Source organism: Pelecanus crispus, chromosome 10 (assembly GCF_030463565.1).
Source record: "Pelecanus crispus isolate bPelCri1 chromosome 10, bPelCri1.pri, whole genome shotgun sequence".
NCBI lineage: Eukaryota > Metazoa > Chordata > Aves > Pelecaniformes > Pelecanidae > Pelecanus > Pelecanus crispus.
Genome location: NC_134652.1, coordinates 5,546,419 through 5,668,768, shown reverse-complemented (window position 1 = coordinate 5,668,768; position 122,350 = coordinate 5,546,419). Strand labels below are relative to the sequence as shown.

At 41.1% G+C, this 122,350-nt stretch overlaps 6 protein-coding genes across 9 annotated transcripts; 4 read left to right on the top strand and 2 right to left on the bottom strand.

Moving 5' to 3' along the window:
• The first annotated feature begins 30,875 nt into the window (after nucleotides 1–30,875).
• Nucleotides 30,876–42,092, top strand: LOC104026804 (CUB and zona pellucida-like domain-containing protein 1). Its single transcript, XM_075718057.1, has 9 exons — nucleotides 30,876–30,957; nucleotides 32,923–33,058; nucleotides 33,227–33,441; nucleotides 34,592–34,742; nucleotides 36,137–36,360; nucleotides 38,290–38,462; nucleotides 39,137–39,522; nucleotides 39,863–40,131; nucleotides 41,632–42,092. The coding sequence occupies exons 1-9, from the start codon at nucleotides 30,876–30,878 to the stop codon at nucleotides 41,802–41,804; spliced, it is 1,809 nt and encodes a 602-aa protein (XP_075574172.1). The 3' UTR covers nucleotides 41,805–42,092.
• A 1,062-nt stretch (nucleotides 42,093–43,154) lies between these two features.
• Nucleotides 43,155–48,426, bottom strand: C10H10orf88 (chromosome 10 C10orf88 homolog). The gene is made up of 6 exons (XM_075718059.1): nucleotides 48,248–48,426; nucleotides 47,879–48,082; nucleotides 46,789–46,861; nucleotides 46,008–46,214; nucleotides 44,715–45,178; nucleotides 43,155–43,703 (listed from the first exon to the last, which is right to left on the bottom strand). Exons 1-6 carry the CDS (start codon nucleotides 48,424–48,426, stop codon nucleotides 43,475–43,477), a joined length of 1,356 nt encoding a protein of 451 aa, XP_075574174.1. The 3' UTR covers nucleotides 43,155–43,474.
• A 1,621-nt stretch (nucleotides 48,427–50,047) lies between these two features.
• Nucleotides 50,048–68,323, top strand: LOC104025829 (disintegrin and metalloproteinase domain-containing protein 9). The gene is made up of 22 exons (XM_075717415.1): nucleotides 50,048–50,117; nucleotides 52,856–52,953; nucleotides 54,129–54,205; nucleotides 54,861–54,939; nucleotides 55,884–55,960; nucleotides 57,543–57,762; nucleotides 58,259–58,324; nucleotides 58,406–58,477; nucleotides 59,107–59,279; nucleotides 59,771–59,855; nucleotides 60,887–61,008; nucleotides 61,866–62,037; nucleotides 63,021–63,110; nucleotides 63,822–64,017; nucleotides 64,137–64,242; nucleotides 64,441–64,615; nucleotides 65,034–65,114; nucleotides 65,707–65,812; nucleotides 66,715–66,847; nucleotides 67,284–67,347; nucleotides 67,843–67,895; nucleotides 68,245–68,323. Exons 1-22 carry the CDS (start codon nucleotides 50,048–50,050, stop codon nucleotides 68,321–68,323), a joined length of 2,394 nt encoding a protein of 797 aa, XP_075573530.1.
• Nucleotides 68,324–69,866: 1,543 nt separating this feature from the next.
• PSTK (phosphoseryl-tRNA kinase) lies at nucleotides 69,867–73,098 on the top strand (the record flags this gene model as incomplete). The annotated part of the gene is made up of 6 exons (XM_075717893.1): nucleotides 69,867–70,148; nucleotides 70,430–70,721; nucleotides 71,116–71,314; nucleotides 71,773–71,848; nucleotides 72,342–72,435; nucleotides 72,651–73,098. Coding segments are annotated over 6 exons (1,149 nt in total), but the record flags the coding sequence as incomplete, so codon positions are not given.
• Nucleotides 73,099–73,859: 761 nt separating this feature from the next.
• IKZF5 (IKAROS family zinc finger 5) lies at nucleotides 73,860–86,691 on the bottom strand. Of its 2 annotated transcripts, XM_075717448.1 has the most exons (7): nucleotides 86,623–86,691; nucleotides 85,917–85,982; nucleotides 84,928–85,022; nucleotides 84,464–84,627; nucleotides 83,937–84,119; nucleotides 78,317–79,195; nucleotides 73,860–74,425 (listed from the first exon to the last, which is right to left on the bottom strand). In XM_075717448.1, the coding sequence occupies exons 4-7, from the start codon at nucleotides 84,594–84,596 to the stop codon at nucleotides 74,397–74,399; spliced, it is 1,224 nt and encodes a 407-aa protein (XP_075573563.1). In that variant the 5' UTR covers nucleotides 84,597–84,627; nucleotides 84,928–85,022; nucleotides 85,917–85,982; nucleotides 86,623–86,691; the 3' UTR covers nucleotides 73,860–74,396. The 2 variants fall into 2 exon arrangements, with proteins under 2 accessions (XP_075573563.1, XP_075573562.1); XM_075717447.1 differs by having other exon boundaries at nucleotides 73,860–79,195; nucleotides 86,623–86,690.
• A 1,179-nt stretch (nucleotides 86,692–87,870) lies between these two features.
• ACADSB (acyl-CoA dehydrogenase short/branched chain) lies at nucleotides 87,871–105,725 on the top strand. 3 transcript variants are annotated; one of them, XM_075717710.1, is made up of 11 exons: nucleotides 87,871–87,912; nucleotides 92,507–92,666; nucleotides 93,591–93,691; nucleotides 94,493–94,699; nucleotides 95,144–95,314; nucleotides 97,627–97,752; nucleotides 98,157–98,249; nucleotides 100,848–100,937; nucleotides 102,428–102,565; nucleotides 103,257–103,356; nucleotides 103,997–105,725. In XM_075717710.1, the coding sequence occupies exons 1-11, from the start codon at nucleotides 87,871–87,873 to the stop codon at nucleotides 104,065–104,067; spliced, it is 1,299 nt and encodes a 432-aa protein (XP_075573825.1). In that variant the 3' UTR covers nucleotides 104,068–105,725. The 3 variants fall into 3 exon arrangements, with proteins under 3 accessions (XP_075573825.1, XP_075573827.1, XP_075573826.1); XM_075717712.1 differs by lacking the exon at nucleotides 87,871–87,912 and adding an exon at nucleotides 88,594–88,674; XM_075717711.1 differs by lacking the exons at nucleotides 87,871–87,912; nucleotides 93,591–93,691 and having other exon boundaries at nucleotides 92,627–92,666.
• Nucleotides 105,726–122,350: the final 16,625 nt, after the last annotated feature.

Sequence of the window (122,350 nt, the reverse complement as noted above, 5' to 3'; positions counted from 1 at the left end):
TTTTTAATGCTGAATTTCTCACTGAAACAATAACGGATCTGTGCTTATTTATAAAATGCAGAGGTTTCCAAGCTAAAGTAATCTGTTATGTGAGGAGTGTAATTTAAAGTCAAAGGAAGGAATGTTTACAAAGCAATAATTCTGTTTTGTCTTTCAAATTAACGTCTCTGTGATTAAAAGACAGATGAATGTTTTACTGTGTCGAAGAGTGTGGTCTGTTGGATTAAAAATTCACCAAGAGATGGACTGAGCCCCTGCTTCTGAAATCCTAAATAGGGAATTTCTAAATATCTTAATGTAGGCTTCAGAAAGAATGAGCTAATTCTTTTTCTTTCTGCACATGCAAATTTACAGAAAATATCTGGCCCTAGGAAGCCAGATTGCTGACTTTTCATTCTTGATTCTTTTCTTTTGCCTTCCATTACTTTCTCCTGGGTGTCACACACAAAACCGAAATGACCCACATTGCTCAGGGGACTCCTAAGGACCTGTTTATCCTCATCTCCTCCATCCCTGTGTTCCCTCCAAAGCACATGGCTGACCGAGTCCCTGAGCATCCTCTCCCATCCAAGCAGCCCCACACCCGCAGCTGTTCCCACAGCACCACCAAAGGTGAGGGCCTCAGGAAAGGCGACAGGAGCTTCCCCTAGGTGCCAATGAGGCATAACTGTCTTCTACAGCCAGTGTGTTTCTCCACGTTGTCGGAGAGAAAGCTTTTCCTCCAGTATTGGACTTTCTGTCCATTGGTTGTATTTTGAAACACTTCTACATACTGCTGTGAAGAAGTGTGAGGTATCTCTGTTTTGTACAAGTGTTGGGCTCCGTGTATGTGGCTACAGCAAAGCATTTTAATGGAGTTACACTGTAAAGAGTGGGGTGGGGGGGAAATCTAGCAGCAAAGGTAAAACAAATGTCCAAACCTCACAGGGAAGACCTTGAAAGACTCTTTGGTTCCTCATTCATGATATTTGCAAAGATAAGGAGCAACAGAGCACAGAAATCATCATGCCTTGAGAGGTCTAGAAAAAGTTGCCCAACCATTTTAGTGCAACTACCATTGCTCTTTTCTCTCCTGTCATTTCTGTTATCTCATCATGACACACAACTCTTGCTCCTGAGATCCCTCCTATAGCCCTGGTCTCCTTCTTGCTCCACGTTCTGGCGCTTGTCCCCATGAACACCGCAGCCTGTTTCCCACACCCGTACCACCTCCTCCTCGGCCGTGGGCACCACAGCTCACCCAGAGCATCCACAAGCACATTAGCTGGAGCTTCCTCTGCACCCTCAGCACAACCACCTCAGCCCAACATCTTCGCAACAGATGTTTCCCTAACTCGCCTAGGCAATCTCTTCTCATGCTTAATGAGACTCACTATTGAAATTAGTATCACCATTGACAAGGCTTTTCACAATGCCTACCCTCAATTTTCACTGTTGCCGTTCAAGCCCATTAGTTCTTGCCCTGTCCATCCTGGCCATGGGGAGTCATTTCCTCCCCTTTCTCTTAAGGTGTATTTTACCTATTCGAAGACTGATGTTTTTTCCATTAAGTTTTCACTCCTCTAGATTAAATAAATCCAAAGATGTTTTGTTTGCTATATTTAAGGCTGAACCACACAATATGATCTAAAGGTTTGTCAAATCAGTTGGAAGCCTTCCCATGGACACACATCCTAAACCAGAGAAAACTGTAAATCTCACCCAAGAAATCGAATCTCAATCAGAAGACATTTCAGGTCTCACCAAAATGTCATTCAAATATTGAAAGACATTTCACGTCTCCTTTCAAGAAGGAAAAGTTTTGTTCAGTTTTAAATACTTTTGGTTGCTGATCACAATAAAATTATTTAATTTTGTTTTTTTCCCATGGTTGTAAGCTTTGTGGTTGTGAGGAGTTTGGCTTCTCAGGACTCACGCAGCCTTTCAGAGCCTGTTGTGCACATTCATAAATCAGGCTGAAATATGCTGGAAATACAAACAGCCAAATCCCACATAAACATTTACCAATGGTGCATAAAAACATGAAAAGCAAGGTCTGGGATTTTTGCCTTTCACGTCCTAGTTGAAAATACAGAGAAATAAAGCCAAAATGTAAATTAAAATTGTTTATTTGGCCTTTTGTTTTGTTTTCTTGTTTATTCATTTTGTGTGGGATCAGTGTTACACCAGCCACATAGTGAAGGCTGGTGCCTGCAAACTCGAGGATGTCAAGAACCAGGAGCGTGTGGAGGCCACTGCCCTTGCTCTTTTTTAAATGAGCTCTCTGGAGGCTGCAGTTAGGCTTGTTGTTGTCACCTCCTGCACCCTCAGAGAAGACACACCATCCACCACTTGGCAGGACTTGCTTTGAATAACTGCCTGACTTTGGTTAGTAGATTATTTAATTTCTTCCCAGTGTGTCTGTCACTACTCAACCATGTAGTACGTACTTGTTCACGCAGTAGTATGTACTCAACCAACAATCTCAGCACCAACTAAACGTGTTGTTTGCAACATCATGCTAAAATCCCTTGCACTTATATTACACCACTTATATCCAGACCATGTAGCTGCAAGTGTTTGTAACTCCGATGAAACTGCACAACCCTGAACAACTCCCCTGAAGTGGCACTTGAGAAGGTTTTTCCATGGAAAGAGAATGGATCCATAGCAATTTGGTTTCAAATACATACACCTTTTTTGGTAAAACAGTTGTACAGACTCTATGGGTTCCTGCCATTATGCTGTTTCCAGTGTTATCATGCAACCTATTTGACCAGCACTGGCGTTAAAGCAAAGCTCAGAAACAAAGTTCTTGTTTGCTTGTTTGTATGCTGAATTTCCTGTGTTTTGGTGCCCTGTTTATCTTTTTATTCTAATTTCAGAGTATGAAACAGATAATTCAACTCTGTAGTCCTCCTTCCCAAGAACAGAGTATAAAAATATTTATAACTAGGTATAAATAAACATTGTTGTCTTTCCGAATCTCATAGCTTGCAAGTAGATTCATTTTCCAGTTGTTAATAACAAATCCCCATGTTTTGTAGATTGAGACTAAAAAAAAAATAGCTAATTTGGGTTTGCAGGGTATGGGTAAGAAACACAATTATTCTTGGTTTTATTACTTTCTCCCCACGCCTTGCCACAGAAGCCCACAAATATTCATTGACATCAAGCTGAATTAAGCAGCTAAGCATAAACTTCTGCTCACAGTTCTGACTTATGTGTCCTTTAATGCCTAAGACTGAATGCTTGCACCAAATTCCAACTAAATAACTAAATGAATACACTCTGGAGATTACTTTCATCTGACTGATCATTTTATTTTTTTTTAATAAATCCATCACACTCACCAACCACAGGCAAGCTTTTTTTAATAGGATTGCACTAGAATCTACCTTGAACGAGAAATCAGGCAGACAGCCACTGCAGCTGGGATGCTGAATTGTCCACTACACTTAATAAACTCAGAGGAAACAGCAAAGGCATTTCTTGAGACTGGCCCGTGACTGCCCTTTGTTTCTGAAAAGTTCAAGATAAAAAGAATTGTAGTCCTTTGCTGTCCAGCATCCCTGAACCCAAGCACAATTTTTTGCATAATTTCTGTTAAATGCCTTATGTTACAAAGAGAAGAGATTTTCCTTTTTTTTTTTTTTTCTTTTATTTTGGTAGTTTGCTTTTATTTTCATCAGTTTCTTAAACTTAATTTGTATTTGTTTTGCCAGTTTATATCTAGCTGGGAAAAACTAAGAAGATATTAAAATCCTTGCAGCAGATTGTGTATTTTAGATTTTCTATCTCAGGCTCAAGAACTATGACACAAAAAGCATATTGTAATGAAATCATGCCTAGCTGAGGAAACTCGTCAGTGACCCAGCTGGGTCAGTGGGAGTGAGATTTGTTTTCATTTCCTAGAATAACACATGGATCACCTCTTTTGCCCTGAATCACCTGGTACCCATCCAAGCAGATTTTTCCTTCTTCTTTCTCAAATAAGTGAATTAGACACAGGCTGTAATGCAAACATTAATTGGACTGGTGCTGTTCTAAAGAGCCTGTCAGGTTTGAATGACTGTTGTCTTCTTTTTTCGGGGGGGGGGGGGGGGGGGGGGGCGGGCGGGGTGTCAGTTTTCAGAAACTATAATTTCAGAGAGATGGCTTCTCTCTTTCTTCCTCTCTCTGTGTGAGGACAGTGAGGGCTGTATTTTGTCCTACAGCCATAGTCATGCAAACCTGTTGAGCCTAAGGAAGTTTGCTGTGGCTGTGTGAGAGTCTAAATAGAATGGATAAAATGTGGGTTTTGAACAGTTGCAGTCAGATGAGTGTTGCCTAGTAGCCTTGGAGGCTGAAATCTAGGATGGGGATGAAAGTCCAGTAGAAACCCATCTACTGGTGATGGGGATGAAGTCTCTTATGTTTTTTTCCATATTACTTTTTCCTTTCTTGCTTCTTTTTCCTCCCCTCTCCTCCCTGCTCCCACCATGCAGATAACTTCCCAGTGCATGTCAAGATCCTGTTACTCCTTGCCTTATCTCCCTCATCCCTTCTGCTCATTGCTTTTTAATTTAAGCACTGAATAAAATTAGGCACTCAGTGCAAAGGCTGAATTTTCTTCTGTGCCTGACCACTTGCTAGCACAAAAGGACCCTGCCTTGAGAACTCCTCGTTTGCTGAAGGTATCTGCTTATAAAAGGCTTATACACAGGTTCAGCTGGAGATGTTGAAGGTGTTTCTGAAGCATTTGGCATTAGTTACCACCTTCTTCCATTGCTAAGCCTGGATTTGAGCAGCGCTTTTTTGCATGAGATATGATGAAAATTGAGTTACGCTGATATGAAGGCTCTGTTCTCCCACATAAAAGAGGTGGCAGGGAACATGACTTAATATTAATGTAGCGAAGCCAGGCCTTCTTTCCAAAATGCTGGATCCTGCCGTCCTAGTCACAGGCTCAGAAAGCCAACCGTGAAGCCCCAGTTACAGCAGGGTGGCCAAAACCTGTTGCTTCAGTTTCTTTTTGAGCTCCTGGGCAGCTTGGGCAGACTGCATTTGAAAGCTGCACACTGTGCATGTAGAGTAAACACTTGATCTGAGCCTTGCCAGTGAGAAACAAGCCTTCTTTGTTTCATAAAATTTCACTGGATTTCTCTAAGGAATGCATTGTTGCTGAAGACAAGTGGACTCCTCTTTACCAGCACTGCAAGGATTAATCCAGGCGTCACATGAGATGCTTCCCAAAGGCTGTGAAGTATGGCAGCTGATACTTCAGGAGCATGATACTTACAGATCAAGCTGAACATTAACTGTTTGAAATACAGACTAGAATTTGTACAGTCCTGAGGGGTTTCTGGCATTGCATTTTGAAAAAAAGCTTTTTGTTTCCTTGCAGATAAGACAGTCCATTGCCCCGGTAATGCTTACAGCTGCAGGTGCTCCGGTGCCCAGGGCCTGGCTGTGTGAGCCATGGGAGCGTGGGGCTAAGACCTCACTCGTGGTACCCCTGCCCTGAGAGGTTCACCAGACAGGGCTTTCCCTGCTGGGGCTCGCTCTGTCCGGGCTCCTGGACAGCACAGGTGGGCCAGGGCGAGAGGTGCTGCAAATCCCTGCAACCCTCCCAGCCCACAGAGCCACCCCAATGGACCACGGGCAGAGCCACAACCACGGACATGGTCTGGGAGGTTTGGTCTGTGAGGGGACGGGGGAACACAGCCATGCTCCAGCTCCACTTTGGGACAGTGGAGAAACTGAGAGGTGGAAATAGTCTGCCATCATGTTTCCCTTGGCATCACTAATTTTCTCCATGGCTGCATGCAGGCCAGTGATGCAGTGGATGGGCCAGCAGCCAGTGGCTGCCATTGGATATGGCAAGGGGAGGGTTTAACCACTGGTCCCGTAGAAGAGAAAGGCTGCAATCAATAATTCAGGTAACCAAAAAATCAAGGTAGTATAAACAAACCCTTGGGGAAAAAAAAAAAAAAGGAGAATGTTTTTAAAAGTTAAAAGTATCTCCACTCTATGAAATTATAAACTTTAAAAAAAAAAAAAAGTCTGGTCAAGCTGCAGAGCACATCCCTTTAAATCCACATATTTATAAATTCTGAAATGTGTTTTATCAGCGTTACAGGGAACCCAGGTAACATGAGTCCCATGCTGACCGCTGTTTGGATGCTACTGCTGCACGGAGGATGTCTGCAGGGTTCAAGTACTGTGCCTTACGCTATTCAGCGCTACCTCCCTCTCTCTTGTGTTTTCCTCTGAAATCAATATTGGCAAATTTTGTAACCTGTATCAAAGCCCACTCAAACCAGTAGACATCACGGGTGTTTAGCGGGCTTGAGGACTGAAGATGCCACCAAATATTTTAATTATTTCTTTTAATGTAATGTAGAAAACACATATATGGTATTGTATTTTAATGCATGGTAGGAAAAAATACATAATTATAAATAATTAATTTTCTTTAGTGCTTTGGAGGGGCTTAGACAAAAACATGCTGAAAGGGGACCCCAGCAAGCAGGTAAGAACATTTGGTAAAAGCATGGTGAGCTGCATATGTGTAGCAGGTTAGTCACAGTGCAGAGGTTAGACACAGCCTAGGTCTGAATTACTGCTTTGGATACACCAGTGTCAGCAGATCTGTTTCTTCTAGCAAGGTGTTTGTCTGTGACACGGTTCCTGTGAGCTTTGGGAATAATATTACAGATACACCAATGTAGTCCAGGTATCAAACAGATGACCAGCTTTTCTATTCTGCTACTGCTTAGCAGAGAATAAAGGCAAGAACATCCCCAAATTACATCCATCTAAATGTTAAGTCTGGCCAAATTAAGCTTGACTTTGTGTATACAGAGTTACATGGAAGTTCGCACCTGACGTTTACTCAGAGCAGCAGTGCTGTGGACCCTGTGCTGCAGAGCTTGAATTATTCAGGAATATCTCTGTCTTTAGATAGAGTAGGTTCGTGCTTTAGGGGCATGGCCTTGCCCCAGGGACTCTGAAAAGAAGGAACATCCAAGCAGGTTGAAAACACTTGTTCATACTTATCTAGTGAAATGAGAATGGCATAGAGCTCTGTCGTATAACCTGTTTTGTACCACCTTAATTCCTCTTTCGCAAAAAATATCTTTGACAGCAAATGTCAGCTAATATTATGAAGTGCAGCAGTACAGGCAGAGGGCCAGCTGGGTAGATGACAGCATTGCAGGAAAGGATCTGGGATTCCTGGTGGACAACAAGTTGACCATGAGCCAGCAATGTGCCCTTTGAGCATTGCCAGCAGGTCAAAAGAGGTGATCCTTCCCCTCTGCTCAGCTCTGGTGAGACAGATCTGTTGCACCACTTCCAGTACAAGAGTGTGGCTTCTCCACACAAGAGAGGCAAGGGTGTCCTGGAGCAAGTCCAACAAAGCGTCATCAAGATGTTCAGGCAGCTGGAGTACATAGAGGAGGAAATAGACAAAATACGCATTTTAGAAATCACAGGTTCTGTAAAATTAACTGTATTTTTAGAACAGGTTCTTCACTGAGAGGGTGGTCAGTCACTGGAACAGGATCCCCAGAGAAGTGGTCATGGCACCAAGCCTGTCAAAGTTCAATGAACGTCTGGACGATGCTCTTAGTCATATGGCTTAGTTTTAGGTAGTCCTGTGAGGAGCAGGGAGTTGGACTTTGTGATCCTTAAGAGTCCCTTCCAACTTGAAGGCATCTCGCAGAAGTGTAAGGTTAGAGTCAGGGCAGTGTGTAATTTACTTCTGCTCTGTCTTTGCTAGAAATATCTGTGGCTGGAGATTGGCAGAAATCGATGTGAGGAACATGTTGAACTTTTTTACAAAGGACACTGGGGAACAGTCTGCCATGATTTCTGGGATATTAATGATGTTCAGGTCATCTGCAGACAGCTTGGGTCAGCACCAGGAGCTGCCCAGTTCGGGGAAGGTTCTGGAGTTACCTTCCTGAATGATGTGCAGTGCTGAGGGTATGAAGCTTATGTGTGGCAATGCTCCCTCAAAGGATAGTCAAGACATAACTGTGGCCACAATGAAGATGCCATTTCTGTCTGTTCAGGTACTTTCTGCTTTACTTTTTTTCATTTCAAGAATTTCACAAAGGATGAATTTTGAAGTATAGCTGAAAAATCATTAGGAGTTGAGCCCATGATGCAAAATAATTTCTTGCTACACTTCTGTGGACTACTTGAGACCTAACAAATATGAATATTTGCATATGAATATACCTATTTGCCAGCTCAACTCATCACTTTTCTCTTTGGTTGTTCTTACAGGATCTGCAGAATAAAGAGAGGGGATGGTGACGTACATTGCCTTTAAGCCTGGTAAATTGCTGCGGCATCTACAAGAAATCTCAGCAGGCACTTTCACCTTACAGATCCCCAGTCTCCAGGAGAGCTGGATTTCTCAGTGAGGAATGATGAGGAAAGCCTCATTCCAATTAATTTTGTCTGTTACAAACTCAAAGTCTCAGTGGTTTCATCTGCTAATTACCTGAGATTCACAAGGCTGAGTATTTTGTGACTAATGTTCCTGACCTTTAGTTCAAGTAGAATACAAACTGTTTCTAGTCTCTTTGCTCTATAGAGTCCACTAGGATTGATGTACTCAGTACAAAAACTGTGAGACAAACTTTGTTAACTTGATTGACACAGGATTCCACAATCTGGAATCAGAAAAGGGAAGCCAGGTGTCCTCCATTGCAGATGTACCTGGTCCACATCATCCCTAGCAGTCTCCTCTCTTGGAGAGCACAGCTCCTCAGAGAAGTAGTGTTTGTGTTATTCTCCCATCACCCCATGCCTGTGTACCTACATCTGGTATATTCAGCTACCTCATGAATCCAGACCCAGAGCATTGCTACATTAATTTCTTGAGGAAAATCAAAGTGCCAGACCCATTCTCTTTGCTCTTGTGGAGGTGTCACTGAGGCTGATGGATGGCAGGAACCATGCAAAGGCCCTGCTGAAGTCCACTACTAGGGCTCTAATATTGCATAAAAAATCCTTGTGTTTTATGCAGGCACAACTCCCAGTGTTCTCTCCAGAGAAACATTTGTGAATTTCCCTAATCAATTTTTTTCCTTAATTGAACACTACACATGAGAAGGAGTATCAGAAGAAATCAATTAACCAAAATCAGTGGAAACATTGGCTCAGGGTACTCCTGTGATTTGAGATTTGATGACTTTAATTTGGGAGTTGATTGGGTTGGGGTTTGGCCATTTAAGTGCTGGGCTTTGTGTTGGCTCTGTGCACTTTTTAATCAGTAATGTGTTGATTATTCTTACATAGAGACGTCTCTGAATCAAAATCCTGAGAAATTGTTATGTTCTCCCCAAACTCTCAGGAGATAAATCTCTAAGTAGAAATGTAGCTTTCATAACTGGATCTCATTTCTTGAAGGAATCAGACTTTGACAGAGTTAGCATTTGGTTAGACCGTGCACTTCTTATTGCATTGTTTTTACTAACAAAATCTACTTAAAAGAAATTTAAAGGCAGTATTAGTCACACCTCACTTTGTGGCATCCCCAATGCACTAGATGGACACTTCCATTTTAGTAATAACAAATGCTTAAAGGGTGCTGGAGACAGTCACCGGCACGGGTGGTGCTCTGTGTGACCCCTACCCATGGTACCTGCTGAGATCGAAGGGATTTTCTAGAAGCTGAGAAAACCTCTTTGTTAAGACTATACCACTGTCCATGTGAATGTGAAAAGCAGGAAAAGCTGCAAGAATGCAGCACACGCCAAGGTAAGCAACCTGTGTTGACACAAAGCCTTAGCTGGGTAACAGGATGAAATGATCTGTTGAACTGCAGAGCCAAGATCACCGATACCCATTTACATTGGCATAGCCTTCATCTGTGACAAAGATTTTCCCTCGCAGGATTCACAGGGTTGGTCTGGGGCTTCCAGAGGCTGGACAGTGATATCTTTATCCCAAGGCAATTCTCCTCTGGGACCAGGAAGCTGGACCCAGCACTCAATATTCAGTTTTGTCCACAGAAGATGGCTTCACAAGTGAAGTTTCCACTTTGTTTTACTGATAAATTCACCATAAATGTGGGGAACCTGTTTGAAGGTTATGTTATCGGGGATGTGATTTACTTCACCTGCAAACATCTCCACTATGGCAGGGCACTAGGCATGACCGTTACCAGACTGTTGGGAACACAACAGTTCAGCAAAATTCAGGATTTGTTGCATAAGAAATCTTCTCAAAAGTGCAGTAAGTATATTTAAATAAATAACAAATACATTACTATAGCACAGAAAAAAGTGCACCGTTTGTGAGTTCACACACATTAGTAATTTCTTTTTTCCAGGGCAGAAGAAACACAAATAAGTATTTGTACAAGAAATACACGTGTAGGAGAAAGGCAGTCAGGCCTAGTTTATTCCTTCAGAGATACTTCAGTGAAATTCTTTACAAATATTAGGTATAAGAGCTATCAGGTGTCATTGTTTAGAACCTCTTTAAGTGATAATGAGTGAAGAGCTGCAAGGGAAGATGAAATAGATGGATGCCTGTGGTGGGCCATGGTTTCTCCTGATCTCCATTTGGGCAGAGACATATTCTCCAATAGGTGACACAGGTGAGGAATGGAAACAACTGTCCTGCTGTTTGTAGCTGTCTCTTTTGCATATGTTTATTTTCACCTCTGCTTACTTTTAAAGGCATTTGCTAAAGTGGAGGCCTCTTTATGGACCCTACAAAAGCACTGTGGTGGTAGACCATCTTACCCAGAAACGTGCTCGCTCCCTAAAGGACAGAGCCTCGCTGCCCTCCTGTGGCAGGAGCCTCCAGAACAGCCTTGCATTTTCCCCATTGCTTTTAGCCCCTTAAACTATGTTAGACCCAGATCCTTATGGAAATTATAACACTAATTTTTCATGAAAATTAGATGTTTAAATGTCTTTGGTGAGCTTACTTTTGTTTGCAAGTGCTGGACAAGTTGCCTGGTCAGAGCTGCAGAGCTGCATGACTTCATGGAGAACTTGCCCCTTAGCAGAAGGTGTCCTATGGAGAATATGTCCCATATACAAACATATGTACCTCTGTCTGTCCATGTACACACATATCCCATGCTTTATGTATGCTTTTTCCCCAATATTCAGATGCTAGATTTCACAATGCAAAATACATGCTGAAATTCGTATGTAGTTAGAAAAAGCTGGAAAAAGCTACTTGCAGGGAAGGGTAGTTTTGCCAGCACAGCAAAACTTCACTCTGTGAAGAGATTAACACCCAACCTCCAGCACAAAACTATTTCACTACAGACAAATGCTGTTTGTTTTCTGTGAGTGAATTTTGATAGATTTCTTTAAGAAGATGTTCTGGGAAACAGCTTTGCTCTTCCAAGACCACAAAGGTCAGCCCTACTCTCATCACTGCTGATTCCTGCCACACAAGATTAGTCTGAAGTCTTACCACCTCCTTTCTAATGGCACCTTCAATGTCTGTGATGGGAGCTGCAATGTTTAAGGTGGAGGCTGGTCATTCTTCGTCACCTATCACTAGAGACTAGCTGTACAAATCTTCTGCCCCTACTAGCATTCACACCTACCACCATTACGTCTTAGATATGGTGTAAAATAACCTAAGGTGAGATCCAGCCTCACTAGGCAAGGGCTGGGTAGTGGAGTCTTCAGCTCTCTGCATGTTCGCTGGGACTAATGTCTTCTTTGGGACTTGTTTTATAAAAGAGACTGAGGAATGCTGACAAAGCAAACCTTGACGCTTCTTCATATTCAAGATATTTGCATTAGGCCATGTTCCCCATATTTTCCTATCCCTACATCAAGGCTCCAAATAGAGGTGCACTGAAATGCCACTGATTAAGAGCTTAGTTTATAAATAGATTAGATGCCTACAACTAGATAATGTGAATTATGTCCCCACTTTCCATTATCCCCCATGCTCATGCTGCATGGGATTTCTTGGACAAGTATCTTTACTGCTGAGCATGCTGTTTGGCTGAGTCACCAGACTGACACGTTAGCTATTTCTGCAGGACTCTACACTTCCTAGAGAGAATATTATTGAAAGTCCAGCATCAGTCAAAGAAATACTTTCATTATAAGATGGATATGAAGTACACTGAAATGGCACATGCATATCGGATTTCTGTGCCTTCTACGTGACATTGTTCAGACCCAAATCTTTAAATGCAGAGCACTTAGATCTGGGTCAAATCACAAGATAAAACAAATTTGTTTGTCATTGTTTTGAGAATAAAATCTTCATGAGATTTCAGTTGGAGTTTTGGACTGTTTCTAAAATTTATTTTTCATTCAAAAGTGAAAAATGTTTGTACAAAAGAGCTTAATTGCTGTCAAGAAAGAAAACTGGTACCTACCTTACTATTCAGGCCCAGCTTATCACTACTTGGATAGAAATATATTGATAAGGATCTACCATAAACCCACTTAGTCACTTCAGGAAATGACACTGAATTCAGGTAGTACATACACAGAGAACTTGGTGTTTAGATACTTGACCTGACTGGTTTTGCTCAAGAAGGTACTATGAAGGTAAGAACATGGATGTCTAGATAGATATCACACATCGTACTGTGCTAAGAAAATATGAAAAGCATTCGCAGAAAGAAAGAATTGATGTTCATTTTTAAATCAGCTAAGGAAATATAGCTTTGTTTTTTTTCTCTCTCTAGCTGAGACCCATCTTCTCCCTGACAGTACAGGGCGAGGTAGAGCTGGAGTCACCCTTTGGGGTATCAGAGGCCACAGTGGTGTTGACACCACCACCTCATGCCAGGGAGAAGACTGTGTGGCTGGAGGGATCCTGCTGGATCCATGGCTTTGCTAGAGGCAAATCTTTTCCAGCTGTATAGGATGGCCTTTCTAGGTGGGATTCCCTTTTTTCATGTGAATCACCTAATCTGAAAAGATACCACGGATGGCAAAGGACAATCTCCAGCATGACCTGTTGTACATTTCCTCTTTACAATGACTTCATGTTTTCTCCTTGTCCTTTATTAATTTGTATTTATACTGGCACTACACTATCTTCTGCCTCTCATCCTATGATCACACACTTCTTGCCAGTAGAATAAAAGCCTGTTTCTAGTCTCTCCCCTTCACCTGAAAAATATGTTGTGCCTCAATTCTTTTGTGTAGTATCTCCAGATCCAAAAGCATGTCTCATAGGTCCTAACATACAAAGGGTCCACTTCTTAGGCTCTGTGCAGTCTATGTTTATGAGGGATGTAACACACAGGACTGTCGGATAGCATGTGTGCTTGTACTTTGAAGACAAGGGGAGAATCTTAGTCTAGTTTGGTCAGAAACATACCTGCTGTGAAACTGCTAGATGGAGAGCAGGGCATAAATGGTCAGGGGAGTCTTCATCTTGTGCAGCATTTATAGTACTGTAACGACCAATTCCCTTCAGCAACCTCATGATTCATAAGGATCATTTGGATTTTTCTACTGTGCTCCATCAGTGCTCACCATTTTCTTGGGGATCACAGCAAATCTGTGTAGATCACTGCATAGGGCCCCATGACTTCAGTCTCTACTGGTCTTCCCCAGAACAGGGCATGGCAGCTGGTCATGCCCCTCTGTTTTAACAGACAGAATTAGTTACTAATACAGACCAGCTTGCTGGGAAGTTGTGGCAAAGAGTCTCCGAGAATATTGCTGACAAGCTTTGTACCATAAAATGGATGGTTTAATTTGTCTTCTAATTCAAAGATTGAGATCAAATCCATAGGTTATATTTCAAGATATAACCTATGAAGGTTGTAGTCTAAAGAAGGCTAAAGAATATTTTCTTTGTTTCTCTTCTGTGAGGGAAATAGTTTGGGGAAGTTGTTCTCTAAATATTCTTCTAATACTCTAGTTTTGAATTTAAACTATTCTATACTGTACATTCAAAAATGTAGAGAAAGAGAGAAAAAAACCCACAGAGCAGCCTGCCAGACCCAGGTGAAAATATACTTTACTGCAGTGCCATGTTCCTTCAAACTTCAAACAATAACCCCAAACCTTCCTTATAATCTTGCTAGTTTGAATGAGATGGTACTTTGATCTTTAATTAACAGCATGGGCACCATGAATAAAGTCTTGTCAATCCCTTACAAAAAGAGATAATTTCATAGAGTGTAGATTAAGAGGTTGGCTATATTGAATTATTTATAAGACAAGAGCAAAGGCAGCCCAGAGGAAAGTTCAGCATCAAAGAGGACTAAGCTTGCATTTCAAGAAGGTGGTCAAATCCCAGCACTTCAGCAACCCTATAATCCTTGTTCTTATTCAATAGCTTCACTTTTGTCTTTGATTTGACCTGATGTAGACTGGATTAGCTTTGACTGGAAAAATCACTTAGGATCCTGTCTTGCAAACCCAAGATGTTAGTATCACTAAAGTAAAAGTCTGTGAAAGTGAGTGTCTGAAGATCAAATGCCAATTTGAAAAAAAGGAAAAAAATTACAAAATGAAATTTCTCCTGATTTTAGTGATTGAATCAGGCACAGCTCTTTAGAGCATGTTAATTCTGAAAGAGCAAGGATATTATCTTAAAAAGCTGCTGTTTGAAAACATCTTTTTGACCCCTGGCAGCCTAAATCCATTTTCCTTTCAGTGAAAAGAAGTAGATTTCCAAAGGTATTTATGTGACTAAAACTACAGATCATCAAAACCACACGATCAGACCACAGGTTTGTAACCTGTTTTGGAAGACCATTTCATCCCCTGGTATGTGAACCATGATGCCATGGTCTGGCTTAATCAAACATTTTTAAATACCTTAAGCAGTATATAGCATATTCTTCACTTCAGAGTTAGACAAAGTTGGGCTTCCCATGCAGACCTGAGCAGGCAATTGCAAAGATTTAAGCTAACATGTTGGGCTGTCAGCCGAAACAACTGTCATGGCCTGCACAGACAAATGGTCCATAGCCTCCCCTGCTCTTGTGGTAATCACATCTGGCAAAGGTAAGTAACAATTTCTGCTGCCCAAGTGAAATCTGGCAGAGCTCAGCTCCCAGAAGCCCATGTCTTCACTGGAGGTGAAGGGTGTACACGAGGATTTCTGGGGTCAGATTCCTTTGCTCTTTGTGCTGCCATGAAATAAGGTCCTCTACAGTCATCTTCCACTGAACTCTGGGGAAATGAATGTGTCCTTCCAGACACAGGGATAAACTACAGGATTGCTTTGAAAACACACCACATACCAACACTTACTGTATCTAACTCTGTATCAATACGCACCAGGTACCATCTCACAGCAAAACATAAAATCTGCCTAGAATTGTGATATGTTACATCAATACTAATATGTTTTCTTATCTGCCACAGCAAGTGGTACGTGGCAGAACTCCTTGGAAGGCTCAGCAACTGGAGGTCAAAACTCACTATGGGAGAAATTTTTGAAATGGATAAAGGTCAAATTTAAACCCAGAGGTAAGAGGGGACATGCTTCTGAGTGTGAACATACCGGGCACACCTGTAGAGTTACGTGAGCTGGCTCTGGGTGAGCTGGTTATCTCACCAGCACAGCCAACAATAACCTACCATGATAGATCAGGTCCTGTACACAGCAGAACCATGTGAACAGGGCTGAATTAACTGCACTGATTTGGGCTCTTCTGTTCAGCTCCCTGCCCTGTACTGCTTTGTGCACTGCAGCCCCTCCCCAGTAAGCCCTGGGTACTGGGGACATGGAAACGCTGGGCAGCCCGTCCCTGCACAGATTAGGCATAAGAAGTTTAGATATCCTGGGAATAAACAAATTGAGATGTTTACCTGTCAATTTTTGCTTTAGTTTCAGAAGATCCACAACTGTGACTGGTATCTGGGGGGGACTGATGTGCCAGGAGGGTTGAAGTTTACCATGAAGGCAGATGGTGATGATCTGTGGTCTGTGATGATCACTTCAGTACAAACAGTGGCAGTGCTGTATGCAGACAACTTGATTGTGGTCAAGTTGTTTCTGTCTTGGGATAGTCTGTGGCCCTGGCATAGAAGACATCCACCTGGATCATGTGTGGTGTAGAGGAACTGAATCTTACCTTTGGGACTGTGAGCACGCTGGCTGGAGCACACATAACTGTGGACACCGTGAGGATGTCATCGTCATCTGTTCAGGTTAAAAAAAAAAAAAGTTATGCCCTCTTAAAAGTGTCTTTGGATTTTCCTGTTGATCATAAATGCAAGAAACATCAGAGTAGAGCTTGGAAATCAGACTAGAGCTAACTGTGTGCGTGTGGAGGCTCCTTGCATTTAGGCTGGTCTGCGTGATTGAGGAGCAAAAGGGTGTCCTGGACGAAATACCAAGACTGGTAGCAGCAAGCACTGAGTATGAAAATGGTGAAAAGAAGGTAGTTCAGGACCACTTAATCAACATCTGATTACAGGCCATTCCCAAGATAAGAAAGGCAACCAGTTAAGAGCAGATAGAAGCCCATCCAGATGTGAACCAGGCATGTCTGAACTGAAAATAAAAATTAATCCTTTAGTCATAAATGTAACTGAAATTGAAGATTGCATAGCCAAAAGCAGCCTATTTTGAAGCAATATAAATAACTGCACAATAAAAGTAAATTTTTGCTTTTTTTCCATGTTCACAGGTGTGGCATGCTCCATGGTTGCACTGACAGGTAAGGCAGAGCTTTTGAGACATAAGACCATTAGCTCTTCACAGTCTCCCCAAATGCTCAGAGCCTAATTTTTAACTTGGAAATCATGTGATTACAGCTCCTTGGCAGACAGTATTCTAGAAAAGTACGTGCTCTGAATTACTAGTTATTGCTCCAAATTACTATTTATTCATCCACTGTAACATTATTTCTGTTCTTTGGATTGCTCATAGGGGCTGTATTTGCCACTCATCCGCTACTAATTAGGAAAAACATAAAGTGAGTCTTGACACTTCAGGTCTAAGTTTCTGACTCCTTTTTTTTTTAGTGTTCCTGAGATAATCATAGCATCCTGGAAACCTTAAAGTAAGGATGTTACTCATGTTTCTTGGGGTTTTTAAGTGTTGAGTTAATTACTAACACTCTTCATAATACACAGCCGCAGAGGAGTGGGCACTAAAAATGCAGTTTTCAATCATACGTAGCCAAGAAGTGGAAGAGTTGTTCCCAAAATCATTTCTTCTCAAGACTTGAACCTGCAAAAACACATGGTAGCCCTGAACTGTTGCTGCATACTCTGTGCATCTATTTCTGCACTGATGGCACCACTGGCAAATATCTCTGAAGTTCTTTTAGAACTGCCATTAATCGACAGAAATGTCCCTCACACTACCAGAAGTTAATACCTAATTTCTCAGGTATTAAAAAAATCTTAAAACCAGAATTTCACCAGACAAGGCCATTTTGCATCAGCCATCAGCTGAGCTGGGACCTTCCTATGCACCACATGCTGTCCTTCCTCCTCTTCTAATGAAGCAGAAATTGATAGCACCAGCAGGCTTTAAACTCCTACACAAATCTCCACCAGGGGAGATGACTATGTGTACTTTGCCTCTGAACCTGACAGATATTTTCAAGACACAGAAAAAAAAGGTGTTGGACACTATATTCAAAGTTCTTTTGTTGATGAACATTTTCTGTAGGTGCCTACAGTTGCTCTTTTAGCTCTGCAGACTACAGGGAGCAAAGGAACTGGTGGCCATCCTCTTTAGAGCCCTCTTTAGAATAGTGAAAGACACTTCCCACATAAACTAAATTCAGCTCTTTAAAACTTTCCTCAGAGTTCATTTTCAAGCCTATTATGTTTTTGATTCATTCATCCAAGCTCTCCCCATTATCTCTTTCTTAAATGTGTAATCACTGACTGAGCAGCTGAGGTCTCTAGCACCAAGGAGAATAAGTAGCTCTCGAGTATCACTCTGCGAGCAAGACTGAGGCTGGACTGGCTCACTGTAGCGTTAACATTACCAACTTCCAGATTTTCTATGGTCCTTCTGCGCCGGCTGAAAGGATGATTTTGCCTTTGTGCATTGGTTTTCTCTTTCCAATGAGCAGCCCATTCCACCCGTCTTTATTGAATTTCAGCTTGCTGATTTTTGACACTTATTCAGTTTATGAAGATCATTTTGAATTCTCATTGTGTCCTCCAGAGAGCACACAGATCTTGCCTTTCCTTCTGCTGCTCTATCTGTACTGCTCCAGTTTCAGTGGCAAGGGCTGAGGATCTCATTCCAGTACGGTAGCTGTGGCCGGCTGTTTAACACCCATGCCATCTGTCAGTCCAAGATGCTGCATAACATGATAAACAATTACCAAGGCGACTGATAACTCCTCTCTTTACAACCTCCTTTTAACACTGCTTGTCTTCTACAGCCTTATCTATGCTGCCAGAAGTTCAGAGCTGTGACTCAATGCCAGTGGTAGGCAGCACTAGAAAGTATAATACAGATTTGCTCTACTGCTCCACCCATTAATCTAATTTTGAACAATATTTTCATGTTCAAGATCTAGGACCTAGTCACCCTAACTTCTACAAATGTTGTCTTAGAAATGAACAGGCAAATCTTCAGCACAGTGAAGAAGAAACCTCAGTCAGTGTTTTTCTACCTTTTTCTTGTCAGTCATTTCACTTTCAAAAGGATAGAAATGAAAACTTTCCTGCTTTGAAGACTATTCTACAGAGGTTTGATCAGATTTTGCTGCTTGCCTTACTTATTCAGACTGGGCTCTATTCCAGCTGAATGAAAGAAGTTTGCACTTCTTTGCACACACCAGTGGAACCAAGAAATGAATGTGGAGCCTCAAGATTTACTTTTATTTGCTTGGCTGTAAAAAGTTCAACGTGAATTTCTTGAATGGGTGATCTGTTGACTATTATGCAGGCTCAAGGAACCTAATACATGGCATATATATGGTTTCGTGAGAATTATTATGGAACTATGTGCTTGCAGCTATTAAGTGCTTTGCCTATGTCTACTCAACCAAGTATCTGAGCAAACAAATTCATGATATCTATACATACTGTGCGTAACAGGGATGCTGTTCAATGGTTAAAGGAAAAAAAGGCTACTCTATAGTTCTAATAATCTCATTGCTTTCCTTTGTACATACTGCAGGTAAACTGTTGTTTGTGTTAAGGTCTCAGGAAAACTAAGTGCTCGCTGATTCCTTTGTCTATATTCTACACTTAACTAGGCACAAAGCATTGACTTTGAAGAGATACAAATATCAGTTATTTTCTTTTATTAATTTGCTGAAAGTAAAAAGTTGCCTTTCAGTTGTCTGTAGGCACCCCTACAAGAATACATTAAAGATTCTTGGGACTGTTACTTAATCAGTCCTTTATTTTCTGAAAAACTGATTGATGTTCATATTTCAGATTAATGAAATACGTCATTTACTTAGGAACTTTCATAGGAAAGATGCCTCCCTCCCAATAAAGCCAGTTTTAGTATCAGCTGCATCACAACAAATTTATTTCTCTCTGTAATTTAAGTCAAGATCTGGCTCTGGATATAGAATTTTTAATCTTCCTCTTTCTCACTCTTCCCACCTGGATTTAGATAGCTAATGTAGTCCAGTTTTAAACCTTTTATAGAACACTTTTCACCATCACTGCTGAATACTTAATGCCTGGATCAACAGGCTAATTATCTTTTGTCTCAATTATCTTTTTTTTCTCCCTGACACCATATTTGGCAGTCTTGCAGAAGTTTAGACCTAGATCTTGGGAAGTGAGCCAAGCCCATTGCTGCTGGCATTTCTTTACAGGCAACTTTTGCAGAAGTAAATGATAAGCATGGTACTTGGATGGAAAGAGCTTTGATCATGGTCAGCAAAAAGGAATTAAGGAGAAAGAGAGTCCTAGGAAACATGGCTCTCATTCTGAATGGATGTGCATTAGTTGGTTACAAATGGCTGCCAAGTGACAGCAAAATGTCCCAAAATGAAAACCTCGTAATTACAGATCCACCAAGGAGTAAGACAGGTGTATATACTTGTTACAGTTTATGATGGCCACAAACTAGGAGGAACTCAATTATGTTGTCAGTGGTGTCTCTGATTTCTTTCTCTTAAAGAAAAATACACTCCAGGCCCATAAAACTAATTTGGAACTTCAGATGTCTAAAAGCCTTTCCCTCTGAAAGTGAGATAAATGTGTGGAGTATTCCATAAGTAGCCAGCTCTCAGAAACAAGCCTGGTCTGTAGAAATAGCTCTGCTATTCTGGGGAAATGATGTTGTGCCAACCATCTGTTATGCCAGAGGGTTAGCAAGGATGGGAAAAGAAGCTGAATCAGGCATTATTCAAAGGAAGAAAAAAAAATCCAACAAAAACCCAAACCCAAACCATATCCCTTTGATTGCAAGGTATCCCAGGAAGAGGTTGGCTCTGGGTATTTGTGTTTGTCCTTTAGACAGCACTACAGTATAGATGAGAATGATGGTAAAGAAAAAGTAGAAAACCTTCCCTTTGTTGTACAAAGTGGGGAGAGGTGGCAGCTAGCTGCATGGCTGAGGATCATTCTCCCCAGAGATCAGCACATTGTGGAAGAGGACTATGCCCATGCCCCTTGGGTATTGCACGTAGGCAACCCGTGGGAGTGCTCCCGCAGAGGGATCGCGGTCTGTAACTCCCAACACAAAGACGATGCCAGCATCATTTGCGCAAGTACGCTAGCATATCTCTCATAAACTATTGCTTCGTGAGCAAGCTTGCCTACAGCAAAGATTTTGATGCACAACTTGTTTCCATCAGTGGAATTGTTTTGGGCATGAAACCAAGACCTATAAGAATTGCTGTGTTTTAGCACGTTTTTTCTTTTTGTTAACTCATGTAGTTCATTCATGCAAGTTTGTGTTTTACTTTTTTTATTTTATGTCTCAAATCCTTTGGCTACCTGGAATATCCTTGTCAACCTTATCTGATGCCATTGCCTACTGTATTACCTGACTGCTCTATGCATTGCTGTTTGAATCATAATTTTACGTCATCACTATTACAGTTCAGTCCTCCTAGTCCTGATTTCCCATAAATTATGAACTATCACTAATAAATCAAATTTCCTTTTCTTGTATTTAGTAGGAAATTATTTTTAGTAACTTTCTTCACTATTTTTCCAAATGAGTTCCCAGTTTTCCAGCAATTCTGTATTCTGACTGGAAACACGTGTGCAGCTGAGTCACTGCAGTCTCTGTGTGGCTCGTGCCACGGCAAGTGGTGGTCCACGGACAAAGCTCATCCATCTGGCGGGCACTCTACGAGCCTGAAATGACCAAGGCAAAATGTAGCTGGCCAAAAGGGGCTGTGTATGAGACCTGGCACAAAGAATGCTGGTTTACAGCTTATCCTGGCCAAAAAAACAAAGCAAAATTTTAATAGAGTTAGGTTTTTTAGTAAAGACCTCAAGTGGAGTTAAACACATGACCCAGGCAGACATGCGTCTCTTGGTGAGTATGACCCACAGCATGGGGCGGCAGCACGGACCTCACCACCGTCGGTGCGCTGCATGGCATTGCCATGGGCACCACGCTTTCTAAACCATAGCTTTATCTCGTTACCCCCAGCATCCAAACTGTTGTTTAGCAACTACCCCCCAGGTTTCCGGGGCCCTCCACGCGGCAGGTCAGAAGCCTGCTGCAGGCCACGGCGGAGGCAGCCTGCATGGGATGCATTTTCCTCCCACTGAGGCTGCTCACGCTCCAGGCAGGCTTTGCCAACGCCCGCCCTGGGCAGCAGCAGCGTCTCCCAGGTGCTGTGGCTGATCGCCACTCCAGCAAGACCTGCAGGTCTGCTGTAGCTCGGGTACCTCACGCCTACCCCGTGCTGGGACGGCCGCTAACCTGCAGTTTTGTTTTCTCTCCTGTCTCGGATCAGCCCCTGCAGAAAACACCACGCCTGAAGCAGCAGGTACGTATGACTTCAACTTCAGTAGAATTGGTTTAATGCTTGGTCCTGGGAGTAAACTACTGATTAACAGTCCTTGCTTTGCTCACACTGTAATGGAACAGTGACTGAAGCATGGTTTTTACTTTCTCTTTGACAGTCCTGACCGAGTCCACAACAGCTGAAACCCCAGGTATTTATTTCCGGTCATTTCTTGAACCGTGGCGAGCAGTTTAGTAGTTTAGCATCTTTCACGTGAGTCATAGAATCACAGAATCATTTAGGTGGCAGAAGACCCCTAAGCCATCAACTTATTTAAAATGTGGACAATGTTTAATTCCACATTTTGTCATCTCGCAGTAACAAACTCATCCACTCTATCAGTGTCTCTAATTCCTGAAGCAGCAGCCATTACCACTTGTAAGTAATGCAGCATTACTCTGGCTTACATCCTTAGTTACCTACCAAAGTCATGCCTCCCTATGTGCATACTCTCATGGATCTGGTATATAACTTTGGGGATAACTCCTTTGGCTTCCATACAAATCAAGGGATGGGAAATGCTCTTGGTATCAATATGAAAGAAATACTTGCACTGATGAAAGTACTAGGGAAGGGGAAACCGCTGGGACAGACGCACTACACCAATATAAATTCAGATTTGCTCTAGAACATCTCACTCCTAGGAAGCCGGCCTGCCCGCACTTTCCAAAGTCGCATCCCCACTGGAAGCTGAGCCAGTGGAAATCTTTCTGACTTATTCAGAGGTATTTGGCTTGAACCTTAGTTTTCTATAACGGGATTTATCTTTTGAAAACTTTGAATTGCAAGTTCCGCTCATTAGTTGAAAATATTCTGCCTCAGATACTTAGACAGCAGACTAAGGCTTTCTTTTAAAGTCTGGCCCTATCAGCTACTCATTGGTAAAGGGCACTCAGCTGCAGCACTAAAACATAGGTATTTGTGCTGGCAACATGCAGGGAACTGAACTTCAGATGCAAAGCGTGCATTTGAGCATGGGACTACCTGCCTACACAAAGGAATAAGCAGAATTAAATCTTGTTCCCATTAATGCTAATAATACGTCATCTTTAGTATTCAAGCCCGTACACTTTTCTTAATATGAGCCCTTTATCCATGACAGCTCTATTCCTCAGAACTGTTGCTTCCAATATTTCCTAGTCTTAATGCATTCAGCTGATTACAATGTGCATTAATTGATTACATACAAGCACACATTTTCCTCAGTCTCAGCTTTTCCTTTTTTCCCTCTTTTTCCATTTTTCCCCTCTTTTCCTTCTTTCCCTTCTTTTTTTCCTTCTTTCCCTTTTTTCCTTCTTCCCCTTCTTTTTTTCCTTCTTTCTCTTCTTTCTTTTCCTTCTTTCTCTTCTTTCTTTTCCTTCTTTCTCTTCTTTCTTTTCCTTCTTTCTCTTCTTTCTTTTCCTTCTTTCTCTTCTTTCTTTTCCTTCTTTTTTGCATTAAAAGCCCATCCAAAACCAGACTCAGCACCCATAAGCCCAGGTAAGGTATTCTCATTCTTTCTTCTCTTCCCCAGTGCAGTATATGCTGGGTAAGAGATGCCAGCTGGGAAAGCCTGGCAGTTTTATGGCAGAGGGTATCTGAGTGCAGGAAAAAAGGGAAAGCTGGAGAGGCCAGGAGCAGGCAGAGAGCTTGGGGATGCTGCAGCTTACCCAGGGACCGCACACTGCTGATAACAGCAGCTGGCAGCCGGACCATCCTCAGTGGTAAGCGTTAAGGGGATGAGCTGACCTATGTCTGCGCCATTTATGGAAAAAACACATTTAAAACATCTGCCCGTAGCCTGCCAGGCTGCTGGCCAGGCAGTGCCCGTGTGCACTGGAGGGCTTGCAGGCAAAGAAACAGCTCGCTATCACGGCAAGCTCACCCTCTTCCCACAAGAGAATGGACAGACAGCCCTAACTTGTGTAACCTCGGGGTTAGTTGTAGGAGGGAGTAATGAGCTTTTAATGGTACACCATCAAAGAAAGAGAAATTCATTTCCTCTCCTCAGCTGCTATTTCCAGGTAAGGCAGCAAGGCCCGCATTTGCAAAGCATACTAGTATTTCATACGTGCTGCGTTTTACTCTACGCTCACATATGGTTTATTAACATTAAATTTCTTCTCCTCCAGCAAACCTTACTTATCTGCCTAAATACATGCGCGTGATGTTACTAAGATTCTTTACTGGCCTGTGCAGACCGAGGAGGCCTGGGATGCAAAGTATAAGATTACAAAGGTAAATACTTATTCATGCACATGAAGTGTCTCAGCCAAACTGGGGCACCCCGAATGTGGTTTTACACCGGGTTCTTTCACCCTTCAAATGTTCAGGTACAACACAATTTGACTAATCACTCACACCCACACGACTGATTACTAATCAGAGTTAAAACTTTGCAAAACAGCTCTGTTTCTGCAGCATTCTTGCTGCTTCTCGATTGATCCAGACATCCCTGGAGTCAGTCTTGCTGGAGTTACTGATCTATGACACCAGACGATGCTGGAAGGGTTTCAAAGATGTATCAGAGGGGCTGGGATGCTGGTGTTACCTTGGCTGTCCAGGGGAATCCTTTGTGGTCAGCTCTAAGCTTCCACAAAGCAAAGCCCTTCTTTCCAGGGCCGGGCTGTCCTTCAGTTTGTTTTAATTAAGCATGAACAATACCGGAGTCTCCAGTAAAATTCCACTACCTCATTACATTACAGTTTATAATGCGAACTAATATATATTAACAAAGTTAATACACTTTCATCCTCTAAAGACTGATTGATATAAGAGTTAGGGAAAGGAATTTTCGTAACAGTGATCACCAGAAGACCCTACACCAATGGCAGAGGCTACTGCGGAGGGAACGGACACCTGAGCAACCCCCGATGCAGGCCTGGGATCAACTCCTACCCCATGTTTCACATGCCATACAAAGGCTGTGCCACGAGAAGGCTGGTAGGAACATATGGGTTTGAAATTATCACACGCCAAGATGTTATCAAAATTATTTAGGAAAAAAAATTTTCAAAAATATTTTTAAAGATTGGTACTGGATGATGCCACCCCATGGCTTTGTGAATGCCAAGACTCAGGGAGTTGACATGGAACATCCACAGCATAGATGAACGCTATATTAACACCACAACAAAATTATGTTTCTAAAAGGTCATTATTCTAAATATACCATATTATCAACCTTCCCCATTTCACACATTTCCTCACCCCGCTTCCCTTTCGAAACCCTCCATCATCAGGGCACTTTGCGTGCAGGCTAAATGTGCCCAAAAGAAGGAGACTGCAAGTGGGTTATGTACAGCTGCGGCGTAGAAAGCGATGGTGTATTCGCTCCAACATACAACGGAGAGCAGGATGTAACGAGCTGGGCGTTAGCGTGCTCACCACACCGAGGAGACTCCCAACGAGCCTTTGCCAGCCAGATGACAGTCAGGTGGAGACAGGTCGGTCTTCCTCCATGGCTCCTTCAAAGAGACCCTCCACTGTGCTCAGCTGCCATTCTCCATGGGTTTTTTCCCTTTTAGACTTTCTACCTCTCCATGTTGCTGTTTTCCCTCTTGAGTCCTTGAGCTACTAACTGAACCCAAATCAACAGTAATTGATTTGTGAGTAATTTCACCTCTCTTATCTTGCATGGCTCTGCAGACTTTCTCACAACTCGGCAATGGCCTCAGCTGGGACCTGCGGTTGGGCCACCGCGGGTGGCCCAGGATCCTCCAAGCACAGACAGCTGAGCCCTGTTACCCCTTAGCTCGCCTGACTTTCTAGCAACATTCAGGAAAAGGTTTCAGCCATACTTTGCAGTATTCCAACAATTCCAACTATTCCACCACAGTGGAAGGAACCATTTCTGGCAACTTCTACAGCAGAAATATGCATTCTCTTGCCAAACCTCGACTGCAAAACACGCAGGAACGCTGATGCCCAAATACCCAGTGTTACAGAGTCTCCATACCAGGAAACTCCATCTAGATGATTTATTGTCAGGTTCGCCTTTTGTGATTCACCATCTTTTTCAAATTCAGTGAGGCCTTCACCATACTATGTTCAACCAAAGCAGGATTTGTTTGTTCATGCTACCTTCTACAGCACGGAGCCAGATCTGATGTTATTTACAGACACACCTGTGGTCATGACTTTATGACTGTGGCATCTGATTTAGTCAGAAGAGGTTAAGGAAAATATCTCAGCAACCATTTCAAAATAATTCCTCGCATGTGATTGACTTCATATGGACAACAACAAATGCATACAGCAAAAATACACAGCCCTGAAACACATGTGAGTTACCCACTTGCCAGAAGCAGCAGGATTTTAAATGAACTAGCTATTAGGACAAAAATGCACAGTTCTGTTAGTTGGCTTTTTATATTTAATTCACCATGATATTCTGCTAGAGAAGAAGAATTGGTATAAATTCTTAGAAAGTATTTCACAAATTATATAAAAAATTTAGAGAAGGACGACGCATCTGATTAAAGCGGTTTTGGTTGTTTTGGGATATGGAATTGTTTCTTCATAGCTCTTCAGAAATTCCAAGGTTGAAATAAAGAGTAACTTCGGAAAGATAACAGGCCTACACGGTAACTCTTTCTCACATACTTAAAATTCCATCAGGTGCTTTGCATTTATACATTTACATACGTGTGTGATATATATGTTGTTACATACTATACCAACATACATATTTAAATTCCATATAGTTGCATCGGTGTTCAGGAGTTCTGTGCTGTGAATTGTGGTTAACATCACAGTTAGAAATTTCTGAAGGAAAGTTTCCTGTAACCAATGAAACAAATGGGCTTAGTGATCATGTCACAATTTTTGTATGACAATTATATGTGGGGTTTTTTCCTTTTTCTCTTCTCAGGTGTGTAAGGAACCCAGCCTGTAGGAACTACTATTCACCAGGCAAAAGGACTGTCCAGTTCAACTTCAGAGGTCCCATATACCCGAGAGTTTGCCTACAGTGCAAAATATTACCATGCAACAGATTCTTCCCAACACTACCAGGGCTATATAATGAGGGGCAAAAGAAGCACAAGTGACAGCGTCATTATTATCATCTCCAAACAACAGCAGCCCCAGTAATGCTTCTTCTAACCATACCATTATGTCGATCACTTATATATGCGATCAGTGTGTTGCACATCTGCTACTAATTTCTAAAAATACATTATACTAGGGGGTGTAAACCTAAAGGTGTTTTAATCTTAACTGTACTTAAGTTCCTTGATTTCAGATCTTTTGGATCTATATTCCAGATCTGTAAAACCCTAAAGTTCAGTAAATACTCTCAGTGACAAAGAGTAATTGGATCAGCTGGCTGATTTTTCTCATCAAGACTTTGTTTCCCTCTCACAGTTCTTCCAGTTCTCCCCATTGTACCAAATAGGTCAAATACTGAGCATTTAAGGAAGGTTAACCTGCCTTACAGATGCACACATCACAGTGCTGTTTTCTGAGCTCAGGAAGAGACATATATCAAAGGGTAAACATCCCTTGTAACCAATAACGTCTGAGCAATTATCTTGAATAGGAACTCAAACATACTTGGAAAAAATATTGTACATGCACTGATATATAATCCTGCAATACCTATAAACTATCATAATCTTTCCTTGCACTAGTTTTTATTACTGGATATTAGAACTATAAAAAAATTTACATCTAAATTTACTTCATTAAAGTATTTGCTTCATCCTTTTTCTTACAATGCCTGTTCAAATTATATCACTGTTAGCCAAGAAAGTGTTTCTGCACTTTAATGTTAAGTTGTCCTATTTGGAATTACTTGGTGAAAAAGAAGTGGAAATTAATAATTTTCAGTTCATAATAGAGAAAAATACCTTGTCGACTGCAGAATTGTACAGGAGTACAGCAGTCATCTCAGAGAAAGAGATGGATTAAATTTTGATAACCTGGTGAACTTGGCCTGTGAAAAGCATCTTTAATGCTAACGCCCAGTTTCCATCTGGCGAGTATGTGCAGATTACTCAAACTCACGATGAGATGCTCTGTATTGAATAAGGATGCCTAGAGGCTGTGCCACACAAGACAAAAAAAAAAAATCCACTTTTTTCAGCAACTTTTCCTTTTATGCTTCATCCCTTCAAAAAAAGGGATTAGAGTCATTCTGAAACTCAGCTTCTTCATGAATAACTTAGCCAGCTCTCAAATGCCAAAATCACACAGATCTATGAAGGCTCCAGATCAAATTTCTTATCTGGTGGTTAAGCCTTGGCACTGGCTGAGCAGGCTCGCTGCCAAAGTCCTCATCCTGCAAGACCCTGATGCCCGTCCTGAGCCAGAGTATTTCCTAATCATACTTAGCTCATACAAAACTCCATCACACTCATAACCCTGCTGCACTGCTCCTATCACAGGCAATGACGTAAAGTGCTTGAAATCACATTTTCCCTGCTATTGCACTTGGCTGCAGGCAGTGAGGGAAAGTACCTGTAAATAACAGTGTCACAACAGCTAAATCCTTGTTCCTTTGTGCTAAAATGCACGCTAATTTGTTCTGAGGATCTGCTATTTTAAAACACTTTTCCTACAGTCATTCTCATCTTAAAGGACTTTCATGAAGACTTGTTGGATATTTTCTTCCGAGGTAGGAGAGGGAAGTCAAAGCGGGCCATTAATATTTCAGCATCACCTGATACCGAACACATCACATTATCTGAGCATGGGCTTAACACAAGGTTTGAAAACAGTTGGAACACTTGGATTTGTAGCGTGAGTACGCGGAGCAGCAACACAGCTGCTGAGAGACTTGTCTGTGCAGGTGGAGCGGCCAGCCAGCACGGGCTCAGCCCTTCAGAAACACTGGGCCACTGCTTAGGGGTCCAGTCCCTTAACATCAACTCCAGAGCAAGAACATTTCCTAATCATTCACATACAAGCAATGCCAAACAGTTTGACTACCAACCTGTAACTACCAGAGTAAATTACCAGGCTATCATAGCCATAAGCATTTTTCTCTTGGTTCCGATGGATTGACCGGCAGGGCTCCACACACAAGTTCACACGTTAAATGCATCCAAAATGGATGTTAGCATTTGAAAGCTCCTTGCAAGTATGTGTGTGGGTTTCAGAAATGAAGGGCTGTACAGAGCAAATGCAAATTTAGCATTTCCAGACGCTGAAGGGAATTCAAATACTATGCAACGTCTTTATATGTGTATTCAGTGCCTGCATGTTTAAAGGCTGTGTAAGTAGGTTATCACGATGAAAAGAGAGTTGCATTCAAAATCATAGAATCACAGAATGCTTTGGGTGGGAAGGGCCCTTCAGAGCCCCCCCAGCCCAGCCCCTGCAGTGCCAGGGACAGCTTTAACCAGCCCAGGGTGCTCAGAGCCCCGTCCAGCCTGGCCTGGGATGGTTCTGGGGATGGGGCCTCCACCGCCTCTCTGGGCAACCCCTTCCAGTGCCTCACCGCCCTCACTGTAAAACATTTCTTCCTTATAGCCAGTCTAAATCTGTTCTTCTGTAGTTTAAACCCATCACTCCCTGTCCTGTCCCAGCAGGCCTTGCTAAAAAGCTTGCCCCCCCCTTCCTGCAGCCCCTGTCAGCACTGCCAGGCCGCACTCAGGCCTCCCCGCAGCCCCCTCCTCTCCAGGCTGAGCACCCCCAGCTCCCCCAGCCTGACCTAATCCTTAAAATGAGTTAAAAATCAGAGAGAATTGTTTTAAGGAAGGCATAGGCCTGCGATTAGAAATACAGGATCATTACAGATGTACCATATCTCAGTTTGTTTATAAAAGAACGCTTTTGCACAAAAAAATGGTTTTTATCGAAGTACCTGGCTGTGCTTCCAGAAGGTCTGCGTCGCAACTTGATTTTTCTAGTAAACTTGAAAGAAGGCCCGTTTGCACAGCTGCGGGATACCCGCGCTCGGTATCGGAAAGAATCACACGGCCAGCGAGACTCCGCCGCTCGCACAGCCGCGGGCGCCGCGCCGCAGCGGGGTCAGGGCAACGGCGCACCTGCGGCACTGCCACCGCCTCCAGAAGCCTTAAAGATTGGCTATCCACCGCTGCGGTAGGAAATACTCCAAGAGTACTTCCATATTTCTTGAAATACTCCATATTTCAAGAGCTTTGGTCCTTATGGAAAGACAAAGTAGCATAAGATGTAAAGATGGAGTCACCATCCCTGGAAGAGTTCAAAAACCGGGAAGATGTGGCACTTTGGGACATGGTTTAGTCTAGTCTACCCTTGATTGCTTTAGTGTGGACTTGGTAGTGTAGGTTAATGGTTGGACTGGATGATCTTAAAGGTCTTTTCCAACCTAAAAGATTCTATGATTCTATGAAATATATTGGGCCAGATACTCATTAGGCTCATGCTCGAAGGAATCGAGGCTCTTGGGACTGTGCTTGTCTCCTTAGCTGGGGAAGGAAATGCCGATTCCTTTTTCTTTTTTGTAGCTTCTACTGCGGGACTAAAAGTTCTACCTGCAAAGTGGTCGCAGTGCAATCTTCTCTTAAATCTGTGACTTACATGAATCTGGCCTTGGTCATCCATGAATCTTTCAGCAATAGGAAATTATTACTCCTGACAACTCTATTACATAGTCGCACTTCACAACCTGAGGAATCCACAGCAAGGACAGGGAATGATTTGCCCAGTATAACCTAAAGGGATAGGTGTCAAAATGAAGGTGGGAGAAACCAAGCTCCTGCTGAGCAGTGCTAAGAGCAAACTGCTGAACGCATCTCCCAAGGGAGTCTGTCAATCCCTTCCAGAACATTCCTGCTCACGTCAACGCATCCGAACAGACGCTCAGTGAAATCAACTGAAAAATGTGTTTTGAACCTGTGAGAGCTGACAAAAGCACAGTTAAACTTACTCCATCCCGTACATGCTAAAAAAACAAAGGGCACACCTGTTACTTTCACATTTATATCTGTTAAAAAGAAACACCGAGAGATTAAGCCCTCCCCCTGTGATACCGTGTAACGCAAGGTGATTATGAAATAGCAGGAGGTATAAAAGTTAGAAAAGCCTAAGCTCCCCAGCTGCCAGCAAAATGTGGGTGCTCAGACAGTTCCTCCTCCTGCCTCTTGTAGCTGCTCTAGCTCTCGCTGAAGACAACTCAATAGAACCCGTGGGTATGGAAATCTAGTCTTTTTTTTTTTCCCCATCTGTGAAATTTTATTACTTTTTGCACAATATGTATTTTACAGGCAACTGAAGGGAAAAATGTTAAATATATCTCTAAAAGTGCCTCTTATTTTAATGTACTGCTGCACAATAGTAACACCTGAATGTGCCAGCAAGTGTTAAAAATGGTAAATAACAAAAAAATACCAATTGCAATATACGACTCCCTATGACAAATTTTTAACTTAAGAACTTGACTTTGAAGATATTTTACTCTGGAATGGAAATTTGCATTTATAAATTAATACTGTATTGGAGTAATGGGAACAAAGTGACTTAATTGGGAAAGGGTTGGTTTTTTAAGAGAGATTTGCTCATTTTTCCTTTGCTCAACCAGAAGCAACATAGGCATCTGTTGCTCCATTTGGGATCCCCATGCTGTGCTCGGGTCAGCAGCTTCCCTGATTAACGGTGGGCAGCTGCTGCAGGACGATGAAGTACTGCCGCAGAGCTGCTCCAGCGGTGCCTGGCTACGCAACAGTCCAGAGGGATGCAGAGGGAGGGTATGGCAAAGCCGACCTTGTAATGCTCTTAGAATTGGGACGTTTCGTATGGGACAAGAAAGGTCTCTCCTAAACCTTTCTTTTCCCCCTGGAGTTCATCAGAAAGCCTGACCTTTTTATCTGGGACTGCATATGCGATAGAGGAAATTCTTCCTGCTGTTTTAGACCATTATTTTTAGATTAATATTAAAGTAGTAAGGAGATCTTATGCTCAAACTGGATTATAAAGTTTTTCTAAAGCTTCCTATACAATGGCCATTACCGCAACTACATTACGCGATGTTAGTGATGCCAACTGTGGTTGGTTTGTGTTCTTTCAAAAGAGAACTGAGTCAAAGTCCAGCTAGCCCCACATCCTGAACCCAGTCACAGTCCAAAGAGGATGCTCAGGCAAAAATACAGATACGAGCCTGCAGAATACTTCCCCAGAATACTCCCCCAGTCACCGACAAACGTGGTTGAGGACTTCTGAAACAGAGAGGAAGCGCTACCTTTGTGTTCAATAGTTACCAAAGGCTTTTTCTTTCATGGATTTGACCTGGTTTATGTTTTAGTTTTACCATCCACATCACCCTGCAGCAAAGATCCACGTGCAAAGAGCCAGCTCCTTTTCTTTGTTTCAAACCCCCAACATACTGGTTTCACTTCAGGCCTCTGAGTTACTGTATTGGAAGGGAATATCCCATATTAACCCTCTTCGTGAATTTACAGACCTCTCTAGCACCTTCTTTCCCTCCTAGTTCTCTTTTCTGACCTGAATTGCTTCAGTCCATTTACTTATTCCTCATCTGGAAGCTATTCTAAACTTTTGATCATCTTTGTTGCCATTCTCTGAAGCTTTTGCTGTTTAGCACTACCCTTTTAGAGAGGGAGGATGAGAATTGTACGCAGCAGTAAATATACAAAAATCCCACACGTAGTCCTTTAGAAGCTCAAATCTGAACAGCCTTTTTGATTCCCCGAGCATAGGTTCCCAAATGCTTTTTGGTCAAGAGCTGAACCTCAGAACTGGATTCAATGATCTTTAGGAGCTCAGTGTAGGGGGAAGACAGGAGGTTTGAGGTGCTTGTGGTGACCAACCTTGCCGAAGAGAGCTGCTGAGGCATCCTGCATCATTTGGCATTTTCAGTTCTGTTATTGGCTTCATCTGTGATATGTGTTACCCTAACTCCCCTTTTCTCTGCTACCAGGAAAATGAAGATTAAAAGTATTTTCTAATATTTTTTTACTATTTGATTATTTCATAAACTGCACTAATATAAATTAAAAAAAAAAAGTACAACATTTTGCATGCCTGTTCCATGATGGACTGTCCCACAGTTTTTGCATAGTGGAGGATGAAACATTATTGCAAGAGAAAACTTGAGAGATATCCTTGCAATCTGGGATTTTGTTGCTCTTCTTCCGTAGGCGTACCTCGCTGTGGTGCTTCATTTCATGACCTCAACAAAGCATTAAGGATTCAACTAAATGCAAATGCAAACTGCACCTGGCAAATTCAGAGGAATGCAAATCTAACAGTTAGGCTCATTTTCTCCTATTTTCAGTAAGTATTTCTTCCTCCAGATGCTTTTGTACTGTTTCGTTCCATTAGAATACAGCACAAAAATATTGCCTCCAAATATTTCTCTGTATTGAATCTGCGTTGTGGACTCCAAAGAGCCTGTATGTGTCTCAGCAAGCTTAGGTAGTTCTCACTGTCTTTTTTCACTAGATTTGCTCCTTCCTCAAGCTGTGAAACAGAAAGTATTAAAATCTATGATGGTCCCTCAACTAATTCGACTCTTATTGGACAAGTATGTTACAACACTGATGCAGTTCCAGTATTTCAATCATCTTCAGACAGCGTAACTTTTGTCATAACAACAAACTCTGTGGCTTTCACACGGAACTTCTTTGTCTTCTACTACTACTTTTCACCAGAAAAAAGTAAGTCGGAACTTAATGCAGCCAGTAAATACCATCTGAATTGCACCATTTAAAAGAAACTTTCCCATTAAGGGAAAGTTTAGGACACAAATTAGAGACTGTTAACAGAATCTTTAATTAGTCTCACACAGTTCTTCAGCCCTAAGAGAATGGTGTGGGAGAAAATCAGTGGAAAGGAGAAGGCAGCAAAACAATAGTGCACTTGCTGGAGAGCCTAAAAAGTGCAATTTTACTCAGAAAAGTGATTGCACAGGCAGCATTACAGGACCCTACTTTTACTTAGACTTCTACTAAATTTGCCCAGTTTGCAAATATTATAGCATAATAATTATAGCACCCAGAAAGAGAAAACAACCATCTAGTCCTGCCGAGTACAGGTCAAAGAAGTCAGTAAGGGGCAAAGAAGTCAGTAAGGGGTTTTATTTATTCAACAAGCTCCTTTTTTTTTTTTTTTTTTTTCCTTAAAAGGTAACAACAGCTTGGACAAAATCAGTCTTAGCTTGTGACCAGTTCCTTTGCTTCTGCTGATCCCAGTAGCATGGTATTAAGTGCTTAAAAGCTTCAATTTTACAGAGGAGTTGCCACATTCTAGTTTTTGCTGCTCCAGTGCTTAAATTTGCTGTTGAAAAATTGTGCCCTATTTCTAGCCTACATTTGTCTCTCCAAGGTTTCCACTGGCAATTTTATTTTGCCTTTGTCTATCAAGTAAAATATGTCTCAAACCTGAAGATTTTGCTGTTCCATATAGATCATGACCAAGGCCTCACAGATTTCTCTAATATAAAGTCTCTTGGGCCTTCTTTTGGCTGGTATAGCATCTTCATTACCACTTTTTCAAGATGGCACCTAATTTACCCAAAATGTGGATATAACTAAATTGCTCACAGCATCAAAGCTAACTCATCTACAGCCATCCCAGATGCCATTACACTGTGCCTCACAGATAAACCAGTGACAATAGGCTTCATTTTGTAACATCCACCTGACCTGAAATTCTCTATAGAAGTTCTGTCTTTAGTACCTTTAATAATTTCCAGAAGAATGGAATCCTAAAGAAACAATCCTGCTAGTTACCTAACGTTAGGTCTTTATTTTTTGTGGCTCATTATATATATTATTAAGTTACCAATATATCTACTCTTCTTTTCAGAAATTGAAAATTGCGGGGGACAATTAACTGGTCCCAATGGGACATTTACCAGCCCCAATTACCCAGCATCTTACCCTGCATTTACATATTGCGTCTGGCACATACAAACAGCAAAAAACTCGAAGATAAAATTACAGTTCAACGATTTTTTGTGAGTAAATGCCTTAATGCTCTATAACTCTTTTCTCATTCTGTTTAAAGGCATTACTTTGAACACAAGAAGTGCTTTCAAACTTTCAGAACATCTATAGACTTTTAAAACAAACATGCTTTGCTGACTCTTTATGATAAAGTAATTGCAAGGTGTTCTGCATCACCATACATTACCCTATAGCTACTGCAGTGCCAGTCAGTGAAACACAGGAAGTGTTGCAGGTGACTAGCCACGAGGTGTAGCCCCATTTTAAGCTAGCCTGAATGATCTGAATTTAAATCCATCAGCATAAATAAAGCTTTTGATCCATAAGGAGCATGTTTACAACCATCACGTCCACTGTAATCACAGTTTAGAACTGAGGGTCAAAAGAAGAATACAGCAGGTATCGCCCAAAGTATGTCTTCCTCAGCATTGCTGGCCCTTGGGCAAAGACCATAGCATAGCACTGGCTTAAGTACTTCCAAGTATAGATGCATCGGAGTAAGGAAACCACGCTGGCATGGGCTTTCCTGACCCATAATGCTCTTCATCAGGGCTGGTCTCCCATACATAGTGGGCTGGCAGCCCTGTTTTGGCCTACCCTGCATCAGTCGACACTGTGCACAGAGGAACGTCTCAAGACCAAGGGAATTCAAAGGGCAGTATCTTCAAGAACTTGAGATATTCAGACTGCAGAATGCTGTATAAGAATTCTACAGCGAATGTAGGACTGTATAGGAAACCATTACCTTGACAACTGCGCTCTGCAATGATGAACTCTGCAGAGCGTGGTGTATTTTCTCAGCAGTCCTGGCCAGGGTCCATCTGCGGATCCAGGAACAGAGATGTTCTTCTGGAGGTACCCACCCACCACAGCACAGCTGGTGCTTTTCATCAAGGGCAGCAGGCACTGAGATAAGCTCTCGTGCAGATTGATAAAAAGGGTAAAAGCCTTCCTCTGGTGACACACACAAGAGGTTTCAGAGACCCGCGTAAGTCAATACTACACTTTAAAAGCTCTTTAAGATACAGGATTATTTTTATATGTGTGTAAAAAAATGTGAATTTGAAGGTGTGGTTATTTTTAGTAAATAAGTAGCAATCAATATATACAGTATCAGAGCTATGAAAGCATAGCTGATCCAGCTTCTGTTGAGAGCAATAGCAAAACATTTGGTATTTCAATGGGAGCAGAAGCACACTCTTATTAAGCATTTCTTGCCTTTGAGGGTTTTCCATATTTTATTTGGTTTTAATGTCTATTTATGTATTCTTTTATTCTCCATTCTTTTATTTCAGTCAACTGGAATTCATCAGACACTTTATCTGCACTGGATCCTCTAGCCAGTACGAGCAACATTCTCTATACTCAGATTTCTCTGTTATTATTTTTTTTTCTCTGCCTACAGCCTGGAACTAGACCATAACTGCCAGTTTGACTTCACAGCAGTCTACAATGGCCTCACTACCAACACTGGCTTAATAGGAAAAGTATGTGGTCGCACTCAGAAGACATTTGAATCTTCTTCAAATGTTATGACAGTTGTGCTGTCTACAGACTATGCCAACTCCTACAGAGGATTTTCTGCTGTGTATACCAGCGTTCCGCTGCCAGGTCCTGTGGAGCCCGACCGTAAGTACGCTTCCTACATCAATAGATGATGTTGTTTCTTATTCTCACATATGAGTCTTCCCTTCCCTTACAAATATCAAAAAAAACCTGGTAGTCATCAACCCTCTTTACACAGAGAACCCCCACATTAGTCTCACCTACACAGCCTAGGTTATTACCTGACCCATCTGCAAAAGAAAGCCTGTTCTTTCGCTTTTTGGTCCTTTTTCTGGCCAACACCACTGAAAATCTGAGGTTTTCCTTCTTTGGGATAAAGCAGGCATTGTTACCATCCTAGAGATGTAAACTTTTTTTGACTGGTTAGTTTAAATGGTTTTGTTCCCTGAGATACTCAGGAAAATAGTCTGCACTGGTTAGTCAAACAGGGTTTAGGTGCGTTGTAATTTCATAGAATCATAGAATCATAGAATCATCTAGGTTGGAAAAGACCTTTAAGATCATCCAGTCCAACCATTAACCTACACTACCAAGCCCACTCTAGACTAATCAAGGGTAGACCAGACTAAACCATATCCCGAAGTGCCACATCTACCCGTTTTTTAAACGCCTCCAGGGATGGTGACTCCACCACCTCTCTGGGCAGCCTGTTCCAATGCCTGACCACCCTTTCCGTAAAGAAATTTTTCCTAATTTCCAGTCTAAACCTCCCCTGGCGCAGCTTAAGCCCATTTCCTCTTGTCCTATCGCTAGCTACTTGGGAGAAGAGACCAACACCCACCTCACTACAACCTCCTTTCAGGTAGTTGTAGAGAGCGATAAGGTCTCCCCTCAGCCTCCTCTTTTCCAGGCTAAACAACCCCAGTTCCCTCAGCCGCTCCTCATAAGACTTGTTCTCCAGACCCTTCACCAGCTTCGTTGCCCGCCTCTGAACACGCTCCAGCACCTCAATGTCTTTCTTGTAGTGAGGGGCCCAAAACTGGACACAGTATTCCAGGTGTGGCCTCACCAGCGCCGAGTACAGGGGGACAATCACCTCCCTGCTCCTGCTGGCCACAGCATTCCTGATACAAGCCAGGATGCTGTTGGCCTTCTTGGCCACCTGGGCACACTGCTGGCTCATGTTCAGCCGGCTATCTACTAACACCCCCAGGTCCTTTTCGGCCAGGCAGCTTTCCAGCCACTCCTCCCCAAGCCTGTAGCGTTGCATGGGGTTGTTGTGACCCAAGTGCAGGACCCGGCACTTGGCCTTGTTGAACCTCATACAGTTGGCCACGGCCCATCGATCCAGTCTGTCCAGGTCCCTCTGCAGGGCCATCCTACCCTCGAGCAGATCGACACTCCCACCCAATTTGGTGTCGTCTGCAAACTTACTGAGGGTGTACTCGATCCCCTCATCCAGATCATTGATAAAGATATTGAACAAGACTGGCCCTAAAACAGAGCCCTGGGGAACACCGCTCGTGACCGGCCGCCAACTGGACTTAACACCATTTATCACTACTCTCTGGGCTCGGCCACCCAACCAGTTCTTTACCCAGCGAAGAGTATGCCTTTCCCCCAGAGCTGGACAATTTTCCTTACTGGTTCCATATGTTTGCATGCCCATCTTCTCATGAACTGAGGTGGAAAAGGAGCCTCTAAAGCCTCAATGTCTGCCATAAATCAATTTCCTCACCCACCATTCTGCACTAGCACTTCGACTCCTGTTCCCTTTTATAAAGGCTGCAATTCATTCTGTGTTCCTGGGTTCAAAATTAAACTTTCAGCATGAGTTTTACATGGGTTTACTTATCTAACACTCATGAAGTCGAGCATGAAATTTTGTTCAGACTTCTGCGTGACCTCAAACGTGCATGAGCCGTTGCAGACTGACACATCAAGAGACATGCAACAAGGTTCAAGGATCCAGGCCAACTGAGAAATGACCACAGCACAGTTTGTGGTAACGTTTTTTGTTTTTTTTTTTTTTTTAATTTCTTTCAATGGCAGCACTCCTTACATGCTCTTCAGATAGCATGAAAGTTGTTCTGAGCAAGTCTTATCTGGCCTCCCTTGGTTATAATGAAACTCACCTGCAGCTGAATGATCCATCTTGCAGTCCATTTATAACAGATTCAGCGATCTTCTCCTTCCCATTAGCCAGCTGTGGAACAACTAAAAAGGTAAAGTGGGAAAAAAGTTACATGAAGCTAACCATAGGTTATGAATGACAAGAGCCTGTAAAAGCAGTGTATGAATAGCATGCAAATAAGCTAACTACAGATTTACTTTCACTTCCCTCATCCAACTGCATGTTTCCAGTCTTGAAGTAGAAAGAACATTTTTCCTCTTTAAGAACCTGACGATCAATGAGCCTTTCAAAGGAAGTCCAGGAGAATCCACACAAACTAACCCCAAACGTTTCATTCCCTCTCCAACCCAGGTTATCAGAAGTAGCACAATGTTAGCTATGTACCTTAAACATTCCCTGCAAGCGATGGCAGCTGGCACTTATCCTGCAGTCACAAGGAAAGGGGAAATACCCTAAGATGTGCAGATTCCCAAGAGCTAGCTCATAGCATTGTTTTGGTAAGGGTGACTGAAGCGTAGCTTTGGTATCTTCCATGCTCCAGGCAGTATTCCTTAACCTTTTTGCTGCATGGGTTGGTTCAGTGTTTTGAAAAAACAGGAGGAGGGTCCGATAAGAGTTTTTTGGTTGCAACCCGTTTCACCTTTCAAAGGTATTTTGAGCCTCTGATAAGCATAGCTGGGCAGATTTGTTAACTTTAGTACAATTGCTTTCAACTGCACTGCTCATATAATCACAGCTGAGCACTTCATACGATTCCTTTTACAGGATGACGGTCACAGCATCACTTACACCAACATCATCTCTCTCTCTGCAACTGGCAACATTATCACCCGTCAAAAGAGCATACAGATTATTGTGAAATGCAAAATGGAACACAATTCAACCGTGGAAATCATTTATGTAACAAAAAATAATATAATCCAAAACGTAACTGCTGTGGGAAGATACAATGTTAGCATGACATTCTATGACTCGGCTTCATTCTCCAAGCCTGTACTTCAGTCCCCATATTATGTAGACTTGAACCAAACTCTTTTTACTCAAGTCAGCCTTCATTCCACCGACCCGAATCTTTTGGTGTTTGTTGACACCTGTATAGCATCTCCGCAACCTGACTTTGGATCACCAACGTATGACTTAATCAGAAGTGGGTAAGTCCCTAAATTATTTTATGACTGCCTCCCAATATGTGAGGAAATATAACCTACATGTCCACCATAGTTCTTTTATTTTTGTCTCTCTTCCACTTATCTTCTTTAGTAGACTGTGGTTGGAAGCTGTATTTCCTAGAAATTTAAAGGCATTACATAAACAGAGCTAAGAAAAGCAAGCACTACATTGCACTGGGGAGAAGAAAAAGCAGCACATCATTGTACGCCCACATGTAAAACTAATGCCCTAGATAAATGCTGCGGTTAGTTAGCAGTAGTTAGCAAGAATGGTTATTTTACGTGGACTACTTTAACAGATCTGTAAAAAATTCTGTTGCAGCTGCAGTAAAGATGACACTGTAGTAACCTACCCACCACTTGAGCACTATGGAAGATTCAAATTTAACGCCTTCAGGTTCCTGCACGGCTCTCCATCAGTTTATCTCCAGTGTGATATTTTAATTTGCGACAGCAACAACGCAAACTCTCGCTGTACTGAAGGCTGTATCTCCAGGCAAAAGAGAGCTATTTCTTCATACATGTGGAAAACTAATACTGTAGTAGGTCCCATCCGCCTGAAGAGAGACCTCAGGTCTGCCGATCACTCCGGTAAGAGGCATACCTAAATTACAAACCTGATTAAGCTCTTCCTTGGTGTAAATCCATTACCTTCATTCCACTAACAAAATAAGCGAATTACACTAGTTCAGAACTAACATGGCATCAGAGCAACAGGATCAAGAGAAGTTTGTGTTTTGTGAGATGACAGACATACTTTTGGAACCGACAGACTGATGGCATTTTGGATTAAGGCGTGTTCTTTGAAGTAGAAAAAGAAGCGCTCACTCCCAGTTACGAAAGTAGCACGGGATCTGACTACGTATTCAGAAAAAGTTATGAATGGCAAGAGCTTTCAGATTTTCAAATCTGACATTTTTTTGATGAAGCATACATAGGGATAAGGGCTCATTTCTCAAAGCCACAGACTACTTAAAAAGCACAATCCAAACCATAGTCAAGCTTTGTTATAACCTGCGTATCTTCAAACAGTCCACTCAATTTCACTCAGTTTTATTAGTTGGCACTACAGAAAAGTTATGGCAGATGATAAACATAGATACTTATTCCACCCTAGGTTAAATCCTCACACTGTATGTATTGCCTATTAGAACAAAAATATGAAAACGACAACCACTGGAGCAGAAATCAAAAGCACCATGCTTTTATCTTAGAGCTGCAAAGCTGTTTATGAGACAACTAAGCTTTAGTGCCCTGATCTGACACACTCTTTAGCACAATTTGCAGTCTGCTCTACAGTGGCCTAGGTGAGTACTGAGCACTAACGCAGAACGGACTGCAAAATACGCAAAAGCTATTTTAAAAGGCTTGTAACTCCCACTACACCCATTGTTCTAACTTTTGAGCACAAAGCTTCACCGGAGAAAAGCACATTGCACCAAATGCTTTCAGGTGTCAGATCGAAGAAGTATTTAGCATTAATCATGCTCTTAATAGTAATAAACATTTTCTTCCTTTTTTAAATAATTATTAATCTCTTTGAACTCTAGCAGCATTTTAAACATGTTCCCATTTATTTCAATAGTGAAAGACTTTGCATCCATATGCTAGAAACTGGACATCTATAATGTGAAAAGGTCAAGTGCAAATAGATCACACTCGAAGTATTATAAAACATATATTCTCATAGTATCTTTCACACTTTACAGAAAAATAATGAGCATTACCAAGGACCAGCTAGTAAACAATGAGGAAGGACAGGGTTAGAACCACGAGTTTCTTTTTTGCCCAGCTTTGCTTCAGCAATACGTCTCACATCTATCCAATTCTAAAGATAATGACAGCACTGCTTGGCAGAAACTTGGCTGCAGCAATACCAAAGAATTTGTTCACGCTGCGATGTGCTCTTCTGCACAACTGTTTTATTACAAATTTTTACAACTCTTCGGTACTACAGATTCAGAATTTGCAATCATTGTGGGTCAACTCCTCAGAACCAAAATATCTGAAAAACAATGTTTAATTAATTTTAACCAAAATGACATGGTATTCAAAACTTTAAACATCCCACTTTCTTTCTTCTCTACACAGAATCCCTCACTAAAGCAGATGCTGAAGAAACCGTGAACCTGCAACAATACAGCTTCTACACTCTTTCATTTGTGGTTTTGATTTCAAATATTATCACTGTGGTAGCTGTGATACTAAAATATCACAAACGCCAAGCAGGATATGGCTACCAAAAAATCCAGAGCTCATATTAACTTCTTCAGGATATTTTGAATTACTGTCAACTTTTATTCAGATTTGTCACCCAAAGAGGGGAGAGGGAAAAACCTCAAACCAACCAAAATCAATAAAATAACAGCCTTGAAATACAACAACGCTTGGAAAATCTTTCAACTTTTTTTGTAATTAAAAAAAACCTTTCAACCTAGCACTGTACCCTAAATCACTGCGTTGAAAAAGAATACAAGTGTCTACCTCAGGGCGTTTCTTAGCAAGCACCTAAAAACTAACTTTACAGGTGTAAAGTGACTTGCAAAGTACAAGACAATTTACGTCCTTTTTTCTTAAAAAAAAAAAATTTCTCTTTTTATCTTTTCAAATCACTTTGAAACTGCATCTGGCATGAGTTAAGCTGAGGGACAACTGCAAGATGTCTGTTCAAAGCAAATTATCCTCTCTTCAAAATCCACTCCTGTGGGTTGCTACCATCAAGATCTGACAGTCTTCAAAAGACATCAGTTTTCCTGGAGAAGAAGAAAATACTAAGTAGACTAGATAAAGATACTGGATTGTACGTGCCTACGCTGCTTGTTCAGTCAACACTTGCTTCCCCATCAACAGCTTTTGCTCAATGCATTTAAAGACCCAGAAAAAGAGCAATGTCTGTGCACCCGATTTAGGGGTTTGCCATTAAGTCCCTATACAGTCCAAATTAAATGGTGCACCCCAGAATTCGAAGAGCAATAAACAGAACAAAGCATAAAGCTTGACCATCCACAAAAGAGGGACTTGGAGTCACATTTCTACCTCCCCAAATGAGAGCAGAACTGATCCCAACAGGTTAAAGTAAATATGATGCAATAAGGCTACTTCTCTGGCCCAAGGTTGGGGAAACGCAGCAGATCCAACCCCAGCCCATTCTACCTGGCAACAAGGTCCCCTTGAGAGCAACCACGAATGAAGTACTTTGATTTCTTAGGATAATGAAACATGGATAAATACAAGTCTGCTAAGTATACATTCATTTTAGTTGTTCCTGCATGGCTCAATTAATTTAGGAGGGGAAAAGTATAACAATGGTCTTGTTTTAGATATCACTTAAGGAGTCTACGTTCCTAACTTAGGTGCCTGTACAGCCAACAAGGCTTTCAAAGAACCCAGGCTGGGGTTCAAGTCAGCCTGTCTCTCTAAACCTGAACCCTTAAACAGTCTAAATTAGGCAATGCCAGTACTACCCTTCCTCTTACAAACAGAGCAATAAGCATCTTCAACAGGAGTGCCATTAAAATAAGCCAAAAGCACAAAGAAACCACATTCTCTTCTACTGGTAACATGCTACACATCAAAAATCAAGACAACAAAAAAGCAACCTGATTACACATATGTAAAAAGATAAGCTGTAACTCAGTTTATTTAGAGTTCAAACTGAAACTGGAAAACTGTGTTTCATATGGCTTTTAGCAATGCTCTTTAAATAAATAAGCCACGAAGGGCATACAAAATTCTTATATTTAGGAAAAAAACACACTTTTTTAAGATCTTTCATAAAACTAACAACTGTGTACAATAGTGGATAGAATTACAGTAACAAAATGCAAGTCAACAACAATAAGGTTCTTTACAGTTATAACTCCATAAATACTAAGCTTTGTAAAGTATAATTGCTCCTAAAGTACTTACATTGAAGTCCTATATCTATACACATCTATCTCTCTCCATTAGAGAACCCCTCGTTAGAATCATAGTGCGCTTGTGAAACGTTGTTTGGCTTTGAGTTCTGAACCAAGTCCATTAAGAGAACCATTTTATTATCTATATGTGTCTGAAGAGCCTGGATTTGGCGATCAATATAGTCCATTAGTTTTTTCTCCATCAGATCCATATTTTTTGAGATCATCTTTTCCAAATAGGAGCAAATAGGCTGCTGTTCTACTCTGTGAAAAGAGCAAATGTAAGAATAAGTATAACCTACTTCTTAATGACAAGGGCCATGACAGAGATATGGGCACTTGAACTTCTTTTAAATGTAAAATCTCATTTATTAGACAATAAACTTTGGATGGTATTAGGTTTTTAGCACAAGTGAAATACCTTGCCTGCCACATTGTTTTTATAAACAAGCTAGGGTATACAGTCATCTTCTTTCAACCTTATTTTTTTTCAAAGGCTCAGTTATACATTAGCTTAGTTATGTGTAACAAAATCCACACAACTCAACAGTATACAGAGAGTACAAATTCTGTCAGTATGGCAGGCTTTATTCTTCTCAGCTAAAGTGTTTCAAGAGTTACACAAACTATGCAATTCTTTTTTTGCACCTACATTCTTTAAAAATACTGCACTTTCCCAGGAGCTGGAGATATTCAGGCTCTATTAGAAGAACACTGATTGCTACATCTCACCATTTCCATTATTTTTCCTTAGGTATCAAACTAGGTACACTACTACTACTGTAAAGTTTGCACTGTAAATGCCAACAAATGAAGACAGACAGGAAAGATCAGTGGGATGAGCACACTAAGTACAGCAGAAAGATCGTGGCACATAGGGTGAAAAAAGGAAGAGATGAGAATTTAGGAGGTGGTCGTAGTTAAAACAAAAATGTAGTAACAGGTGAGAAAGGCAAACTAAATGTATATGGAATTGCAGAAAGGCCATACTTTTTTTTTTAATCACAAAAGATTAAATAGAGGCAAAAGACACAAACAGTTTAGTAACAACAAATGATGTTGCAATTTCTTCTGAAAAAAACTCCTATATTCAAGCGGCTCATCTGAAAAATTAATTGCAATCATGTTCATTGCCACACAGCCTTCAAAACCACATATTTTAAGATTCACTACTGCTGTTAATGAGAATAAAATGCTTACATTATGTATTTTATTTTTTAAACTTGTCAATAAATACAGCCAAACTACTACTTTAATGTACCAAATTTAACTTACCCAACACACTGAACACCTTCCTCTTTAGTCACTGCATTTTTACCAAAACGCCTATTGCCATCTTTTAGCCGAAGATGATTTACTTGACTACATAAGTTTTGAAGAAAAGGAAGAAGCACCTGCGGATTAGCTACATTTGGAGTTTCACTTGCTTGTTCCTGCATACGCAAAGGTCCCGTGACTTTAAAATAATTTCTGAGGTCAACTGTATTTTGCTGGGTAGAAAACCTTTCAGAATCAGAAGTATTCCCTCCTTCAGGTACCTGCGTGTTCACATCACGACTTAAGTCTTCACACACTGTTTCACTTGTTAAATGATTTTTAACAGGCAAAGGTTCACTGGCTGATTGATCTAGTGATGTCTGAACAGCTGCACTGCACAATCCATCTGTTGCATGGTCACCTCCAAAGTCTGAATTTTTCCCAAAGATCCAGTTAAGTTTGTCTCCAAAAGGTAAACTGTTCTGATGGGAAGAAAAACAATACAATTAATATTTAAGTATTAAAATAGACTGGAAATTATACAATAATAACAATAGCTACTTCATAACTCAGCATTCTACTAGAGTGATATAAAGATTTTAGGAGTAGTTCTGAATTATATTCTTAGGGAAAAGCACAGGAAAAGATTTTCCCTGTACCTATTACGTGTTAATTTGTACATATTATGTGTCGATTCCTAGTTTTCACTTTCATTAAAAAATAATCCAGCCACCAAGCCAGGAAACATGAAATTACTACTCTACCCTTAATTGGTTTAGTGGTGGACTTGGTAGTGTTAGGTTAATGGTTGGACTGGATGATCTTAAAGGTCTTTTCCAACCTAAACGATTCTACGATTCTATGATTATCTTGTCAAATCAAATAAACACTCTGTAAGAGCACATTCCCTTTAGCTGAAGGTGACACGCTTTTAATAACCACAAACCAGCACATCCACCTACACCGCAAACATTACAGGGAACGTGCCCACCATCCCGAACAAGCAGGGACAATGGAAATGAACAAAAGGAGAGTAGCGTGGCAGTGAAGTTTAAAATGATGATGATACAGAGTTCTTAACTCTGGACTTGGTGTATGCACAGGGATTCCTTGAGTACACAATCTTTATTCACTACACTCCTTATTTAAGGGTGGCAATAGCTAAACCAGGATTAAAATGGCAGAATGGAGGTTAAAAAAAAAAAAAAAAATCTCTTTTCACAAATCCAGTTTAGAACATGCTTAACTGTTACAGAAGGTAAGGTCACAGATCAGTACTATTTATATTTATGGAAAAGGACAACGACTTACTTTCTGCTGACATCGGACCATGTCCATGAGTTGCTGAGCACCTGGAGACAACTTAGATCCCATAGATTCCATTATAGTTTGTACTCTGTCTAGATCTATGTTTGAGCCTAGTGAAGGAAAATCAGTTGCTAGTTTTGCAGACACTGCTTCCACTTGTACAATTATTTTACTGATGAGTACTCTTTGTTTCTCACCAATGGAGAGCAGCTATTGCAAGAAGGAAAAAAAATATTTTGGTTAGGAAAAAAAATAGTTTCATGTTTTCTTTGTATGTATGAGACAATGTACTATTCTTTGAGTCTTGGGGAAAACAAGGCTGAACTCTTTTCCATGGAAATTAAGTCGATTTCTCCTTGCTACCACTCTTCAGAAAATTCCAACTGGAACAGAGGTGCCTGCCTGACCCCAAGAGAAATCAGGCCTTGATCTTCTAAGCACTTAAGATCAGTGGCCACACAGATTTTCATAAGGTTATTGAACCGCATCAGAATTAACAGTTCTAATTACATAGCAACTGTTGATTATGTGCAGTTTCTGAAGCTTTTTTTCCTCTAAAAGGTTATTATCTTTCTCATATAAAGTCTTCATAAAAAGAAAACTGTGATACAAATTTAAAAGAAGTCTGCTATCAAGACAAAGTACCATCTAACAGATTTTTAAGTGATTATATGACGTGATGAAGTGAATAAAAGCAATAATTTGAACTAAAAGCAATGCAATTTAGTGAATTAAGTGATTAAAAAGACAAAGAGAACTAAAACAATTCTGTTCAACACCCTACCTTAATTCTACAGGAGGCTGCAGGGCATTCGAATTTAAGGTACTTTTTGTATAAAGTAACCTTTTCAGTCTCACTAGAAAAATAAAATAAACAAGCTGTGACATCACTATATAAAGAACTTTTTTTCTTTAGTAGAAATACACTAGATCAGTAAATATTTAGATAAGAAACAAGACTGGAACATATTTCTAATGTGGTACAGCAGTTTTAATGCATATATTCAACTTGTATTGAATCTTATCGGATACGTATGTAAAAAAGGATTTGCATGTGTACGTACATTATCTACTAGAGAAGCTTTTGAGGTTCAGTATGTTATTCACACATCTTCCCTGAGGCTCTGAGTCGGGTGTTTTTATTTAGCTAATTAAGCAGCAGACGTGCCATGTAATGACTTAAAAACAAAAGAGAAGACATTGCTTTAATTCCCCTAGCAAAGCATAGAAGGAAGTATTGAAGGGGAAAACAAATCCTTCTTTGTTTATTTTCTGTCTTGTTCTTAAAGTGGGAGATGACTACGTATCAAAGAGACAAGAGATCTTTTGGTAAAGATCAGCTAAAAACCATTTGCAGAAGAGACTGCAGATCTGTCGTCCAGCAAGATTAAACGATACAGAAAAGTTGCATCTGTCCTAACTCCTTCTGTAGTCTTACACAGCAGAATTTCAGAGCAGCACTTTATAACTCACCGGATTACGCGTCTCACTAATTACAAAAGAACAACGAGGTAACCAGCAGAACTGCAGCCTTGTATCTTTATCAAAGAGTCAGCTTTTGTGCAAGCCACCAGTAACTGCGAGGAGCACACCAGGGTTATCCCAGCCGGCTGCACTGCCTGTGCCCATTCACCAGTTTTGCGCAGCCCTTCAAGAAAGCCCAAACCGGGTGGCTTTAGCGGTGCAGACACCAGGTCTTTACCAGCGGGAGCACCTTACAGACCCACAGAGAACGACGTTGCCAGAGAACGACGCTGCCAGTAAGCGAAGGGACAGGCGGTGTTAGGGACCCGGCAGCAACCTCCCCCCGGCCCGACACCCGCCCCATGCACCCCCGCTGCCCGCCAAGGCCGCGGCCGGAGGCCGCCACTCACCCCGGGGGCCGGGCTGCGCCCAGGCTCTCACCCCGGCCGGTCCCGCAGTACTCCTCGCCCACGTACACCTCCATGTTGCGGGCCTCACTCAGGATACCGACGGAGACCATCTCCCCGGCGCCGGCAGGCCGGCACTCCAGCTGCAGCACGCAGGGCCCCTCGCTCCCGCCGCCCGCCCGCCTCTCCACGACGACGGCCTCGGTGCTGCGGGGGGAAGCGCCACGGCCGCGTTGCCCCGCCAGGCCCGCTCCCGCCCCGCCGCCCTCCCGCCCAGGCCCAGCCCGGCCCCCCGCCTCACACCGCCCGCTGGCCGCAGCCGCGCGGAGGGAGCCAGCGGGGCGGCACCGTCCCCTCCGCCGCCGCCCTCACCTGGCCTCGCCGCCGCCCGCGCCCCGCCGCAGGCAGAGCGCCCGGGACAGGCCGTCCGGCGGCGCGCAGGGCCAGGAGCAGCCCGCCGCCACACAGCACGGCTCCCGCGGGCCGCCGGAGGGGCTGGGGTCGGGGCCGGCGGCCGCCGCCGCCTCCTCCACCGCGCAGCCGCTCGCCATCGCAAGGCCGCGGGCGGAACCGGCGGCGGAAGGCGGGCGGAAGGCGGCTGCGCGAGGCGGCGGGGTGGGGCTCTGCGCATGCGCGCTTGGGGCGGCGCCCCCGTGCGGTGGCCGGAAGCGCGGCTGAGGGGCGGCCCGGCCCGCGGTGGGAGGGGGTCGGTGCGGGCCGGCGCCGCTGCCGGGGGGCTGCTAAAACCTTAAAACCTGCCCCCGCCCGCCCTCCGGCTGCGGCGGCTCTCCCCAGCCTCGGCCCTCAGGGGTGGTGGCGGAGACTCCCCTCGCCCGCGTCCCGCCCACGGGGAGCAAAGGCTGACAGGGAGAGCAGCGGCCAGTCGTGGGCGGTCTCGCCGCTCCGCGCCAGGCGTTTGAAGTAACAGCCGGCGGGTGGGCAGCTGCTAGGGTTAGTCCTTCTAATAAAATAAAGCGCTCTCGGAGAGGTGGCAAAGCCTTAGGAGCGCGTCAGCGCCAGGGGACTGGATAAAGCAGCACAACTGGGAGCAACGCAGTTCTAGCGAGCTGCGTGCTAAGAGCGTACCGCATAGGAGGCAGGCAATAAAGTAAAGATAGGCTTCATTTAATTTTCAGTAGGATCCCAGCTTCTGGAGTCGGGGGACCGGCACAAGCCCAGGGAGGGCGGGTGTGGGGTCCTCCCACTCGGTGCTCGGCTGAGGAAGCTTAATTAGGTCTGCGCAAACAGGACGGTGGCCTCGAGCAGGCTTGGTGCAAGCCAATGTTACAAATGGAGTCGGCACGTGTGCTTTTTTTCACTGAAGCCATTGTTTTTATGTCATTTACTAGCGATGGGAAAATGCTTTTGCTCTGTTTTAATTAATGAACGAATGTAAATGTTTATAAACTGTGTTGTATGTCTCCTTTTTGAGTTTCTAAATGCGCTTGATGCTTCTGAAATGTGTTGCAAATTCATCCAGTTCTAGAAACGTTTATTTTCTGCTTTTGGTGACAACATGGTTGCATGAGGCCTCGGAAGATTATTCTGATCCTGGAAGAGCGACGAGCTGCACAAAATGACAGAGTCTTGGTGAGGAGAATTATCTTCAACATAGAAAGGACAGGGTAAAATCCCCGTTTGGGGGATTTCCACATGTTCGTGGGATTTCCATGTGTTCATATGCATTGTATTTTTGATATTTTTAAAGTAAAGATGAAAAAATTAAAACAAAGAACAAGCTGGAATTTCAGAGAGTAGACTGGTTTATACTAGATTTTTTTACTGAGCTGTCAATAGCCAGTATAAACATCCTAAACATTGTATCCCTTGGTAGCAATGTTTTAAGTTTCTAATCTCATATGATCTCACTGTGGTACCAAAGTCCTTTAGAATAAACCAGTTTGATCCTGGCATGGGTTGGTGCTCTTTCTCCAATCAGCATTTAAGAATGTGCTGCTTTTTATTTGCATTAAGCTGTTGAACCAGTTTTTTTGCAAGCCTAATGCATTAAATTTTACTTCCCGTTTCCCTAGCAGAGATGAAGTATCAGAGTCCTTTTTCTGTTTACCTTCGGAGCAGAGGGTTCTCCTAGTTCTCCTGTGTAGAGCAGCTAAGAGCCAGGTACGCAGCATCTGCTCAAATACTGTAGTAGTTTCTCCAGGAAATCTAGTCATGTTAAAACACAGCCTATTTTTTTTCACTTTTGGACTAACTTTAACTGGAAAACCTTTTTGGATAAAAGGTAAGCTTTCAGTTTTTGTTACGTATTTGGAAAGTTTCTCCAAATCTTCTTGTACTCCCTGGTCCTGATCATAATGATGCACACCTTTCAAATCGAGTCACCACTCTCCCCAGGTATTAGGCTATTAGCTGACCTGCTAATTGAGAAAATCTTGTTCAAGAAAAAAAGTGTCTGGAAAAGATTACAGGTTCAAGCTTTTTATAGTTGAGCTCTTTGTGGGTTTTTTTCCTCCAGGATGTAGTAGGTATGTACATACATCGTCTTCCATACAGGACACTGGTTGTGACAACTGCAGTTACCGTCACTCTCATCGACAGTGAAGACTGGAGAAAGAGATTTTGATCTTCAGTAATGCGAGGGAAACTCTTACAGTTCTTTTTTAGTTCTTCATTAACTCATTTCCATTTATGATTTGGCTTCAGATTTTAGATTTAAATGTAACACCTGAAATAGTTCTTAGAAAGTGATATTTTTATGATTTGCATTAAAGATGGTTTCCTGCTTTCAGGTGTCAAAATTTAAATTGTTAGAACTGCATTTCCACTGTTAGTTCAACATGCACTTAACTCACGAAACAGAATGAATTTTGTGATTTAGATAATAAAATTATTGGAGAGTAAGAGCAAAGTCAGAAGTAAATATTGAGTGCCGATACTCTTTGCAGACCCGTTTCCTAATAGCAACTTCCACATTTTGATTGCAATGGGAGTCTTTAATGTTAAACGTATGCTACCTGCACCTAGCTTTTAAAAATCCTGATGTTATCTAATAGTTAGAGATCATCATTACGCTGAAGAATCCTCCTCCTTGCTTTGAGTGGGTGATTCTGTGGCTTCTCTGCAATTATGAATTCCGTTCACAGAAATGTGGGGGCTGAGGGTGACTTTGTGCTACTATAAATGAGAAGAAATCTATTTGTTTCCTTATAAAAGAAAAATGCACACTTTTGTTATTAAAGCCCATGTTACTGTTGGTTCTGTAACCTGTTTAAAAGCAGTGTTTGTGTCTCTGCTGACCAAAGTGAATACTCAAACCAGACTGATGAGTGGACAAGACGAAGATGAATTCAAGTTCAGCCAATTCTAAGAAAAGTCACCAGATATTGTTTTTGTCTTTATAAAACTGTTTACCTGAAACCAGATACTCAGCAGACTTCTTATCTCAAGCTTCCTGCATTAGCATGATATTCTGGGGATAATTCTGATATAAAGTAAAAGGCTACAAACTTACAGGGGTTTGACTGTGGCTGGAACAAACAAAATGCAGCATTAGGCAGTGGCAGGAGGCAGCGTGGTGAACCAAGGTTATGCATGTAGCAGGTGGCAGAATTATATCCAGAGGACAACTTAAGTATTCCTCGTTCAGAGCAATGGGGAAAGGAATAGGAGCAAAGGGATTTAAATGGAAGGAGAGGGCTGAATGGGGAGCTGATCTAATCAAGGAAGGGACAGAAGGAAGTAGGGACATGAGCAAGAGGGAGAAGATGAGCAGTGCAGGACCTAACTAGCTGAAGGCGATACCACAGCAAGGGGCTCTGTAACCAGTAGAAAACATTCCACCGTGTATTTAGGGACTGAATTTATTCTTCTGGAGGTACAATATTCTCCAATTCTCTGTCTAGCAAGTTCTGAAATGTCACGGCAAAGTTGGATCCAATCAAAATAATTGTACCATATGTCCATCAGCCGCTCCTAGAGAGCCCTGCTGTAGATTTACAGATCAGCACGGTCTTCCTGGTGCCGATGAGGTGATTTCACAAAGCTTGAAGGAACTTAATTCTACTTGAGATGTTAGCATCTCTCGCATAGTTGATTTTAACTGGCCAGCTACTTCAAAAATCACTGTGAGGGGACAGATGGGTGGACAGAGAAGGTAGCTGCCTAAATTTTCTGTGGTACATCAGGTTAAAAATGTAGGTCATGGAAGAAAAAATGTTTCAAAAATGATAGACAAAGTTAATGATCCAGGTTAGAATACGTGAGAATTAAGATTGTGTTTAAATCATTGGATACTTTTTCTTTGTGTGCTCCAGAAGACCCCAGCTTTAATCTGAAATTACTTTTTTTAAATCAGTTTGACCATTCCTAAACTATTTCTTCATTGCTATCAAAGTATGCAGTGAATACAGGAAGGGATTTTTTTTTTTCTTGTTCTTGGGATTCTCTATTATGTTACTGTCATATTGGTTGAGGGATTTATTTTTTTCCAAACAATAATTAATTTGGTTTGATATTGCCTATATGAAGGAATGAGAAAAAATTTGAGCTGTTATCCCAGTTTATAATGTAAGTAACTAAGACCAAGATTTAAAGCCAAGATTGCCGGCCAGTTTTGGACACCCTGTTTAAGAAAGCTTTTACTCGAATTTGCAGTTTTTAGCACTTTACATCAGTTGTGTTTGGGGTGGTGTAGTCGTTAACCTTGAATACAGTCAAAACAGCATTTCTGCAGAGAATGAGGCCACATATATTTAATTTAAACACTCAGAAATTAAGAGTAACTTGGCCATGAATGAAAATGTTGATTTCTGCGACTTTCCCAGCACAACCCAAGAACTCTGTCAGAGACAGAATAGACTGTCTAAACTGAGCATGCGCAGTCAGGTCCTGTACTGGTGAAATTTCTCCTTTTTATGGCCTGATCAGAATGGTTTTTCAGCAATCACCACTGTGCAGATGCCAACATAACGTCTTACTTATCCCTTCTGATTCTTGAGAAATTTAAAACTTTTTTTTTAGGTGTACCTTCTGAACAGACATCCAGACTTTCTACATTAGAAATAATTATTCCTCAAAGTCTGACAGACAGAGAGAAACATCACCCATTTTTTCATGAGGTTTGTTATTCTATCTGATCTTTTTCTTCTGATGTTGCTGGTTTTCGCAATATTGGCCTGTATTACACAAAGACACATAATGTATAGTATATAGAGATTATTTTTGTGAAGAAATGTGCGCTATCTCTTCAGATTCTTAAGTGTTTTCAACAAGTTTAGTGTAAATTTGTTCCCACAAAGGTCTGTGACTACACTCTTAAGTTAACACCTTTCAAACTTCTGGTCTCTGTTAACAGAGTGGGAAGGAACAGGAAGAATATTTCCATGTCCTCCAAGTCAGATTAGATGTTGAACTCGAACTTGAACTAACGTCCATGCTGTGTATGTTCTTTTGCTCATTGTACCTGGTCTTTGGATAACCAGAGGATTTCAACCATGTAGCACCTAAAAGGCTGATGCTCACTTAGTAGAAATGGTCCCACAGAGTCGCACAGGTTAGATGAACGAGTTAAAAGCGAAATATCTGAGCCTTAATTCTTCAGTTCTGAGGTAACTTAACCTATGTTCCAGATATCGAGTTCCATTACTGAAATAACTCTTAATGAAATTGCATTAGTCATCTTTGTGCAAACCGATTAAGGAAGGAGGAATCTCTGAGTCGTTCATCTGGCTGCCGATGATTTACATAAGGAGTGTCACGAAACATGATGGTGTGGTTGGGCAAAGAGTGCACACATGGGCTGTGCGCTTCTCTGGGAACTGAGGCTGGCCACCTTCATCCAAGCCGTATCTACCTCCTCTCCACTAGCGTCTGAGGGCCACCTGTTCCTGAACCTATAGAAGTACAGCGCGGTAGTCTACATTTAGCTTTACTAACGCTTCTTTTTTGTTCTTTTAATACCACAAATTTTACATTTTCATTTTGCTGTAGACTTTAGATCTTCTACATTCCCTCTAGAAATCTCTAATGGCAGACATATTTAATTTCTTCTGTAGTTTGTGTACGTTTTCATTCTGTCTTCTTAGCTTAGTAGAATTGAAACTTTCCATAAGAAAGAATGTAGAGTGTGCTGCTGAGACTTTGAAAGGCATGAGGGTTAGGAATGTGTGTTTTGTAAATCTGGTAAATACACACATACACAGTAGTTGGACTTCTCTTGTCAAAGAAAACATGGAACTGACACAACCAAGTAGAAAATCACCTAATGAAGTGATATCTTTTGTTCTGTTTTCAGGTGTACTCAGATGACAATCTTTCTTACTCAATTAAAACCAGAAATGGAACATACCTCCTAAAACTGAAGAAAAATAAGTATGTGATAGAGCGTTCTAAGAAATTGTTCCATCTTGGGATTTAGTTGCACATAGTATGCAGAGTATAAAAATACAGACATGTATTTTTATACTGAAAAAAATCAGAAGAAACCATTTAAATGCCAGATTGTAGTAATTACAAAATTACTTGTTAAATAGTGTCTCTGTTATGGTACTAGCTTGCAAATAGAAGGGAATAATATTTTTTCTAGTTGTGCAGAAATTTATTTTGATTATATTTTATTAGCACCACAAAGCAGTAAATTTCAGAAAAACCTTATGGAAAATTAGAATTTGTTTCAAAATTAGTTCTTTATTAGCAGGGAGGGGAGGGCTGTTAGCGGTGTTGTACTTGAAGAAATTTGTCTATTACTGTTGTTCCTCATTCCTGAGCCTGTAATAGTCCAGGCCGTGATATGACATAGTCTGTTCAGATCCTATTCTATGGAAATTTTAGTTAACATATTTCAAAATAACTTCTTGTCCAAATAATGCAGCTCATTTTTGAGATATTTTGTTTCATGTCTGTGGATTTTAATAATAATTTGGCATGACTGTGCTGCTAACAGAATGCTGCTAACCTTACTAGGATCCGTGACTTATTTCTCGCTTTCTAGACTGTTAAAAGAGCAGTAGTTTGTTTTTTTTTCCAGAAACCTTGTTAGCGAAGACTTTACGCTCTATACATATGGGGAAAATGGGAAACTGGAGGCAACACAATCAAAAAACAAGGTATTGTGGATAATAAAATTCCCCTTTTGTGTAAGTTTCCTCAAACCAGGGAAGCCAAGCTTTATGAATTGAAGTCATACTAACAATTTGATAGAACTGAGGATGACAACAAGGATACGTATGCACCTAAATAGATTTTCAAAGCAAAAGTGAATGCACAACCATTAATTCTGAGTGTCTTCATTTCTCTATAATAGGACAATGAAAATTGGTTACATTTTTGGCAGTGGAGGGGAAGATGCAAGTGATGCACATAAAGTATCTACAGAAGAAAAATATATTTGCTGGGAAAAAGGCTTTTGTGAATTTTCACATTTGTAGCATTTCTGTTTAAGAGTTACCACTGATACAAAACATACAGTTCTATGTCTTACGAGGGAGCGGGCTGTTTATGGTGATACAGCATCACTGTTTTCCAAGGCGTGAAAGGAGATGCCAGATTATGCCAAGACTGAATCTGAGCTACCTGACTAGGTCACCTTTGCATAGTATGGCAGCACCAAAGCTCTGTAGTTTTGAGGTTCTGAATCAAACAAGCCTTACAAATGCTTTTGCATTTAATTTCAACTTTTGACTGCATGTGAGCTCAGTGAGACTTAACTGGGTGCTTTGTGCATGGGCGAGAGATCAGCCTTTGCGAGGAGTCTCTTTAACAACAAGATGAGCAATGTAGATAAAAAGATTTTGCTAAAAGATGGTGACGAGTTAAACTAAAAAGCTGGTTGTTTTCTAGAACCAAGGGAGCAAATTCTGCTGTAGTTACTCATGTCGGGTAGTATTTTACTCCAAGAGGGTTGGGATTACTTTTAGAATAGGGAACTCTGTAAATTTGTAACAGCCAGCCTTAATGTCATGCAAATAAAAGGTTACGTTAGAAAATAAGTTTGCATTTGAAGGCAACAGCCTTATTTTGTCATTAATTATGTGGTTTTGTTTCATTTCAGACACACTGTTATTATCATGGCACTGTTGAAGGAATTGCTGACTCAATGCTTGCTCTTAGCACATGCGATGGCCTTAGGTATTACCTCTTGCTTTTTGCTTCAGGATAATTCATTGTGCAGTACCAAAGTAAAACAGTAAAAAAAAAGTTGCTATTCATCATACAGCTGGAGAGAAAACACCATCCTATCTTGCAATTTTTTTTTTATATTTCACCTTTTGATGAAGCTGGAGCTCTTTAGATGTTTTATATCTTCCCTCAACTGCCACTTTCTTCCCCCTTTTCCAAAATTCCTTCACAGAAAAAGATAACATGAGAGAGAGCATAATCCAAATACAGGCAGAACACGGGCATGAACTGAGGCGTCTATTACTTGACGCGAATGGCTTGACCAGAAGAAATGCCGATGAAGCTTTTGTTAAACTTAACACACTCCTGTGAACAATTCTGTCTTATAAATGGGCATGTTTCAAAAGAAAAACCATTTCTGTGGAAAAAGTTTTGACCAAATTTGAAACAATTTTTTGTGTTTCAAATACAAGAAAATTACATTTATTTGAGAAACATAAAGGGGCCAGATAAATGCATAAAAGATGGTGCTGTTCTCCCCGCAGAATGAGTCCGTGTGAGTTGGCAAAATGAGATGGCATGCAAAGCAAATTGTGCAGATAATCAGAATGTGCTTACAGTGTCCGTGCTCCGCTGTGTTCATTGAGCTTGGCTCTTTAGCTGGACTTTGGATATACTTGTTGGTTGTAGTAGCCGTGTTCAGTTTGATGTTTTTTTCACAAGCAGGAAGAGGCAAATGGGATAAAGTTCACCCACATATCTTTCACATATAGTATCACAGTGAGATGCCACTCGCTATGAATAATGACATTTCCTGGCATTCCTTTAAAAGAACCATAAAACGGTCAACATGCTGGTATTTCAGGTAATGCTGGATCTCACTAAGCAGAACAGATATTTCATTTTGGCTGTTCTGCAAACTCACGTGGACTCAAAACCTTTGGTTACCTTGTACTCACATTTCTGAGGATCTTCTTTCACAAGATATTAACGAGAGAATTCTTGTTCTAAATATAATTTTGAGATTCAGGAGAACAAGATAATAGCTTCTGAAAGATTCTGGTACAGCAAATGGGCACGTACCCGGTGTTTCTGAGCCACGGACAAACGCAAAATCTTTATACTTAGCTGCACTCAGCAGTGCAATACTGCTGTTGCCCTCATAAACACCCCGGTGATTGCTTTTAGCCTCTCTTTCTGTCTTAGAAGATACCTTTTTCTAAAATGCTAAATTACTTTAGCTCCATGGAGCTCAGAGTGAGACTAGAGATAAGGGCTAAAAGAGACCCTTTGCATCAGCTCTGTACCCACTATCCAGACTCATTTAGTAAAAATGTGGCTTTCCCAGTAACTGACTCAGGAGCCCACACTTGTGTACGATCAAGTATTTTAAATAAGTTCTGTTTTGTCTTTTGAGATCCTATTGGGCATTTGAACATATCCTCTATATTAAGATAATTAAGATAACTTATTTCAAAATAGTGGTATGAGCAGTTCTAGTTTTTAAGTATCCAGCTGTCATTCACTCACCTAGTCCATAACCACAAGGGAAAAATTATGGAATAATTTTTCATTCTTGTATGATTATTAGAGGAATTCTCTACATCGGAGGCAAATGGTATGGAATGGAGCCACTCAACACATCCAGCACATTTGAACACGTGTTTTACCAGTTAGAAGATATGCAGGATATCCCCTTCCAATGTGCTGTGCTGAATGGCAGCCTTCATCACGAGATGTCTGTGAAGAAGCAGTCTGTGAAATACGCATTTTTATCAAACAGTACCTCTAGCAGGGAAAAGCTTTTGAGGGTAAATACCTTCCTGTTTCTCTCTTGAGTCCAAGCCTTCTCCTCAGTCTGTTCCAGCAGCCAAGGGTTTCCAGAGCTCTTGCTTTGGCATGGTATCATTGCAGGTGGGCTTGGCCTGGCAGGCCACTTCCTTGTTGCCTTCATTTTCCCCCAAACTGGTGGGAGTACTGCTAAGGAAATCCTGAAACAGAAAACAGAACAATGGGAATTTAACATAGCTCGAAGCAATACTTTATCAGAAGAGCAGAGCTCTGCCCAAGATAGTTGTGGGTATGATGTGAAAGGCATGAAGCTGCCATTCAGCTGACGCATCCCAGCATCTGAGCAGAAGTGAATTACTGACATACAGATATTTATGTGGAAATCTAAGGCAAATTGATAGGCCACATTAAAAAATGCATAACTGCTTTATAAATCCATGAAATGAAAAACATAAGTAAAAAACCCTTGAACTCGTTAGTCATTTATGTTAACTTATTGTGCTTTCTAATTTGCAGAAGAAGCGAGCTGTCCTGCCACAGAAGAGCTATGTGGAATTATTTGTGGTTGTGGATAACAACAGGGTAATGATTTCATCCAATGCTACATACATTTTATTAAACCATTATATTTTTTCTCTGATATTCTCATATAATATTTTACAGTTTTTGCTGAAGAAATTGGATCCTGCTGCAGTGCAAAAGGAAACAGTTGAGCTGATTAATTACGTTGATGGGGTAGGTCAGATAAGTTGCTGAGATTCGGTAGTTTATACTTCATCATAGTTTTCAAAAGAACAGCTAATGCAGTAAATCTGAACAATTATGTTCTGAAACTGTATCTGGAAGTTATACAGCAATTTGTAACATATTTAAGGCCCCTCATTAATCCATGCACAAGTCTTATAGAGGTGTAGACAGAGGGAGAGATGCAAGATGTTTTTAAACCACTTCTCTGTGCTCCCAGACTTTGGCTGCTCCAGGAACGTGAGGTCTCCAGTAGGTTTTACATTTCCAGGAAGAGTATTTCTCATGTACGTAGTTCTTTTTTATTAAGCAAACTGTCAGCGCTGTGAACAATTCCATAAGCTCTCTGATGATCTGTTCCCAATTTCTCCTCAAGACAATTAGCTAAGGAAATGAATGAACACAGTCTTTCCAACTTCTCCAACTGAGAGATATGTTTAGGTACCTTCATGAAGTAGATTGCCTTCAGTCATATATTTTTTCCTCACATCAAACTATTAATTATGCAAAGAAACTAAAGTTATGTCTCAGTCATTATGTTCAGCTTAATGTTTACAGTAGTGGTGATGCAGTCTTTCAGTTGAAACTGATGGACAGTAATTGTCATTATATTTTTTCAGATGTATAGAGCATTAAACATCCAGATTGTTTTGGTTGGATTAGAGATCTGGACACATACAAACCCCATATCTGTAATGGATGGTTCAGCTGGAGATGTACTGAGTAGATTTGTTTCTTGGAGACAGAACGATCTTCTTAAACGATCACGAAATGATGTTAGCCATCTCATAATGTAAGTGTTCAGTGGAAAAACTAGCCATGCTGCCAATGTTGTTAATGTATATGATTTTGGGTTTGTGTATGAATGAAGATATAACTAGAGTAAAATTCACTCAACTTACAAACTGTTTTAACCTGGAAAAATGTTAAGAAAGTGTTATGAATTCTTTGTAGATAATCAGCTCCAGGTGGATCTGCTTGAGCAGGGGTGTTGGACCAGATGACCTCCAGAGGTCCCTTCCAACCTCAACTGTTCTGTGATTCTGTGAACTCAGAAGCACTGACACAGCAGATTTAGATGATTGGTCATTATTTTCAAGCTCTGTTATTGGGATGTTCATTATTTATTACAGTGAAACCCTGATATGATGATAAATTTCTTCTTGACTTCAAGAATACCAGCTTTTGACTTGCAGTATTTGTTTCAGACTCATCAGTGTCTTTTAGTAGAACTCATGAACTTTCAGCCCCTCTTTCAACACCTTCAAACTGCTTTTGTTGCAGAGGGAGAAGCTCTTATGGTGGAGCCATTGGAATGGCTTTTGTAGGTACCGTCTGCTCACAAGTCCAGGGAGGGTCAATCAGCACTGTAAGTACATAACGTTGTGGTTTTTAGAAGAAACTAGCACAAGAGCTGCTTGATATGCTGCTAGTCAGACTAAGAGGTACCTGAACAACTAAGGCTTTCCCCTGTGCATTTACACAACCCAGAGTTGTAGCTACTGCTATTGCCAGACACTGCTTCCACAGAGGTACCTTCCGGAATGTCCTAAATAAATGATGTGCAATTTGTTGACCTATTTGGTCAAGGCACTGAGGTCTTGGAGTGGTATGGCTTCTGTCACGGGGCTTCTGATGTAAAGACTTGTGCATATTTTTATACTTGTATAAAAAAAAAAAAAGTTTTTTCCAATTTCTCTCTTCATCATATTCCAGTCCATTTGGCTGATTTAGTCCTGAAATGATTTTTTATCACCTTTTTGTAATTCGGCTAGCTCAAGGTTGTATAAGAAAAGCCCATTCTTGTACCATTAAGGTGCATAACCACAGTGGTTTTGGGATGGGAATGCAGCTACAAAATAATGTGTATTTTTTGACTCTTTACATGGATAGGCAGTGAACATGAAGCAGTCTATTCTAAAGTGTCTGGAATTCTCCACAATGAGGCTGTAAACGGGCAAGAAATCTAAATTTGGCAACATTAGTCAGAAAGGATTTTTTCTCTTTCACCCTTGGGGCAGCACCAGTATCTCCAGAGGTCCCTCTCCTTACAATATGGATGCCACAACATCATGCACAACCTTAGAGGCAGATTCTGTTCTTTACCAGTCTTTTGTCTTTTTGCCTTTGAAGACTCCATTGAAATCAGCGTCATGATTGATTAACTGTGTCATTATTCAGAATATGATCCTAATGGAAGAAATAGAACAGAGAGGCAGAATCTGGCCCTACTGAAAAAACAGTGACAAATTGCATGCTCTTGCTGCTTTCGCTTTGCAATACAATTCAGTATTCTGTCTTCATAGCCTTCGAGAGACTTGTGGCTTGAATAAATCAGTAGGTAGAAACTTAGTAATGTCTTTAGTTTTATATTTTTCTAACACTGATTCTTTTTATTAGTTGAATCATAACAATGTGTTACGTCATGCTACAGTAGTTGCACATGAATTGGGACATAATCTGGGAATGAAACATGACGATAAAAGGTGTCCTGCATCCTATATTATGCACAGCACAGATAAGTAAGATTTCCAGTTATTTTATTTTAATAATTGTTATTTACCTGCAGTGACTATGCCTTATAAGCTGTGAAACTCCCACGAATCTTGAAGAACTTTTGTGAATGGGGAGTTGTTTGAAAAGTTTAACCACAGAGGTGAATTCACTGACTTAGGTCCTGACATCATTTTAATTTGAAATGTTGCCTGTTTTCGATCCAGTCATTATTTGTAGCATTCCTAAAACTTATTTGGATTTTCTTAATTTTTTTTTTTAATGATAGTATCTTGCTTTTTTTTTTTACCCTGCTGAGAATGCTTTACATATATTCACCAGGTTTGTGCAAACATGCACCCTTCACACAGATTCTAGTAACAGTTAATTTAAACCAAAACTATCAGCCTAGATTTCTTTCAGTTCATTTGTTCTTTGGCTTCCCCTTAAGAGAAGAAGATCATATTATTTTATCTATCCACATTTGTATTAATAAATCAGGGTAATTGAACACTGGACAAAACTACTATAAGATGATGCATTCCTTAGTTCATAGGGATTCCAAGTTAAGGTGAATGTCTTTCTGGAAATCATTTTTTAATCAAGCATTTTTAGGCTCAGTACAGACAAGGAATTTCTAAGGCCTGTTTTATAGAATGGACAATCTGATAATCTCTTCTTCTTCTGAAAGTACTTGAATATATGCTATATATAGTATTTCTAGTGCTGTACTCTAATGCAAAATAAAGTAAAAATCAAGTATCTCATGATCTCCTAATGCTATGAAACACTGTATTTATTATAGACTGACAATACTTTAAGGGCTTGAGTTGTGTTTTTTCCTGTAAGCAAAATATTTATAATAAAAAAATAATATGCTTTACAGTGGATCCAGTAATTTCAGCACCTGCAGTGCTGATGATTTTGAGAACCTTATTCTAAGTGGAGGTGGAAACTGCCTTAGAAATCCTCCCAGAACAAGTAATGTTTACAAGGAACCTGTCTGTGGTAATAATGTGATCGATAACGATGAAGAATGTGATTGCGGCAAACCGCAGGTAATGAATCAAATTCAATTGCATGTTGTATATTATATTATATTATATTATATTATATTATATTATATTATATTATGTTATGTTATGTTATGTTATATTATAATTTGTTGTGTAACACTGGCCTTTTGGTATACCTGATTTACATTAATATCTGAGGAGCTTTCCTTGCAAATTTACATTTTTGCAAGCAATATGAAGATAAATTTTAGGAAAAGCCTAAAATCAGACTTTGAATTTGATATGAACTCAGTAAAGGGCTGCTGGACTTCACAGAATTTTGAGCCAATGCCTAAGAAAGAAGAACATTTCAGTGCAGAATACGTGGAAACACCACTGGGTTTTGTGCTGGTTTTAGCAACATGGGTATTCCTGTTACATAAAAGAGACTCCTCCATAAAACAGTAGGGCACTTACAGGTTTCCTAACTGTAACCCTTAAACTTCACCCACAATAAAATTGCTTTTGTTGGTCATATTTGCATTGTCAAAATGTCCCTCAAATAATGGGATATATTGACTCATTCTTTAGACAATAAAGGTGTCTCAAAAAAGACAGCAATAAATTGAAAAGCTGCAGCAAAGCCAGGTTCCATTGTATAGGCTGCCTTCGAAGTCATGAAAAGATACCAACATTTCTCTACATCAAACTGCTAGTGTAGTGGAAAAATAAGATGAGGGGAGCGGTGATAAGAAGTGTTACTTAAAAACCAAAGTGTTCTGCTTCTTTTAGTGTCCATTTAAAGTGTAAACCTATCCTATACCGCTGTGCCACAACACATCAAAACAGATGTCTTTCTGATGACTTCTGGTAAAAAAATACAGCCAAACTGTATGCCGGTTTCTGTTAGAGCAGAAGGCTGTCAACCTCAGAACGTGCAAGAGATGGCATATTTAAAGTTTGGTTTGCCCATGCACTTGGTTTGATGATGTACTTTCCTAGCTATATAGCGAGGTAAAAACATTGTGTCTATGGTTGTTCTTCAGGAATGTACTAACCCTTGCTGTGACGCTGCAACCTGCAAACTCACACCTGGATCGCAGTGCGCTGAAGGACTGTGCTGCAAAAATTGCAAGGTAGGCTGTTTCATTAAGCTAAACTGAAACTATTTACCCAGAGAGGTAGTGGAGGCCCCATCCCCAGAAACATCCTAGGCCAGGTTGGATGGGGCTCTGAGCACCCTGGGCTGGTTAAAGCTGTCCCTGGCACTGCAGGGGCTGGGCTGGGGGGGCTCTGAAGGGCCCTTCCAACCCAAAGCATTCTATGATTCTATGATTCCATGATTCTATTTACTAGTATTTTTTAATGTTGGAAAAGAGCTATCATTGTACTCTTGACATATTTTCACATTATCAAACTACATTCACCAGTAGAGAGCATGTAAGCAGAGAATTTGTGTCTAACAACTCTTGGCCAGTAGCTTAGAAATGGAATGTCATATCTGTGTCATCCCTTGCAGCAGGCAGGAGCACTCAGGGGACTCAGTAGTAGTGATCTCCGTGATGCAACACCAAGCTTCTCCAAAGTCTATGGTAGTTGGCTGCTTTTTAATTTGTACTTGTGTATGCATTTGTACAATCTACCCAAGTCCTCTGCAGGCTCAGCTCATAAACTTTATAGCTACACCATATGAAACTGCAGGAAGTTTTGGATATTCGTTAGATACTGATATGAAAAACTGTTTTGTCGTCCTTAAAATCACAGAAGGTTCCCAGCTGTCATTGTTTCATGTTATAACTTCTGCTGTCGCGAAATAATAGTAGGGTGGCACTCCTCTCTGGTTCTAGTTTAAAGTGGCAGGAACAGAGTGCAGATCAAAAATGGATTTCTGTGATCTACCTGAATACTGCAATGGAAGCAATGCCTACTGTCCAGACGACGTTTATATCATGAATGGCTACCCGTGCAACAACATGAAGGCATACTGCTACTATGGAGTATGCCAGAGTTTTGATTCACAATGTGAATCTATATATGGAAAAGGTACGTTTTAATGCAAAAAGACTTGTAGTCTCCTAATAGACATTTCCGATTTTTCTTTTTCTTTCTCATATTTTTAAGACAGTGTAGTGGCTTACTAAGATTCACTATTTTTTGTACAGGGGCACGAAAAGCACCTGATGTATGCTTTGAAAAAGCAAATATCAAAGGAGATAGGTTTGGGAACTGTGGAATGAGCGGTGGAGCATACAAGAAATGTCCTATTCAGTAAGTCACCAGCAAATAAAAGCTAACCCTAAAATCTGCGATGTAAAAAATATATTCTGTTACAAACTCTTAGAGCATGAGATTCAAAAGAATATTTCCTTGAAATGCAAGCTAAAAAGTTTGACTGGATGGTGTATTTGTACTGATGCTGGTTTTTTTCTGTTCACCTTGTCTCTGAGTGTCATTCATTCAATACAGGCATAGTCTGTGCGGCAAGCTCCAGTGCACATCTGTTAGCCTTCAAAATCTTCCTGCTTGGAGTGTTGTTACTAACGCATCTGGGGCTTTATGCTGGTCTTCTGACTTTGACTTAGGATCAGATGTCCCTGATCCTGCTCAAGTTCATGATGGAACAGCCTGTGGAGAAAAGAAGGTAAGATGAATCACAGCAGCATTACAGAATATATTCCACCAACTGGAAAGTTCTTAACTTTCAAAAGCTTTAGATAGCTTACATACATTTGTATGCCACAACATAATAAAAAAATCTGCTTTTTGAGATATACACATACAAACAATTAATTGGCTCTTCAAAAACTGGGATGCTACAAATCAGTGAACTACATCATCAGTTATTCACATTACTCCATGAAAATGCATCCACAGACTTAAGAAAAGCTGAGACAAATACAGCTATAAAATTGTGAAGTACTGAATGTTCTATCAGCCCTTTGTCTGGACATTTAAGTAAAAGCTGTAGACTTGTAAACGTATACATTTATGTAGTTTATTTATAAAAGGATGGGATTTTTCTTGTTTTGTGTTTGAAAGACACTAATTACTTTTTCCAGGCCTGTGTAGGTTTTGAATGTGTGAATGCAAGTCATCTGGGCTACAGCTGTGATGTAAAGCAGCAGTGTAACGACAATGGGGTGAGTAGATGGTGTTTTCATGCTGTTTCCAGAAGACAGAGGTAGGTGCAAAATCCCTGCATACAAGCAATAACCAGCCAGATGGCTTTGGTTTTTTCTGATCTGTATTAAAAGTTAAGTCCACTTTTTTTATCTGTAATTCATGTTGCCAGTATACTGTAAACCTCTTAGTGCTACCATTGAAAGACATTTCTTCTCAGGTTCCCTAGGGAATTTTCTAATATTACTGAGCTGTTGAATTGTAAAAAGAAAATATTCCTTTGAGGAGGACAGCCTAGTGATTCCTGATTTATGTATGTCTCCGTGAAAAATCAAAATGGAGTCCAAAGGTTGTAAAACTGAGTTCTTTGGACTGTAATCTATTGCAGGCAAATAACAAAACAAAGGTTAACTTCTACAGAGGATTAACTTCTGGTATCAGTATCACTCAGTGTTTTGGGATGTTACGGAGGGGGAGAGCTTATTCCCAAGCAACACTAAGCAATATTTCTTGTTTCCACGTGCAATTCTTAATGTGTAACTCCAAATATATCCTGGAGGTCGAAAGCGGCCGTGTTGGTCGTTTGACTGATCCCTGTTGTATTGACTGTAGGTGTGCAACAACAACGGGAACTGCCACTGCAATTCTGGGTGGGCGCCTCCGTTCTGTAACCGGGGAGGCTACGGCGGCAGTGTTGACAGTGGTCCAGCTCACATAGGTACGATGCTGAAACTGGCCTTCATTCTGCCCCCAGTGCCTGATAAAACAATCTAATAACAGGGGGGTTTTCAGTCGCTTTTCAACTGTTTTTTTTCTACTGCATGGGACACTTAATTGTGGACTGACTTAAAGAACAAACATTACTATCTGATGTGTAGGTTTGCAGACATCAAGGAAGTTCATCCAAGGGAGAATTTGACCTCTATTTTGTCTGAGATAAAAAGCAATACATTCAATTACTGAAACTAAAAGCAATACATAAATTACTGTTACATTTTTAAATAGATATTTAGGTATTTACTCAGGTATTTAAAATAGAGTTCTGATAAAATGGATGTCATAGAGGAAGACTATAGCTTGAGAATGAAACCAGCAGCCTTTATACATGGAAAAGGTCTCACAGAAAGGAGAGGGGTTAAGGAGGTGCATGCAGCAAGCTGCAGCTGGCTCAGGTGAGAGCCATGAAATTCTGCAAGGGGAAAATGGAGTAGATTTTGCTGGCCTTCACGCTGAGAGACCACACAAATGTTTTGTATTTACTAACAGCTTAGGAAGACAAAGACATGCAGATCAGCTGTGGGTAAGCACATACAAAATGAATTAGTCTGCTCTAGAATTCTTGGAAAAATATATGGAAAAGGAGAAAGTTTTGTGTATCATACAACATGGGGTGGGTAAGGCTGAAAGAACTTGTGATAACATAAGGCCAAATCCTACTTCTCTGATCACAGCATTTTAAAAATTTCAGTGGTTTATAAATTTATAAATTACTAGTTTTAATCTATACTAATTTGAAGATTGTAGTTTTTACAACAGAAAGGTGTCTTCAGCAGAAAAAATGCTTTAATATGAGGTTAAACGAGATTCCTATCTTACGTGATTTCAATTCTTTTTCTCTAGATACGTCACTTCGGGATGGTCTGCTTCTTTTTTTCTTCCTTGTGTTGCCAATAGTAATCATTACTGTATTAGCAGTAATTAAGCGTGATGCAATAAAAAGGAAGTTTTGCAGCAAAAGTAGAAGACAACACAGGTATTTCACTTACTACAAATGCGTATTTCAGCACTTGAGAGCATGCTCCAGATTAATGTAGCAAGCCAGTTAGACGCTTTATCTATAGAAAGAATCCCATACCTCCTAAAAGACAAGACTTCCCTGCTATTAGTAGTAGTAGGTAGTTTAATAGCCAGTATGCTGCTATTAGGTAGTTTAATCCAGATACTCCAGTTGTCAGTTCTCAAGCATTTTTTCCCCAAATACATTGCATTTTCCTAATTGTTACTGATAATTGTATTGCGTGGGCACAGGGGCACAGCATATTGAAGTTATTTGCCAGGGCCAGAATGGGGTGGAGTCAGAAACAGAATCCAGATCTCGGAGCTGTAGCCTCGTCCCTTGAAAAACACCGCATCCCTGAAGGCAGTTAAACCAAACGCTGGTTTGCCTGATTACATGGTTTTTATTTCAGGGATAATGATGTGCAGCAACCAAAGCAAAATAACAGACCAAGTCATAACACAAGAAATAATCAGGTAAGATAGATGCATACTCGCATTATTTCATGTTGAGTAATCCAAATTATACAGTGCCTTTTCTCTAATATAGTTACTGATGACTTTTGTGGCTTTTTGACACATTGAAACTATCTGAATTTCCAAGTATTTAAAATAATTTATAACGTGTTAGACAGGATTTCTCTTTGGGCAAGTATGAGCTTTATTGCCTGCCCTGTCAACACAGGCTGTGAGTAGTATGGGATGGAACAAGCGGCTACTTAGCAGAGCAGCCAAAGATTGAACTCTGAATTCCACGGCAAAATACCATAGAAGATGCTTAGCCAGGCTGTGGAGCTAGTTCTGATAAAATAAAATAAAAATTATCAAAACCAAATGTTGCAAAAGAATATGAAGGATGTCACAGGAAACGAAAATTAGTTCTGAAATACCACTAGGTTAATTCTGAATAATTAGCCACACTTTGAAATCTGTGTTTTTTGTTAACTTGATTTTCTGCAACACCTTTTCCAGCCTGCCACATCAAGTCCTGATTGTTTTACCATATCACATTTCCCTGGTCCAAGGTTTGTAGTATTTAAAACCTTCTTTACTTCATGCTTGCTATGTTTACGTTGCTGTATCACTGTAAGTGAAGTTCCTAATGTCTCATGTCTTGCTTAGGAGGATTTTTCATGCAGCATCATATGAGATAAGATAGATTAAATGCTTGAAGAAGAAATGCTGTTTTTCTGCTTATACAGAAAACAGCATAATGGGACATGTAAATGCTACAAGGGAGAGGGATAGGCAGAGAGAGTTAAATATAAATACAAATGCTAGCAACTGTTTAAAAGTGGTAAAGAACCACAGTTTAGAAATACCAGTTGTCTCAAGTCATTAAATACTTCACAAAATGTGTCTTCCATGCTTCAGGCAGCCAGGACAAACCCAGTTTCCTGCAGTTCCTTCAGGACCTCAACAAACCACAGTCCCACCCAGACCAGCTGTCTGAAAAGCTTCTTGGGAACCCTCAACCAATTCTGACAAGTAACCAGTCTGAAAAAAATTAACAGATTGTAATCCCCCAGTCCTCTCCTTGTGCAGCCAAAACGCCTTCTGAAAGCACGTACCTCTGGAAAAGACTTGACACTAAGAGGCACCAAACACAGATTTTGTGACATCCCATTATTTTGCTAATTGCTGCTGGCTGTATTTGTGCCTCTTCTACCTCACCTCTTTGGGTTTTTTTTAAATCAGAAGCCTGAAGTTCAACTCTTGTTAGATTAAATCTGTAACAGCATCCGAGGACGGGACTCTTCTAAGTGTAGCCTTACTTACAGGCCAAAGAGATGTGAATTCAGTTATTTACAGACATAATTTATTCACCTCTAGTCATACGCTGCTGTGAAAATGAGAATGTAGATTGAGCTCTTGGGAATTCTGGAGTCTGTCTACCTCCTGGTCCATCCCCTGAGCAGCGTGCTGCCAGGGACCTCCCTGGCGCCTGCCAACGCAGCCATACCCCGGGCTTGCGGGCAGCGCCCACACCTTGCTCGGAGCCGTGTCTTCGGTGCAGCCGTACCAAAGCTGGGATCCAGATCCCACCTCTCATTACCTACTAGCTGCGTTACTGTCCTGTTCAGGTAGCTTACAAAAGTAACATCATATAGGGACACTAGCAATGGAAAGAAACTCTGTAGGTAACGTATCCGAGCCTAAAAGAAACAAGCCATCTCTGTTGTTATCGAAAATGCGGTGTATCAGGAGATACATTACACAACTTAACAGCGTTTTAATGGTTACAGCTTGAGATTTTTGCTAGAAACGGATTCCACTACAAAAGCAACAGATAACTTCTGTCATTGTAGATGTGACAAATAGAAACCGGTACCAATTTAGAAGAAAGTGTATGAAGTTACATAGTTTGTCAAAATGGTGACTAATGGAAAAGCAGCTGCTATGCAAAGCAAAATTCACTGGCAAGACCAAAGCTGTGGATACTGATCCATCGGTACATTGGAGAGTAAATCACTGACCGTGTTCACATGCAACCTTTGGGAACGCGAACTAGTGAAAAGAGGGAATAAAGGATGGAATCACCTTGCCAAGAAAATATTTCTAGTCCCTTAGATGGTCATTTCAGAGAAGAGCTGGACAGAAGAATACAAAAGATATTGCAGGCCAAAATCTGCTCTGGCAAGGAGCGTCTTCTGAAGAAGCCTTGTCCTGAATTCCTCAGAATCTTAAAACATTCCTATCATTTAGCCCTTATTAACGAGCACTTTACAATAATAATTTAACATAAATCATCGGTGTCAGCACACTTAGCAGTATCTTGATTTTATGACCATAAAAAAAAAAAAACCCACCGCTGGGCACAGCTGGGATCGCTCAGCCGTCCGACGCTTCCGGGTTCACTAAAACGTATTACTGAATTTATCACCAAAATAAAATCGAGGGAAACCGGTCACTCCACGCAGGCTCCGCCGCTGCCGGCGTGACGACAGCTCCGCGCCCCGCCCGCCAGGGGGCGCCCCGCCCGCCACGGCCCCGCGCATGCGCAGAGCAAGCGGCCGCCCGCCGGAGCGGCGGCTGGGCCTCTGGCGGCGCTGGCGGCGGCGGCGGAGCAGGGCGGCGCCGGGCGCGCCCGGGTGGGGCTGTGCGTGCTGTGCGGGCTGCCGGCGGCCGGCAAGTCCACCCTGGCCCGCGCCCTGCGCCGCCGCCTGCCCCAGCGCCCGGGCTGGGCCTGCGCCCTCCTCACCTACGACGAGCTCATCCCGCCCGAGGCCTTCCGCCCGCGCGAGCCAGGGGCGGGGCCGGCGGAGCCTTCCCCATTGGTCAGTGCGGTCTTTCCCCCCCCCCCCCCCCCCCTTCCCGCTGCGCTCTCTCTGCTCTCATTGGCAGGCCGAGGCGCGGCGTCACTGGTCGCGCGCGGCGGCCGTTGCCCGGCAACGCGGCGCTTCCCTCAGGCGGGGCCTCCGCGCCCGCTGCCGCTGCCCCCGCCGCGGGGCCGGGCCGCCATGGGGGGACCGGGCCGGGCGGCGGCGGGCCGGGAGCGGCGGTAGGGGAGCCGGGGCGGGTGCGCGGGCCTTCACCCCTCCGCTGCCTTCCTCCGCAGCTGCCGCCCTGGAAGCGGAGCCGCCGCGAGTTGCTGCAGTGCCTGGAGCGCTTGCTGCGGGCGCTGGTCGGCGGGGACCCGCTGTCAGCCCCCGGCACCGGCACCCCGCCAGCCTGGGGGCGCTTCCTGGCCTGCTGCCGCGGGCAGGGGCTGCTCTCCTCAGCGGAAAGCCACGCCGGAGCTGGCCCTTACCGGACACACGCAGCCACCTCTAGGCCGCTCTACCTGATCTTGGATGACAACTTTTATTATCAGAGCATGAGATACGAGGTGTACCAGCTGGCTCGCAAATGTAATTACTCTTTGTTCCTATGCGTAAGAACGTTTTCAGCTTTGTGGGAAATGCGTTTCTCCTTAAACGCCTTTATTTTAAGTACTCTTGCGGAACATTTGTCATTCTTGACTGCTGGATTCCTGCTGTATAGTAACCATCAACTTTATTACGGTATTATTAGAAGTTGCTAGATCACCTAAAGCCTTTCTTATATATGTTGATCTCAGAAGTTACTTCCTGAGCAGCCTTGGAGGTAAAATTCCTTGTACTCTTTCCAGGCTTGTATTCTGTCCAGGCTCAGAACTAGCGTAGAAGTTACTCATTCATGTAAAGCCTTTCTCGTGCATGTTGGTCTCAGGAAATTATTACTCAAACAGTTGAAAGGTAAAATTGTCTGTCTGTGTTCTTTTAGATTCCTTGAGCTTCTGCCAGTTATTTTTAGACTGTCCACTTGAATGCTGCTTACAGAGAAATCGTCTAAGAAGTCATCCGTTACCTGACCAGACAATATATTTAATGGCACAAAAAATAGAAATGCCAGATCTCAAGAAAAATGCTTGGGAACAGAACAGCCTTATTCTGAAAAGTTTTGATTGCACTCCAGAAGATAAGTATGCTACTAGATTAACACTAGGGTTTTCAAATGAGTAATGTTTTCATAAACGGGCAGGTAGAAGCTTTTTACTGTATCTAAACAGTGTATAAAAAGTATTCTGTTGGGTGATTTTTTGGAAACTAGTCAACTAACACACAATATATGCCCGTGGTTGGGAGCTCACAGCCATCAATCTTTGCAGAGTTAACGTCAAACCTAACTGCACTTCTGAACCGCTGTTGAAAATCTATGTAAATTGTCCGAAACATTAAGACTGGAAACAACTGGCTGTAGTTTTAGTTGTAATTGGTTTTCATCTAACTTGCTGTATAAAGATTATTTCATTGATTGCCTCATAAATTTAACTGAAAACTTGCACTTTTTTCCATGATGAGGTGTCATTACAAAATGAAAGAAAAATTTTCAGTGAAACTCTTGGATTAATGTGGTTTACACTTTTGTTTGTTTTCTTAGCGAGCAGATAATTAGTTTGCTGGCCACTGCTTTGGAAAATCCAGTGAAGCAGAATGAGGAGAACACTGAGCAAAAGGTAGCGCTGCTTGTCTTCACAGTCACGGCTCTTTCAGATGATGGTGAATGAGTTAGTTATTCCTCAGCTGGACTCAGAACAGCATGATGCCAGAAACTGAGAAATAGCTAGTGCATTTCTTGATTGCAAAAGCATAAGCAGAAAAGTTAATCCTATTTGAAGTGGGTACTTCTGTCACCTTATTAAGTTAAACCACTGAACTAGCTTTTAAGAATACCATTATATGTTCTACAGTAGGAAAAGGAATGCCTTTTGGGAGCTCTCACATCGCACTGAAAAAAATAACATTCACTTCCTAATGTCACACATGTCTGTCTCTGGCAGGCACCCCGGTGTGCATACCCGCCTCCGAATTCAAAGGAGGAGGTGCGCACCATGCTGGTCACCGAGTTGCAGCTACCGCGTTACTTTTGTTCAAGTAGTTCAAAAGTTGTTGACAGGCTAAATCAAATTTAATGTGTTTGCACGTATTCTTCCTTTCTGTTGTTGACAGGAAGCAGATCGAGCGATCTGTGCAGCTAGTGCTGTCCATCAGGCTGATCAGACGTGCAGACGCATCATCTCTCAGGCAATGAAGGATGCAAGAGGTACGTGGAGCGTGTTCCAGGCGCTAGCCTGCAACATAAGACTAAACCGATGAAATTCCCTGCGGGTAAATTGTTAAGGAATCCCAACCCTGTAGGTGTGACTGAGGCAATCTCCTTCAGAAGTCTGGTCAAAGTTGTTTGTAGAATGTGAGTCAAAGTCTGTAAATTTTGCCTTTACACATGAAGTTAAAAGTTCAGCTTTTATTTTCTTTTAGATAAAAACGTACTCCCAAGTGAGATGAAGAGCCTGGCTGAAGAACTCAACAAACTCAAAGCGGAGTTTTTGGAAGACTTGCGGCAAGGAAATAATTTGAAAAAACAAATTTGCATACCAAATCAATATTCTGACCCTGCTATGAGTGCAATTTCTTCATTCCAACATGAGGCAACCACTGTAGTTAATAAATATATTTTAAAATAATGACATAGAGAATGTTGGTGTGTTTTAAGAGTCCAGAGTGTTTAAAATGCAGTTCAGCAGTACAGCTGAAAATACCTGGGAGGTACAGCTTTCTTCTCTGGAGGTTTGTGCCTTCTTTAATTCCTCTTCCCATATTATGGAGGAGAAATGCAGTCTAGCAGACTGTGTGTGACTTTGAAGATCAAGCTGACAACAAACCATCCTTAGATTTTAAAGTTTCACAGAATCATAGGAAAAGTTAGTCTGGAAGGAACACCTAGAAGTCACCTCGTCCTGTTTCCTGCTTACGGCAGCGCTTAAGTGGATCAGCTTTCTCCGAGCCTCCTCCAGCTGGGGTTTTCAGGAACACCTCGGACGGTGACTGGCTCTGCTCTGTCCAATGGGCAGCGGAGCACTTCCGGAGAATACGTGCCTGGGAAGGTACAAAAACAAGAAGTGAGATGGAGTTCGGCACTTCAAGCATGAGGTGGGTTAACAGTGAACTACAGGATGTCAGCACCTAAGTTTAATCCAAGTCCTGCTTCAGTTTCCCCCTTTTTTAGATCCGGCTCTTGGCTTCTCTGCTCGTTTCCCTGACAGAAACTTTGCAAAGAACAAGAAATTTGAGATGGAGTTAAATTAAGGCTCTTGAGAGCTGCACGCATGTAGGATTAACTCCAGTGTTGCAAGGAACTTTAGTGCTGCCTTCAAAGTTGGTAACAAAATAGAAGTTGCATATGCAGTGACAACCACCTTACCATGATCAAACCCCTGATTTCAGACATACAAGCACACTTGATGAGGAAACAGGAGTACGAGCAAACCAAGGTTTTGCAAGATGACCAAATGTGCAAAATTAACAGTGGAAAGAAGTAAAAGAGCGTCCTGGTTCAGCACTAAAATTAAGTATTTTCAACTTAAGCAGACTGAAGCATAAACGCGCTGTTCCTTGCTTACCCAACAGGTAAGTTTACCTTCCATACCGTATCTAGTCATGAGCAGCTCACCAGTTCCAGCTGTCAAAGCATATGTAATTAAGAAGAATTAACACAAGACTTAATTAGAAAGTGTTATTTTATTCGTATCTTACAAAAGCAAAGCTTCACAACATGAACTACACTAGATATAGTCGAGTTATTTCAGAATTAACCTTCTCATCTGAAAACATTCACTACACAATAAAATTTATTTTACAGCTCTAACAGGTTTCATTTTTGCATACAAAATATGCTCTTTACACTGAAATACATATTATTAACAGAGCAGAAGCACATACACAAAGATTGCTCAATGAAAAACACTTCAGCAGGGAATAGATTTCCTGCAGCAGAACATCCATTTGCTGTAGATTTTCAAAGAAGCTTAAAATTAATAGAAAACTTGCCAGTGAAGACTTCTAAATTACATTCCCTTCGTCAAAAAGAAACAAAAATCAAACAAGCAAACCCCCCAAACATTCTGGAACAAAACAAATAGCAAGAGATCATTTTGCTAGGAAACACTGTTGGAACGTGTCTTCCAGCACTGAGTTTTATGTCAAAATGCCAATCAACATTTCATGTCAAAATCCTCTTCCTCTGAGCATTGTATCTGTCAAAAAAAAAAAAAAATCCCTATTACCTGCTTCACAGTTGGTTTAAGTATTAACTGGGATAATCTGCCAAGATCTTCAGTCTAATATTTGCATGTTCATTGGAATATCCAGTCTCAAAACAGTAAGTCCGTATTAAGAGTACTATAAATAGTGCATGTTAAAAATGTCAACAAATCTATAAAACAATCTATTACAATAAAAACAAAAAACCCACAAAGTTAATGTTTTGCAACTACAGAACGTAACAGAGTCAAGCTGTGGAAAAATTTCAGCTCATTCCCAAACTTCCCCTGTTAATAGAAGTTAAAATGCTAATCACCACCTTATGATATAAGGATTTGGTTTTTTAAGAAAACCAAGTTAGTGCAGCGTAGCACACGGAGAACTCAGTATGAAAAGTCCTAACCGAGGACTCAATCCCACAATTCCCGACAAGTATTCCTCGTTGACTCTGAGTAAGGCCTACTTGTGCAAGGGAATCGTCAGGATCATACCCTAAAACAATTTTCCAGTACTAATTCTGGTCTTTAAATTATAGTAAATAGCATATACAGAATTATGAGAAAGGGATATGAAAATACACCTTCCAAACCTACTCGGAAGGAAATAGCTGCAGTCAGGGTGCTGTCTGGCACAGCTGAACACGCGGTATTCTGCTGAAAAATTAAGAACCCTAAGTGGAGAGGCTGACCCTCTGTGAAGGGCTGGGAGATCCAGAACCCAGGGATGAAAGCCAAAGCCTGCTGCCGCCCAAGGATCCCCCTGCAAACGGGAGCTCGCATGAGGAAAGAAGGAAAAGTAGTTTTATCAGTGTTCAACAGTTCATAGATGTTCAAGCTGATTTTCTTTTCCTTAGGTACTTCAAAGCAGAAACTGGTATTAAGTCAGCAGCACTAAAATACTTCTAAGCAACAATTTGCAAGGTTTGAGGTTAGATTTTTTTTTTTCATACTGAGCTCTATTCTTAAGAACATATGTTCCCCTGCAACAGAGGGTCCCCTCCTAAATGAGGGCCCCTTTTCAGTAAGACCACGCAGGCTTCCTCTTGCTACCACCTACCTCTATTAGTGACGTAACTATTCTATCTAAAGTTTCGTTCGGGGGCATCAAGGTTCAGAGGTCATTTTTCTAAATCGCCAAATCATGCACCGACACAAAAGCCTGTAATGTCTACAGACACTGCCAACAGAAGTCCTAATGGATCAGGAACCGTCTGAGTGGAATGGAAGGACAAAATCTCAAACATTTGTGCACGTGGGAGTTGATCTCCCTACTGATGCCAAGAGGGGACAGGCTGGAGCCGCAAACCGAGGCGAACTTGGCTGTTGTCATTGGCATCATTCGGTATGGGAAGGTGCTCCTTGGAGCACCACCATTCCAGAAGTTTCCCTGGAGATGCGGGAGCCTCGGAATAAAAGTTTACATCATCTATCAAAAGGCAAGGAAAACGACCTCTACAAATTACTAATTGTAATGGTCTTTAACAGTAACATTTGTAGTTCTAATGCCATGTTTTAGCCAAATTTAGACTTCAGAATGTGCCAATATGTGCCAAAAAGAGAGCCATCATTTCTACATTATTCTTTGACTGGAAGCGTCACGTAACAAAACATGTACAGGAGCAGTAACTGCCAACTGGATCCCAGTTCAGTCAATTTAGTCCTTAAAATAAACAACTCCGTATGTTTATGCATACAGAGTTGTAGTTCTGCTCATAAAATAAATTTTAAAAGTATAAAGCAACAAAGAGATATTTTGGAATTATACAGTGTCATTATGAAAAATGGAAATTACATTCTGTTTTACAAATCCACTGAAATGGATTTTGAACCAGGCCTGAAACCAAAGATGTTTTTAGGAGTGATAGTGTGTTATCATTCATCTTCACTACATTGGAAATACTTCAATGGCATATTTTTGACCTCATGACTACAAGACTACATGCAGCCAAGAATCCAGTTCCTTCAGCTGGTTACTTAAGCATGGAAAAATTCAACTGTAGGTAAGTTACGTAGAGAGAAACATATTTGATTCCCAAATTTCTAATTCATTAAAGTCAAAATTACTTCTAAAGCTACAATTCTCAGAAGGGCGGTTTTTCCTGCGTTGATCTTACACTGAAGTAATTTTAAGTTTTTTCCATTGGCTTCAGGAAGCTTTAGCTCCCCTAACAATATAAATTTGAAAAAGCCAAACATTTGTTATTCAGATTCCAACCTCTGCATTTTATTAATGCAGAACATTAATAAAATCTTCCTGCTTTTAACAAAACATATTTGCTGCTGTATTTTGCTGATCGTAAAAGGGGAATATATAAGGGAAGCTTTAATTTGTCTCAAGTAAGACAAACTAAGGTAAAAGTGCATGTCTAAATACAGGAAAAGTAACAGTTCTTCACTTTTTTGAAACACTACAAATTCCTGTGTAACATATTAAGAGCTTTTATGCATTTTGCTAGGATGTTTTATTTAGGTTTATATTAAAGTGCCTGTCCGTTAGCCTAGATGCTTCTAAAGAAAGATGTACAGTATTAAAAAAACAACCAAAAAACCAAACACATGCAATGGACTTCATGTACACCTTTAGTTACCATTTGCCACCTACAATATTAATCACAATGGCTTTGAATGTTGTCAGCCAGTATTCCTTTGCCTACTATGTGAACAGTTCAGAAAACCCAGAAGCCCTTTCCCTTTTTTTTCTAGCACACCAAAAGGACAACAGCTCGGGGCGGGGGGACGGGGACGGGACAGTACAAACTGACTTCCAAGTTCGCTGAAGTTTACTGTAAACTAGGTTATACAACTTTCAAACATACTGGCAACCTATCAGTTGTAGCTTGGCCCAAGAGAAAAACTGAACAAATGATTTGTAATTTGTAAACCTCTTGTTTGGTTCTATTAGAACTTCTATCAGCAAGACAGAAGTCTAATTGTGCAAATTTTAAATATCTGTACAAATTAGTTTAAGGCAGTTAAAAATCTCACGGAATATATATTAGTTCTACAAGCTCTTTATTATGACTGTTTAAAAATTACCTCCTTTTAAAAAGAATGACATGTAAAATTTTGGTAAGTATGGTTTAAAATAAGGTGTCACGTGTAATTTTTCCTTTGTATAACTAGTGAATGACAAGCTTTTAACTCTTTCCTTTTTCCTACCAGAGTTTCATTCACAGTAACCTGTTATCTTCTAGATTTGTGACAAGTTTTAAAAATAAGAGTTAAATTAGTGTTTGAGCCCGAGCATGAAGAGTTTAGACTATCCTAAGCAAAAACTTATTATTAACCTTCATCAGATTAAAGCAAGTTTTACATCAAATTGAATTTGTATGTGAAAGTTGCTTCTGTTTGTTTTCCCAGTTTGGAGTAGTAGCTAAGTTTTTAAGGATAAGTCTGTCTCCAAAGTAACCATATGTGTCATTGCATTAATCTTTCGTATTTTATGGTTAATATATTTTGTCTTGCCTATAAATAGTATGATAATTGCATCCTACGTTTCAAGACACACGCTCTGCTTCTACATTTGTAGAATGTTTATTGGGATTAAGTGCAAGCAACTTAAATTTAGCAACCAAAACATGTAAATGCATTCCAATTCTTATAGCGGTCTCAGCTTTTTTGAAAGGCTACATATAAAATACCAACCACATCTTATACAAAATTTCCCTGGCAAGTTTTATGACAACATAGAAATAAATTTGCCTCCTTTGTCGAATTGATTAATGTGAGGATTCCTTATGGGAGTGTGCAAGCTTTCCTTCAGCAAGTATGAAAAATATACTGTAATATGTTAAAAAACTAAACGAAAGCATGTTCTCAGTCAATGTTGACTGTGTTGGCCTCTTGCAAAATGGCAAGCAAAGTCATACTTATTTTTACACTTACACCCACATATGTTGCACTGAAAAGGATTCTCAAATCCATGACATCCCATGTGAATAGTATAAAGGATATTGTCCGCAAAGTACATGTCACAGTGTTGGCAGTGATGCAGAAGCTGAGGGTCCTGAACTGGAAGGGTCGGAGCTGGAGTACTTGGTTGACTGTTACTTATGCTGGGAGTACTGGTGTGGGCGCTGCGATCACTGCTGGGACCTGCCACGGGACTATAGTTCCTTTGATTGTGTGTAGGCCGAGGATCTGGGCTGGTCGGAGATGAACTTTGAGGAATATTTGCTGACACAGCTGAAACTACTGCAGGTGCAGCAGGCTGCTGTATCATGAAAGGCTTTTCATCTTGGCAGGAAACGACGTCTGGAGAGGCTGGATTTTGGTTTTCAGGTGGCAAGCTAGATAACTGTCCGGCTAACGTGGAGAGCTGGTTTAAAGGATTATCTACCATGAGGTCTTGTGGATCTCTTGGCAACCCACTGCCCTGGGTTGGTTTTGTCATGCTCTCATACGCTTCAGTCTGGATATTTGGGATTTCATGAGTGAAATCATTAAGGTAGTCTGGTTTCTGAACCACCATGGAAGGTGGACTCAAATTAATTAATGCTCTTCTGCTGTACCCCAAATTGCTGGTCTTCTTCTGCAAAACCCCCCACATTTTCTTGCTGCTTAGGGAAGACCTTGTACCCTTGATAGGCACCATTTTATGTTTGCGCCTGCGGTGGTGAGATAAGTTGCTTCTGTCACTGCAGCGAAAGGAACACAATTCACATTTGTACGGTTTTTCACCAGTATGCGATCGCATGTGAGCTTCCAGGTGACGTTCGTAAGCTGATGCAAAGGGACACAAATGGCATCTGTGCGGCTTCTCACCTGGAAAATTAAAATAGATTATACTGTAGCATCTCAGAGTGCTTGAAAAAGGCTTTTCATGGAACAGAAAGCAGCTAACTGGGAGCTGCTGATCAAACAGTTCAGCTTCAGAGTCACTGCTAGTCTTGACTTTAGCTGGGCATTTGGTGTAAGAGTGGAGTAAATTTAGACATCTCTGCCTCACTCAAATGCTAGTAAGCTTAAGAAAAAAATGTGACTGGAATTAGCATAACAGGTGACGTGAATAGAAATTGCAGCAATGATGCCAAGGACTGAACGCAATGACGTTTGTGTGGTGCTCTTAACTGCATCCAAACTCTACCTCACCCATAAAGCACATAAGCAGTTGGCCACAGGAACATCTGTACCGCCAAAATGTAATCATTCTTAATCATAACTGTGTTTAAACATTGAGGGAGGGTATCCTTTCGATATCTTCCAAACATTCCTACTTTTAAACATCCTAGAACTATTATCTAAATAACCCATGTACACATGCATCCACTCAAGAACTGAATTTTGAAAAAGGGTCCTGTGGCTGAAGAGTTATTAAAGAAATCAAAAGCCAGCTAATCCCTGGACAGCCATGTGCTCTCTCAGACATGATAGTACCAGATATTCTCCTTTCTGATAGGTAGAACTTTGCTCTTCTGTTAAATGATATTTAGAGATATCCACATTAACACTTTTAAAAGTACTTAGAAAACTTTCAAACATAATTACAGGCCATCACACTTGTAACATAATGCTTTGGGACTTTTGATTTTCCTTGCATATACTGATCTTTTCAGAGTTTTTAGATCCAGGTCTACAACGTTAGAAATGCCTAAAGGATTTGATGCATGTTCAGGTGCTGAAATGAAACATTGTCTTGTCTTCCTATCCTGAATGCCAGGTCAATTTCTAAATCACTGTTGTGCAACTGATTCTTTTGCCACACAGCACAACAAACTCCAAAAAAATGTGAGTGGGCTCCTTCTCTTCAGCCTTTATGGGTTTTTTGGAAGCATTTCCTACTATTTTAAATACAGGGCAATATATCAGTTTTGTGGCTTTCAAAATCCGTCTAGAACAACTGTAAAAGCCAGAGATCTGAATGTGGCGAGGGCTACTACTGCACTGCAAGCACCGTACGGGCCCTGTTAGATGGCATGTGACTGACACAGAAAGCCCTTCCCATGTTGAGCATCCCACAGTTTGGAATCACAGCCTGGGATACTGAATAGAAGATATTTTTTTTTTCCCTACATCACTGGCTCTTACCAATTTTTGCACTACCTCGAGGTACCTTATTTGCACCAACCAAAACCATATTTCTCCAAAAGTACCTATATGATTCATTTGTGTAAAGATCTGGAGATTTGGTGCAAACAACAATGTAAAAAGACCGACAAACTCCCTGCATTCACAAAGAACTTGGCAATCTGAACAGCCTTATTTCATTCTAAACTGGTTACACAGAGATAAAGATTTGCATCCCATGTTGCACGCCCTTAATACAACACTGCTGGTGAACTGCTAATTACACTGCTGTCAGACTCAGCATGAAGTTAATTCTGCAGTAAGTTGCACTTAACGGCTGCATGATCATGCCTGGGTCGTAATTACTTTGGCAGATACCTTGCTGCACTTGCATGTTATCCAGGATGCATTATCTGTTTACTTACATTGCTCTGAGGCTACTAGTCAGCTATCACTTCCCTATTTTAATGCTGATTCAGTCACTCTGAGCCTTCACAGTCCATGCAATCCGCCTCTGGGCCCTTTGCCACACTTCTCCACCATGCTTCTGAGCAAAACTACACTCAGGTCATGGATCTCCTTGCCCTTAAGTGGAAAAAAAAAAAGAAACCCAAAGAAAACCAAACGAAACCAAAAAACCCTTCCTTGTTCTGGACTCCCCTGTCGCCGTACAAAGAAACAAAGCAGGGCTTTCTGAAGAGCTATTAAGGGAATGGCAAAATGGTGTTGCCATCAGGACACCATGCAGTGCTGTATTAAAATTAAGGATAGGAAATGTATTGTAAAAAGCCAAAGGGGCACCTATATAGAAAAAGGCCTCTGGCAGCCTGAGATTCTTGTCTGTATTATAAAACCGAACAGACTGGTACAGGGCAATGAACGGTTATCACTGTACAGTCACTGATATTTCATTAGGCATCAGACACGTTTGAACCAGTCACCTGGCTTTAAAGGGTTCCCTGTGTGAAGGCGTGCCCAAATTGCCGAAGCTCTTTGATACACAGTCGGCTGACACCCCGTGTCCCCCTCTCACTGCTAGCTAGCTTTCTGAAACAGAAATAATTCAGACTGCATGATTTTGCAGTAGAGTGACGCGTGCCTTTGATTTGGCTACCTTTTCCTAGCACCTTTGTGAAAGTTTCTTTGATCAAATGAGTCATGTATATACCCTCTGCTAACAGGAATGCCTGCAGCAGCACTGAGACAATACTCATCCCACATGTAAAGCTCCATTCTTCTGGCATAACACTAACAATATCACATACTACAACCATAAGAAACAACACAAAATATTAGTCAAGGCACAAACCCAAAGTATTATGCTTTGCCCTAAAACCCAAGTTTGTATAGCTCATGGAATGTCTGCTTCTGAATAATGACCACTGGGTCAGGGATTTTTGAGAACATTTCTCAGCATCCCAAGTTTTGGTTGGAATCTTTCTTGCTGTTGTATATATTATGTGACAATTGTGCCGAAATACTTATAGTCTGCAGCGGGTATTGTTCTCCTATCTCTAGCCACGTAGTGATTTCTACTCCTTAAAGTAGCAGCAGGATAAGAAAGCATCCTGAAAACACGAAAGAACTGTTAAACTAAGATCTGAGAGTATACAAAAAGTAGGCAACTTCCTAGAGTAAGAGAAGGAATGCTGACACCATACCAATACCCACATTTTGAAACTTAAAGAAGGAAGATTTGATTTTTTGCTCTCTAGTATGTCTACAATTTATGACATTTTGATATTAAGTAACAACACATTTCAATCATTCTGTTTGAGGAAACCCATGCACACCAAAGCCATCAAAAACGTCTCAAGAATCAGCAAACACACGATACCAACACCTTCCAGTAGCAATTTATGTTTCCTGTCACAGCCCTAGCAGTCCATCTGCTCATGGTAATAAGTGTGGGCTTGGGGATACAAGTTTTTAGATAGCAATAGCTATATGCTACTGAAAAGACATGAAATTTTAAAGTTGATGTTACTTCTACTTCTTTAAGTACCATTTAAAAGTCATCCTAAAGTGCTACAGCGAACTGCTTAAGTCTGCACTATACAAGCCTCCTCTCACAAGCTCAGAAATAGCACTGCACAGAGTAAAGCTGTTAAAAGAAAAACATCCCTCGTTGTCCACATACCATATGAGGCAAATGGTAGGAGAAGCTGTAACTGCTTTATGAAGATCTAGACAAAAATACGCTCCAAAACACATCGCCTCTTTGCAGATCTGCAGCAAGCCATGGCATTAACGCTGTGTCAAATGCAGGCACACAAGCCACAGTATTTTATCCGCTACTGGAACTACACAAAATTTCCACTAGGAATCTGAAAACAGCAACAGCTACACACAGAGGTAGCTCACGGTAGCACAAGAGAAGAATTTACAAGATCTTCAGAGTCTGAACCTCAGAACTCTTTGATTTCTAGTTGGTTGCCATTTTCTATCCCATTCCGCCTTGTTGAAACAAGCCAACGCTGCAGGGCCAGTGCAAGGAGCACCAACTTCCCCAAAACAGATCCTGGGAGCTACAGTGTAGAAGCAATGTTTCACAGCAAAGTGAGAATCTGACTAATGATAACTGTACCTGAAGAGAGCTACAATTGCATCCAAGCTACAATGAGTTTCCTTTAAAATGAGTCCCAGAATGCCACCTACCCCAGAGCACTAAAATAACACACTTAAAGTTTTAGGACAGTCCATACCAAACTGGAAACCTGTAAAGACTTCCATTTTTTGCAGAATACATTTTTTTTTTCTTATTACTCTAGTTAACAGCCATAAAGTGTTCTGTATCGGTGTAGCATACTCAGCAGGCACCAAAGTCAGACTTCTCAAGGACCTTTCGTTTGTTTTCTCTCATTTCCCAAGAAGTTGGAGCTGACTTCATGAACAATTTAGGATATTCTAACCTTCACTGCGAGTTTTGCTTTTCAGCTTTACAAACCCAGCAGTGGTAAATGCTTTTAGGCAAGCCACAGTAAGTATTTTTTCATTACTGTTATTAATCACATATTTGATGATATGCCCTCACATTTGAATAATCTACCAACAAGAAAATTTTATTCTTATTACTATGTTTTGTACTTCCACATCTAGGATGTTGTACAAAACAGGAATATTTTCACAGCTAAACAACAGAGGAAGAAAAGCCGATATAAATCGCCATGTGGCATTTCACTTTTCTGATTAGCAAGGATTTAAAGCCCTTCAATTTACACTGATGCTTTCACACTAAACTTCACTCCTGTATATAGTTACTTCAAACTCAGTAGTCTGCAATAATAAATGTAAGTAGGAGTTTGCGTAATTTAAATAGGTACATGGCATACCTTTAAAACAATAGTCGATTTAAAAAAACCCCAAAAACCAGTTCTAATTGTTGAGTAACTCTGAGAACTATCACACTGCTTGAAGATGCTAACTCCTCACATGCGAATCATAACACTGAGTTAATACCACAACGTCTCACAGCGAAGTACTGCGGAATATTTCATACCTGTATGAATTCTGATATGCTCTATGAGCCGTGCTGTTCCTTTGCTGGCATAGTTGCAGTATCGACACTTTAACTTCCCATCAAATGTCCTTTCAAACCCGTCCACTAACATTCCTGAGTTTTCATCCAGTGAAACTTCAACAGAAGGATGATCCAGACCATTCTGATCACCTTCTGTCCCAGCTGTGAATAATGCAACAGAGATTTCAATCAAGAATCAGTGGGATACTATCTATCACGCTGTGAGAATATGTCAAATAACTTTTGCTTCTCTACACCCTCGGTCTTTAAAAATACAGAACTATAAGAACATACCCTGATTAAAACAAAGGTACACACACATCTTTTGTGATGTGAAAACGACTATCAGAAATGCTTCCATACAATTGCAGTAGTCTGCATAATTATGTAATGTAAACAGTGGAATGTATTATTATGGAATACAAACAGTGGAATGTATTATTATGAAATGTAAACAGTGCAGTCATTCTAAAAAACCGAAATTGATAGCACTGAAATTAGCTTACCTCCTTGAAGAGTCTCTGCTTCCTTGTCTCCACTAACTGATCCAGAAATCATATTCACATGGTGAGTCTGCTGTGTAAGATATTCCTGAAAATCTTTTACAAAGTCCAAAGGTTCTGGCTTCTTTTCACCCATATTCACTCTTTATGTTTACAACGTCTTGTGCCTAGAAGGAAACATGTTTTCAAAACACAAGTGTCATTGAATTTGAATGCATTCAGAAAACCAAGTTTGGTTTGGGGTGTTTTCTTTAAGTGCAGGATTACTTTTATCATACAGCATGACTCAATGCACAAACTGACAACCATAAGAATATTATTTTTCAAATTTTTAACTCATTAAAGATCACTGAATACATATTACTGGGGAAACCATTTTCAGCAACAGCAACATAAGGACAATATCAAATTGCATAAAATGACAGAATAATCAAAATCAACTTGCCTTTTTTTTTTTTAAATTGTACCTGAATTTCAGTTTCCTGCTAAGTAGCAAACATGCTCCAAAATGTACTCCCAACAGGTCAGATAGAAAGCACAGAGCACAGCTTCTCCACTTTCCCTGGAAGGAAAAAAAGGAAATGTAAGTCCGTTATTCTTCCCAACCCCATGAGTTGTAAGAAAGAAACTTGAAAAAATATGTATGTTTTGAAAGACAAGTTCTAACATTCTACTGCTATAAGTTTTATTAAAGCAACTTACACTTCCACCAAAAACTTTTCAAAGGCTGCATCTACTCCTTTGTGTGTCTCACTGAAAGACACTTCTATCTCACCAATCATTAAGAGTTTCTCTGGGGAACACGTGGTTCCAAAAAAACCCAGAGTTGGGTAAGTCAGTTATAGCAACTGTAATGTTGGGAAACCAACTGAATGTCGCTGATTAGCAAATATAGAAAGAAGCCTTACAGAGAGAAGTATTTCATAGCTCTCCCAAAATTTTAGTTTCCTATCCTGCATAGAAGTCTTAATCCATTTCATTATTTTGCATTGAAATAATAAAAATATTCACTAGAAGTCAGCGAACATGCTCTTTTCTGGGACTGTAAAGGACAAACCTCTAGAGTGTCAATCTGCAATGAATTTGTGAAGACAGAACTCAGGATTCAGTTGGAAAGAGGGCAAGAGGGCAATGAGTCAGCCACACTATTATTCCTGCAGATTACAATCAGAAATAATTTATAATGCTATATTTTCAAGAAGAGCATCCATCATTTTGTTTCCCAATAACCACTAAACAAAACATCAGGTGACCTACAAAAACTCAAGTCCTGAGTTCAAGACCACATTTAAACACATGCTCCTGTATTTTCAAAGTTATTTACAAACGTTAGTTCATTTCTTGGCACCCAGATGAGTATGTTCTTTCACATCACACCTAAGGGTGCTCACCCATTATCATTATAATCACCGTTAAGTTAGTTTTGAACACATCTTTACGCATCAATTTTCCCTACCCTCTTTCAGGTGTCACCAGCCTCGTGTAGGCTTAAGTTAATTTGTATTCCATTTGTTGGTGTCTCCTGCAGTAAAACAAAGATAGGAGGATATGAGTTAAAGATATGGAAAAGAAATATAGGACAATGTAGTGCAGAGTACTGACCGGGGCACCTTTCACCAAATTGTAAGAAATAACAATTTTAAATTAAAGCATTCTGAACGTTGAATGGCTCAAGATGAAACAGTGCTAAAGGTCCATATTTTCACAGAAGAATCTGTGCATCCCTTTGTGTAAGGCACAAAACTTATTTGATCGATTACTTTTATAATGACATTTAATTTTTAAAGACAATTACACAAAATTTTAAAAATCTGGTTGGGGAAAAGATATTATTTTGGAGATCAACTGCATAAAACTCCCTTTCTCTACCTCACCGATTTAATTTGAGGACATTCATCTTTCTTTTTTTTTTTTTATGTCAGTGTAGGTAAACTGCCACAATGTAACAACCGCTTCAATCCTCTACATTTGTATGCACAAAATAACTTTTTGTGATTTTAGGTGGGTTTGTTTTTTTTTTTTTTTATAACCGTACAACCCAGCAGTTCCTTTTTTTCAGGGAAGAAGGATACAGATCAAATGCTTGCTATGTTGCAACTGCAAACCAGTAAATGCAATTTTAATTATTAGAACTTGAGCTGACCAGCTCGTGTTTCACGCACTCGAATGGGCTGCTCACGCCAGATGTCCCACGAGTTCTATTTAAGCAGAACATTTTCTGCACAGACGACTACATCTTTTCCAGCTTTATAGACTGATGGGTAGAAAATTGGTTATTCATTTTCTACACAGGCATAACGGTTGGATTTAACGGTAGTTACAGCGCTGGTACGTACTAAGTTTACCGTCTAAGAAGCGCCATAGGATGTGCTAGCATGAAAGGTATTATAAATATTTTACCTACGGAATTCCGCTGAAGAAAATAATTCAGACGCAGTAAACCCATCAGTTTAACACACAGAGCAAGAACTGCACCACAGTAATTATGAGAGAATAAAATAATAGGACTGCAAGCACATGTATGCATCCCGTTTTAAGGAATTAAGGGAAAAAAAAAAGAAAGGGGTGCGGGGGAATCTCGCATCTTTTCCAGTGCAAATGACTGCAAATTAACACGAGGGAGGAGGAAGGATCCCGAACTCTGCCCCAGCCCTTCCTGCTCCTTCTCAAAGAGTTGTGTGCGTGGGAAGGGGCAGAGGAACCGCAGCGCTGGCGGCTGCCGGGCCGAGCCCCGCCACCTGTCACCAGCCACGGAAAACTGCCGCCGGCTCCGCCACCCCCGTTCCACGCCGGACGGCGTCCGAACCGCCCCCCCCCGCCTTTCCTCCACCTCCCCCCGGCCCACGCCGCCTTCACGCGTGGGCGGGAAGCCACACGGCCACGGGAAACCTCCGCGCAAACCTGTGCGTGCCTCCCCCCCCGCCCCGCCTTCGAAACAAGGCAGAAGCCGAGGGGCTGCGCCGGCTGAGCCGGACCCCCGCTCCCGGCGGGGCAGCGCGGTTCCCGGCGCCGCCGCCTTCCCTCCCGAGCCGCCCACCCGCTCCGCGCGGGGAGCCGAGAGCGGCCTCCCCCGGCCAGGCGCCCCCGCCGCCCGGCCCCCCGCTCCCGTCAAGGGGAGGCCCCAGCGGGGACCCCGCGGCCGCCGGGCGGGCGTGTCACGGCTGCTGCCGTCGCCGCCCCGGAGGGGTGCGGGCCGGGCCGGGCCGCCGCCCCTGAACGGCGGGGGGGGGGGCAGCACTCACCGCCGCCGCCCCGCGCCGCGACCGCCGCCCGCCGCCGCCGCCGGCGCCGCCATGTTTGTTGTGCCTCCGCCCGCCGCCCGGCCCGGCCCGGCCCGGCCCCACCGCAGCCTCGCGAGACCGCGCCGGGGGGCGTGGCCTGGGCGGCGCCGGGGCGGGGCGGGCGCCGAGATGGCGGCGGCGGCGGGAGGGTGGCTGAGGCGCTGCGGCAAGGTGAAGCGGGGCTGCCGGGAGCGGGAGAGGGGTGGGGCCCCTCCTCTCCTCTCCTCCCCGTGCCCCCCGGTGCGTCCGCGCCCTTTGCCAGGGAGACGCCCGGGTGCCTGAGGGAGCGGCGAGGCAGGGCTCGGGGCGTAGCGGGGGATCCCGCCTCGCCTCCCGGCTCCTCTTGCAGCAGGCCGCCGCGAAGGCCGCCGAGGGGCCCGCGAAGGCGGCGGGGACCCCCGGGCAGCCGCTGGCTGAGGTTCGGAGCCGGCGGGGCGCGGTGTCTGCGGAGGGCGAGGGTGGCTTTGGGAAGAGGCCTCTTCTGCTGCCCCGCGGCGTTGTGCGCGGAGCGGGTGGCACTGGGTGGCTGGGTGCTGAGAAGAGGTCTTGCGAGACGGCTGGTGGCTGGAGCAGCCTGGGGCTGGTGCACCCGTGAGGAGGCAGCCCTGTTCTGGCGGCAGAGCTGCTTTGGCGTCTCCTCCGCTTACCTAAACAGCCAAAAGGCTTGTGGCACTGTAGGGGCAATCAAAAGACAGGGAAAACCAGCAGAAAACGCGGGTTTGTGCCACACAGGCGCTTTTTACTGTGCAGAGTGAGAAGACTGGGACCTTCTCACGGCAGCTTGGAGGTGTGTGGTGACAACTGAAATAAAAAAAAACCAAACCTGCATGAGGGCAAGCAAGCCTCCTGTGATGGAGCTTCTCTGCTGAGAAAGGAGCTGTCTGGAAGCCAGCAAGGACAGATACAGGAGTGGAGGTCATCAAGGAAAGCAAAGTGAGCTGAGGAAAATATATTGCTTTGGCCTTCTTTTATTTATATCTTAATGCTGCTGCCAGGTCCACCAGCATGAAAATCTCGGTTTAGATTGTAAAGCAAATAGAAGGAAACCGAAAGAACTGATCTTTAAAGAGCTGAGGTAGAGGTAAGAATTGAGATAAACAGAAAAATCAATGTTATCAGCAACCCAGAAACCAGTTTTCAAGTACACGTGTTTAGTAGGGCAAGCAGTCTGCATCTTGCACCAGTGTAAATCTTTTTCCTCTTTTTCTGTAGGTAAGGTTAAAAAAAAGCAGGGAAGCCGTATCAAAGCTTTGAGTAACATACATGCACTTTAAATAACTATCTGAAAGTTAGTAATACTATATGACTGCATGACTTCTAAGAATAAAAATGTAAACAATAATATAGTGACTTGATTTTTTTTTTTTTTTTTAATCTAAATGTTGAAATAAAATCATTCTGTGCTGTGCTATTGCTCTGGCATACCTGTGGCTTGCTGCTCTGTGTGTGGGTGTTACCAGTGTAGGTCCTGTCCCTTGGGGCCATCCTGCTGGTTCTAAGACTTTTCAAGGTAACCTTGTTACGAATATTCCTTTTCTCCTCTAGCGCTGTGCCAGTCGGGTCTCAAACGAGCGTTTATCAAACCGCGTCTGCATACGTATGCTAAGGGCTGCCTTTGTTTCTCCTGCCATGGTGGGACACCTTTCTGTGCCGCTCTCGAGTGGGTTGGTTGCAGTGGAAGAGCCTGCAAGTGAAAGCTCTGGGGAAGGAGGAAAGCCTAGGGTGATTTCTACTAAGGGGGAGGGAAGAGAAGCGAGCTAAGGGACAGTTACTGTGAGCACTAACTTTCTCAGAACCTTTGGCGTTGTTGCCAGGAGCGGGCCTGCTATGATGGCTGTAACCTGTAACAAACACGGAGCTGTTTGCTGTGTTTGAAAGCTTCTACTTGCTAGCCAGGCTCTCGGCAGCTCGCCTCAGCCAATACAGCCCTGTGTGCTTGTGCTTGACCTTGCTGAGCTGCTTTGAATCAAGTTCGTTCAGCTTCCCATTTTCCTGAAAGCATATGAGAAAAACCAGTATGTTTGTTGTGGTCTCCAAAATCTGTACTTCCTGCTTTGGATGGGACAGAGTCCTCTGTATGCATTTAGTGATGTGTTTCCCTGCGTGGTCAATAATTCTACACCCAAGTGTCAGGTGCCATCAAATGAAAGTAGAGGTAATCCCAGAGTACTACCAGTTGTTGTTTTAATCGTACTGGTTTATCGCCTACTGGGCATACCTACCTGCAGCTTTTCAAAAAGTTTTGTATTCTTAAAAAAGCACCATGTGCATTTTTCCTGACAGCTCTTGGTCAGTACTGGTGAAATAGTCTCAGTGATTCATCTTTGGTTATACCACCATGAAAGAAGAATACTCTTTTGTTTGTACCTGGAAATAAAGTAGTGGAAGAAGCGGGAAGTATGTGTGATTTGTAATCCTGTAACTGGTCAGAAAGCATACTGTGTTTATATATATGCGTGTTTGTGTATATATACTTAGGTTTTTCCTTCTCAGACCTTGCTAAGAATATGGACTTACGCAGTTGGAGCTTTAATAGTCTTACGCGGCTGGGTGTTGAGTGACCCTACCATAGCTGGATGTTCTACGAATAATCCATTCCTGTCTGACAGCTTCCAGAACATGGTTGCCTTGGGTTTTATCTCTATTAAAGCAGCTCTTTGTTTGTTTTTCTGTGAAGACGTATGGTGACTGCAGTGACCTAGTCTTCATTTGAAAGTGTTGCAGCTATTGCTGATCATCCAAACTTTGCATTCATAAACCAGCCCGACTCGTCAGTATTTGTTCTGTGTGACCAGGGGTGTTGAATGTGAACGAACCTTGAATGTTCACAGCAATATTTGTTTTCTGTATTACCACTTCTTACTGTTTTTTTTTTTTGTCATGCATCACTGGTTGTGCTAAAGTCGGAGTCTCCTTACCCTAAGAGACTTATGCATCTTGTCTCCAAGACAGAAGGAGTCCCTAGATCTGTTTTACATCAGTTCTTCAGCCAGGGAGATGACAGATGTTGAAAGCCAACATGAAAGAGTGAATTATTAGAAGGATCAAAGGAATTTTTACTTCCTGAGCCCAAAGTTTCTGCCATTTTTTGAGGAATGCTGCTATCACAGTGTGCACTGCAAAATTGTCCTGCATTCTGTGAGCTGAATAGCAGCCTGGTTACGGCGCAGTCAGTCAGTCTGCTCGCTGTGGGGTTAAGAGCATGTGCTGGCAAAAATGTATGTTGGCAGGCATATGCTCATACATACATTATTTTTATGGCACAGCTGTGTCTCTGCTGGGGGTTTCTGTCAGCAGTTGTCTTTGTAAGACATTAATATTTCCACACTTCAGACTGGCACAGCAATAGTGACGGATATCTGTAGCAAAGATCTGATCTGTAGACGTTAACCACGGAATAAGCTGGGGTTTGGGAGCTGTGAGAGCAAAGCTGGTTTTTGGTCTTGCCTCTTTTGAGATCAGTCAGTTGAACTGTGCTTCTTTTTTGAATACTGCTTTTCAGGAATACATTTTGCAGCAGTTTAGCTACTGTTAGCCTGTTACTTTTTGAGTCAGATCATATTCATTATCCTAACTTTTTTAAAAATCCTAAGAAATTATTCTGTGGTTAGAAAGCACATTAACTTTCAAACCAGATGTGTTCCTTCCTAAAGCCTGCTGTTATGTACTTGAGTAAGTAGTTTATAGCTCTACAAGGTACAAAACTACCTGTCATGGTATCTATGTCCACCCACCTGACAGTCACTATGTGTAGCTTGCTCCCAAAAGCCACCGTTCTGTTCATTTTTGTGACTTTTGCCATATATGTTTAATGCCGTTCCCCCTATAGTAGAACGCTCTGTAGTACCTCTGCTCTGTTGGTTGGATAACCGGTGCTTCTTGATATCATTTGAGATTGTTGTATATCATGGACAAATGGGGAGAGGTTCAGCATAAATTACTCAATTTTAGTTCCTTCCTGTACTTCTTTAATAAATCAACCAAATAAGACACATTAATTATCAGTTACATAGTACTATCAGCATACTAACTATAGGATTTAAACCAATGGTATAGAAATTGGCTCTACAGAGGCATTCAAATGCCAGGGCTTTGTCTATGAAATGTGTGCTCATTCTGAAAATCATTAAATGGTGGATAAGAACTCCGTTTGAATACAAAAATCCACATTGATGTTAAAAGTTACGCTCTCTTACAGCAAAATACCAATAGTCCAGATGAAGTGCTATCAGATTGCTTTAGAAACAAGAGTTGCTGGCCCCTAGAAAACCAGGGAGAAAGATAAGTCTATCATTAAATTTGACAGGTCTTCTGTAAAAAACATTTGTATGTCTATTTCACATTTACTTTTATCAGTATTTGTTAGTGAAGATAATTCTATCAAAATAAACACTTACTGCTATGAATATTGCAGCAGACTTCCAAAATCATCTATAAAAATAAATACTATCAGCAGGGTTTGTTTGCTGTAAACACTAAACTTGACTAAAATGAATGTTTGTGAATACTTTGTAGAATAACATTGTGTTAGCCAACTTCCAGAAAGAAAATTGTGCGGGGTTAAAAGAAGAGTAATTAAAGGATATTTTCTTTTAGAACACTGGGGGGTTTATACCTTCTCAAAAACTTTCAGACTAGACATTGAATGTAAGTTGTATTTTCTATTCTTTTACTGAATAAAAACAGGGGTAAAATTGTGTATTACTGTCTGTATACAAATAAAAATTCTATAACTGTTTGCATGTTCTGTATTTACTGTCAACAGCTGAAAAGAAATTTGCCAGCATATTTGGCTCCTTGGAGGGCTTCTCCATGTGTCTTCAGATCCTCCAAATCGGAACTCATGCCAAATCTAGCAAGTGATGGAGTTGTCTGTGCTCCGCTTCAAACATTCACCGAAGAGGAGACGATGCTGAAAAATATGGGTACCTATTATCTGTGTGGTTAAAATTCACAAATCTCTAATCAGAAGGGAACTTTTAGCTTAAAAAATTCTTTTCGTTATTTAATTATAGTTGTTGTTTAATTATCATTAATGTTAAAATTGCTTAGTTCACAACAGAAGAATGTAATGTTCTTTTCCAATGTTACCATAGCACAGTTCCACATACCACAGTGCAGTTTACTCTGCATAAATAAATACTAATTATTTAAAACTGTTGCTGTAGTAGAAGTGATGTTGCCTGGCATTGGCTCGTGCCCCTTCTAAAGTGTTTAGTTCAGCTCCAGTTAACGCTCGAGCTGGTTTTCAGAGATTTCAGGTATACCCAGAACGGTGACTGATGTGACGTCTGCCACGCAGCCAGGCCTGCGTGAGGAAGACAGCATTTCAGAAGGAATCCTCAGAACAAAGGCAAAAGAGTGAGGACCTGCACATCTGGGACAGAGCTTAAAAAAGGCTCTAGTTAAACAGAAACGGTCTTATTTATAGGACTTTGTGCACTCAAAATAGCATGTGTGAAAGCCTGAGAGCATCTTCCCAAACTGCATGTTGAATTTTTAAAGAAATAAGATACAGATAACAAAACAAGGGCTGTATTTTAAATATTTTCTGGGGGCTTTTTTGGTCAACTATTGTTACTTAAATGTTGCTGAGATGCTTTCAAAGTTTCTGAAGGAAGTATGTGTTTTGGTTTAGAGAGTTGTAGCTGAGTTCAGAAAGAAATGATAATTAAGCTTTGTGGCACATTACCTTGTTTCACTCGGGCAACTTTTTCTCTTTTTATTAACTTGTCTGGGAGAGTCAGGGAATACATGCATAACCTGTCAGAACACCATATTACTGTTATATTGATCTTCAGGTAGGGTGTTAGAATACTTACACACTTTCTTTCTTCTCTTCATTACAGTGACAAAATTTGCTCAGGATCGAGTTGCACCTTTGGTGCAAAAAATGGATGAGAATTCGAAAATGGAAGATTCTATAATACAGGGATTGTTTGAACAAGGGGTCTGCACACTTTTACTTAATCTTTTATTCAGAATGTGACATCATTTTATGAATCTCTAGCTGTGCACTTTTTGGTTTTTTAGATTAAAAGATTGAGGGATATATTCAAATGAACTAACGAATCGTTACAAATTTAGGATTTATCATCATCAGGACAAATTTCTCTTTTTTTTTTTTTTTTTTAACTGCATTACTCTCCATCTTCTCCTGTGATATTCTTTCCATCTCTCCCACTCCTGTACCACATTCTTTGTCTTATCTTTGAGTTCTTTATCTCCTCCCCCTCCCTTTTTTTTTTAAATTGGATAAGCATAATGGCACAGAATGCTAGAACTGCCATGACTCTGATAAGTGTTGCTGGAAAAGGGTATCAGGAGTCCTCTATGTCCTTACTGGGCAACCACAAGGACTTATGTTGCAGATACCCTGTTGATCGTTCCTGAATTCAAGTTTAGCCTTTCCTGCTATCAAACCTAAAGCTTGTCTCTGTTTAGAATGTCATTTTATACGATGACAACTCTAAATATTAGACTTCTGCTGAGACTGCAATTGTTCTCAAAAATGTAATCAAATTAGGGTGATGATTGGCCTTTATACGGGACATGTTATTTCTTGCATGAATTGACTATCAACTTCTGTGAAGAATTGTTTGTTAAGGGTATTGAAGGAACAAAGGTCTTTGGGGAAGGATCTGGAAATACATGCTGTGGTTTTTATTTTTATCTCTTAAGTATCAGCTTGGGCTAACAAGTTGTTGACAAGAACCAACAGATTGATATATGTGCATCTTTTACATTTCAGCTGATGAGTATTGAGCTTGGGGAAGAATATGGAGGAACCGGAGCTTCATTTTTTTCAATCATATTGGTGGTAGAAGAATTGGCCAAAGTTGATCCAGCTGTAGCTCTTCTATGTGAACTCCAAAATACACTAACAAATAGGTTGTTTACCACATATGGAACAGAAGAACAAAAGAGAACTTATTTGCCCAGAGTCGCTAAAGATACAGTGAGTCAGTCTCACTTTACTAAACCATAATATAATTTTTAATAGTTAAGTAATGTTAGTGGGGTGGGGTTTTTCAGTAACAAAATGGGTGACTGCAGCATTGGAAAATACTTTGAAACACTGGTTAGAGATGAGATCTGCGGTGATATAGATACACCCTGTCATCGGTAGCTGGGAGGTAAAAGTGGAAAGGCGCTTATTAGTTTCATTACAATTTAATTTACTGTGCAAAAGAGCTTTAAAGCAGTTGACTTTGAGAGACATGTAGTTACATAGTGTTTCTATTCTTAATCTGAAACTTAGTTACTTTGATGCAATAGTTTAAAATGTTTGAATTTAGGAGGCTTGTGCTTTTTTGTAACTCTTTTCATGGCAGAATTTGTTATATGTTGTGCCTGTATGTTCAGTAAAAAAATAAAATTAATTTTTCCCTTCAATTGACAGATAGGCAGTTTCTGTCTTTCGGAGGCTGGATCTGGCAGTGATGCGTTTTCTTTGAAGACTCGGGCTGAAAAGAAAGGAGACTACTATATTATCAATGGCTCAAAGATGTGGATTAGCTTAGCAGAACACGCAGAAGTTTTCTTTGTGATGGCAAATACAGATCCGTCCTTAGTAAGTTGCTAAAGAATAGTTGCATTTCAGTGACAGCTGATAATATATGAAACTACGGGGTTTATATTAATAATCTGGTGTTAAAGGTTAATATTCTTTGAACCTTTTTCCTAGCTGACAGCAAACCTTTAAAAATATTTCCCAACAAAAACTGAGAACTTGCTGAGCAATTTAATAAATTCCTCCCACCAGGGAAAATAAAAATGTCAGAATCATAATTGCTTAGATGAAGAGCACAGCATGCATTGGTATTATTCTGAGTAACAGAAGAACAGATAGTCTAAGCCTTTCCAACCTTTCTGACGTAACTGACAAGTTGCTGTTGTTAAAAGGCAAAATAGAGCTTAGGCTACATGCACTGGAAAACTAACAAGAATGCAACAGCAAAGTATGTTCAGGTAAAAAAACACATAGCTGAATATGCATGTTTCAAGTTTTGTCACCAATTTGGATGTAAGTAGTAGATTCAGAAAAGTCAGCTGCAGGCTTTAAAATGTACTATACCAATACGGTAGAGTAATAATCAAATACAAAACTAAATTGTTTAAAAATTCTATTTATTTTTTTAAACTTCTTCCAGTATCTCTTTCTTAAAAATCTAACCTGAAGATACTTACTTTTAAAATTAAAATTTCAGGTTTTGACTAAAGAATAGGAGGGGTTTTTCTTTCATTGTATCAAACAGTTGAGTATCATGTCGCTTTCTGAATTTGTATTCATTTCTTCACAAGCTGGTGGGTGGTTTGAGTACTACATACAAGGAAAATATAGTTGATAAGCCAGTTTCTATATTTGTTAACTGCTGTGCATTGCCTTATAATCTGGAGTTGTTTCTGTATTAGTGTAACATTTTAAAAATATATCATACATTGTCGTCTTAAAGTTAGAAATTTGCTTTTAAATATTCAAGAAGGAGACTAAAAGTCAATGCTGCTCAAAGATTAAATAACAGTTGATGTCAGTATAAATGAGAGAACAGACCAGTGTAGAATTGTATACGGAAATGTACACTCTGCACTAGCAGCTCCCATTTGGTGAGATGGGCTGTCATTGAGGTGAGATGGAAACAGCAGCCTTCTCTTTAATGAGAGGCAACTCTTCCAGAAGAACCACAGGACTTTTCCTGCCTCTCAGCATCACCCTCTTAGTGAGAGGAAGTGCTGTGGATGTTAGGGACAGGAGGAGATGGAAACATGGCCAGGAACACCTCGCAGTTCTGTTTCATGGACCTCGAAGTACGTCGCATAAGAGACACTGCTGGGGAAGCAAGAATGAGTGGTGGAAAGGAGAGAGAATTGGGAATAAGAATTACACAGAGGGTAAAAGAGGAAGTGACAGCTATCAGGAGTCACTGTTCTGTACTTCAAGAATCTAGTTTAAGGCTTCGAAGATGTGAAGATTGTAAGCTTGTATGTAGGAGATGCCAGAATTTAGATTGGCTATACAATCTATGTGTTGTCACAGGTGGTACTTAGTGTCCTGTCCCAATCATTATCTACATACCAAATCAACTCTTTGAGCTTTCTGATAACAACCGTCATGATGATTTCAGACTACTTAATTATATTCCTCCTACCTTTCTGAAGTGAAGAGATGGAGATACCAATGTTCTGCAAAGTGGAATCACAAGGAGAATGTGTGCACCAGTTCTGGGTGTTAGATTAGGTCTGTTTTAATACTTACAAGAATACTTTGAATATTACAAACAATACTTTGAATATTCAAGCACAGTTCCCAGTGACGGCAGTCTCATCAGTCAGTGCTCTTACTTTGGACAACCTTAAAAGGAAGAGTATGTACGCAGCCTTCCATGAGAAGAGTAGCTGAAGTAATTGGGCTTAAGTAAAATCTTGCATCCTATAGAAGCATCTGACATGGATTTAGGGCCATTATTCATTTGACCGCTTTAGTCTAAAGATACCCTATGTCTTCTTGCAGTCCATTGTTTGACTGTGACATATGTTCCAACAGCAAGCAATATCTTGCTTTCCCAGTGATTTCCAGTACAGACAGGCACCGCAGTCCTGTGTGTTTCATTTACATAATACCAGTCCCCTGTCTTATCAAGAGAACTTTTAAGGTTGTTCTGATTATGTTTTCCACATGGAATATTTTAATAAGAAGGTAGCTCTGGCCTTTGTTAAACCATAATTAGCAGACATAGAGGGAACAGATGACGGTGCCAGTGATTTATTTAGTAAAATAGTATTAAGCAGGTGTAAAATTTCAGTACTGGAATGAGATATTTAGACCACCATTTGGTGATATTCGTATAAAAAACCAGTTCTTGATTAATTTTTAATTCATCCTAGGGGTACAGGGGAATTACATGCTTCATAGTAGATCGCAACACAGAGGGACTACACGTAGGGAAGAAGGAGGACAAGCTTGGAATCAGAGCGTCTTCTACCTGCCCAGTAACATTTGAAAACGTTAAGGTATTGTAAGTTGTTTAGCTATTGAAGCATGATTTGTGTATAACTGGAGCTTGACCACATATAAGGAAAGAATGTTAACTAAATTCCCAATATTTTTTTTTTTCCTTAGACATACTGATTGTTTGGCATATTTTAACTTTTTCCTCCCTATCCTTTCACAGAAATCTTGAGGGGGGTTGGGTTTCTTAACTTTTGATACAGTTTTTCTCAATCATCAGTTTATAATCATATGTATCAGGAAATGTTCTAATCGGATATTCTAGCAACCAAAAGTCTGGTTTATGTTTTATGCCTTCGCTTATGAGGAACATTAAATAAAACACGTATACTGATCCACCTGTGAACTGTACTAGCAGTTGCAAAGCAGAATAGAAGAGGAGTAATTGAGTGGTTTTACTCTTTAGGTTCCTGAGACCAATATCCTGGGACAGGTTGGACAAGGCTATAAGTATGCAATTGGAATGCTAAATACTGGCAGAATAGGTATCGCTGCACAGGTGAGTGATTTTGTTTAATACTGAATACAGCCAGTATATACCTTTGAATTTGGATTGACATTTACAAAATATTTAAAGCTAATAAGAATAAATTATTTAGAAAACTCTTTATTAAAAACTAGATTGCCACTAGATGTCACTATTCCTGTATCTAAGTTCCGGTAAAATACTGAAACAACTGTAAATGGTAAAATTCTCCTTCAGTGACATAAGCAATAGATTTAGAAAGCATTACATGGCAATTAATTTGTCTTTGGTGATTAACTTATTGCTACTGAATTATATCAACATTTTTATCTTCCATTACGCAAATTTATTTTACAAAGAAAACTAGCTTTGGAAAGTGCAGCACACTGAAATGTATAACATTAATGCCTCCAGCTGTAATTGTATGGGATTGCCAAATGTGACCTTATGCTCACATGTCTTCCCAACAACTTATTTTTAAAAGTCAACTTATTTTTAAAATAAATATGTTTTTTTTTTTAATAGCACAAGTGTCCTAGTTCATGGTTGTGTTTGAAAATTGCACCTTATGGCATCTTAGGGGAAAATATTTGCTGACCTTGGAGTTATTTCAAAATACTGTATTTTGTTGTAAACCCAGTTTGGATCTCAGGTTACTGCTGATTTCAGTGGAAATCAGGTTCAGCCCTACAATAAAATTACTTATGACAAGTTTTTATTTTTTTTATTTACTTTTGAAAGTAATCTTTTCTTTCTTTCTACTTTGTTTTGGATGTAGTTGTGCTGTATAGGGTGTAATGTGTCTGTACTGCCAATCTCCCTTATCTTCTGCTCTAGTTTCCAAACAGACCAGAAGTAATAGTCCTCATGAAATTCAGACTTTCCACATGGCAGTATACTATGCTGCTAAATGGGTTGGCTTTTCCATCATTTCTAAAGATTATCAGTGATTTAAACTTTGTCTGATATGGCATTTAAAAACTAGGGCTGTGGGCCCTGTTGTTCCCAGAGATATAAATAATATAGAGGCTCTGGCAGTAAAATACATGGTTTGGATTTTACTCTTAATTACTCCAAGTTACACTTACAACCTAATTAAAAGTTAAGGTCAGGTAGTTGTTATATCTTAGTTACTACTTTCTTGGCACCTTCAAATGAAGAGAAATGTACTTGAATGTACATGAACAGCAGTTCTAAAGCCCTGTAGTATTGAATTTAGTTTTGCAGTAGTAATAGTTTTAAAAGATAATGAACATCTTATAAAATGTAATTGTGGCTGTGAAAACAGTCTCAGATAGTTTTCGGGCAAGGTAGCTGCATATATTGTTATAGGTGCTGAAGTTGATATACTTGGTTCATCTATATGAGTTTATATAAGAAGGCAACAAATCTGATTAGGGACAAGAAGGTATTATTTTCTTCTGTTCTTTTCCCACATACTCCTTTTCCTGTGTATTGTGGTTTTTTTTTTTTCTAGAATCTTAAATGATTAAGGAGTAGATGTCTGAACCCAGTCAGAGTCATGTTTTCATCTTCTTGGGGCCCTTGGCTTTCAGCTTAATATGCGGGTCTGTCCAAAAATACCCATACGCTATTGTACATCATTAAAAGTAGTTTGACATAAGCTGCTTGATGTGACAGCTGACTGCCACGTTGTAGTATCCCGTCTTGACTTAGAAAATTTCCTTCCTTGACTTAGAAAAACTTCCGATTTTACCATGTACTGTTACCTTGCTTTTTGATAGTTCTTCATGCCATTCATCTCCCTTTGGTCTGTTGGGGGGTTTTTTGTTTGTTTGATGCTTCCCCTAATTTCCTATCTTTTTTTTTCCTGGGAAAGAAACTAGGTAGAAAGAATACATACAGATGGATGTTAGTTATATAATGAAACCAACTGATCTTACATACTAATAGCTATATATTCCAAGATATATGAAGGGCAGGGTCTTTTCTTCACTATCTTGTTTGGAATGGAATACGCTTCTCAAAATTTGGTAGTTAAAAAACCATAAAACTAGTTTACTTTCCAGATTTCATAATGTTCCTTTAGGCTAAGGAATCAGACACTAGGGTAGATGCGAGTTACTTCTTTATAAATGTTCACGTGTAGTTTTCCCAGATGTTATCCTCCAGGATAACAATTGTGGTTTGCTGTCTTTGTTGCTGAGTGAAGACAGTGTATGAGAAGACAATGGGTCTTCTAAAATTGCTCTGTTGAGTTGGGTTTTTTTCTAGAAAATGCTGGAACAAATGTTTCAACAAATTGCTAATTCTGACAGTCTAGTGTCTTCTATAAAATGAGAAATTATTTTTATTATGAAAATAGCTTTGAATAATCCCCCAATTATTTTTCCTTTAATAGTGTAATATAGATCTATAGATCTTTAGTTTACAGTAATTTTCCCGTGTAGTGAAGAGTTTTGCCAGAAACACTTAATATTTGTGCAACCACATTTGACACTTCTGTTCAAAAATTAGTGATAGTCTTTTCACACATATTTTGCCTTTAGTAAGAAATTTTCTTTCAGGAATGGAATAGTATGGAATAGGCTTATTCCTCAAAGTTTGGTTTTGTTGGTTTTTTGGGGTTGTTTTTTTTTTTTGTCGTAACTCACCTCTTATTTCTTACAGATGTTAGGACTGGCACAGGGGTGTTTTGACCATACAATTCCCTATACAAAGGAGAGAGTCCAGTTTGGGAAAAGCGTTTTTGAGTTCCAGGTACTTGTTAATGAACGCATGGGAAGTTTCCTCCAAGAGAGTAGTAGTTACCACAGTAGATGAAGTTAGTAAAATGAGTAATCTGATTTGCATAATTTGTGCTCCACCTTGTGTCATGTCTCTACTTCTCAAATATTGAGAAGAATTTTTCAAAAGAATTTCAGATGAGCATTCATCTGCCATGTGAAATAAATAAATTCAGTGCTGTGTGCCTTTGTAAGTACCATATAAATCATTTAAAACTTCAAAATATATCAACATAACTCCTTTTCCTTGATAGTATATTCACTGCCTTTGAAAATAATACACATGGAACTCCTTTCTCTTCGGATTTTAATATCACAGTATGTTGATTGTGTTCCAGTTTTTATACCCTTTCATATGGTGTAGGGGAAGGCCTTTTTCTGGAGACACTAGAAATTGTAAAAAGATGAGGAAAACCGTTTGAATTATTAGATTTCCTGTGTTATACAAAGACATTTAGTTTTCATGATAATATCTGTATCTTGAAACGAAAAAGACTCTTTGTTGCAAAAATGATGTATAGTTTAATAAGGAAGATATATAATTGTAATTACTGTAGTAATTTTCTTGTTAAAAGAAACCTACATCTCAGATGAAGGGAAGGAACATTAGTGCTACTCATAATTTATACAAATTTTAGGAAATACCCACAGATATCTAGGAAATTATTGGAACTGCGTCTTTTGAATGGGAAATGGAATTTATAATTGCTGAATGATTTTGTTATTTCGACCTGCGTATATATTTTTGCAAATTTTCGGGAGCAGTGTTAATGTTCTAATAAGCTGAAAGTTTTCATTGTGTTTTAGGAGCAAGTTAGACAACTAAATGTTCATTTTCAATCATTGTTTGGGTCTCCTTAAATAAAGCTATTCTTCTCTAATACCTGTGATTTAGAGGTGAGCTCCATCACCTTTTTCCTTCCCTTTGAATCCATTCATCAGTCACATTCTCTAGACTTTTACGCTGCTCCTAACTCTTGTCTCATGGTTATGGGACTTGGGAATAAGTGTTTGTCACCTTGCTATTTCTCCACTTTATTTAAGAGGTACTTTTTCAAGTTTTTCTCAGTTAAGCTCACAGCTTTGACCTACCCATGTCTCTGTGGTGCCGAGGAGAGCATTAAGATTTGGCTGAAATTTTCCTTGATACTCATGGGTGCAAATAGGTTCATGTTGAACCCTGCTGTCCAGCCAGTCAGGCCAGAATTTCCCCAGGACTCCTGAATCCAAGAAGAGGGAAGGAGAGAATGGGAGTGCAGTTCCCGAAAGGACTTTGGTGGCCCAGGATTTTTCCAACATCGATGTCATAGATGCAGAGCTGTGCAGACTTACTAGTCCATCTAGATTTTGTATTTTTATTTTAGAGTGTAGGTTTGTTCCTTGGTGAAAAGAATGGTTCTTGCTGGAAATTCCAGTGGAGCACTAGACACTGGTTCTGTCTGACTTGTGGCATGCTTATTGCAGGGGATGCAACATCAGATAGCTCAGGTGGCCACGCAGTTGGAGGCAGCGAGGCTGCTGACCTACAACGCAGCCCGTCTTGCGGAGACAGGAAGGCCGTTCGTGAAGGAGGCCAGCATGGCCAAATACTACGCTGCTGAGGTAACTTGCAGTTTCTTTATTCAGTGGATTTATTTCACTGCTGTTTAAACATTTCTTCTGGTACTGAATGTATAACTTTTAATTCATGTTTTGCTGTGAGATCTGTGGATGTACTTTTACCGTGTTTCTCATTCTCAGTCCGTGTATGGAATGTAAAGTAGGCCACCAAAGAATCAACGGCTCACGCCCCGGAATAAAATTCCAAAAAACAAGCAACAACATTGAAAGAGAATTTGTGTTTTCACTCACCTAGAGAGATTTCATTCTCTCAGAATTGTCTTTTTGTGGCGGGAGAATATGGCATGGTGAGGCTTCATTTGTGACTATTTCAACTCTGCTGGTCACAATTGCGAGTCTTAATATGATTCAGAACTGGATTGCTTCTGCCTCTTTGCAATTGCTGTCTTTCATACCACTGACAGTCTTTTTCATAGTGCAGCATATGAACTATTGCAGTAACGCTTACTGAATTCTTGATGTCCTCCGATTCAGAAAAATGTCATTTTTATTCTAAAATAACTTGCATAAATAAGATGAATACAGAAGTATCAGTCCTTCCTCTTCCCACTTGTTCTAGTTACTGCTTTAATTACTGTTTTGTTCTTGCTTTAAATAGCTACAAAGAATAAAATTTACTACCACCTGCATGAAGTTGAATCCTGAAATTGTAACTCTGAAACTGCTTTCATAGGTTGCAACACTGACAACTAGTAAATGTATTGAATGGATGGGTGGCGTTGGATTCACAAAAAATTATCCAATAGAAAAGTACTATCGTGACTGCAAGATAGGTGAGTGATAGTTTCTTAAAAAGTATTTCTTGTAGTGTTAGTAGTATTAAAGTTTGAGGATGAATGGCTGGCTATTTTTTTAAGATTTTTTTTCGCCTGAGACTGTAATCAACACTGATTCAAAGGCTCAGATATGGGAAGGTAAAACTTTATGTATAAATACGTAAGTATGTAAGGCTAGTTAAAATGATTAATTAGATACCAATAAAATATGAACACGTACATTGTGAACTCCAGTTCGAAAAAATTGAAAATACTTTCTTTGGCTTTAAGATCTGAATCTATGTGGAGTTTTATTTTCAAGATTTTCTTGTTTACCATTATAATCCTTGGACCTAACAGTTTGACATTTCTAACAATATTACCCTTTGACTTTTATTGCTGATAGCGTTTGTAAATGTTTAAATTTTGTTGGTTATTTATGAGTCGCTTTTCAGGAAAATGTCACTATGTTGGACCAGCAGAAAAGTATTTTAATTGTTGCAGATAATAAAACATGAACATTTATGTAAATAATAATTCTGTTTCTAGAACTTGCTCAGTAAAGCTTCACTTCAAAATTGTAAATGTTCTAACTGGTCTCTCTTCTTATACTTACTGTGGATTTATTGTCTTCTAATTTATTTTATTCTGATTTCAGGTACAATATACGAAGGAACTTCAAATATCCAGTTGAGCACCATTGCAAAAAGCTTAGCACAGGAGTACTGAAACCATAAGGACTTCTTGACTGTTAACAGAAGTTACTTCACTAAACATTCATTGTGAATTACGCATTTATTTGTAATTATAAAAATCATAAATAAGAACACATCATCACAGACAAATTCATAAGGAAAACCGTGAATTCCCCATTTCAGGACAGCGAGCACGTAATTCATGTGCAATTGTGAATTCCGCGTTCAAATCCAAATCGCAGGTTAAAAGTATTTCTTTCTGCCTGAGACACTTCTAAGCTAACACATTGGCTGAAATAATTTTCTCGCTTTAGGTTATACAAACAGTGGATCTCCACTTGGAGATTTCAAAGTGAAAAGAAAAGAAGCCAAATCTTTGGCTTGCTTGGTGTGAAAGGCTCTGTTAAGCCACCTGGGAGAAAGGATGCTACATGTGCAGCAGGACCGTTGCATGGCGTGAAGCTGCTGTTTGTTCGTGATGCCCTTTATTAGCATGGCGTACAGGAGAGGTATGTGGAAAGAGAGAGAAGTGATGGTTTCCTCTCTCCCAGGTGGAGTGATGTCTGTGGAGCTGCTGTAATTGGAGTAATTTTTATAGCAGCCCTTAGTGTGTTCTTAAGTATATCTTGGTAATTAAGCCCTTCCAGCCCCAATTTGTAGTACTGAAAGGTGGATAATGTCTACCTCCCTTTCCAGCCTTCTCAGCTGTTAAGGGTTTTAATCTAAGAGGCTATTTATAGTTCTCCTTTCATAAAAGGTTGAGTTGAAATCTTTGTGAAATGGGGTTAAAAAAGCTCTAGTAGTTCTGCAAAAAGACAGAGATAGAAGCCAGGTAATAGCAACGCTGTGATACTACCTCACAGCGGCCTTTCCACGTTCAATGCATTTTACAAACTTTAATCCTCAGAGCCTTCCTGGGAGTTAGGGAGGGACTGTTAATTTGCAGCCTGGAAAACTGGCTTATGGAAGTTAGTGGTTCTCTGGCAAAGTCTTTCTCCTTTTGAGAGAAAGAAAAAAAGGGGGGGGGGGGGTTGGGAAGTATTTGCTTTTTTGTCCCTCTCTGTTTACTTTAAAATTAGACATTTTATTTATGTCAGAAACCTCTTCAGTGCTGGAGAACTAATGAACTAAGAATCAAGAGGCAGAAAGCTTAATATATGAAAAATCATTATAATTGCTGTAATTGGCAATTTGTTTCAAGTGTTTTTGGGAGGGAAGGATTGGTTTTCTGGTTTTGGCTGACTTAGAAGAATTTCATTTTTAAAGCTTGCTAGTCACTGATGATTCACTTCGAGCGCAGCTTAGAATCTTACTGGCTGAGACTCCCAAAGGATTTTCTAGCAAAACTAGGGATAAATGACACTTAAGAAGTATGATTTTGTGAAACAAGCAGACTGCAGTGCCTTATACAAAGAAACAAGCAAGTAGGAAAAGCACTATTAAAGTTTTCTTTCTGTCAGCTTCAAAGGGAAGTAACTACTTTAGTGAATTACTCCCCCTATGTAAACGCTTTGCCTGTTGATAGGTGAAAAATTAATGTAGTAATTATCCGTATGCCAATAAAAAAAGCCCCTCCCATATCAGTTTGATCAACAGCTTCGAGATTTTCAAAAATACAAGAGCAGGAGCATAGACATGAGTTCTGAAGTTTTCTTCTAGCATCGTTGTTGTTGTTATTATTGTCATTATCAATGCATTTCAGGTTGTTTGCAGCCTTGCTTTCAGCTGAATTGAAACGGCTGGGGAAATTGCTAGACTGGAATTAAGACTACAGACACCCAACAGTTAACTACAGTTACTCTGCTCAACACAGTCTATCCGCAAGTCTAAAATTATCATAACCACACTACAAAATGCTTGAGTTAGCCTTGATTAATGTGATGAGTTGTGCTAATGTGAGGCAGTCCTGAGCTGCTGCGGTTTAGCCTGCTTTGCTAACATGAGTGTCAGCAGAGATGAGGTTTTGATTCATACTATTTAATAGGTCTCCTAGTTTGAGATACTGTCTTAGCTTGGCTTCTGCAGTTTTGCGTGAGGCTAGGAAGTGAGTGGCAATACTTAACTGACTTAATATAGTGCTAAAAGCAAACCCTTTATGGAGGAAAGTGCAGAGCTCTTTGAAGGACTGTTAAAGGTTGGATATCCAAGATTATGTAAAAGGACTATCTCTTTGTGTAGAACTGTGTCAGGTATCCATTTGAAAAAATAATCAGGAAAAAAATCAAAATAATGTGATTTCCTACAGTCTGAACTCAGATGGCATAGCCCAGGAAACAACCTGAACAGCCTCATCAGCTACTCAACAGTTCTTCTCAGAAAAGCAAGGTCAAGCCTTTAACTAATGTTACAGCTGTAAATATTTCACGTGTCTCAGTTCTATATTCTGTATTCTGTACACAATAACTTTTGAAAGAAGTGTGTGTATTGTATTTGTTTTTTGTCTACAAAATTCTGTGGATGAATATGCGCACAATTATAACCCCTGAGTTTCTTTCATCATTGTTTTAAAAGGGCACGTACCACTGTGGAGAGCATTAGCTATTCTGGTCGCTGCCTCCGGGAAGAGTTTCATCCCCTTAAGTCTGATTCCCTTGCTGCACTAACGCAGACGTTGGTTTAGTGATAAGATGTGCTCTGCTGTTGTCCAGGAGCTGTTAAGAGCTGCCTGTGCTCCCCTGTTCAGTTTGGGACAGGCATTTATGGATTGTCATAAATTGCACTTCTACATTTGGCACTGTGAGCACAGGACTGCTGATGGTGGCTGGCTGCAGCAGTAGGTGTAGGGCGGCAGAGCTGGCGTTGTGAACACGATGAGGCTTTCTGTGCTAATGACAGGACTCAAAGCTGCTTTATACACCATATGTATTTATATTGGTGAGTTTTCCCTTTATATGCCCTCAGTCAGCCCAGTCAATCTAGTCTATTGCCCTGGAACAGCATTTTCAGATTCGAATGTTGCATCTGGGCTTCCACAGTTAGAAGAAAAGACCTGTCTTGAGAATGTATTAAAAGTGCCTGAATTTTATATTTGACTTGATACAGTGCTCATCCTGTACATCAGGTGATGGTTCTCTAATAATTTGTCATTTTAAATGGTGTCCCAGATCTTGCAATTTTTGTACTGGGAGAGAATGAATATATCTTCTGTCAGGTTTCTCTAGTATTATTGCGGTTTGTGATAAAGGTCTGAGGCAGGTTTCCACAGAAAAGTTTAATTGCTACGTGGGAAACACTTAAATACAACATTTTATATAATGTTTTCTGTGTTGTTGTTTTTTCTTTCATATTTTCTTTTCTCCATGTAAAGATTATGTTAGAAAAGGCTTACGTGAAATATAAAGTATGTTCACTGGGAGCCTTTCACTACCTAAAGAATTTTCTAATTAACATGTTATTGCATTTCCATTTGGAAATCTTTTGGTGAGAGACACATTTCACGTTCTTCCTACCAAGCTAAACTCGATTTGAAACACAGGCGGGTTCGAAAGCAGCTGTCTGACTTTCCTGAGCTTGCTTATTGAATACATGAAAGCTGAAGAGATGTTTTTCCTCAACCCCAGAATGTATTCAGCGTGCCACTGCAATAGATCTTCTCCTAAGAGAATTATGTGGAAGTGGTTAACAGCTACCACAAATACTTCATAAATATTTACCTGTTACGTTATCACTGTGCAAACTGTTGGCGGAGGCACAAATCAAGTGAGAGCTGACGGGCAGATGAACGTGTATTGTACGATTCCCAAAGAATTTTCATGGGATTTGTCATTTTATGTTGTACTGCAATACAGTCCTTGCAGAGCGTTTTGCAAGGAGTTGTCTCGCTGAAGGGTAACTCCTTTGTCGAGGTCCAGGTGAGGAGGCGTGGGTAGCAGGCTTACTCTCCTGGATTTGGCTGCCTGGAGTTATGTGGTGTGCTTGATTGCACACGCAGGTGAGAGGAAGCACGAAGTCTTTCCGAGCCCACGCCAGAGAAAGCCAAACATCAATGCATAGTGAAGCCAGAGTTCCAGGCTAACAAATAGGAATTACAAGAATTGTTTCAGTTAAATATGCCAGTTGTAAGATCAGGTGCTGTAATTAACAAAGTCCAGCTTAGCGGCATCGAGGGAATCTCTCGCTATCTGATACTAGAGACATTATTAAGCTGCTTTGAAATCTTGGTGGTTATTATCCTCTAAAAATATTCTGTTCATGTGCAATAACTGTCTAATACATTAGGTGACTAGAACTAACCACTGTGTTTCCTAATAGCTTGTTTCATAGATCAGAGCATTCAAATGTTGATTCGTATCGGTATATTAATGTTCAAAAGAACATGCGATGCACAGTGTAACATTTTTTCTGATAAAATACTTTGAAATATAAATCAAAAAGGTGTACAGTCTCAACAGGCAGCAATAGCATTCTCAGATATTCTTCTGTCTTTCAAGATCATTTGGATTTACATTTTTCTGAAACTATTTCTCCTCGGTGTATCTTATTAGCATAGAGCTCCTAATACTGGAAGACTATACCTATAAAGAAATCTTAAGGTGACTTTACTGAAGATCCTAAAGAAAAAGCACTCCCACCTGACAGAAGGCTGCGCCTCGATAGCCAAGTAACCAGCACTTTCAGAAGTGGGTTTATTTAATATACAAAACAAGGACTTCTGAACCTGCAGAAACACGTTCATCAAATATTTTGCAGGGATCTCTGAAGAAAGGAAAGCTATTACAAGCTGTAACCGCTCTTGCAGAACAAAACAAAAAAATCAAATAGCAACAGGAAAACCTAAAATACAGCAACAAATCCCCAACTTCCACATTGCAAGCTTGTGTTATTTGAGAGTCACCTAACCTGGGAATTAGCATATATGGACTGAAAATTAAATTCTGCTCTCTAACCAGCCAGACCTGGAGCTCTTACGGTCCCTTTGAAGTGTTACACAAACCATTGTCACAATTTGTGACGATTCTAAAAACTTCTGTTGTAAATCGCCAGATAAGGCAGGGCTGGACTGCTTTGGGTACGTTTAACAAGAGGAAAGAAGTCAACTTGCCGATATTAGGAGGACTTAAAATGAGCTTCGCTTCATCTAACGATGGCTGGAGGGTCATGGTGGGGAAGAGCCCACGGAGGGGGAAGAGCTGAAACAGAGCGGTGCTGCTTGTTTGGGTTAGGGCCGAATGCAGGTTGGTGGATCAAGAAATGCCTTAATGTTTGCCAGCTATGAGACGATTTTCTTTCCTAGCATAGACAGAACGAAGGGAAGAGCGGAGCTGCAATGTGGTGGGTTCATGTTGAGTTTGTATCCCCTGCCTCTCTGGGTGCCGTAGGTTTGATTTGTTTCGGTTTTGAAAAGTTTCCATTTTGGAGCTTGCGGAAGGGCCCTGGGTGGGTCTCTGCTTTGGAGGAAACAAGAAGCTCTGGTACGCAGATCCAGAGCTGATGTTCTCCTGGTTGAGGGGTTGTTTCCTGCCTTCTCTTACGAACATTCAGCCAAGACATTTAAATGATGACCCACCCGTCAGATGAACAGAATGATTTTCTGATAATCCTTTTCATCTGGTTAAGTTTGCTGCAAGTTTCTTGGCTATTTTTGGCCTGAATTATTTTCTAGGACATGCTGCAAGATTTTTCTATTCACTAATTTGCATCTTAAAGATGCAAATTACATGCAAATTTTTCAATATAACCAGGGCAGTCATCCAATTTTAATTTGATACTGTGTCGCTGAGTTTTTCTGCCTTTGTTTAGATGATACCTAAAGACATGATAATTACATTTTAGAAAGATGCTAGCTTCTCTGGATATTTTTTTTTATCTGTAGGGATACAAAAAGCAGAGAGTGTGAAAGGTTAAGAGTCCCAGAAGCTGCAAATGTTATTTATGCTAAAAAATATTAGCTGATATAACTTTGTTTATGGAGTTACTGTATCATGCACCCAACACCAGCTAAGGAGCCAGCTGAAGCGAAAAAGCCAACTTTGAAATGATACTGAGTTACAGGCACAATGTTTTACATTTTCTTTTTTTGCATTTTATCTGGTAGAGAACAGCTTTGTGTCAACTCTGCTAAACTGACCTAAAAATAATCGAGGAATAATTCAGAAATTAAAGTTAAGGTTCTGGAAATGTAGTTAAATACTGAAAAGCTCCATAGAACTTGTTTTGTTAATGGAGCTGTTGAAGATATAGTTGGTAGAGAGCAAATGTGTTTTAGTGCAAAAGCTGATGCTGTTTGTTTTAGGAGAGAAAATGTTAGACATTCTGCTGCCGAGATGGAGGATGTTTACACACCAAATGCAGCATTTGCTCCAATTGTTCCCGTAAGAATTGAGGCAAAGCACTTTTTTCAGCTCAGGTACTTTTTGAACTTTGAAAATGTTTTATGACTCCCCATTATGTGCTAGAGGATGGTTATATGATATGAAGGCTGTATTTACGTTCATAGTCTTGTTTTCCCCATGTTCAGAGAAAAATTCCTTATGTTCCACTGTACGATTTTTATCAAACACAAACTGTTATGCTGCCATGTTAAATTCCAGATTACTTTGGTCTTCTCAATGTTTGTCCAACCAAGCTTTACAGAGAAAGTAATTTTCTCAGTTTAATTGCAGCAATGTCTACATTTGGTTGATATGGCAGGGTGTTTTGATTGTTGCTTGAATAATAGAGGCTAGATTCAGCAATCTATTTGTCATAAAATATATTTGACTGCCGTGCAGGATCCACAGTTTCCAAGGTCCAAAGTCAGGTGCAGCAGTAGGTCTTCCATTTTATACGAGAAAGTATTTTAGCTCTACTGTGCTTTGACTTCAGTGATTCAATTTGCAGAGATAAACAATTCTCTGGAGGTAATATAGCTTGTCATTATTTAATAATTATTTAGAATGTGCCTTGTGGCCCAGATTCTTCCACAAAGGTAACAAGAGAGTTGTGGTTGTCCTCTAATTCTTCAGCAGGCTGACACAGCACTGGGTTAAAGCACCCGATGATCTGGTGTCTCAGACTATTGCAATATAATGGTCAACCTTCTCTATACTGCTGCTTCTATTTGGAAGTGTCCAAAAATCTTTTTTTTTTTTTTTTTTTTTAACTGTAAAAGCCTTCTGGCACTGAATTACATCTATTTCTTGACTGAAACATATCTGCTCTATGCTAACCTCATTATCCAGGAATGATTTCTAGAAGAGGAAGTGAAGAATAATTAAATCATTCCTAACTGAAGGAAATGCTTCGCAGAACTATGCAAATTCCAATTTGGCCAAGATGCTGTGGTTTCATATTCTATTTCTGGGAAGGGCAGGGGGAGAAACGGTTATTTTTGGAGATATGGATAGCCAGGTTCTGACTTCATTTTTCTCTCTTGCCTCGAGATGAGAGCGTGCCAGGACATCCCTGTTCAGGAGGGAGCACGGTACCTGCTATCGCCTGCTTCTCGGTACCTGTCCCACTGTAAGTGCTTGTACATTAAACTTGCCCCGCTTGCTTCAAGTGTCGTCTGCTTTGGTTGATGCTTGCTGACATCCCTGAAGTGGGATATTTTGCCTCTGTGCAAAATTAGGGCTCAGCCCTCATCTGGAATAGTGACTTCTCTGCAGCGGTGTGCTGCCCTGGCCGTCCGCACAGGGCAAAGGTACGAGGGGATGGACCTGCTTCCCCCAGCTTTTCAGCCCGCGATACAGTGCCTGGAAAAAAAAGCAGGACTACAATTTGGAGTTAAAAAATGAGATTCCTGTGTTTGCGCTCAGCAGGAGTGCCTGGGGGAGCCCGCAGGCTGGGCACAGCCCTCCCGGGACTCCGGGGCTCACGTCTGTAGATTTTTACATTTTTCTATCTACAAATCTCACTCTTACAAGGCTTAAGGCACAAAAAGGGAGGGGGGAGAACCTAGCTATTTTTATGTGGGAATGTTTGCAAATACATTAGTGATGTGTAATTGAATTATTAACTGGGAAAAAATACAATTATGAGTGCTGGGAGAATGGCTTTTCGGTGCTCCACAACTTTTGTCCTTCAAGGAATCAAATTGCTAAAATGAGTTATGCACTCAAGAAATCTGCTTAGAATTAACAACATATGTCCTGCTTTCCCAGCTTTTCCTTTAAAAGTTACATATTATAATAATGAAGTGTAAATAGCGAACTTCAGTGATTTGCAAAAGGTACCAGCCTTGCGTCTTTTCTAAACTGGTTGATTTATGTGCTGTTTGCTGGTTTTGAGAACACAAAACAATTAATTTATGTGTGAAAAGAACAGTGAATTAATCCTAGAGAGCCCTGGAGCCTTTAAAGACCTGAATCATATGTTGAGCTCGTTTAAAACTTGCATAAGAAATTAATGTAGAATAAAGCCCTTTAATTTGAAAAGTGCATCTATAGTAGGTGTCCCTAGGATATCTTCTGGATCATTATTCAGAAAGGTTAAGGAGGACTTTATTTTTTTCTTTCTTTCTTTTTTTATGTTCAGTATGTATTTTCCAGTTTGCAGCTCAACATGGTGCATTTCAACTTATAAAGAGACAGAGATTTTAAAAAGAAACGGGGAGCTTTTTATTCACCTTCCACTTAATTTCCTTGCCGCCTTGCCAGTCCCAGCTTAATGAATGTAATTGCTACCTTTGATGAAAATACTATTATCAAGATCACACATTACATTGGAAAACAGTTTTTCTTTAAACACAGCTACTGCAGTCTCTAATTATGCATGTAACAAGTGGCTCCTGAACAAAAGAGCATGTTGTCTACAATTGCTAGGAATTGGAGCAAGGCAAATTTGAACAAAGAACAGATTAGATTTCCTCCATGCTCCACAAAGCCCATTCCCCTGATTAATTTCCTGCAAAAACTAAAACAATTCTCTCTTAAAAGAAACTAACCCTCATCCCCAGAATGATCCATATGCCATTTGTGTCAATCTATATGATGGTAATGGCTACAGATTTAAATTATTAACTATTAGATGTAGTAAAATAGGAAAGCTCTTTTATAAAGTTACCTTTTCATATGTAAATAAGCAGTACAAGGACTTAAGGAACAAAAAACGACTTTTCTGTGGAAACTAGGAGCAAGAAAGCACCCAGTAACTGAAAGTCTCAATTGTGCATGTATAATCCAATTATTTTGTCAGTTTACTCCATGCTCCGTATTCTGCACAGGCGCTGCGGCAGGAGTATCGGGTCTCCTAACATCACGTTGGGTTTTCCAAGAATAACATATTTGAGGGCTGCTTCCCATGTGTGCACCTTGAGGAGAGTTCTTCAGAAAATAATTCCATTTAATTCTTAAAACAAACGATTTTGTCAACAGGATTTAATCAGTCAAATTCAGAATTGGGAATATATTTTGCTATCGTTCCATGGAAAAGCGGGCAGACATTAGCAAAATTTTGAATTAGTACTTGGCTGCTCATAAAATCCTGCAATATGGATTGAATTGGTTTTTGTATTACTAAGGCAAGGAATTAGTCATGGCAATTTAGAACATAGTGTTATTTTTCATTCTTATTTGTATTGATCTAGGATCCCTAGCTGTGGCCCGTTGTACAAGATGCATATAAACCCCAGTTATCTGGGTAGAAGCAAAACAAACAAACAGAAAGTTCTGCTTCAAAGTGTTTACAGGATTGGATGTGGACTAATGCAAACACATGTCTAGATTATTTTTAAGAAAAATTCATGAGCAGAAGCAGTGTACTGGTAAAAAAGCATCCCTAGCCCTGCATCCTCTCGCTTGCTCTGGCGAAAACGCTTTGTTCCTGCGAGAAAAGTCCAATCAGTCGCGTAAGAACTGGTCCTGCAGCTGTAGTGAGCGGTGGTGTCTGCTCAGCTCTGTTCTCTGTTGGGCTGAATCCAAAGCCCCTTTGCATGTAATACATGCTGCAGGCCTTGCTTCAGTTAGTCTGGGCTTCAGCTTTTTGGAGGAAGGTGTTTGGAATGGTCTCCCCTCTGCCACCACGAGCTCTGCCTGGCTAGGCCATAGACATGAGCATCTGTGAAGTCTTCCAGCGGCCAAAGCCACTGTGCAGTCAATCAACAGGGAAGTCTCTTCATGGACTCACTGGTGCTGACACGGTTAAAACTAAATGTATTCTCTGTCATAAGCCTGTCAAAGATATAAGGTGTTGAGGTCTCCCTATAGTTTTAAACTACAACCCTTAATAGGGTTGGTTCATACTCTTGAAATTTGGATTTCTAAGCAAGACACCGATGAGAAATCTCCAAGCTCCAGAGCTATTGCCTGCGCTCCTCGTCCCTTTACATAAAGCAACGCCCCTTCATCAGCGATGTATTTTCACGACTGCATATCTGTATGTCAGCTCCACCCCTGCACTGCTCTGTGATGTCTAGTTTAGGTCTCTTTTAGACTGATTAACTCTGGCCTGTAGTGTTATGCTTGAAATAGGCGATGCTTCCTATGCCAGGATGACAATATTATGCAGTGTAACGCAGGACCATAAGATGCAGCAGAAGAGAAATGATTCTAAAATTAATGATGTGCACTGGCCAATAATAGGTTCCTCACTGTGAAGCTATTTCTCAAGAGAGAATGGCAGGGAGGGAAAGGAAAAGAGATGCCAATTCTATTTTTCAAATGAATATTAATTGTGAGGATTTTTCTGAGTATCCACAGCCCTTCCTCTTCCGTGGGACTCATCCCGCAGGGTCCTGCGGTCTCTTGTTCTCTTATCGCTAGGGGATGAAGGCCACGTGGAAACTTCCAGGAACAAGTTGTGAGAGCTTCCAGTAAGGGCAGACTTTGCCAGTGCTGGGGAATTCAGCACTGTTGGAGCTGCACTGCAGCAAACTTGCATGGGCAGGTGGAAGCTACCTCCTGCAGCCCTGCGTGGTTTCTCACACTTCTCTTTGCGGCTACAAACTCAGGAGAACAACTCACAAGTCTGTATGCTTAGGAAATTCAAATTTGACTTTTTTAGAACATCAGCTAAACGTCAAAAAGTGGTGTCAACTGGCCAAGGTCAAAGGATTAAAATAATCTTAAATGATTCTGGAAAACCTACAAGAGCCCCAGTCCTCCAGCCTGTCGTTTCAGAAGCGTTAACCACGCGTGGGGCACGTGTCCCGCGGGGTGTTGCGGGGCTGGGGCTGCTGAGCTCTGACGGCTCATTCAACACGCAGCAAATCGTAAGGAGCTTCTCTCTGCGAAGGAAAGATAATAACAGACGCGTTGTGTTCGGTGCCAGCGGTGGAAGAAGTGAGGTGGCAGAGGTATGTGTATTAGCAGCCTACTTTTTTCTGCACAATAGCTTCCAGGGTCTTTGTATTCTCATAATGTCAATGCAGAGATCAGGGGGACAATCCTGCCCCTGTTATACCTGTCATTTATCCCTTCTCAGTTTCTAAAGGTGCTTTGTTTGCAGACTGTCACAGTTCTTCCCAACTCGCACTACTTGCAGTTAATACAAAATCTTTAAAATGTACCCTGCGGATAAGAAGGAAAAAAAAAAAAAAAACCCACCCAAAAAAACCTTCATCATTTTCCATGTGGATAGAATTAATCAAGATGTAATTATGACACCAAATGAAATTACTTAGAACATCATAAAATCCTTGTTCATCTCAGTGTCAGTATCTTTAAGAAACTGAATAAAAGAAAATGTAAGTCCTTTCTGTGGAAATTAAAATCATTTCTGCTTGCAGACACTTTTTCTTGAGTGTTTCAGATACCATGGGTCTTCTGATGATGGGACCACTGCAGAGCCTGCACAGGTGGAAACGAAACTTGAGAACAACCCCATATTTTTAAGGCTTCTAGCTGCAAATATCAGTGACAAAAAGGAACAGGATTATAATCACTACCCAGGGAAGCTGGAGAACAGATCAAATATATTTAGAAATTCCATAATTAGTTGTGGTTTAGTTCCTTGTCTTCCCCAAAACAAGTTGAAAGTAACCTCACGACTTTGGGGAAACATATTTGTGTACTTTTCTGAAGAAGTGTTAGGCTGTGATTTTTTTCTCCTTTTAGAAAGTAATCCATTGTTCCCTGCAGCAGGTGTTAGGTTTTTGGTTTACTGTAGCATTTAATGCAGCACGCTGTAAAAAGGCTGGCTGGAGAGAAGATGTGGCACTTGGACAGCATGAATATTTATCCCTTCATCACACCATCCCCGCTTACGTCTCACATCAGCCAATTTCAGAAGTTCAGCACAATTACTAGCTTAACCCCCAGATCCATAAGCATTCTTCCAGGTGTGATGTGGCACCTAATAATGCATTTTTTTTAGCATAGGCATTGTCTGGAATAAGCATTAATTCACAGATGCCTTCATAGCCCCGAGTGCGGTAGTCGTGTGGGGACGCAGGAGAGATTTCTCTTGGGGGATGATGCATGTGCTGATTGCTACAGAGGAGCTCAAGCCTTGTCCCTGCCAGCATTGGTTATTTTGTATAGGCAGATCAAAGCAGGAACTTGACAACTCAAGTCCCGAAGCCTCCGCATAGAATCATAGAATCATTTAGGTTGGAAAAGACCTTTAAGATCATCCACTCCAACCATTCACCTAACATTACCAAGTCCACCACTAAACCAATTCAGGGTAGAGTAGCAATTTCATGTTTCCTGGCTTGGTGGCTGGATTATTTTTAATGAAAGTAAAAAATAGCATGGTGCTGCACTGACTGGAAGGCAACCGGCCCCGTTCCCTGGGCAGCCTCTTGTTTCTGCACAAAGTCCTCCTCCTCAAAGGGTACCACTGCTCCCTCCCTTTGCAGAGGTACACGTGGTAGCAGGACGTCTGTGCTCATCTGTCCTGGTTTCGGCTGAGACAGGGTTAATTTTCTTCCTAGTAGCTGGTATAGTGCTGCAGTTTGGATTTTGGATGAGAATAATGTTGATAACACGCTGATGGTTTAGCTGTTGCTGGGCAGTGCTTACGCTAAGCCAAGGGCTTTTCAGGTTCTCATACTGCCCTGCCAGCGAGGAGGCTGGGGGTGCACGAGAAGCTGGGAGGGGGCACAGCCAGGCCAGCTGGCCCAACCTGCCCAAGGGCTATTCCATACCATACGGCGTCACGCCCAGTATAGAAACTGGGGGAGTTGGCTGGCGGGCAGCGATTGCTGCTCGGGGACTGCCTGGGCATCGGTCAGTGGGTGGTGAGCAGTTGCATTGCGCATCGCTTGTTTTGTATATTCTTTTATCATTATTATTATTCTCCCTTCCTTTTCTGTTGTATTAAATTGTCTTTACCTCAACCCACGAGTTTTGCCTTTTTTCCACTTCTCTCCCCCATCCCGCTGGCGGGGAGTGAGCGAACGGCTGCGTGGTGTTCGGCCGCCTGCCACGTTAAACCAGGACGTGATCACAAACTGGGATCTATCATACCGCCAGTGATGGGGCAGGGCGGGAGGCTCGGGATGTCCCTTCGAGGGAGAGGGACTTGCAAACAGTGGGCCAAAGAGGGCTGTGCAGAAGTGACAAGGAGGAGGCATCTGGTGAGCTTGGATCAGTCTCCTTCCATTCTCCATCGAGTTCTTAAAATAGAGGAGCGGGGCAGATCTCACCTCCGCTTTTAAACGATCTCAGTGCAAATAATCTCTTTGCTTTTAAATAATCTCACTGCAAATGCAAAAGGGAGAAGAGTATTTGGTGCAAGAGGCCGCAGAGCCACCGAGATCGCTTGCCTCCGCCGGATTGATGGAGCTGAGAACGGGCCAGCTCGGTGCACCTTGGCCTACACGCACCGGTCGTTTATTTCACGCTCTTCTCTATCTAGATGTATGATCCAGAAAGAAGGAAAAAGTAGTTGAGGTTTAAACTCTTATCACTAAAGTGAGTCTCCCTCTGCATTAAAAAACTATCCAGACATTGTAACAGGAATGGGTTCAGTTCTTATGTCATAAATTTGTGTGTGTAGAAAAAAGACTTATTGGTGAATTTAGCAGTATTTTTCGTTGAACTGGCAGTTGCTAACCATTACACCAGTATTTATTTGATTCTTAAAGAGCACAAAAGCATGGACTACAAATAAAGAAGATGGAGTAATAGCTTTTGACTGGACCACTAGCTTTAAACTTGAAATGAAGTGTCCAGTTTTGAGTTACTGTGTCCAAATGCCATTTGTACAGTTTGAAAAGTGGGGGCATTTTTCCAGCTTGTCACTGTTAGCTGTAGTTCATTCCAGTGAATGATATCACTGAAGGAGCAGTTGTTCTGCTATAAGTACTTCACTCATGACTGGAATGTATTAAATGTATTAATCTGTGCCTCAGAGTGTAATTTAGGGAAGCCCTACATTTGACACATTCTTGTACATCCTTATTTTATTGCCTTATCCTGCAGGTAACAATGGCTCAAAAGCAAAGAGACTGGATGAAGTTAAAATTACATGTCACCAAATATTATATGCGCTTTTTGTTGCTCATTTCGCTGTCAGAGTTACGGATTTTCAACAACATTAGTTTAAATATGTTTATGACTTGATTTACACCTCTGATGTCAAAATAGAATCCCAGGCAGGAATCCAAGGCTTCTCATGAGCCGGGAGATGAGATGAAGCCATGAGGGGAATGTCCCCATCCTCACAGCTACATCTTTCATGGCAAAACTCTGTCGCGAACGGTACCTAGGCCAACCAAAGATAAAACGTGAGGGTTGAGTTATCCCGGAGACTATTTGTCAAACCCGCTTTAAGTCAGCAGAATAAAAATGTATTTTTGCGGCAAGGTTAGACCTTATGTCAACTAAGTGAACTCGTAAAGCATTTATAGCCACCTCGTGACTATTACCTATCGTAAATTCGAAACACTCTTAATCTGTACGTGTATAATTTTGAGGTACTTCGAGATACTCTTACCACCTTCTATTTTCAGTGTAGCAATCATCCATATTGCTGTTGGAGATCAAATAAGGACATGATTAGTAGTAATAAATATCATTTTCTGAACTGCATTACGAGTTATGCTGCTGCGAAAAGAAATACGGCTGTTGCTGCCCAAACCAGGTGCAGGTGTCGAAGCCCTGGCCGTTGCCGGCAAATACAGAGGCATGGGCGACGCCGCGGTTATCGGCCCCGGATTCCTGGCAGTTAAGGCAGTTTAAGTAGTTGGATTGGAAGTACAGCGCTAGCGAGCATGTGCTGAAAACTAACTCACCTCTCGTTCCTTCCTGCGACTGGGGAAGGCGTCTACCGACCGGCGCATGCCTTATTTATGTTTAATCAGAATTTCCCTGGAAGAGCTGAAACCCACAGTGCCAGCGCCGCGCTACGAGCCGGCGAGATTTACTCTAAACGCACCGGGCTGCTTTTCTTGTATTGACGTCCGTGTCTTCCCTTGTATACATTGCAAAATAAATATCCCGAGCTACCCACAGCTTTTCCTACGGGGCGGAAAAGCCTTCGCTACGGAGGGAGGCAATTCATAAGCGTAGTCAAGTGCGCCCGCTCCACCTGCAGGCATCGTTAGCTGGCAGTGATGGGGATGATGGAGGAGATGGGACCAGTGACTGAACTCCGACCTTATCGATCCAGCCACCTCCACCCAGCTGAGTTGCTGCGGTCCAGTCAGCTGAAAAGGAATTTAAAGGGCAGTCGTCTTCCCTGCTCAGCCCTCCTGTCATTAATAACGTTTTCATCCATGACAGTGATAAACACGCGGTACTTGAGGAGAGTTTATTAAGGTCAGTCTATAAATAAAAATTAAAATTTAAAAAAATGGGTTTACACAGATGAACAGATGGATGAATAAAGTGATTGGTAAAACAATAAATATGAAAATAGACAGATGGATGAAGTATCTGGCAGCGATCCTCTAAAAGCCCAATGCCTCAAATGCTGGCAATGTTATACCAGACCCTTCTCTCCCCTCTGATAAAAAACAGATTTAATGAAGCTGCTGCAGAACTTATAGGTTTCGTGGATCTATGGCCTGACTAATATTTTGTCATTTAATGCCTATTCTCCAGCCTGGTAAAAAGGATTGCAGCCATTTCTCTATGTCAGGTATATAACTGAGTGCTACTAAAATTTAAATGTCTCATCTGTCCTTGGATTTAAATACAGATGGCCTTAAACCTCCGAGTTTTTCTTAATGCAAGATGGTATACAATACCCTGCCTGACGTCTTTTATCATTCTCAAAGAGACAGAGATTTGTATCTCTAGTGGAATTCAGGCTACCAGCAAGCAAATATTCTTCTTCACTTCCAAAATCTGAATATAATGCAGAAAAACAAAACCAAAAAGCCCAATAACCTCTCAGCCCCCATCAGCTAAGGAATGCTGGCAGGTCTTTATGCTTTATAAAATGCAAGTCCACTCGATCCAAACTTTCCTTGGGAATCATTGAATGGCTTGCTGTCATGTGAGTTAAATTATAAATTTAATCCTTAGTTTAGCATTGTTTAAAAGTGACAAGAAGCTAGCAAAGGAGAAAAGTTCATTGCAATTTCACGTGATTTTTGAAGCGTTTGTTTCTGTGCTGGCTCTGTAGGTAGCTGAGCTGGAGCGAGGGGAGGCATCATGTAGGGAAACTCGTACAATCATTAAGGGTAAACACTTGACTCGGATTCAAGCCCATGGGCTTTAAGTTTGCAACATCTAAAAGAACCTTAATTGTTGCCTCTGGTTAAATATTTCAAAACCGTTACTTAGATCATTGCCATTATTGATCCTTTATTATGCCTTCGTTCCTTGATGGTCATGCAGACATTAACTTGCATTAAGCGGAGTCACGTGAATCATTGTTTGCCACAAATGAAGATTTTGAATGCAGAATCTGAACGGCGGCTCAGGACTCGTCCAGCCCGAGCCTGCCATCAATTCCCATTGAAAGCGGCTGCCTAAGTGAAATGGATGAGAAGAGAGGGTGCCCGGCGCCTCGCAGAAACTGCGAGACTCTGCATGATTTGGTCCTTAGGAAGCAATTCAGTCTAATAATGAAGAGGTGATGGGGCACATAACTACTGTTAGTTAAATCCAGGTTTAAATGGAATAGACCAAGAGTATTGCAGGTCCCTAATGAACAATCAAAAAGGTGGTTCGGATTGTGCAGAGCAGCTGTATTACTTAAAAATAAGCAACAGTTAGGGGAATAATGGCTTTCAGCCAGTTGCCGAGTAGATCTGAATGGCAGATCGGAGAGGAGGCAGAGATCCTTCTGTCAGACGTCCCCATTCAGCCTGGGTCTAAGCTGGCCATAGGTGACATGGGATCCCGGCGCGGTGGCTCTGTACCCCGTGGGCTCACCAGGCCACCGGCGTGGCTCTTTCTGCTTACAGGGAGCAGAAGGCAGCCCGGGGTCCTGGCCACCGGACCCAGGAGCTGGAGGGTCTCCGCAGGCAACAAGCCTCAAAATTTGCTGCCAGCTAGAGGGGGGTGAGCTCCCTTCCCGGCAGCAGAGAACAAGTCAAGATGCAATTTAACCATCCCTGGGGTTTCAAAACATTTTTTCAACGGGAGGTTGCGTTGTTTTGATGATGGGATTATGTTCAGCAAAGCTGGAGTTGAGGCTATAGGAATTATAATGGTGGGGCGGGGGGAAGGATGCTTTTGAGGCTCTCTCTTGCAGCGTGTTTCCAGTTCCCTTTAAGACTCCTGGAATATTTTAGGAAGACTCCTCCAAAACTGTCACTGCACCTAAGGACTTTCAAAAGACTTGCTGGGTGCTGCCACTGCCTTGGTGAACCTGGTACAGAACAGGTGAGTCGGACTGCGCAGTGGGAAGGGCACAGTACCAGGCCTTCGGTGGTTTTGGTTTCTTTTTGAAAGTTAGCTTAATAATCAAGGTTTTGTATTCAGGAATGTTATCTTGCTGTGCAGCACCCTGGAAAATTCCCTTTCTTCAATTTTTGCCTTCCTACTTTGTCACTTAGTCTCAAGGTCTCGTACCCAGGTGAGATTCAGGGCAGGAGCTGTGGCTGTGACCTTTTAGGCATGAGGCTGGCGGTGTGAGCTGGGTCTTCCTCTGGAAACAGAACTGGCACCCCATGTCCCAGTAGCACTTCCATCCTATTATCTGAACAATTTTGACGCTATCTGAATAATTCTGATCCTCTGCAATCAGTTCCCGCACCCTCCTCGCTGTCTTCCTCTCCCTGGAGCTGTCTGAGGACGACTGCTAATTGCATTCGGTAACTATTTGCTGCTGACCGTCAGTCACTCCAGTAATTCAGCGTTCTTGGGCGAAAGAAGGAATTCACAGATGTTTCCTTTGAAGGAGTTTCACGAATAACCTCGTGAATGTACGACATGCCCTCACCTTTGCTTCTCACTCAGGCAAAACTCTTGCTGTAGGAAGGGGCGTACTCGGTGCATCGGTCATTAATCTCTTTTACCAGTCTGGAAAAGCCAAAGAGCAGTAACTGGCTTTTCAAC

Excerpts from the sequence above, each read along its gene's own strand:
- LOC104026804 (XM_075718057.1), top strand. The coding sequence starts at position 30,876 with ATGTGGGTGCTCAGACAGTTCCTCCTCCTGCCTCTTGTAGCTGCTCTA. Across the intron at positions 30,958-32,922 it reads CAACTCAATAGAACCCGTGG|GCGTACCTCGCTGTGGTGCT; the intron begins GTATGGAAATCT and ends CTTCTTCCGTAG. Across the intron at positions 34,743-36,136 it reads TTACAGTTCAACGATTTTTT|CCTGGAACTAGACCATAACT; the intron begins GTGAGTAAATGC and ends CTCTGCCTACAG.
- C10H10orf88 (XM_075718059.1), bottom strand. The coding sequence starts at position 48,426 with ATGGCGAGCGGCTGCGCGGTGGAGGAGGCGGCGGCGGCCGCCGGCCCC. Across the intron at positions 48,083-48,247 it reads GCGGGCGGCGGCGAGGCCAG|CACCGAGGCCGTCGTCGTGG; the intron begins GTGAGGGCGGCG and ends TTCCCCCCGCAG. Across the intron at positions 46,215-46,788 it reads CAGCCTCCTGTAGAATTAAG|CTGCTCTCCATTGGTGAGAA; the intron begins GTAGGGTGTTGA and ends TTCTTGCAATAG.
- LOC104025829 (XM_075717415.1), top strand. The coding sequence starts at position 50,048 with ATGTTAAAACACAGCCTATTTTTTTTCACTTTTGGACTAACTTTAACT. Across the intron at positions 54,206-54,860 it reads CTAAAACTGAAGAAAAATAA|AAACCTTGTTAGCGAAGACT; the intron begins GTATGTGATAGA and ends TTTTTTTTCCAG. Across the intron at positions 63,111-63,821 it reads TGTGCTGCAAAAATTGCAAG|TTTAAAGTGGCAGGAACAGA; the intron begins GTAGGCTGTTTC and ends CTCTGGTTCTAG.
- IKZF5 (XM_075717447.1), bottom strand. The coding sequence starts at position 84,596 with ATGGGTGAAAAGAAGCCAGAACCTTTGGACTTTGTAAAAGATTTTCAG. Across the intron at positions 84,120-84,463 it reads AGCAGAGACTCTTCAAGGAG|CTGGGACAGAAGGTGATCAG; the intron begins GTAAGCTAATTT and ends CATTATTCACAG. Across the intron at positions 79,196-83,936 it reads GCATATCAGAATTCATACAG|GTGAGAAGCCGCACAGATGC; the intron begins GTATGAAATATT and ends TTAATTTTCCAG.
- ACADSB (XM_075717710.1), top strand. The coding sequence starts at position 87,871 with ATGGCGGCGGCGGCGGGAGGGTGGCTGAGGCGCTGCGGCAAG. Across the intron at positions 93,692-94,492 it reads AGGGATTGTTTGAACAAGGG|CTGATGAGTATTGAGCTTGG; the intron begins GTCTGCACACTT and ends TTTACATTTCAG. Across the intron at positions 102,566-103,256 it reads CCAAATACTACGCTGCTGAG|GTTGCAACACTGACAACTAG; the intron begins GTAACTTGCAGT and ends CTGCTTTCATAG.